Genomic DNA, 144179 nt, shown 5'->3' with positions numbered 1-144179 from the left:
TATAAATGAGGCAGTGTCTGCAAGTATACGAGTCAAGTTGTAATATAGTTACAATGAAGTAGGTAAGTACTCCGAGGAATGTACCTAAAGGGATTGCACTTTGGAGAAATTGTTATCAAACTAATTATCAAAAATAATTACTAATCTACTTGAGTCACGAATTAGTAATGTTACTATGGAAGTAAGATGATATTAATAATAAAATAAATAAATTGAATTAAACCTAAATCTACTCCTAAGTTCATGTATTAGCTTCTTCTATCTCTTGTTTCGAATACACGAGTTCCTTTAGCCTAGATGCAATTGTTTTACCTAATTAATTATAATGTAAGTTTCTAATCAATCAACTAGTCACTATCCTAGTAGGATCTTCTAATTTTCCACTAAAATAACGATCAGCAAGAACTATTTATCTTCTAACCTCATAGTCCAGACTGGTTCAGGGTTAAGGTGTTCACGGATAGGCCATACCAATTTTGGGTTAATTCCCACCTAAATGAATTCCTAGGGTTGTCAAGCCTAGGGTTTAAGTTCTTCCTCTCTCAAACAGCTGACCTGTTAAGAAACTCTATCCTTCAATCAATTAATAAGATTAGAGCAGTTGAAACATGTGAGATATGTATAAAGTATAAATTGGTTCAATCTTTACACAAACATTCAATTAAACAATGTTAAAGAAAGAGATATAAAGAATAGAATAAAGGAAAAGAAATGCTCATGGATTTATCGATGAAAGTGTGGCTCTAGAACAATTTCCATTTACAAGAGTCTCACTTTGGAATAGGATCTTTTAATTACAAGAACATAAAATAGCCTAAGTAGAAACTAAGAATGAAATAAAAATCCTAAGTATATTTTCTGTCTCTCTCCAAATTAGTCTTTGAATTGATTACAATGGCCTTTATATAGGCTAAACTCGAAATATTAAAGTGCCTAAAATACTCTTGAAGTCCTTAGAGTTCGACTAGGACAGATATTCTTAATTTGCAACGTAATTAAAACATGCAGGAGATTTTGTGTTGCACAGGGGCTTGGTTGCAACACATGCATACAATGTTGCAACCAAACACAAGGGTATGTCACGACATCGAAGGGCCGTGTTGTGACATCGAGGGCAATTTTACTCTAGAAGTTATTTTTAACTTCTATCTTCGATGTTAAGACATCGATATCCTAGTGTCAAGACATAGATATCAGTTTTGGCTCAAATATACATCTTTAGCTCCCTAGTTGTCCTGTAAAACCATGTAACCTTATTTAGATATATAAAATTTAATAAAAATTACTAAAAAGTATAAATTACTACTTTAAGCATGAAAACCTAAATATAAATTAAGATGCTTTGATTTAACTATTAAACAAGCTAAAGTTATGTGTAAAAAGGATGTAAATGATAGTGTATTTCATGGCAAATCAAATTGTCACAATAGGTAGTGGTCATTGGTAAAGTCACTCTAACATATTCCATCATTTTCTTCATCCAAAGAAGTCGAATGGAACTCCCTACAACAATGTACTTTGCTTCTATGGTAGATAAAGAAATGGATGCTTGTTTCTTACTATACCAAGATATAAGGTTCGATTCCAAGTAAAAACACCCTCTAGTATTACGGGGTTAGAACTTTAGTCTCACTGTCCATTCAGCCTGACGAGATTTCTTTGGTTCAAATTCACCTAAGTCAGTCTAACTCTCGTAAAGTGAGCATTCTCGATAAAAATTGTCCAATACATCAAAAATAAAGTGGAAGCAACTCAAAGAAAAAAGAACAAAGAAGAAAAAAAAGCCATAAGAAAGCAAAGCTCGCAAGGTATTTGAGTAAATGCTCTCAAAGTATTCTATTATTCAAGAATGAAGTAAAGAATGAGATGATCAAAATGAGGGGGAATACCTTTATTTATAGTTAAGCACCCCTAGATCCAATGACACAGTTTAATTTACATCAACAATCAAGACCAACAATTGAGATTCTTAAAAGATTTACACAATCCTCTAAGATTACAAAATTAAATCTTATAATATTACACATATTCTAATATTACTTTCCATATTTACCAAGGTAGCCCTAATTTCCCTTAAGTGTTTCACTAAGCCACCAAGGCTTCAAGTAAATGAGTTTCTCCATATGTTCCACGAATCAGTCCAGTTCAAGCGGGTCGAATAAGCCCCATTAGATCAATTGACCTTCATGGGATGCTTTTTATGCATTAGTCACAGGCTTTGATCTACAGCTCGTGACATTCTCCCCATTAGTTTTTGCAACGCCCTCATTACATCCTCAAAATCAAATTGTTTTGGTTTACTTAGGAACTTTCTCGATGCCTCGGCAATTTCTCAACTAGGCTCTCTGTGGGGTAGTTCTTGTTGGATCTGGTGCTCTAAGTGTAATTTCGTCACTATACACTTGTAATTTTTTTGGGCAGATTGATTAATAAAATAAATTCATTTATTATATTAACATACTTTGTATTATTTTACTCACATGGCTTTTACATACAAAGTAAAATGGAAGCAAGTGTTGCTAATTGGTGGTCTAATGTTTAACTAATACTAAGCAATACTACGTGGTCAGGTCGTAGTACAGAAAGACAGCTTGTATTGTTAGACAAACCCAAACATGTCCTTAGTCTAATTGAAAATGAGCAAACTGATTAAAAGACTAATATGTCATCTATCAAGTCCAATTGGGGAGATGTCTTGTCTTGGGCATTGGAGTAGATGACTCCCAAAAGATAAAGACATAGATGTGACTAACAGGATTAGTACATCAGACAAGTGATCTGTCATAATTCGATGTAGCAAATTAAACTAATTTTTGCACTTTAAGAGCTTGAAAACAAGCATTATCATTAGGTTTTAATTATGTTTTGGTAAGTTTTCTTAAAGACAATAAAATGTGCAAATTGAGTCTTTTATTGACCTTAGGGAACGAATGAAGCCCAAGGGTGAGCTAATAAACTTTGTAAGCATGTAGGAGACCATTAGAAGGTGTGCTAAATCGATACTGGTCACTATGTTTCAACACGAAGGGTATGATGTCACAACATAGGGAACAAAATGAAGAAATTTCGATATTGCCTTCGATGTCACGACATAGCCTAAGGGTGTTGCGACATATCCCTAAAGGCATTCTAAGAAGAGTGAAATAATTTCTATGTCACGACACAGGTCTTGATGTGTCGCGACATCAACTCTGGACGGGAATTAACACGAGCTTGAGGGCATTTTGGTTTGCACAATCAAACTTAAAGCTTGAGAATGTTAGCTAACCTAAGGTTAAGGACTATGACCATCTGAAACCTATAAATAGGCTTATTTGTCACATATTAAACACATAATTACTTAGCTTAGAATTTATCTTTTAATTTCAATTTAGTTTTTCTCTTTTCTTAGATTTTAGATTTACTTTCACTTTGTTCTTTGTTTTACCTTGAGAGATCTTATTATTGGATACAAGCAAACTTTTTGGATTCGTTTCCATTCATAATACAAATCAGACTTTTTATTAAAATCTATACTTTTGATTCATTTAACATGTTTACTCACTATATCGATTCTATATTGTTTATTAAAACCATGAGAATTAGTGAGTGGAGGTATAATCTATTAACTGTTTTGTAGGGCTATGCACCGGATCAACTATTTGGGAAAGGAAGAACTTAAACCCTAGGCTTGATAACCCTAGGAAGTCATCAAGGTAGGATTTAACCTAACATTGGTATAGCCTATCTGTGAACACCTTCACCCCGAGCTAGTCTGGACCGTGAGGTCGGAAGATAAGTAGTCTTTGCTGACTTGTTATCCTAATAGACGTACCAGAAGATCCTGCTAGTGTATGGGCTAGTTGATTGACAAGGAACTCGAAGTGATAGTTGATGAAGATTACTGAAGCGAGCTAATCACCCATAACTAGTTTTGATTAATTCCAATTTTCAATCTCTTGATATTTATTTCTTTATTATATTTTATTATTATAAAAATCCCATAAATTCATTTTATTCATATTTTCATACTTAACTTATTTCTAGTACTAATTAGATCTTTTGGTGTTTAGGTTAAAACTGATCTAGCACTAGCCTCATTTGGGTACAATCCTCAGAGTACTCATCTATTTCATTGTAACTATATTACAATTGGACCAGTATACTTGTAGATACTGCCTTATTTATATATCTTTTACTTTAGTATTCACACTCTGGACGTTCATACATCCGGAGGCGGTCAACAGGACTCAAGAAAAATAGATCCTTAATCGGTTTATGGATTTATTCACTTGTAACATTCATAGTGTGATGTACCTAAATCTTGAGTGGATGGTGAACTATGTGTGCGTGACTTCTACACTTTAATGTAAGTAAAAGCCTAATTTCAAATAATAAGGAATTAAAAGCTGGTGTGTTGTGTGTATGCCTTATGTAGTATGGTAAGTCATTCATAATAGTGGAATTCATAGCCCAAAACATGAGTAAATAACATTCTCTCATTGGCATTGCATGATTGATGAAAAGTAAACATATCCACGGGTTATCTATCTTTGTGGTGGACGACTTAATCATTATTTGATAGTGATTAACTTGTCATGAAAGAAGATATTATCCCAAATAGATCAAGGATATCTTAGAATTTAATTGTAAGAATTTCCAGTAATTAGATTTTTATATCTCTGGTTTTCTGCTCTGCTTTTGTGTTTAGGGTCTAGAGTTCGAGTTGCATTGTTAAAAGTTTTATTTTTTTTAAAACAACATTTATCCATGTATTAAGTAGTTTAGTGCAATTCTGTGTAAATCTGTGCTAAGAACAAGCCTGTTGGTTCACTAATTAAGCATTTATCTGTATTTTGTCTGATTCCGAGTTTGAACCCCATCGTAGGGGTTAGGAGAAATTTTTTGCTTGTTATGAAAAATTGGATGGTGGATAAAACAAAAACTTAAACATTTATTCTTTGGCTTTCCTGACATGCTATTCACCCCATTCTTTCATTTATTTTTTTTCCTTTTCTTTGTGTTTTTTCAATTCCTCTTCTTGATTGTGTTCTACAAGTGAATAGCGAAATTAGTAAGAACCTTAACTTATTGGAAGATTTCTATGTAAGTTCTATTAGAATCCTTCAATTTCTACGAAGTTTCGTTAGTTTCTGTTGCATTGCCAATTGGGAATGTCTGATTTGTTCTTCGTAAACTCTCTGATAATTAGTTGTTTCATTTCCTTAGGCATGAGTATGGAGGGAAATGACGCGAGTTGCGCCGATTTAGCATTGTCGAATTGTCAGTAAGAACTCGTCTTCGAAAGTCAACGTCAAGGTTTCGACACATTTGCTTGAGTGTTAATGAACGCTGATTCATGGTTGTAGTTGTTAATTGTTTGTGGAATGGTTAAAGTAAGTTCCAGGATTTCTCTGTGTTGTTTCTACTTCAAAATATCTTCAGGTTCGTGACCAAAACCCCATTTTTCACGAATTTTAGTCGCCTGAGTCTATAACTCACTCTATTATTGATTGAATTTCAAGTGGTTCTCAGACTTGAATGGGTCAACGTCGCAGGAGCTCGGTCAAGCTATTATTATTTTTCTAAATACTATTTTTAGGAATTTCAGTGTTCTAAGATATTATGAAGGTTGGAAGGATTTTATATTTAGTTTATTGCTACGCTAGATGTTATGTAGTAAATGGTTCATTCTAACTGTGTCTTAAATGTGGTGTTCGTAGTATCGTTGATGTAACTCACTTGACTTGATCTGGACATCTAGGCCAAGCTTAGGGTGTTACATTTAGTGGTATCAGAGCCAGGTTAGACAACACTTGGACTGTGTATGGGCTCATAATATATGGGCTCATAATATGTGATAAAAGAAATTAGGTGATAATTGAGTATCTAAGTTAAATTGAAAACTGAAATATTAGTAAGTGGTTGAGCCTCCAACGCCAACCCTGTAAGTATTTATGTTTTGCTATAATGATTACATTACCTGAACTGTTATCTAATTGAACGTTTAATGTGAACTGGTGAAATTATCATGTTGAATGTCTGAACTGATATGTACACTTTGACATTGTAGCTAGATTACTAAAATGAGTTTGTGTGGTAGTTGTGGGTGAGAAACTCATGGACATCGAGGATGACGAGGAGGAGCTCAAACAAAGTCATCCTCTATAGTATGCCCGATCTGAAGACTAGTGAGACAGTGGGTACTCCCACTATTAAAACGGTGTCCTAAACTCCGACGGCTGGGGACGACTCACTGTCACAAGCCATGATTCAAGCATTAGAGAGGGTCGCAGGGACCCATTCTGAATCAGAAGGCCGATGTTTAGTTACTGAACTACTCTAGTCGAATGGGGCCAAACTATTTAGAGGTGTCATAGGCATCACTCCTACCGTTGTTTTGTACTGTCTTGAAGCTATTGAGCGTATTATGACTGATTTGGATTATACCCCCATTCAAAAATTGAAGGTACGATATCTTTACTCCGGAAGAAAGCCTATCAGTGGTGGCTGACAGTTGAGCAATGTGTTCAACCTAAACAGGTTAACTGAGATTATTTCAAGAACACCTTTAAGGGTAAGTATGAGGGGGTGAGTTATGTTGAGGCTTATCAATGCAAGTTTATGAGCTTAGTTCAGGGCAACCGATCTATGACTCAATATGAAGCCGATGTTCTGCGAATGAGCAAGTATGCACGAGCATTGGTAGTGTCTGAATACGACAAGTTTGTAAGGTTTGAGGAAGGATTGAGATATAATCTGTGGGTTCTTATAGCTCCTTAGAGGAAGTGGGTTTTTATGGTTTTGGTTGACAAAGGAAAGATAGTAGAGGAAGTAAAGCGCACTGAGCGTGAGCGGCGTGACTGGGAGAGGGATCAAAGTAAGATTAAGAGGGATTTGGGTTCCTCTGGTTCTAAATAGCACCCTAAGGAACTGGTGAGACTTGATAGGACCCTGAGGCCTGAGAAACTAGCTGTATTAACTGAGATTTAGGTTGCGATGATTGTGAAATAACATCTGGGTGAGTGCTAGAAGAAGTTAAGAGTATGCCTCTATTACGGGTCGATAGAATATCGGGTTACCGGCAAACTGGCTAAATCAAGTGCCAAACTCTGGGTTCAGGTTCTGTTCAGCCTTCGAGAGTGGTTCTGTAACCACCTAGAGGTTGTGGTATTGGTAGAGGTGGTAATAGGTCTGAAAGAGGGCATAGAGCACCGGATAGAGGTATAGGTCAAACTGAGGCTCGTCAGCTGACTCTAGGTTATGCGGCGAGACGCCGCGAGAATAGTAATGATGCTGATGTCATTGTAGGTACTTTCTTATTCATTTTGTACCATACTATGCTCTCATTGATATTGGATCTACTCACTCGTATATTGTTAACGTTGTTTCTACAAATCTGGGTTTAACTGCTGAAAATATTGTTAGAGATTTTTTTCTGAATAGTCCTTTAGGTCAGTCAGTTCGGGTTGATAGAGTATACAAACAGATACCTCTAGAGATCTAGGGTAAGGTATTTCCAGTCGACTTAATGGAATTACCCTTTAATGAGTTTGATTTGGTTCTAGGAATGGATTGACTCGTAGAATATCGGGTCAGTCTAGATTGTGCAACTAAGAGAGTTACTCTGAGAACGGGTAAGAATGATGAGGTGGCCATGGTTGGTGAGCATCGAGATTACGTCTCTAATGTAATCTCCACTCTTATAGTAGATAAGTTAGTCCGAAAGGGGTGTGAGGCATATCTTGCTTATGTATCCAATTCTGTTTCCACAAAACTTTCTGTGGGAGATATTCGCACTGTGATGGAATTCTCAGATGTCTTTCCTGAGGAATTATCAAAAGTAACTCCGGATCAAGAGGTGGAATTTGGTATTGATTTATCACTAGGTATGGCTCAAGTATCCATCGCACCCTACTGCATGGCACCTAAGAAGTTGACCGAGCTAAAGGCGCAACTTCAAAAACTTCTTGATAGGGGGTTATCTGATCGAACGTGTCTCCATGGAGTGCACTGGTACTGTTTATAAAGAAAAAAATAGATCGATGAGAATGTGCATAGACTATAGACATCTGAACAAGTTGGCAATCAAGAATAAGTACTTGTTATCGAGGATTGACGACTTGTTCAATCAGTTTTAAGGAGCATCTATTTTCTCCAAAATTGATCTGTGCTCTGGTTACCATCTGCTCAAAGTCAAGGAGACTAATGTGTACAAAATCGCCTTCAGGACTCGTTACGGACATTACGAGTTTCTGGTGATGCTTTTCAGTTTGACGAACACCCTGGCAGTATTTAATGATCTAATGAACAGAGTATTCCAATTGTACTTGGACCAGTTTGTAGTGTTTTTTATCGATGACATTCTGATTTACTCTAAATCAGCATAATCATCACATTTGCATTATACTTCAAATACTCCGAGAAAAATAATTGTATGCTAAGTTCAATAAGTGCGACTTTTGGTTATAGGAAGTTGCCTTTCTAGGTCATGTGGTAACTGTAGAAGGGATCAGAGTCGATCTCAAGAAAATTGAAGCTATAGTTAAGTGGAAGTAACCGAAAAATGTGTCGTTTAGACACTATATAGTGTGTAGGGATGAGTGGGTGTTTTAGACCCCATATGGTGTGGTGAGATGGACGGAGATGGTGTGTAGAAGATGGGAATAGGACTTTGTATATCTGTATGTTCTGAAAATCTAATTCTGATATGATCTTTCTGATAGGGACTTATGTCTGTATCTTATATGAAATATTGAATATCTGAATTTATGCATGTATATTCCCCTTAGTTACACACTGAGTTTATAAAACTCACATCTGTTTGTCTGTTCTGTTCAGGTAATATTTAGGTATAGGTGGGTCGGTGCGACGGAGGCTCAACAATGACCACTAATTTATAAGCTATCTTTTAATAATTGGTTATATATTTTAATTTTAGTTTTTCTTAAGAGTTTTATAAATTTTGGACTCTCCAGACTTTTGGATTGTTGTTTTAAAGTTTTAGATTTGGATGCATTTATGATTTCTAAATTGCAATGATCGACAAAAACCCAATTTTACGCAAACAAATATTTTCTAAAAACATGAACTGGGTTTTTTATAAATAATAACAGCTTTTAAGATTTCTGCTACAAATTATGTTTCATTAATGAATATGTAAGTGAATATGTTTTGCAAAACTCGAACCTTTTTTAACAAGTAACTATACAAGATTTTTATCGGAGTGATAATAGTTTCAAATCCCTTCTTCGTAACACTCTCTGATTCGGCCATAACATCTAGGCTGGGTTTAGGGTGTTACATTTAGTGGTATTAGAGTCAGGTTGCAAAAATTGGGCTATAAATCTTGGGTTCAAAATTGAATTTGAAAAAGAAAACGGTTTCCAAATAAGTTTGTCTTTATGAGTAAAGTATGTGGTACATCGAGTCTCCGGCGCCGGTCTTATAAGTATTTCTGAAAATTAGAGATACTATAACTAGAATTGTCTGAAACTATACTGATTTAGTTAGAAACTAAGACTTTTGATATATTTCTAAAACTTCAGATAAATATCTGAAGCATAAAACATTTGCTAATAAACATTGAAACTGATGCATAAAATTTCTTAATGTAAATAAAAATTGAAAAATGATGAGCGCTAGTGAAACTCGCAATCGTGGTATTTGTAGGCGCAGTGGGTGTCATAGGAGGACTTGAGCTGAGTCTTCTTCTTTGGGTAGTACGCTAAATATGGATACGAGCGAGACACCGATTTCATCTACTACTGACATTGGGTCTCAAAGCGGCTCGGCTAGGGACAACGCATTGTCCCATACTATGTTGAGAGTTTTGGAGAGAGTCGCTGGACCCTATTCTGGATCTGGAGACCCTGGGTTGGTAACTAAACGACTTCAGTCCAATGGAGTTGAAATCAACTACACTCTTGAGCAGAAACTGAATGGTGCAATTTCTTTGCTTCGCGATGAGGCATATTAGCGGTGGTTATCTATTGAGGAGGGTACTCAGCCAGATCGGATTAGTTGGAAAAGTATTTTAAGACAGTTTTTTAAAGGAAGTATGTGGGAGCAAGTTATGTGGATGCTCGCAGACATGAGTTCATGAATCTCATGCTAGAAGATAGGACTGTGGTCAAGTATAAGGCTGAATTTCTGAGACTCAGCCGCTACACTCGAGGCATAATGGCATCTGAGTACAAGAAGTATGTGCACTTCGAGGATGGTTTGAGGGACAGCCTGAGGGTTTTGATAGTTCCGCAGAGGGAGTGAGAGTTCGCCATTCTAGTGGACAAGACGAAGACCGCCAAGGAGGTTAAACGCATTGAGCTTCAGAACAAAGATCGTGAGAGAGGTAAGAATAAGAGGGATTCAAAGCCCTCTAGTTCTACTCAGAGGCCTAAGAAACGGGCCAGACCTGATGGGCCTGCTAGAGTGGTAGTTCCAGTTGCTCCTACTTAGGTTTAACTGTGCAGTGATTGTGGTAGACGCCATCCAGGCGAGTATTGGAGGAGACTAGGGGCATGTTTGTGTTATGGGTCGATGAATCATCGAATTAGAGAGTGCCCATAGCACTCTAATCAGATGCAAGCTCCAGGTTTGGGTTTTTTTCTTCCTCAGAGGGCAGTACAGCAGCCACCTAGGGGCTGTGGTCCTACTAGGGGTGGTAGTGGTTTGGGCAGAGGACAGAGAGCACTGAGCAGAGGTGCTAGTAAGACTGAGATAAGGTAGCTTACACTAGTTTATGCTACTCGATGCCATGAGGACAGAGATGCCCCTAATGTGATTATGGGTACTTTTTTTATTTTTGATGCCCCTTATACTGTTTTGATAGACATAGGGTCAACACATTAGTATGTATCTAGTTCTATTTCTAAAAACTTGAGGATTATGGTTAAGAGTACTTCGGGTGAGATTTTTATACTGAGTCCACTGGGTCAATTGGTTCTAGTAAACAGACTGTATAGGAATGAACCGTTAGAAGTTCAAAGGGTTATGTTTCTAAAAAATCTGATAGAGTTACCGTTTGGAGAGTTCGACTTGATTCTGGGTATAGATTGGTTAGTAGAGCACAGAGTCATTTTGGATAACACAACTAAGAAGGTAGTTCTGAGAACCGAAGATAGTGTGGAAATTATTGTGATCAATGAATATTGGGATTACTTATCTAACGTAATCTCTGCTCTAGTGGCTGAAAAATTGGTTTGGAAAGGGTGTGAAGCATATCTGGCCTTGGTGTATATTTTAGTTTCTAGGGACTCTTCTGTCGGGAATATCAGAATAGTGAGAGAATTTTTTGATGTATTTCTTGATGAGTTACCGGGTTTACCTCTGAATTAGAAAGTTGAGTTTGACATTGAGCTTCTACCGGGTACAGTTCCGGTGTCCATCGCTCATTACCGAATGGAACCAAAAAAGCTTATGGAGCTAAAGGCTCAGCTTCAAGAGCTTTTAGATCATGGGTTCATCCGTCCTAGTGTGTATCTGTGAGAGGCACCGATTTTGTTTGTGGGGAAAAAGGATAATACCATGAGGATGTGTATCGGGTACCAATAGTTGAATAAATTAACTGTAAAGAATAAGTACCCACTTCCAAAGATCGACGATCTGTTCGATCAGTTTTGTGGGGCTTCGGTATTCTTGAAGATAAATATTCGCTCTGGGTATCATCAGTTTAGAGTTAAGGAGGTTGATATTCATAAGATGGCTTTTAGGACTCGTTATGGGCACTATGAGTTCCTAGTCATGCCTTTTGGTTTGACGAATGCTTCGGCTACATTCATGGATATAATGAACTGGGTTTGTCAGTAGTATCTGGATCAATTCATCATAGTTTTTATCAATGATATTCTTGCGTACTCAAAAACTGAGGAGCAACATGATGAGCATCTTAGAGTAGTACTTCAGATACTCCGAGAGTAACAACTCTACGCTAAGTTGAGCAAATGTGAGTTCTGGTTACAGAAAGTAACATTTTTGGGGCACGTGGTTTTTGCTTAAGGGATTTGAGTTGATCCTAGAAAGATTGAGGTTGTGCATGATCGGAAACAACCTAAGAATGTTTTTAAGATCCGTAATTTTTTGGGTCTTGTGGGTTATTATCGATGATTTGTTGAGGGGTTCTCATTGATTGCAGTTCCTCTAACTAAACTTCTACGCAAGAATGTTCCTTTGTCTAGAGTGATGTGTCGCACGTCAGTTTAGGATATGTACTAATATAAGATGATAAGGTGGTGGCTTATGAGTCCGGACAGTTTAAGTCACACGAGGGGAACTATCTGACGCATGATCTCAAGTTAACTGCCATAGTGTTTACTTTAAAGATCTAGAGACACTATCTGTATGGTGAGAGGTGTATCATCTACACCGATCACAAGAGCCTCAAGTACCTCCTTAGTCAAAAGGAGTTGAATATTAGGCAGTGGAGATGGATTGAGCTACTCAAAGATTATGATTGTACTATAAAGTATGATTCCGGTAAGGCCAATGTGGTGGCCGATGCTCTCAGTCGTAGAGCAATGTTTGATTTGAGGGCGATATTTGCTTGTCTCAGTTTATTTGATGATGGAAGCTTGTTAGTTGAGTTGCAAGTTAAGTTTACTTGGATTGATCAGATTCGAGATAAGCAGTGGAAGGATGATTCTCTGGTTTTGCATTTTCGTCAGGATGAGAATAGCAATACGTCTGATTTTGGGCTGAATATTAATAGGGTTTTGTGTTTCTGAGAACGAGTTTATGTACCGAGTGACACTAATTTAAGGCAGTCGATTCTGAGGAAAGCGCATAGTAGCCCTTATGCTATGCATCTCGGTAGAAATAAGATGTCTCGAGACCTCTATAAACTATATTGGTGGTCGGGTTTGAAATGAAAGGTAACAGATTTCGTTGCTCGTTGTTTGACATGCCAACAAGTTAAGGGTGAACACTAATTGCCTTCGAGTTTGCTCCAACCCATTAAGATTGCCTTGTGGAAATGGAAACGTGTTACGATGGACTTCGTTAGCGGGTTGCCTTTAACACCTACTAAGAAGGATTTTATATGGGTCATCGTGGATCTGTTGACCAAGTATGCTCATTTCATTCTGGTTCGAATGGATTATTCTCTGCAGAAGTTGTCCAAGCTCTACATTTCCGAGATTGTAAGACTTCACGGGGTTCTAGTTTTGATAATTTCTAATTAGGATCCTCGTTTCACTTCTCAATTTTGAAAGAAACTCCATTAAACTCTAGGCTCGAGATTGGACATCAGTACTGCATTCCATTCTCAAATCGATGGTCAATCTGAAAGGGTGATTCAGATATTGAAGGATATGCTTCGGAGTTGTGTGATTGATTTCGGAGGTAGCTAGGAGGATTTTCTGTCGTTAGCTGAGTTCACCTACAACAACCGTTTTCAGTCTGACATCCAGATGGCACCTTACGAGGCTCTGTATGGTCGTAAGTGTCGCACTCCATTGTGTTGGATTGAGTTGGGCGAGCAACAAGTTTTGGGACCTGAGTTGGTTTCCGAGAATGAGGATAAAGTCAGATTAATTTGGGATCATCTTAAGGCAGCTTCAGATAAATAGAAGTCCTATGCAATCTGAAAAGGAGGGATATCGAGTACTCTATCATTTTCTTAAAGGTATCTTCGTGGAAGAAAGATATGTTGTTCGGACGTAAAGGGTAAGTTGAGCCCTAGGTTCATTGGGCCTTATCGAATTCTGAAATGTGTGGGACCAGTCGTTTATCAGTTAGAGCTACCTTCGGAGTTGGATAGTATCCATGATATGTTTCATATCTCGATGTTGAGACGGTATCGGTCTAACCCATCTCACGTTGTTTCGGTTGAGGAGATAGAGATTAAATCAGACTTGTCATTTGAGGAGGAGTCGATTCAAATTTTGGATCGAGACGTAAAGATTTTGATGAGGAAGTCTATTCTGTTAGTCAAGGTTCTGTGGCGGAATCATGGCACTGAGGAAGCTATATGGGAACTTGAAGATTCGATGCGTCAGCAGTATCCTCATTTGTTCGGATCAGGTAAATATTGAGGTCAAAATTTCTTTTAGGGGGTAGAGTTGTAACGCCCTAAACTATTTATCTTTGTTCCTGTGAAATCTGTTATAAATGAGTATCTACTTTAGTGGTTAAGTGATATAAGTGTGTGTTTGAGGTCTTAGGTTCAAGTCCTACTTGTGGAAAATATGTTATTTTTATTCTATCCTTGACCTTGGTGGTTTGGCTTATATCTTATTTTTGGTAAACTCATATCAGAATGAGCCTATTGGTTCAAGTGATAAGTTGTTAGCTTGCCCTAGGGTCTCGTGTTCAAATTCTTGAGTAAGCATAAATGATAATTTTTGCTTCAGTTGTGTGATAGAGGTTCGGTCAAAGTGAAATTCTAAAGTAGTTTAGACACTATGTGGTGTGTAGGGATGGATAGATGTTTTATACCCACATGGGGTATTGGGATGGACGGAGATGGTTTGTAGAGGATGAAAATAGGACTCTGCAAATTATGTTTTAGTAGTGAATATGTTTTGCAAAACTCAGACTCTTTTTAACAAGTAACTATACAAGGTTTTTATCGAAGTGACAATAGTTTCGAAACCCTTCTTCATAACACTCCCTGATTCGGCCATAACGCCTAGCTAGGTTTGGGATATTACAACCGATCTCTATGGATTCGACCCTACTTATTGCTATCTACAAGTTTATTTTTTAAGTAGTAATTTATTTTTGCAGTCTCGACAATCATACATTACAATAAATTTAAAAAAATATATTTTTAAACATTTTATATTTTTGAAAATATATTTTTAATGAATTTATAAAAATATAACTTATAAAAAAATTTAAAATATATATTTTAATGAATTTATAAAAAATTATATTTTTATAATGTGGTAAAGAAGTATTTGGGTAATTATTATTTGATTTTCATTAAAAAAAAGGAAAAATTGCTCATAAGGACCTTACATAACTGGTCAATAGTCAACAGACAACCACGTGGTAGCCCTTGATTGGACAAAGCACCACGTCAGCAAAAAAAATTGGTTAAGTTATAGTCAGGGACTACGTTAGTAAACGAAAATAAAGTACATGGGCCTAATTGGAAACCTTGAAAGTTTAGGAGCCACATTAGAAATAACACCAAAGTACGAGGGCGAATGGTACTATTATCCCAAAAAATGAAAACATAATTTGAAAGCTGATATACAACCTTTGAAATGTCCTTATGTGACTATTTTGAAAGATTTGATTTTTATTTAAGTATTTATGAAAATATTTATCCTTTATTTGACTATTTTAAAAAGTTTGGCCCTTATATTAACAACTTATGAAGGATTTGACCCTACTTAGAACATTTAGGATATGTTTGGTTTGTGAATTTTTATTTTCAATATTATAGAAATTGAAAAACATGTTTGGTAAAATAGAAATAAAAATTTGTTTTCAATAATGAAAATATGAAAACATGTTTGGTAATTATTATTTTTATAATAGAAACATGAAAAATAAAATAAATAATTTTTAAATTCATATGGATTTAATATAAAAAAAAGAATATTTTTGCCTTTATATAAGTCTGAATCAGTTTTCTTCATTTTCAATTTTAAAAAGCATTTTTTGTACTATTTTTTAATTTTCACATATTTTTATAAAATATATATTTTTATTTCTCAAAGTATCTATCGGAGTGAACCCAGTAGTAACTAATCTTTTACATTCTGTAGGCCCATTAATAGGTAGATGTTGGTCACGAATTTTAAAGCTGCTTCATACCCGAGGGGATGATCGAACCTTTGACGACTGGTTAAGGTAGGAGAGACCCTTATCATCTCACCTAAATCCCGTGGTTTTTTAAAAAATATTAATTAAATTTGAGGGAGAAAAAATATTGAATTTATTAAATATTAATGTTAAAGTAGTGTTTTAAAGAGTAGAAGAATCCTTCTTTAGAATATTTATATCAACGAAGTCATTTAAGTTTCTTAAGAAAGGAAAAATGTTTTAAAAATCACCAAAATTGTTGATTTGGGTAAATGCGTGTGGGGGAGGCTGTCGAGGTAGAAAGTTAAGAAAATAAAAAGTATGCGTCGATGGTTGAAAGTGTCATACAATTGACTCCCATCACCACATTCACATGGAGCTACCCAACCTCTCTCTGTCAAAACACACTACTTCTGTTGCACCCATTTATCTTCACTTTGACTTGTCCATTTCATTTTAGGGCATGGACACATCTACTGCACAAATAAGATTCATGCTTCTCTCTATTCAAACAGCTGTTTTTTTTTTCTTCAATGGAGATCCAGAAGAAAATGAAACAAATTCAACTGTTCCTCAACTTCTCTTTTTGTTTTTTGTTTTTTTTTAATCAAGATAATAAAAAATATCAATTTATTATCAAGCTGTCTCGATTTTGATTCTTGAACAACCTCTGCCCCTAATTTCATAATAAAATCGAATCCATCTGATTTGAAAAGTTTATGTAAGTGGGATGTGTCAGAACATAACATTGACATGTTACTGACCTTTCATTTGCCACAGCCTACAATAATTCACAGCCACAGCATAAGACACAATTAGGTAGCCAATCCAATATTTTATTGTTGTAAAATTTAATTTCTGTTTTAATTTTTGAGTTTGCTTGAGTATTATTATTTGAATTTAAAACTAACTTCCTAGAATATCTCCATCTAATAAATATTCAAATTTAGCAATTTCATAAAATTAAAATAAAAATTTTAAATTAAAGCAAATGATAGATTCAAATATCTGGCAATGGATTCAGAAGTTTATTTCTTATTTTAGTCTCTTTACTATGTTGAAGTTATTCTTACTTTTATAATATTATTAGTCGGACTAAATTGATAATCCTTACATACTTATAACTTTCTTTTGGTCATATTGTATATATTATAAATTGAGAGAGAAATTATAGGAATAGGATTTGAATGTTGATTTTGAAATGGTAACATGTTGTAGACCATTAATGATTATTTGCTTTATCAAATGATGATGATAATCATCTCATGTTTTGCATGACTTTCAATTTTTTTAATCATATATATTTAAATCAATTAATAAAAAGATAAAATATAAATGTTTTGAATTAAATGTAAAAAAAACAATAATACCTTTAAACAAATTAAAGATTATGTAATTAGAATAAAAATAATAAGAAATGAAATATATTGAACCCCCCCAATTCTTAAGCATATAATTACTTAGCTTATTGTCTTAATTCTATTCGATTTTTTATTTATTCATTATGATAAAGTAAAATTTATGATGAGAAAAATTGTGAAAAGATTGTATAAAACTGAGATACTATGTCATTTGTATTTCTTTCCAATAACAGTATGCTACTTCAGCATTGTTATCTTGAAAAAAATTAAATCCAACATGATTTGTTGAAATTTAGGATGAAAATATTGAAGTGACACGCTCTTATTGAAAAAGGATACAAATGACGTGGTATCCTAGTTTTATATAATCCTTTCTCAATTTATGTTCTCAATTTACGATATACATAAAAGTATAAGTTTGAATAAACTTTTAAAGCTAACGAGAATATACACTTTAATATTCAATATATTACTAAATTGATATTGAAATAAAAATTTATTCATATATTACTAGTTATTACATGAAAATAACAACAACATTATTAATCAACAATTAATCCATTGAATATAATTATATAAAATAAAAATAATTAAAAAAATCTTTAGATAAACAATACATAAGTAATCTAACTATGCATGCAATTTTTCAATTTCATATTCATATTCAAATAAATGTGATAAAAGGTTAATAATATAAAATAACAATAATGATAATTATTTTGTTAATAGTGTTTTTATATAAAATATAGATTAGACTTGGGTATATAATTTGCTTACGAATACTTTGTCTTATCTTAGTTTAAGTTGATCTAATCCATGAATAAATCTAATTACAAAACGAAAAAATAATTAAGGTATAAAATAAAACATGAATATAATATAATATAATATAAAAATATAAAGGTGTTTTGATTTATATAAAATATAAACGACCAATAAATAAAAATTATATAAATATAACCCTTTATATATAATTATATAATCCCCTTAACCCAGCTTACACGTTATGACTGGATTTTGAAGGCTACGTTGACCACTGAAATGGTCCAGAAAATTATCAGAATTTATAAAATTATCATTTAAAATGTTTGTTTATTTTTGAGGAAAAGCTTAATTAATTTCTAATTTATTTATTACTAAAAAGTTCATTCATTATATTGCAATGAAAAAGTGATAATTGATTGGGTTTTAATTTAAAAACTAAATTTCATGGATATTTAATTAAATTTTAAGATTCAATAACCTAATCAACTTAAATGTTATACATGTCAATAGTTAACCCCAAAATTTAAATATCATGTTACAATTTATATGAAACATTATAGTCCCAAATATTAGAAATTATAATAAACAAGTCTAAATACTTTTAACAGAATTTAATCTAAGTTGAGACTCTCAAATGTCGAATCCACATCCTAACCTTGCGGGTTATCTATGATGATTGAACTAAGAGGGGTGAGCTTAAAGAGCTTAGTGTTAGTATAAACACAAGTAAATCAATGTAAAATAGTAGTCAAGGCATACAAAATAATAGCTCTTAGATAAAATCACAATCGTACAACAATATAGAGAACATGGCTTACAAAATATTAGCTTTTCAGTTCAATACGTCACGTCGGTATAGCATTTCAGAATTTTCAGTTTGCTTGTACCTGCTTTATGAATGAAAATGAAATTTCAGATTATTAGAAAAGATCCTACCCAACTCCACTACACACCACAGTAAGAGTTCCCCAGAACTCATACATCCCTATACACCGCATTGTGGATAAACCACCAATAATTTGCAGATAAATTCCCAGTAAAAATTGTGGGTAAACCACCATTATTTTCAGACAAACTACTAGTAAAAATTGTGGGTAAATCATCATTATTTTTAGATAAAAAGTTTGCAGATAAACTGCCAGTAAGTTGTGGATGAACCACCAGCGTTTGTAGATTATTAAACTACCAGTACTTCCTCCGTTCATATTGTCCTGCCTCATGCAATACAATATGACATGCTTGTAACAAAACAGCATGGATACAGTAGGCATGCTTAACATGTATTTAGTACAACATTAGTAGTAGACATGCTTAAAATGTACTTAGCGGGGTAGGAGCAATAACAACAGTAACAATTTATCAGAAATATCGTGACAGTAGGCATTTAACAATTTCATATCATACATTATAACAGTAGTAATTCAGTCATTAAATCACATATTCCAAAAAATACATAATATCAGGGACTCAATTGAATGAATAAAAACTCTAAAAATAATTTAGGGATTATACAAGGACTAAACTAAACAATTCAAAAAATTTTAGGAAAAATTGCAAAACAAAGGCCAACGACCGTGTGGAAGGTTGATATTGTGTGAGAAAGGGTACACAATCATGTAATAGCCTGATGCTGCATGAAAAACGATAAATTGCCTTATAATAAGGACACAGCCATGTGACAGGCCATTTAATAGGCTGAGGCCATGTGGTTCATGAACTACCCTAAAATTTACATGTACACAGTCGTGTGGTCCACCCATGTGGGAGACTGTGTGGCCCCAAAACTACACATTATCAGTATCGACTCACTTAGAAAAGACACACATCTTTCACCACGGGTCCAATTGATGTTTCTCAGGATCGATTCTGATCTGATTCACCTAGATTCAATCCTTCAATGATAAATACACACAATTAACAATCGATTTCAAGATTTGGGCAAGATTCAAAAAAGATTGACTAATCGAACAAAAGATTTATGTAGAATATCTGTACAACAAAAATACGAAATCTAATCATTGAGACTAAGTGTACTTACCGGCCTTTGGCAAAGATTGCAGATACTATTGATGGCAATTCTAAACTTGAATAGAAAATGATTGAAAGTGGAATGATTTGATTTGAGAAAGTAAAAGAATCAACAACCCAATGATGAAAAATATAGTGCAAGAAGAGGAAAAGAAAAGAAAAAGAAGGTGGGGAGTAATTTCACTAGAATTTTGAAAAGAGGCAATCCCAATCAAAATAGGAAAAGAATGATTAAATAACTTGAGTTTGTAAACCCTATGCGTGGCACCTGCAATTATACTATGTTTCCAAATAAGAAATTGAAAGGGGAAGGAGGGGCTTAAACCCAGGATCTCTAGGAAAAGACATTAACACTTAACCATTAAGAATACAATTCATTTCTTACTTAATTTTGACTCTTAACTATATATTTTTTGGGGTGTGACAAATCATAATATTAAAAAATAATACTAAGACTTATGATGGGTGGACATAATGGTTAAACCAAGAGAAAAGGAAAAGGAAAAACAATAATATACTATGTTAGGGAACATAAATTTAAAGATTTAGATTTAGATTGTGAAAATGTCTAACTTATAGTCTCATGGATTTTATAATTGGTGTTGTAGTAGTGAATTATGACAATAGAAAGAACAATAGATAAAGAAAATAGAAGAAGCACAAGATTATTTATGTAATTTGATTATCAAATTTACATCTATAGGGTCTTGTTAGGTAGTGAATTTACTATAGAAATTTTGTCACATCCCAAAAATCGAGTTAGTAGAAATTGGGTTAGTAAAATCAAGAGTGGTTACGTCCTAATTTTGAGTTAACATTGTGAAAATTATGTTAAGTGTAGTGATCTAGTTCAGTGGATAGGTGTTGTGCTTATGTGTGTGAGGCTCTAGGTTTTGAATCCTTCCATTGAATTTTTATTATTTTTGTCCTAATCCCTATCCTTGATCATCTGGCATAAATAACATTTTTGTTGTTCTCTTTTTGTGTAGGGCATGTGCTCATAATTTGAATTAAAATACAAATTATAGAAATCTGATAGGGTTTGGATAAATAAGTTTTTATTTTATTTTTGTTTTAAAAATATGTTTTGGCATTATCCTCTAAAATTTTCTCCCTAAAACTGTTCATTCATTCTCACTCTTCCCTCTCCACTCTCACGTTTGTTTTGTTCCTTACTGTAAGTTCCAATTTTAGTTTATTCCCTTTTCTTTTCGATTCAATTTGTTTTCACAAGACTTCCTCCTGTTGTTCCTCTTCTTTTGTTACACTGTTCTTTGCTTTTGAGATTTTCTGTATCAACATTTCCTTTTGTATCATTGTCTGCCGTGTGCGGTAAGGTTGTGAATTTAAGTTTTTTATTTGGTTATGGGGACTATCATGTTTTGAGTTATGATTTTTTCGTTGTGACTATAGTTTTAACCATGTGAAATCTCGTTTAGGTGAAGATTTAGTAACAATTAATCCTCCGGTGAACTAAGGAATTCGTTTGGCTACTATTTTTCTCAAGGGTAAGTGAGTTTTTTGCTCTTTTTTTAGGGTTAGTTGGTGTTTATTTAAGATAGTTTTCGAAACCATTTTTAATTTTGAAAAACGGGAATTGACTTTGAAACAAAATATGGAGTCGCCACCAATCTTTTTTGCTTAGGTGTGATCGGATCACCTAATAAAACGTTTTGATTTAAAATATTAATTTTGCCCTACGAAAGTCAAAAAAACGAGTTCGGGAGTCGATTACATACGAGAAAGGATTGGCACCCTCGCAAGGCCCAAAATTGGTACCTAATCGATTAATTAATGTCCTAATGTCGAAAATTTGAAATGATTTTAAAAATACAATCTCATTTAAAAGTGTTTGAATATACTCGAATTGGATGCTAAGATTCTCTTGTTCCGAAGGAATAAAATATCACATCCAGTACGTTAGGATACAACAATTCAAACCCTCGAAACCAAGATCATCTCATGATTTCTAAAATTCATGCATTGAATTTTAAAAAGGATATTCGGTTATTTGGTCAAACAGTAAATTCGAAACCCAGCACGTTCGGGCACGATTTCTCGAATTTCCAAAGTCGAAATATTGCCTTATTTTCGAAAACTTTTGAATAATAATATCAAGTGCAAGAGGTGTATTTTTTACTTTGAAACCAAGATATGTGAATGCAATTGCCACGTAAATAAGATCGAATGTGCTAATAAAATAATTTGTGATGGTCACCTAATATACATTATTTACAAACTAACATGATAATCAAAGACAAATGAATTAAAAGACATATATAATAAATTAAGAACAAAGCAAATCGAAATAGAGGGTAAAAACAATTTGAAAATGATAATAAATGAATTCAAAACAATAATGTGAGAAAAGAATCTGAAAATCAATAATATACAAAATGATTTTTTTTTTAAAAATAATCTATGACAAAATCTAGAATAAGTAATGTATATACATATATAAAAAAGCGAAATAAATCACATGAAGAAAAGTTCAAAATATACAATAAGTACATTTAAAATAAATAATTTGTATAAGAGTTGGGAATAGATATTATGTAAAAATCTGAAATAAATAAATAAAATAGAGATTTGCAAAAAAAAGAAATTAAAATGAATAAATAAATACAAAAAGGGAAAAATGTAATAATAATAATAATAATAATAATAATATAAATTGATTAGTTTGGTAATAGGACAGTAATAATAGTATTAATACAGTAATAAAGTAGAAAATGGAATATTAATAAGCATGATAATATATTAATGATAAAAATAGAAATGATATGTTAATAATGATAATAAAATAAAAGAAGATAATACTATATTAATAAAAATAATAATAATAGGTTAATAATAATAGTAATAAAAAGGTGAAAATAATAATAAATTAATAAAAACACCATTACGTTACTACTAATAATAATAAAAAAAAACAGTAATAGTATATAGAATAATAATAATAATAATAATAATAATAACACTCTCCCCCTCCCTTCTAAAACACCGGTCCGAATTTACTCTGGTCACCGGAACTCTACGCGCCGTCGTCGGCGCCATCGTACACGGCGGCCGGACCTAAAAAAAAATCTTTTTTTCGGCAATTTCAAAATGGGTAAGCTTCTTCCCCTTTATTTTTACTTTCGTATGTAAAAAAAAACAAAATAAAATTGAAAGATAAAATAAAATAAACAAAGAACTTAAAACTAGAATAGACGAAAAAAACCTCTTTCGCTTTGATTTTTGATTAATTTCTTTTTTTTTTCTCCAAAAACCAGCACCCCATTTACAATAGTTTTGAATAGCTTTTATAGCCAAATTTTACAACTAATTCCTCTTTCTTTTTGCAGGCAAGTGGAGTGATGGAGTTAGTGGGGTGGTTTAGTGGGGTGGTATTTGGGTTGTAAATGGGCTTTGTATCTTAGGTTGTTGTTTATTGGGCCACGGGCTAAAATTGGGCCCTACAATAGTGTTGTGGACTATGTTCGTTATTAACCAATTGATTTCAAGAGTAAGGTTGTGTGATTGATTGTTTTTGGGTGTCATTTAAGTATTATATTGCTGTTGTTGTGTTGGTGTTGAAAAATGACCAGGTGTGTATCAAAAAACCTGAAAAACAGTAAGCAACGTAAAGCTGAAAAATTGGTTGTCGAGGCCACACGGCCGTGTGCCAGATTGTATAGGCCACACAAGCTGGGTTGGGTCAGTTAGGCCGTGTAGGCCCATTTTCTAAAAATTTTACCTATGGCTATATTTGATGAGCAATTCGAATTCAGCCACTTTATAGGGTTCGTACTGTATAAATATGACTCTAAAACATGAAATATGATATTTTTATACTGTATATGATATGCATTATGTATGTGTATCAATTATTAGCATGATTAAAATGAGACCTTCGTATGTGATCAGTAATCTGATAATTTTGTTAGCATGATATGATGTGAAAAGTATGTAAAGCATACGTACATTTGATATTGGTTAGTATGTAATATGTTTTGACATGTACGTTAGGGGTGGGATAATGATGTGATAGAAAAAGTGTTCTAGGAATTTAACTGCATACTGATATTAGTACGACATTGTTGTCGGGCAAGCCAGGGTGGTGGGTCATCGTTTCTGGGCAACCTGGGATGACTTATTTTGTGTTATTAACCACATATCTAATCTGGTGGCTTGACCACATATATTTGATTATGGCAGATTACCGCAATATTTCTGACAGCTTGACTGCGCTATTCTAAAAAGTGGCATACGCTCACTTATAAGTGTATGGGGTCGAATGGACTCTTGTAGTCCTATTTCGTGTGTATTGGTGGGACGGATATGGTGTGTAGCGGATGAGGGTAGGATTTGTGTTTGTAATTGTATCTGAATCAGTGTTTGCATCTGTATCCGCATTTGTGTCAGCATCTGTATCTGAGTTTGTATCTACATCTGTAACTAAATCTGTATCTACATTTGTATCTGCCTTTGGAACTAAATCTATACTTGCATTTGTATCTATTTTGTTTGTTTGGGTTGTGTTACACACTGAGCTTGTAAGCTCACCCAATTTTTCTGACTTCTCAGGTAATCAACAAGTTTAGGACTAGACGGCGTGCGGGAGCTTGGATTGTTTTCTCAATTAATTAAGAGTAAACTACAAAAATAGTCATTTTTCCTTGTCTTAGATTACATTTTAGTCACTTATGTTTTAAATGTTACATTTTAGTCTTGTTACAAAGTGGTCACTGTACCGTTAAGCTCTTTTACCTCCCTAATGATGATCCTATGTGGCAGTCCAAATTAAACTTATTTAATTAAAAACCTATTTTCATCCCAACAATTGGACATCCAAGTTGGCATTTAAAACCCATTTGGATTGCCACATAGGCCTGCCGTTAGGGAGGTAACGGAGTTTAACGATAGAGTGACCACTTTGTAACAAAATGATAACGTAAGTGATTAAAACGGAATATTTCAAACATAAATGACTAAAATGTAATCTGAGGCAAACAAAAATGACTATTTTTATAGTTTACATGTTAATTAAATACGATGATTTACGTTAACTTTTTTGGACTTTTGGACTGTAAATCTGTTTTTAGATTTTATTTTTTTTGTTTGTTTTTGTTATGTTCATTGATTTTTGGTATTTTTAACGTAAAACTACAAAATCGTACGAAGTGCCAAATTAGAAATTAGTTTTCAAAACTAAAACTCCGAAGATTTCCGCTGCAAAATTAAGTGTCAAATTAAGTGCTTTTCTGTAAAATAAATAAATTCTGCGAGTGTGTTTTTCTGAATAACATGTAAGAGTATTCAAAAATAATATTTTTGAATCACATAAATTTTTTTAATTAAATTTCAAATTTTGAGTTTTTTTATATTTTAAATAAATTAATGTAATTTCTTCATATTCAACAGTAACATCTAGACCGGATTTGTATGTTACAAATTTCTCAATACAGCTAAACTTTTATCTAAATTCGCTATCGAGAATTGTGACGTCAAAGTCGTACAATTTGTATGCATTCATTCTTCATTCAACCTTTTATAGAAGGCTATAAAATATACTAACAAAATGTCAAGTGTACTGTAAAATGGTCCTGCCATGAGCTGATTTTAACTTTCTTCACCCCTTTCAACACAAACGACATAACTTTCCTTTTATAGGCAAGTAAAATTAACCACACATATCTCCAAAATATCTACAGCATATCCTCCAAATAAATGCATGATTTTATCAATATCCAAATCACTTAATCACCTCCCAATCCTTCAATTAAAAGTATCATGATTACCTCATTTAAGGAAAGTAAAAACCCACTTTATATGGATTTTAAGAATACATTTCATGTATTTAGTTCATTTTTACAAGTAAATCCTAGTATTTGTTTCATACTCTTAAAATAAACATGCTATCATTGTGCATTGTTATATGTCATGTTGTGTAACAATGCAAGTAACCCTATCAATGTTCCAACAATCTTTTCAGACAAAATTTTGCCACAAATATGCTAAATATCTCATACCAAGAAACTAGCATTTAGCACTAAGTCCAATAAGAAGTCATTTTTAGATGCATCATCAGAGTTATCAAGCATAAATATCACATTAAAGTATAATCAAAACTACCACTATGTTGATGCATAATAAAAAATTATCTCAAAATCAAACTAATAAAATGTCCAAGCATACAACTACAACACCATCTCCTTTCTTCTTCTTCTTTTTTTTATTATCAAAAATAGTCCAAAGAAAAAAGAACTCTCTCCCTCATGTGTTGCATCCCTACAAACATGTCTAGCATCAAAAACAGGAATATGAGTAGCAGAAGATATAGCATAAGAAACTATTAGCAACACTAAAAACCAACAACACAACAGTCTTTTTGTCTAAGAGGCCAAGGCAGTTTCAATCTATAAAACTAAGTGCAATATGTGGAGTAACATCCACACCAACATAAGTAGGAAAGCCTTTATACAAATGAGCGGCAATGTTATCAAAATCTAAAGAATCCTCTACGCTCTCTTAATAAGAAGCCTTTTTTCTTGGAAAATTGAACTTAGCTCTATTGTTTAGTTTATAGACATATTCAAGGTCTCAGCCAAATCGTGACTTAAATTCAAAAAATTAATCTAAAAAATTATTCCTTAAAATATTAAAAATAAAAAATTATTTATATTAACATCTATATATATTATAATAAAAATATTAATGCAATTGTTATATACATAGTAAGTTTCATAAGTAAATTTAGAATATCGTCCTATGTTCTTACATAAATAAAAAAAATAAAAAATAAAAAAGACACGTAACAAAATCTTAAATTTATTTGTAGAGCTTCTTTTTCTTCTGCATAACCACTACGCATCTGTTTTACAGTCTGAATTTAATATTGTTTGAGTCAAATATGGTATTCAAGTAAAACCTTCCAACAATAGTAACTTCAATTCTTCTAACCATCTGTTGGTTCGCTTGTGAGGTTTTTCTATTCCACGTAAAATAATTCAAATATTAATTAATAATTTAAATTGAATTATACCCACACGAATTAAGAAAAAAAAATCTTATACAAAGCTGGATAGCGTATGACAAGTCTACTTGTTAGTTTCAGCCCTTTTAAATTGTTGAAGTAATTATTTTGTCTTTCATTTAGCCCTTTAAATTGTTGGTTGGATTTGAAGATTTGATTTTGGGCTTTTCAGTTTATGATTGGGCCTTCCACCTAACATAAAATTTGGTTCGCTAATTATCTCTGTGGTTAAACTAGATCACAGGTATGGGTCATTTTCTTTTTGGATCTCTCAACTATAGATTTGTTTCTTTTTTGTCACCCAACTATGAATTTTTTACATTGGTCACCCAACTAATCAAGATTATTTTTTTGGTCCATTTCTATTAATTGCACTAACAAGAGGGTGACATAGCAATTAAAAAGTTAGTATAATAATAAATTTAACTTTTACAAATTAAATCGATTTAGTCATAATTTTAAAAAATTAACCCTCAAAATTAACAAATGGTCTCAATTTGATCCTAATTTTAAAATTGTAAAATAAATATATAAAAATACATAAATATTTTTAAAAAATATAATAATAAATTTAAAGAATATATAAAAAAAATGATTGTTGACAAGAAATAATAATATATAAAATTATAGCATCCGTGATACCCCTGAAATGAGAAAATGTCAATTCAGGTTGACACGTGTTAGAATTTTTGAAGTAGATAAAATAGTAATTATTATTAGTGTAAAAAGATAGTTAGATATTATAAGAAATTAAAAAGACTTTTGAATTTAGGGAAATTAATTTAAGAAATGGACTAAAATGTAAAAGGTGAGAAGTTTTAGGTAATAATGTAACAATTAGAAATAAGAAATGATTGAATTTAATGCATGGTAAAAAGGGGAAGGCCTTGAACAGTAATTTACAATGAAAGTACGAAAAAGGAATGGATGAGAATGGGAGTGAATAGGAACCAATTTGATTTTTATTTATTAAATATTATTAAAAAAAAGATGAATAAATATTTTGTAACTAAAGATGTACAAGAAGAAAGAAGAGAAAAAGTTTAACTTTTGTCATATTTTCCCCCTTCTTTCCCATGTCTGTCTCTCATCTCCCTTTTTATTTCATATTTTCATTTTCTTTCAATTTAATCTCTCTTACCATTTTCACCTCCTTTAAGCTTTAACTTTCAAATTTCCACCATAGATTTTAAGTGAAATCAATAAAAGAACTCCATTGTAAGCTTATTTTCTTGTAAAGGTAGCTAATATTCATTTTGTAAGAGAAAGAAAAGTAAAGAAAAGTTAAGGATTTCGATAAAGGTTAAGGTAAAAATGATAAGTTTTCTTATAGGACTTCATGTTTATCTCATCAAATGCATGGAAATATTATGTGATTTTTATTTTGATATTGAATATTGTATATGTGTTGTGTAAATGAAGAGTAGGAGAAGAGGAGTGAACATCAAATTGGTGACAATGGCAAAGAAATAACAGAGGAGTGAAGGAAAAAGGAAGGATTCATTCTAAACATTTTGTTGTAAGTATATTAAGAATTTTACTTATTTAATTAAACTTTAAATGAAAAATTGGGTAAATTGGTTTAGTATTATACATGGGATTTATTTGTATATGAAAATTATAATTTGTTTTATGGAATTTATTTTGAATGAGAAATTGTATTCTTATTATGAATTGAAAAGTGTATGTATAGTGAAACTGGTGAAATGGATTAAATTGCAGAGAGCGTAAAATTTAGATAGGTGAAATAGATGATGATTGTTGATAAAATAGATGTCAAGTGAAAAATTGATGATTGTTGATTCTATATGGATAAAGACTAAATTGTAAAATATCGTAAAGGTTGAATTGTTTTATTTGTTGAGAAAATGTAAATGAATTGTATAGTTTAAATGCCCAATTAAACAAAATGAGAACTAGTAAGATACAAATGGCATGCCATTAGAAAAAATTTCTATGCACAAAAGTGATAATGGCACTACGGTGTAAGTGAAAATAACACTACGGCGTAGGTGCTAGTGACACTTCGGTGCAAAGTGACATCCGCACACCCATGCAAATGATAGTGGCACTTCGATGCAAATTATCGACATTTACACATATCCTATATGTTCAATTAAGTCTACAATTGGACAATAGAATTGAAAGGTAAGTGAACTTCAAAATGACATTGGTATATAGCTTGTAACTTGTTGGATTGGTACCTTACTATAGTTATTATTGAAACAAATTTGTGTATGATGATAGTGATTCATTATAGTTATGTAAATATATGTTAGTATATGTGTATGTGTAATGAATTAATTTCAAATGCAAAGTTAAATTCTTGATATGCTTACTAAGCTCACGTGATCAGCTTAACGCTTTCTTTTCAAACGTGTAGGTGAGGGCTTGTTTTGAAGCTTTAAAGGGAAGGTTGATCTCTACTCATCTTATCACATATCAAGATTGGAAGAGAGTATTAATCTAAATTTTTGGCATTAGCTTTTGGCATGTACATAGGAATATATGTTTAAAAATGTTTATGGATGAATTCAATGGAAGCTTTGGTGCTTTAAGTCCACTTGATGTGAGTCTCAAGACCCAATTTTAGGCCTATGGATGTGATGGGCTTACACTACCTCAAGGCTTAATCACGAGATCCAATTCAAGCAGTTGAAGTCAAAAATCAACTCATTTGTTCAAGACTTTATCACGAAGAAATTTTGAGAAGAAGAGTTGAAGCTTCAAGATGATGGACTTTAAAGTTCAATACAGAGCAATGATAAATTAGAAAGGACCAATTTTGTTCGTGGACTTAAAATCTTAGTCCATGATGACAAGTCCTGGTGGAAATGTTAACTGTTGGAAAAAAATACGGTTTAAAAACGGCTTTCTTGCACAACAAAAAATTAAAATTTTGAAATTGACCTGGTTTGTGATATTTATAGCATTAAACCTTGAATCGAAATCATACATGTGTTTTCAGATAAGTGGATCCTTGAGGTTTTCCAAATTTCAACTAAACGATCTTCTCTATTATTATCGTACCACGAACTGTTTTAAGTATGGGCTCGAACCAATTGAATCAAAACACAAAACTAGAAAAGTTTTCTTTTATCTTTGGGGTAAAAATGAAAATTCTCTCTTCTTTAATAGAAACCGGTAGAATTGTTATTCTAGAAAAATATATTTAATATTTGAGATAAATCCTTTCTATTTTTCGACAAAGTAACAATTGCTTAAATTTGTGTAAATAGCTCTACTGATGTCATCTATTTATAGGGAGAGAAGGTAGGACCCTTGTTAAATTGTAGAAGTTTATTTCACATAGAAAAAAAATAACTTCCTAGCCCAACTAGGAGAGGTAGAGGGGCTAATAGGATGTGTTTCCCCTTATATGTATTATGATGGGGATTCGAGTCTCTCATTGCATTGTGTCCAATTATATGTGCTTTCTAAATTTTTAACCCAACACTTTATAATTTAATCCAACCCAATACATATTTTCCTATTTTCCAAAACAAACATTAATTTTTCAATTAAATAATTTTCTCATCCCAATTTTACCCTCAATAAAATTATGACGATTTTACCCCTAGTAAAATTTACAATAAAATATATTCAATATTTCAAAACTCAACTTGTTCACTATGATCGAATGATTTTTTTTTTTCATTTTTGGTCTTTAAAACTGCTCAAAAACATAAAATCATTCTTTGAATCATTTTTTAGTAATCCATATATATTTTGTAACACCCCAATACCCGACCCGCTCGCCAAGACCAAGCACTAGAATGTTACATTCGTTGCCGAAACAAATTCTGTTAAATTCAATTAATTTAATCATTTTAATCGCACTACTAAGACTAAATATCGTTTACAATATAATTTAAAATCTTAACTCAATTCGAATTTTCAATGGCACTCGTAACAGTTTATAATTGAATCAGGATTAAATTACAAAGTTTTTCAAAACCCCGAGTTGTCGACACGACGGAGGGGTTCCTCATTACGACGACACTCATTGACTTGAGCTCGTCGCGACGTAGTACGTTTGACATCGCGACATGCACCCTGTTACGTCCATTTTTTTCGTACTTCAAGTTTTTACCACCTAAGTCTTGTTCAATTTACATATTCCAAATCAATCAACTAATGTATCATTCATATGATTCACATTTATCTATTTCCATATTTCAACACCATATAATTCTCAATAAATTTATAAGAAAAACACAACTATTAAAATTTTACAAATAAGTCCATTAAATCATCATAAAATAATTATTCACTTAATGTCTTATCAATTCATTTACATTTCTCTTGTATATTAACAATTTCATTATTTATAATAGCTTTTTAATATTACGCTATTCTATTATTTTTCTTCCTCTTCCTCTCTATTCGACATCCTATAAATGCATATATATTTATACGAGTATTTATAACTTCTAGTATAGCATGCTTATATGCAACATTAATTATGTTTCACTAATTACACATTTTTAGCAAGACTGTCAACTAGAATAGCAGTCACAAAATTATATATATTGATCTAAAAAATTTAAAATTAAAATCCACTTTTTGTTTTTGAAACTAGACTCAACAATATTTGTACCATAAGAATTTTAGAATTCCTACATACGTCAATTAATACAGTTTATTCTTTTAATCCTCCAATGTTCTACTGCTAGGCAGCTCTGATCTTTCTTGACTAAAAATTATTAACTTTCAGAAAAAGTTTCATATTAATTTTCCGTTTATTTTCCTCGAAAATAGACTCATATAAGATTTTATTCATATTAATTTGATATCCTAAAATATTTCGTACAATTTATAATGATTTTTCAAAGTTAGAATAGGGCAACCCAAAATTATTCTAACATTGTCTCCCGAAAATTATTATATATCACAATCTACAAATCATTTACTTACACCATTTCTTCTGTAAAAAAAAATAGACTCAATAGGATTTAATTTTATATTTTATTTAACCTCTAATTTGGTTTCTACAATTTTTGGTGAATTTTCAAAGTTTAGTTACTTGTGTTGTCCAAAAACTATTTTAGTAGAAACATTTTCTTTCTCATGGTTCTTTTGCACTAACTTTCATATGATCACATATATTTATTATAATATTAGTTAATGTCCAAATTAATCACTTATATTTATATATTGATAACATATTCATTTCTTTAACTTAATACTTGTCATAATTATAAATCATATTCACTCACTCGCTCACTTGAAAATTTGGTGCCTCTTCATCTCATACTTCATCTATACTTTCTATCTCTAATATATAAATTAAAATACACATATTATACTTTTCATTCACCATATATTTAACTCCACCCATTGAAATACAAGTAAGGTTAATTTGAAAACTTACCTCTTTAGAATTTCTTCTCTTCCATTTCTTTATCAACTTAATCACTACCCTTCATTTTCCATCTATTTTTCTTTACTTCTATCTACTAGTTTCTTGCTTCTAAGTTAATGAACATACTCTCTAAGATCTTAACTTCCATTTTTATTTTTGATGCTCATAGAAATTCTCAAAGGAATCAAGGATATCATATGAGGGTAACACACACATGACAAGGTCATTGGACAAATAAGTTGGATGAATTGCTTTCGTAAAGGGTATATAATAAGGAGTTTTCAATTATGGTACTTCTTGTGGACTGACTCCATGATTAAGTAATTGCGAATTATCGGAACGATGCTTTTGGACATAATGACAATTATTAGAGCATAATAGTATAAGTTCTATTGGTCCCTCCGCTATGTAACATCCTAAGCCCGACCTAGACGTCCAATACAAGTTTAAAGAGTCACATTATCAATACTCAAATACCACACATATAACACAATAATATTGAACGTACATCGCATAATATTCATCACAAAGATTAGTTAAGTATATAATCATCCAAAAGTCATACTATCATAGTTTACCGAAATTTCTAAAATAATATTTAAATGAAAGATAAAAGCTTGACTGAGCTTTCGCGGTGCCGACCCATTCAAGACTGAGAACCACTTAAAATCAAACCAACAATAAAGTGAGTTGTGAACTCAGTACATAAAAAAGTTTATTCACATAAACAATTTACCAAACAGTTTCGTATTTAAAGATCCGATCTGATAACAGAAACATTTCTAGTTCAGATCCAAGACAGATTAATTTCAGATGCAGAAACAATTTTAGTTTCATATATAGAACAGATCAGAGTCAGGTGCATATATTCCTAACCCCCATTCGCTACACACCATCTTTGGCCATCCCAACACACCGTTAAGGGCGTTCAATTCCCAACCAACCCTACACACCATAGAGTGTCTGATTGACACATTTACAAAAACGCGACGAAGTGCCGGGATCAGAATTATACATATGGTGGCTTAGCCACTAATTTAGAACAGTTCACTTCCTTCTTTATAATATCCTAACCCATGCATGTGCAGAGAACCAATATCCACAATATGTATTCAGTTATTCTAAATTGTTCCACAAGTAGATATCACAGTTTAAAATTAAACTAAGTATCACAGTGCACATACAGGTTAAAATTCATGCATATGTCACAAGGTATTAGAGAATTCTCATTCAGTCAATTCAGACCATTCATACCATGGGGGATGTCAATATTAGCCTTAAGTAACATTTACGGCCTCAAAAATAATTTTCGGGCCCTTTTATATATGTTACATGGCCTAAACACATGTCCGTGTGGTTTACACGCCCATGTCCTTGCTCATGTGGTTTTAAAGCATAAATCAAAGAGTTACACGGCCTGGACACATGACTGTGTCCTTGTCCGTGTGACTCACATGGCCTGGGCATACGCCCATGTGCTTGCTTGTGTTGTCCTAAGTCACAAATAGTGAGTTACACGGCCTAGACACACGTTCGTGTCCCTTGCCAATGTGAACCCTGTACTAATATTGTCACACACGTCCTGGACATACGCCCGTGTGCCTTGCCCGTGTGGCTCTAAATTGATGAACAGCGAGTTACACGGCCTAGACACACGCCCGTGTACCTAGCCATGTGGCATCAGCAGCCATAATTTTTCGGCGACTGAAATTTGTAAAAATTAAGGTTTTCAGTACGCACCTAAAGAGATTTCGAAGTAACAACAATGCAAAAGATCCTCAAAGCCTAAAACAATCATTTAGTTACACAATTTAGCCATTTAACCAACAGAATTTCATGATTACGCACATAATGCCTATGTCAAAAGTTTCGACAAGAAACCTTCAACGGACCCAAACTTATCGAAACTTCAGCGACAATAACAGAAACTATCGTGTTGCTATTCCTTACTGCCAATATTCTCGCATATTAGGGAAACAAATGATCGTTTACAAGAGATTCTCACAACTCATAAAATACCTAATTCAAAACAAGTTACTAAAACGAAAGAAAATTACAAAAATCCTCACATTGAAAGTTACTTACTCTATAGCCTTTTGATCAACGACTAATAACAAAATTTCAGTTAATCCCATATCTTTCACGACTACGATTAGAGACAATAAAAGAAACGAAAAAGAACAAAAAAAGAACAGAAGTGACGAAGAAGAAAAGGGAATAAAAACTAAAGAAAAAAGGAATTAACGTTAATGAAATTTCTAACTTCCAAGAAGGTTTCTAGCATTTGACAAAAAATATTCCTTTTCGTTCTCTCCGAAACTCGAGCACAGGACCTTACAGAATACAAACACTAAACCAGTGAACTAGTAGGCTCACTCTTAACACAAATTCACACTGAATGGAATTTAAATATGTAATGCATGACTAAAAGTTACTTTTAAAATAATAAAACTTTTAATGATGCAACTCGAACTCCAAACTTTAAACACAAAAACAAAGCATAGAACCAGAGATACTAGAATTTAATTACTGTAGATTCTCACAAATAAATTTTTAAAATTTTGGGGCGTTATAACTCTCTCCCCTAAAAAAATTCAGCCTCAAAATTTACCTAACTCAAATAGATACGGACACAGCTGTTAAATTTATTCTTCAAGTTCCCACATGGCCTCCTCAGTACCATGGTTCTGCTACAGAACTTTTACTAAAGGAACAGTTTTATTCCTCAATAATTTAACATCATGCTCCAAGATCTGGACCAGTTCCTCCTTAAATGTTAGATTCAGTCGCAACTCGATCTTGTCGACAAGGACAATATGCGACGGATCAAATCAATACCGTCTCAACATCGAGACATGAAACACGTCGTAAATTTATTCTAATTCTGACGGTAATTCTAACTGATACGCAACAGGTCTGACACGCTTCAAAATGTGGTAAGGTCCAAAGAACCTCATTGAATAACCTTTTTCTACAATGATACCTTTAGAAACACTTGATCACCTATAGAAAACTCAATATCCTTTTCTTTTTAAATCCGCATAAGACTTCTGTCGGACAAATGCTGCTTCCAGGCGATTACGAATCACTTTTACAGTACTCTTAGTTTTAGAAACCAGCTCAAGACCCAATATTCGACGTTCGCTTAATTCTGCCCAACATAACAGAGTACGACACTTGCGACCATACAAGGCCTCGTAGGGTGCCATTTGAGTACTAGACTGGAAGTTGTTATTATATGCAAACTCAGCCAACAGTAGATACTCCTCCCAACTACCCCGGAGATCTATCACACAACTCCGAAGCATATCTTCCAGGATCTGAATGACTCACTCAGACTGTCCTTCGGTTTGAAGGTGGTACGCGGTACTGAAATTAAGTCGTGTGCCTAAGGCTTCTTGAAGTTTCTTCTAGAATCAAGATGTGAATCGTGGGTCTCTATCAGAGGTAATTGAGATTAGAACCCCGTATAGTATCACAATTTTAGCAATATATGGTTTAGCTAACTTTTGTAGGGAGTAATCTATTCGAATAGTAATGAAGTGGGTTGATTTGGTCAACCGATCAATAATGACCCAAACTAAATCTTTCTTAGTGGGGGTTAAAGGCAACCCACTAACAAAATCCATCGTTATCCGCTCCCATTTCCATTCGAAATCTTAACAGGTTAAAGTAATTCGGAGGGCAACTGATGTTCATCCTTAACCTTTTGACACGTCAGATAGTGGGATGCAAAAGCGACTATCTCCCGTTTAAATCTAGGCCACCAATAGAGTTCTCAGAGGTTCCGATACATTTTGTTCCCACTAGTATGCATAGCATAGGGACTACTCTGCACCTCTTGCAGAATCGAGTGCCTCAACTTTTTATCATTAGGTACACAAATCTGACCTTTTAAGCACAACACATTGTCACTATTCAAGCTAAAATTGAATGTTTTGTTCAAACCAACATATTGCAATCGTTGAACTAAGGACTCATCGCTCAACTGTTTAGCTTGAATTTGCTCCATCCAAATCAGTTTAACCTGTAATTCTGCTAACAACCCCCCATCCTCAACCAAACTCAGACGAGCTAACATTGCTCTCAGATCAGTCATTGTTATACGACTAAAGGCATCAGCTACTACATTAGCCTTACTCGGATGGTACCCTATCGTGCAATCATAAACTTTAAGTAATTTAACCCATCTGTGCTGCCGAAGATTTAATTATTTTTGAGTTAACAAATATTTAAGACTCTTGTGATCAGTATCAATGATATATTTTTTATCATGCAAATAGTGTCTCCAGATCTTTAGAGCAAATACAACTGCAGCCAGCTCAAGATCGTGCAAAGGGTAGTTACCTTCATGTGTCTTAAGCTGCTGCAAAGCGTAAGTGACCATCTTACCGTCTTTCATAAACACACATCCTAACTCGACATGTGATGTATCACTGTTCACCACAAATTCCTAACTTGATTTCAGACTTGAACTTATCGAAACTAGCATGCTGTACCTCTGACCATACAAATGGAGCATTTTTGCATAGCAGCTTCTTTATGGGTGACGCAATCAGAGAAAATCTTTCAATGAACCATCGATAATAATCGACTAAACCCAAAAAACTACAAAGTTTGGCTACATTTTTCGGTTACTTCACTCAACTATAGCTTCTATTTTCTTGGGATCGACTCGGATCCATTCCACAGTTACCACATGACCCAGAAAAGTGACTTCCTGTAACCAAAACTTGTACTTACTGAACTTGGCATACAATTATTTTTCTCGAAGTACATAAAGTACAATACGAAGGTAATGATCATGATCAATTTCAGTTTTGGAGTAAATTAGGATGTCATCGATGAAAACCACTACAAATTGATCTAAGTATGGTTGGAACATCAGATTCATTAAATCCATTAACAACACCGGAGCATTCGTCAAACAAAAAGGCATCACTAGGAACTCGTAATGTTCGTAACGAGTTTTGAATGCGGTTTTGTACATATTAGTCTCATTGACTTTGAGCTGATAGTAACCGGAAAGCATATTGATTTTGGAGAAGATAGACGCTCCTCGAAACTAGTCGAACAAGTTGTCAATCCTCAGTAACGGGTACTTATTCTCGATTGTCAACTTGTTTAATTGTCGATAATCTATGCATATCCTCATCGACCCATCTTTCTTCTTAACAAATAACACCGGTACCCTCTATAGAGACAAATTCGATCGAATGAATCCCTTACCAAAAAGTTCCTAAAGCTGCGCTTTCAACTCAGTCAGCTCTTTCGGTGCCATGCGGTAGGGTGCAATGGACATAGAAGTAGTACCTGGTAGTAGTTCAATTCCAAACTCTACCTCTCTATTCGGAGGGACTCCAGGTAATTTCTCGGGAAATATGTCCGAGAATTCTATCACAGTGTGAATATCTCCCACAGTAAGTTTTGCAGGAACAGAATTGGAAACATAGGCAAGGTATGCCTCGTACCCCTTTCAGACTAAATTATCTGCTACAAGAGCAAAGATTACATTAAAGAAGTAATCTCCATGCTCACCAACCATGACCACCTCATCATTCTCATCCGTTTTCAAAGTAACTCTTTTAGTTGCATAATCAAAACTGAACTGATGTTCTACAAGCCAGTCAATTCCTAGAATCAAATCAAACTCATTAAAGGGTAATTCCATCAGGTCAACTAGAAATATCATACCCTGGAGCTCTAGGGGTAGCCGCCTGTAAACTCTATCAACTCGAATTGACTGACCCAAAGGACTAATCACAGAAAATTATCTAGCAGTATTTTCAGTAGTTAAACCCAGATTTGTACAAAACAATACTAGTTATGTACGAGTGAGTAGAGCCAATATCAATGAGAGCATAGTACAGAACAGAATGAATAAATAAGGTACATGCAATGACATCAGCATCATCGCTATCTTACCAGCGTCTCACCGGATAAACTAGTATTGATTGACGAGTCTCAGTTTGACCTGCACCTCTATCCGATGTCCTCTGTCTTCTCCCCGAACTATTACCACCTCTACTAGTATTGCGACCTCTAGGTGGTTGCTGAACCACTCTCAGAGGTTGAACAGAACTTGAAGTCGAAGCTTGTGCCGCAGCAGGCACCTGATCTGGTCGACGGCTTCATTGACCTCCAACAAAGGCACGCTCCTAACTTCATTCAGCACTCGCCCGGATAGCTTTTCCCACAATCACTACACACTTGAATTTCAATCACTACAGCTGGTGTCTCAAACCTCGGGGGTCGTTTAAACCTTGCCCGCTTCTTAAGGTGCTAACCAGAACCAGAGGGATCCAAATCCCTCTTAATCTTATGCTGATCCCTCTCGCGGTCATGCCGTTTGCATTCAGTGCTCCTCACTTCTTCCACTATCTTTGCTTTGTCAACCAGAATTGTAAAAACCCGCTCCCTCTGAGGAGCTATCAGAACTTGCAGATCATTTCTTAAACCTCACGCTACCAAAGCCCAGGCATACCTACTTAGTCGCAGAAACTCAGTTTCATATTCCGCCATCAGCCGATCACCCTCAATTAAGCTCATAAACTCGCATCGGTGAGCCTCAACATAACTCACCCCCACGTACTTACACTGGAAGACATTCTTAAAATAATCTCAGTTAACCTATTCAGGCTAAGTACCTTGCGCAACTGTCAGCCACCACTGATAGGCTTCGTCCTGGAGTAGAGACATAATGTCCCTTAATTTTTTAATTGAGAGTACAGTCAAGATCGGTTATAATATATTCGATAGATTTGAGCTAATATTCATCAATAGTAGGAGCGACTCCTATGAAGCCCTTGAACAATTTAGCCCTATTCGATCAGAGTCATTCAGTAAACGACCCTCAGCCTCTCAATCCTGAATGGGTCCCTGCGACCCTCTCCAGTGCTCTAATCATTGTTTGAGACAGTGCGTCGTCCCCAGTCGTCGGAGTCTAAGACTCTATCTCAGTAATGGGAGTACCAATTGTCTCGTTAGTCTTTAGATTGGGCACACTACCCATAAAGGATGACTCTACTCAAACTCCTCCTCGGCATCGAACACCACGTCTACGACTACCTCACGAACTCATTATGGCAATCTAGCTATAATGTCAGAGTGCATAGATCATTTTAGACATCCAACAGGAAGATTTCAACAGTTCACATTAAAACATTTAACCAAATAATAGTTTACGTATTACAATCTTTATAACAGTACAGAAATACTTACAGGGTTAGCGTCGAAGGCTCTGTCATTCACTAAGTTTTAGTTTTTCCATATTAACTCAGATTCTAAGTTATCACCATTTTTCTCATACATTATAAGCCCAAACACATTCCGAGTGTTGACAAATTTAGCTCTGATACCACTAAATGTAACACCTTAAACCCGGCCTAGATGTCCAATCTAAGTTTAAAGAGTCACATTATCGATACTCAAATACCACACATATAACACAATAATACTAAACCATACATCGCATAATATTCATCACAAAGATTAGTTAAGTATATAATCATCTAAAATCCATACTATCATAGTTTACCGAAATTCCTAAAGTTGTATTTAAATGAAAGATAAAAGCTTGACGAGCTTCCGCGGTGCTAACCCGTTCAAAACTGAGAACCACTTGAAATCCAACTAACAATAAAGTAAGTTGTGAACTCAGTGCATAAAGAAGTTTGTTTACAAAAACACATTTACCAAACAGTGTTCATAATCAAAGATTCGATCTGATAATGGAAATATTTCTAGTTCAGATCCAAGACAGATTAATTTCAAATGTAGAAACAATTTCAGTTTCATATACAGAATAGATCAGAGTCAGATGTAGATATTCTTAACCTCCATCAGCTACGCACCATCTTCGGCCATCCTAACACACCATTAAGAGCGTTCAATACCTAACCAACCCTATATACTATAGAATGTTTGTCTGACACGTTCACAAAAACACAACTTAGCTGCTAAATTGTATTACGACGAAGCGCCAAGATCAGAATTATATATATGGTGGCTTAGCTACTAATTTAGAACATATCACTTCCTTTTTCATAATATCCCAACCTATCCATGTACAGAGAACTAATATCCACAATATGTATTCAGTTATTCTAAATTATTCCACAAGTAGATAGCACAGTTTAATATCAGACTAAGTATCACAATGCACATACAGGTATAGAATTCATGCATATGTCACAAGGTATCAGAGAATTCACATTCAGTTAATTCAAATCATTCATACCATGGGGGAATCAATATCAGTCTTAAGTAACATTTATGACCTCAAAAACTATTTTTGGGCCCTTTTATATACGCCATACGGCTTGGACACATGCCCGTGTGGTTCACATAGCCTGGGCACAAGCCCATGTCATTGCTCTTTTTTGTTTTAAAGTATAAATCAAAGAGTTACACGGCTTGAACACACGGCCGTGTCCTTGCCCGTGTGACTCATACGGTTTGGACACACGCTCATGTGCTCGTTCGTATTGTTCTAAGTCAAAAATAGTGAGTTACACGGCCTAGACACACGCTCGTGTCCCTTGCCCGTGTGAACCCTGCACTAATATTGTCACACACGGCCTGGACACACACCCGTGTGCCTTGCCCTTGTGGCTCCAAATTGATGAATAGTGAGTTACAAGGCCACCCACACGGCCTGCTACACAGCCCTGTGGCTCACACGGCTTAGACACACGCTTGTGTACCTGGCAGTATGGTGTCAACAGCCATAATTTCTGGCGATCGAAACTTGCAAAAATTAAGGTTTTCAGCATGCACCTGAAGAGAATTCAAAGTAACAACAACGCAAAAGATCCTCGAAGCCTAAAATAATCATTCAGTTATACAATTTAGCCATTTAATCAACAGAATTTCCTGATTAAGCACATAATGCCTATGTCGAAAGTTTCGACACAAAACTTTCAATGGACCCAAACTTACCGAAACTTCAACGACAATCACAAAAAATTTCATGTTGCTATTCCTTATTGCCAATATTCTTGCCTATTGGGGAAACAAAGGAGCGTTTATTATAGATTCTCACAACTCACGAAATACAAAATTCAAAGCAAGTTACAAAAATGAAAGAAAATTGCGGAAACTTTCAAATTGACAGTTACTTACTCGATAGCTTTCTGACCAATGATTTCCAACAAAATTTTAGTTAATCTCATATCCCTCACGACTACAATTAGCAAAAATAAAAGAAAAGAAAAATAATGAAGAAGAAGAACAAAAGTGACAAAGAAGAAAATGGAATAAAAACTAAAGAATAGAAGAACTAGTATTAATTAAATTTCTAACTTCCAAGTAGGTTTCTAGCATTTGACAAAAAAATATTCCTTTTCGTTTTCTCTGAAACTCAAGCACATGACCTTACAGAATACAAACACTAAACCAGTGAACCAGCAAGCTCATTCTTAACACAAATTCACACTAAATTAAACTCAAATATGTAATGCATAATTAAGGGTTGCTTTTATAATAACAAAACTTTTAACAATGCAACTCGAACTCTAAACCTTAAACACAAAAGCAGTGATACCAGAACTACAGATTCTCACAATTAAATTCTTAAAATTTTGGGGTGTTACACATTAGCTCAACAAAAGTTCGATTAGACTGCATTTAAATCATAAGGAAATTCTACGAGTTTGGAAATAATTTAATTGAGTCAATTTTTTCGATGTGGAATTAAATTAGGCGGTCGTGAGAATTGTTCAACTAGAGAATTTGATTAAAGAATTTTTTTAAAAAAATTAATTTGGAAATTCTGTAACATTCCTGGATTTGGGGTTAGAAGTTTTGAGATTTGTAGGTAGGGTCAGTGACTAGCTTGGACAATTGTGTTTGTTTCTGCACTCGGAAATAAAGTTTTGAAGTTTCTATTAATCAAAACAAAACTACTTATGAAAATACAAAATTAGATTGTACGCACTCGGAGATAATGCGTTTTATAGTACTCGAACTCACGTCCTTCTGCATTGGCAATTTTATTATTTTATTATTTTATTATTAGTTCAGTGGTTAAACACGTTCTTTTCTCCCACTCTATCACATTTTTTTTATCTTCTATTTATTTTCCCTTTCATTTTTCTTGGTGGTTTTCTTTTGGGAATTGTTGTAGTTTGTTCTTTTTATTTTCTTTTTGATTTCACATGTCATTGCCTCACATTTCCATCTAATAGGAGTTTGAACCGGGTATGTGTCATCTTTTGGTATGTCTTTCTGTGACTTTTAAATTAAATTAGTCGAGTTCTTAGATTAGTTATTTGTGGAATTGAGATTTCAATCAGGTAGGTGGTAACGTCCGATCCATTCGGAGGATTTGGTTTACGAAACTAGGTGTGTGTTGAGAAACTCTTTGATTCTTTTATCGAATTGTTGCTTGGGTTCTGCGAAAATTCAATAATTTTGTGTATTTTCAAAATTGACTGTTCAAAGTGTTGTTTTGGCTTTTAATTGTTATGAATCATGGGAATTTCTGTAATTTCTGGTATGTTTTTGAGTTTAAGCAATTGAAGGTTTGTTTGGTGGTGAATTACGTGTTTTTTAGGATGTTTTGATGTGGTTTCATGACCACACGAATGGCCATACGGGCGTTTACCCCACATGGGTGGCCACACGAGCGTGTGCCCCACACAAGTAGTCCACACGGCCATATACAATTGGAAATTTAGGGTTTCTGATGATTTTTAGTTTCATAGGGCTTGGCCATACGAACATGTCTCCCCACATGGACGTGTGAGATCTCCACACGACTGTGTCTCATTTGCTCTTAATTTTTAGCACTTTTGGACAGTGAGTTACATGGGCTACTCATAAGGGCGTGTGTCCCCTCAACACAAGTGTGTGTAGCCTTTACATGGGCATATGTGGCCTTCATATGAGTGTGTAAACCCCACATGGTCTGGGCACTTCCACACGGCAGGGGCACACGACCGTGTGGCCTTATGTCGCCAAATTTTGTACTGTGTTTTTTTTTATCTGATTATGATTCTATGTGTTCTGACCCTTGGTTAGGTCTTTGTATGGGTGGTCGAGACTTTTTTTCGACCTGGTCTTATATGTTATCCGCAATCATAGCTCTAATTAAGCGATTCAGTTGAATGTTAATTGATGTTATGTTATATCTGATTTTGATTCTGGGTATTTGAATATGTGCATTTCTAATTCCGTACTCTGCTTCTGTAAGTCTTTCTTCAAATGGTGTGCATTTTGCATTTGCATTAATCTTTTTGGGTTTGGTTGCGAAGAGAAGGGAGTCTGATCTGTTTTGACAGTTTCAACTGCAACATATCTGTACAGCGGTTTATCGCAAAGCATATATGTCAGCTCAGTTGCATATTAACATTTGAGTGGCTTAGTCCACATACTTGGTGTGTAGGGTTGGATGGGCCTTTCGAGGTCTTATGTGATGTGCATGATTGGATGAGCTTAATTAGCTCTTTTGGGGTGTTATTAGGGGGCAGAAAGGTGTTTAGCTGGTTGGGTAGGTTTCTATTACTTGTTGCATTCATTCCGCATTCTATCTTTCTGTCAGATTGCGAGACTAACTATTTATAAATCAAGGTGTTTTAGTACTGATACGTTTGATTTGTTTGTGAAGACTTCATATATCAGATTTCTATTGAGTTTTATTCTTTTCTATTGTGACATTTTGGTGTGCATTTATCTATCATTTTCGAACTCACACTAAGCTCATTTAGCTCACCCCCTTAGTTTATTCCTTTGCAGGTACCCTCGTTTTCTGTAGCTGGACTTGGCATGCCGGAGGTCTCAGATTGATTTTTTTTAAGCCGAACTAATAAAATGACTTTTCAAATTTATAAATTTGTGATATGTGTTTGAACTGTAAACCTCTATAAAGATTGTGGTACAATCTAATTTGGAATTTTCGTAAATAGTTTTGTTTTGAATTCTATAAACTTTGGTACTTTATTTCTGAACGCTTTCAATGTGACTTGAGTTTTCTATTTTGAATCCTAAAAGGGCTAAATGGTTTGGTTCGCTTTTAATAACTGTGTTCAAATAAGATTTTAACAACACGTTTTGTAAAATTATTTCAGATCACTTTGGTTATCAATGTAACATCTGGGATTCAGTCTAAACTTCTAGGCCGGATTATGGGGCTTTATAAATTTTAAATGACTTTTGAGAAAATTAATTTTGATAAAGTGAAATTAAATTAATTAAAATAAATATGATATTTTTTTAAAATTAATTTTCAAGTAAGACAATTGCCCTAATGAGTAATTGAAATTGAAAATTGGATCTTAGATCGAAAATTAGGTCTGAGAACCAAAACGGAGACTGAGACCCAAAAGGTGGTCAAACCAGGCCTAGTATGTGAAACCGGGCCGATGGTCCAACCAATGGCAAGACTGGACCAGTAAGGCCAACACTGACCTAGACCGAATTGGCTTGGGGTCCCGTGAGAGTGTCACACCTGTGATGGCACCAACGGACACGACGGTGCCGGCAGCGGCAACTACAACATTCTGGTGGCCAGCGGGTGGTCCATAGGCGGTTGAGCAGTGGTGGAATTACACTCCTATTGGGATTTTACCAGATAATTTGATTTTAGATTAACTATTCTAATAAATATTATTATTTTAATAGATTTAATATTAAATTTAATTTAATATTAAAGTGATTATCTTAATATTAAATTTAATTAATTTAATATTAAATTTAATCTAATATTTATCTTGATAAGTATTATATAAATTTAATATTAAAATGATTAAGTTTAATCATAGTTGAACTCTCTAAACTTCCCTATATAAAGAGAGTTACGAGTCATTATTTTTCACACCCTTGAATTCAATAGAAAGTTGTAGAGAGAAGATTCTCTAAGAAAATTTTTTGAGATATTTTTTTATTTACAATTTGGCTTAAAAGTTTAGAGAAATTGTGAAATTACCCTACTTACAATTTTGTGAAAAATTTTCTGATTCGAAGGGAGCCCACACTCGATAGACGTGCGCTTGAGGATAATAGAGAAGACTATTCGATTGGAGCATTCATCCTAGACGAATCGAAAATGTAGTTGTTTGTTAATTTAGATAACACAACAAAGTTCTAGTTTTGGAAAAAAATTAAAAACTCTGATTTTTTTTTCAAACCTATTTTTTGTTGTGTTTTCTAAACTTGTATTTTCCAACAAGTCTCTGGTACACTCACCATTTGCTTCTTCTTCTTCTTCTTCTTTTTTATTCTACAAAAAACCTTAGAAAATTGTTGTGTCTCTTTTTTTTTTGAAGTATTTATTTTAATATTTTACTATACTCCTATAGGACACTTGTTAAACCTCCTGATCATGCTTATGGAGTCTAAAAACTCCACTAACAATGTACTAATTTAAACTCCTCAAGCAAGATCAAGGGATTGACAAGTGATATAGGGGTATAGTTTAATATTAAAAAGTAAATATTTAAAAGAAAAAAGGGAGACATGAGACAATTTTATAAGGTTGCTTGTGGAATAAATAAAAAAAGTAAACTCTGAGTATGCCAAATACTAACCGGTTTGATTAAAAAATTAAAAAAAATTGATTCAACTGATTTTTTTAGTTGATTCAACAGGTTCGTATCGATTCTTGATCTGACCGGTTCAAAGTCACTTTTCAAACTGGTCTCTTGGTTGGTTTCTGATTCAATCGGTCTGACCAGCCGATCTGGCTCAAACAACATTGAAGAAAACTAGTTAATAATAGGTAGACTACACCATTAGTCATTAAACTATGAGTAAGTTTTCGTTTTGGTCACTTAACTAGAAAAGTTACAATTTGGTCACTGAACTATTAAAAAATTTTCATTTAAGTTACTGAGTTGTTAAAATTGATGCTATATGGCTTTCTCTATTCGCAATGGCTACACCAATCGAAAGCTCTCTTTGGCCTTCTTCTCGAACTAAAATTCAAACAACTTTTTTCTTTGATCTTCGACACTAACTGTCAGATTAACCTGGATTTAAAATATGTTCTTTTACATGTAGATGGGTATTGATCTACTGTACCGATCATCGAATCATTATTTGGAGGTCGCAGGTGAAAAAAAACTTAACAGCTTAATGACTTAAATAAAACATTTTGAATAGTTTGGTGACTTAAATAAAAATTTTGAATAGTTCGGTTACCAAAACGAAAACTTATCTATAGAATAGTGACTAATGATGGAATTTACCCTTATAGATAGGTGTCAAATTAATAATTTACTAGCCTTAATCTAACGAAACAGAAAGCTATGCAGGGGAAAATAATTGGCTCTCAAAATATGGAAAGTGGGACATTTGAAAAATAGAAATGCTAAGAAACGAGTAACATGTTGACTTGTTTTGCTGTACCTAAATATGGGTGTCCCCCTCATTATTTATTTATTTTTAATCATTACCAATAAAAATGCAAAATATTAATAATTCTAATATGTATTAAGAATTATCATAATTTTTTTTATAATTTCACGAACTTCTTTTATAATTCTATTAATTGCACAAACGAAATGAAAAGAATATTTCCAATTTTTAAAATATAACTTTTTATATATTAAACAAATATCATTTTAAAAAGTTATTATAGGATATTATATATATAGCATACATCTTAAAAGCTATCTCTATCTAATAACCTCACGTGAATTCTTAAAAAGCTTTGCTAACGATTTGGAGATAATGTTGCCAAAAAGTTGGTTCAATTATAAAATTTTGGGTCTTATATTAGAAGTTAGATTACATTTTGCCCCTGTTTATTAAAAAAATGAGCAAATTAGTCCTTATATGTTAGATCAAAGAGTAAACTAATTATTTTATTAAATTGGTCTCATACATGAGCATAAGGTACATGTAACACATTACATGTAACATGTTAAGGCAAGATGTGCTTATTGAAGCTGGGTGGCACTCGGTAGTGCCTATTGCAAGCTACCACTAAGGCAATTAAATTATTTACCTTATTTGAATTGACAATTTAAAGAATAGAATCTTTGAATCTGTTAATGTGTTGTTATTTTGAAGATTCTAAGGTCCATTTATGGAAACCAATACTTGACTTTCTTATATTGGATTGAATTCGAGTGAATTAATTCAACCCTTAAAATATGGAGATTCGATCGAGATTGTATTGCTGATTTTGGAGAACATATTTTCGATTGATTGTTCTTTGAATGTTAACGTTGTAAGTGATATTTTCAAGGAGTTACTTTATATTCACTTAGATTGTATGTTACCAAGCCGAAATTTATCCATGCCTTAATGCTTGTCTAGGTTATGGATGAGAGCTTATTGAGAGCACTTGAATTTGTTCATTGGGGAGCTATTTTTATTATTAAGTGCAAACTGCTTTGTAAAACACTAGTCTTTAGGTGCAAAGATGAGGTCTCTATTATTGGGGAGTGGTAGAGTGTGAATCACTTGTATCTGTGAATAAAGGTAGTGAAATAATTCACTAAGTTAGGCTCCCCAAACGTAGGAAAACTGAATTACATAAACAAATCTTTGGTGTTCTTTGTTTTTGTTTGCACAGTTTTTAGTACTGCCAATCCGTAGTGGCCACTACAGTCAAGCACTTCAACTGTTATCTCATTAAGAAAACAACTTGTTTGGTTATTTTGTTAATATACATCAATTTTTAAGAGTAGAAATAGATGGAATTTTTAATAGAAATGACCAATTTATTCTTTAATCCAACGTATAAGGACTAATTTGTTTATTTTTTTAGTAAATAGGACAAAATGCAATTTGACTATGTAGGAAACTCTTCGATACTTTTACCCAGTAATTTGTGTGGATTGTGATGGAATATTTATTTTTTAAAATAACCGTATAGCATATAACATTTATACAATGTCAATATCATTGCATTAAATACTAAATTCATCTATAAATCGCTCACCTCTACGAAGGGTCCCTCACACATTCTCTCTTCTTTCTTTTCTCTACCTTCCTCCTCTCCTCTCTCACTCAACACCTTCACCAAAAAAGGAAAATCACTCACTTTTGCGTAAGTTTTCTTACTCCTCTCTTCATTCTTCATCTCAATTCTTCTTGTTTTAGCAAGGATTGTTGTAGTTGTACATGTATATGTGTGTAATGTATCTTGTTAAATGCATGTTTAATGTTACTATTGATGTTTTTAATATGTTTAATGTTTATGTTCTATTGGTGAAAATGTATTTTAGATGGCTAATAAATACACGCCGAAGAACATCCTCATAACCGGAGCTGCTGGCTTCATTGCCTCCCATGTCTGCAACCGTCTCATCCGCAACTACCCGGACTACAAAATTGTGGTCCTTGACAAGCTTGATTACTGCTCAAGCTTGAAGAACCTGGACCCTTCACGCTCATCTCCCAACTTCAAGTTCATCAAGGGAGATATTGCAAGTGCTGATCTGGTTCATTTTATCCTACAGACTGAATTCATTGATACCATCATGCACTTTGCAGCCCAGACTCATGTTGACAACTCCTTCGGTAACAGTTTTGAGTTCACCAAAAACAACATTTATGGAACTCATGTTCTCCTGGAAGCTTGCAAAGTCACTGGCCAAATCAAGAGGTTCATCCATGTAAGCACGGATGAGGTTTACGGCGAGACGGATGAAGATGCTATGGTGGGAAACCATGAGGCTTCTCAGCTCCTCCCGACCAACCCATATTCCGCCACTAAAGCCGGAGCAGAGATGCTGGTAATGGCTTATGGACGCTCATATGGTCTGCCTGTGATAACTACACGAGGGAATAATGTTTATGGGACCAATCAGTTCCCTGAAAAACTGATTCCCAAGTTCATCCTACTGGCAATGAATGGAAAGATTCTTCCAATTCATGGGGATGGATCAAATGTGAGGAGTTATCTGTATTGTGAGGATGTTGCAGAGGCCTTTGAAGTCATTCTACACAGAGGTGAAGTTGGCCATGTGTACAACATAGGCACAAAGAAAGAAAGAAGAGTGATTGATGTGGCCAGGGATATTTGCAGGCTGTTTAACTTGGACCCTGAAAGCCAGATCAAGTTCGTGGAGAATCGTCCTTTCAATGACCAAAGATATTTCTTGGATGATCAAAAGCTGAAAAGCTTGGGATGGTATGAAAGAACCACATGGGAGGAAGGTCTCAAGAAAACTATGGAATGGTATGTTAGCAACCCTGATTGGTGGGGTGATGTCTCTGGTGCGCTGCTACCCCATCCTAGAATGCTCATGCTGCCTGGAATTGAAAGGCAATTCAATGCCCCTGATACGAGCAATTCGGGTTTAGGTTCGGCCCCTGTGACAAACAAGTTCAATCAAAGCAGGATGTTGGTTCCATCTCCAAAGCACAATATACCATCTCAAAAGCCATCTCTCAAGTTTTTGATTTACGGCAGAACAGGTTGGATAGGGGGACTTCTTGGGAAGCTCTGTGAGAAACAAGGCATACCTTTCGAGTACGGGAAAGGTCGGTTGGAGCAACGTTCACAGCTTTTGGATGATATCCAAACTGTTAAGCCAACCCATGTGTTCAATGCAGCTGGTGTGACGGGTAGACCAAATGTGGATTGGTGTGAAACTCATAAGCCCGAAACCATAAGAACCAATGTTGTCGGTACATTAACCTTGGCCGACATCTGCAGGGAACATGACCTCCTCATGATCAATTATGCTACTGGTTGTATCTTTGAATATGATGCCACTCATCCTTTAGGAACCGGAGTCGGTTTCAAGGAGGAAGATAAGCCCAATTTCACTGGTTCCTTCTATTCAAAAACCAAAGCCGTGGTATGGTATCTTAATCTAACAGTAACACCCATTGAAATGTCTTTGTTTCAAGCTTTTTTCCTCTTGTGATGCCAGGTTGAAGAGCTTTTGAGGGAATTTGACAATGTATGCACACTCAGAGTCCGGATGCCTATATCCTCAGATCTGAGCAACCCACGGAACTTTATCACAAAGATCACTCGATACAACAAGGTGGTTGACATTTCCAACAGCATGACCATATTAGATGAGCTTCTACCAGTTTCAATAGAGATGGCAAAAAGGAACTTGAGGGGCATATGGAACTTCACAAACCCTGGTGTTGTGAGCCACAATGAGATACTGCAAATGTACAAGGACTACATAGACCCAAATTTCAACTGGGTTAATTTCAGCTTGCAAGAACAGGCCAAGGTCATTGTTGCACCCAGGAGCAACAATGAACTCGATGCATCTAAGCTAAAGAATGAGTTCCCTGAGTTACTGTCTATCAAGGACTCACTCATCAAATATGTCTTTGAACCCAACAGGAAAACCATTGCTTGGGAACACTCAAACTAAGAACCATAACCATAAGCCTCCTCATCCAGGTGGTGTTGTTTGTTATTATTAATTTGGCCATTGTCTAAGGTGGCTTGTTATACCCCCCCCCCCTGTTGTTGTCGACCACTGAATAAAGTTACTTTATTATTGTACTCCATACCATTCAGTTCACTGTGCTTCCACATATTCATAGTCATAAGAAAACCAATGAGTTTTTCTGGTTTGTTGCTATTACATCTGAGAATTCATATTTGTTGTTTCTAAATATGTTTAAATACTACGTTATTCAGATTTTTTTTTTAAGAGTTTCGATTTTGTGATGAGAGAATTTTTCTCGAAATCTGATTTGGCTCAATTCCGAAGCCTCCAATCCGACACCAAATTTCAGTGAAAACAAGAGAAAAGCAAAAGGAAACAAGAGGTTAAAAAAGAAAAAGAAATGCAGTACTACTGTGATTGTGATGTGGATTAATAAAGGCTGGGATGCGATGGCTAATTAATAATCGCAACTAACAACGACCATGAAGCCAGTACCTCTTGAGTTGGATATTTTAATTTACTTGATTTATACAATTATTGAGAAAAAAAATAATCAAGATTTCATTGTATACTATTTCTCTTCTCAAATTACGGTACTAATATATACAGGTATGAGTATGAATATGTTTTGGTGCCTCATTTTGGATTTATTGCTATTTTCATAAACATTTTATATATAAATATAAAAAAAAACATTTACAAATACCAAATAATGTGATTAAATAAATCTAAAATCTAAAATATTATTTAATAAGATTCACAACTACAATCCTCATTAAACAAACTCAAAATAAACAAGCAAAAATTCATTTCATAAATTAAACATTAAGATTATCTCATATTATGTATATAACAATTCATAATTCAATAAATCCAAAATAAAATTTAAAATTTAAAATTATTTTTAAATTATTTTTTATATTAGTCAATACACCATATTATGATTTGTATGAGTAAAATCAACTGATACACATTAATATGATCAATATAAATCAAATTTTACATCGAAACGAAATCTAAAATTCGTGGTTCTCGACATTTCAACCAATATAACTTGACTTGACAATCATTAAAAAGACCCAATGTGTCAAACAGATAGCTTGGTACGCAAATAGGTCACTGGCTTGCATTTTTAGCAAATTAGTTATTCGATATATATTAAATTTATATGTAAATTTTGCTCTAATATGTAATTTGATATATATAGAATTCAATTTAGTGTAATTATATACATGAAATTTGAATTGTGGTTTATATGTATATATGAAGCTTTGATTTTGCTTCAAGAAACGAATAATGTATTTATTTTTATATTAGATTAATATAATTATTTGTGTATACAATATATCAATATAAAATGATGTTAATTCGTTAATATTGTTAGTGATTACAAAAATTCCTTGCATAAAATTTCATAAAATTAAAGTTCATGTATGACATTGCATATTGGACCAAAGTTAATGTATAATTTTGATATTTATCCCTTCTAAAAAATAACCCGGTCCAAATTAATTATAACAAAAGCTGAAACTTTAGATTTTTGTGCATCAAGATTTAAATCTTATAATGTGTAATTGTTAGTTGTAAATTTTAATTCGGTAAGCAAATTTTAGTTTGAATTAGTCTGGTTCTTAATTCTATTTGTGTTTGATTTTATTTTGTAGTTTCTTAAACCATCAAATTTAATTTGTAAAATTTAATAAGTATATTTTGATTATATTTAAAATAATTTCAAATTAATATTCAGGCCTGCAAATGTTTAGAATGAGTTTGTATTATATCAATTTTCTTTAAAATACATCAACATCACTCTTAAGTGGGAACAAGGTTAGATGATTGAGTCCCTAAAAGGAATTTTGAAGGGTAGGGTAGGATAGGGTAGATCCCCAAACTCTCAAAACCCATGTTTTGGAATTTATAGGATCTTTTTGTACACAAATATTTATCTAAAGTATCTCACCTTAAAATGGTAGATTTTTAATTTTATTTTTTTATAATTTATAAAATTTTAAATTAATAATAATAAAATTTTATATTAACTCTTTAAAAATATAAAAATTTGATTTAACTTTTTAAAAATTATAAAAACATAAACTATTAAAATAATAAATTTACATTTTCATTATCATAAAAAGAAATACAATTTAATTTCATGCAAAAAAAAATTTTGTCTCATTTCACCATTGGATAAATGCTTTCAAGTCTTAAAAAAATCTTTCGCCTCTCTCAAGCTTTTATTTTCTTGTATTCCCTTGTGTCTTAACTTTTTGTACATTCATTATAACCACCGGTTTTTTATTCACACCAAAAACATCTAGGTTGGTTATATCTTAACCTTCTAGATATTTTGTAGTACATAATATAAGATAAGGCATGTAAATGTTATACTTATATTGTGTTATTATTATATCACTCTTTATTAAGTTGTTTGATGCACATGCTTAAATAGAATTTAGTGAAGTTTGACCTTGCAACCTTGGCAGAAATTTAATCTCATCCTCGTCTCACCATGTTACATAAGGTGGGCCATGCAATCCCAGAAGAATATATAGGGAAGAGTTTCTGTCAGCATCCGTTAATCCATCACCTTTTAATACTTAATTTAATCACCTCACATCAACTCTAATAATGCTCCAAGTTGACCACCCACCACTCTCCCCTTTGCACCAGTGGAATAAAGTGTAGGAAAAATCAATTTAGAAAACAATATTTATAGCCCAACAAAAGTTTAAATTTTTTCTTAAAACCAAGCCTTGTTGTATTTATAGTAATAAACCTTAGACCAAATTATTATCTTTGATCAAGGCGGTTTAGATTGTTTCCTAACTTTTTATCAAAGGATCTTCTTTGTTATTTTTAAACCTTAGCTTACTTTGAGTTTGGACTCTAACCACACGAATTGAATGCAGATAATGAGAACTTTCAATTAATTTTCAATGAGAATATTAATTTCTCTTTATGAGAAATCGAAAACTTTCGAGCTTTATAAAAAATAAAATTTATTTTGTAAATAAATTGTTACTATTTTATGGCAGAGTAACAACACCCAATTGGTTTATCAATTAGGTCATCCTATAGTTCCTATTTAAAGGAAAAAGTTACACGAATTTTATTTGAACAATAGGTAATTAAATAATAATATTTTAACAGAAAAACATAGTTTCTATATTAGGAAACCTTAAGGGGTGGCCACAACCCTTATTGGGATTAGGGTTTGCCACCCTTCATGTATTGGGATAGATTTTCGAGATCGTCTCATATATTGAGTACAATTATATGTATTATTTAAACTTTTAACTAAGAAAATAATTATTTTTTCTATTTGAAAAACATTAGTTAAATTATTAAATTATTTTAACCAAGTAAAAAGTGAAATTCAAAAAATTGCTTAATTTTATAAAAAGGGAATTAGGAAATGAGCAATCATGTGCTATGAAATATGATAAAAAAAATAAATAGCTTAATAAGCATTTATGTGTGAATTAACTCCTCGGTATTTGGAATATTATGTGATAAATTATCTATAAGTGTGTGATATGGTGACATAGTCACCTAAGGAGTAAGTAATTATGTGAATTAAGAAAAGAGAACTTAGGTCATATGTGGAATGATTTGATTTGTTAAGTGCATATGCAAACATTTAAAACATTGTGTGGTGATACGGGCCACTTGGGTGATAATGTGATCATGTGAATGTGCATAGATGATAATTGGGTGCCAACAAGAACTAAAATGTGATTTGTGTGATATTTTATGATATGCAAGTATGTGAACCATGAAATGGTTATTAGACTAATAATGTGATGTGGTGTTGTGAGTTTAATAGATTAATTAAGATATAATGAACATGTTATAGGAATTAGGAGTGCACTTGTACAAATATGCATGTGTGAGAGATGATGTCGTATAGCATAGTACATTTGTGTTATTGGTGTGTTTTGGAGGGTATGTACTTATAGCGCAATTTTTGTATATCTTGGTGTCATTGGTTGGAGCACCTCAATTGCATTATTTTTATGTGTTTGAATGAAATTTTGCATATTCAAATCTATTCTTATTAAAGCTACAAAAGGTTGAGAGGTTAAATTTGATAATAAATTTATTTGAAATGTAAGTAATAAGTAATGAACTTAATTGACAAAAATTTCAAACTTGCAAGCTGATAAGTAAATTGAGATTTGAACTAATCTATTAAAGAGTTATGTTTAGTAAAAAGATTAATAATGGTTTAAGTAGATCATAGACTAATAAATACCATAATTGAAAGTAGCACAATAGTATAGAGTGATTAAATTTTGGTATGGTAACTCTTGATAAATGTTATAAATATGAAATTACAGTTGAAATTGTAAAAAAATCTAATATGAAAATAAAGTGAATAAGTTCTAAAAATGGAAATTACATTAATATGTGTAATGAATTGTTAAATGAATCATGTTTGAGTGCTTAGGTCTTAATGTGGAATTGATAAGTATGAGATTTGATTGAAATTAGAATTTATATTTGCAAAAACTCAACACTAATAAGACTAAAGTAAAGTAGGAAATCTGAATGTTCTTTAAGCTTAATGCATTAATTGTTTAATAGCATTAATTGTTATAGAGAGGTGACTGTTATACATCTATAAAATGTTGTTATAGAGAGATAGTCGTTGTAAACCTACAATTGAATTCATATTTTGAAAATCTAACAAATAAAAAAAGTGAGAATTATATTAAAAAAAAGAATGTGAAAATCGAATCAAAAAAATTAAAAGACGTATAGCAGGTGCATGCATTATACTTTTATGAATATTTTGTTTGACATTATTTCACTTGATTATTTATGAGGATTATTAATCTAACAAGTTTAATTAATCAATATGGGTTATCAAATTAAATTATTTAATTAATAATGTGTTATTAAACTCAATTAATCAATTTATAAGTTTATGATGTCCCAAATTCATAGTAAAATATATTCTTACACGTGATTGATCATAAATCTAACAGGCTCAATTAATTTTTATGAGTTATCAAAATAAATAAATCAATTTATCATGATTTATTAAATTCAAATAATCAATTTATAAGTTTATAATGTTCGAAATTCATAGTAGAATATTTAAGTAGGAAACTTAATAGTTTATTGAATTAATATTTTTTATTTCATTCGTTGAAGCTTATTTCCATTTAATAAAATATGATTAATAGTTTTTTATCTGAAAATTAAATATTTTATTGGAATAATAGTTTAATTAAGATCATTTTTATTTAATAAATTATAGTTAATGGGCTTGCTTATATGAAATAGATATAATTTTACTTAAAAATTTAAACAATATGCTATTATGGATAACTAATTGAATAAAAAAAATGTATTTCAGAACTATAGATATTGCTGTTACAAGTGAAAAATTGTTATAAAATGTTAAAATAAAATATAAAAATCGATTCTACTAAAAACTTAGTTATGATAGTGAACGTTGTTATAACGGGCGACTGTTATAGAGAGAGTTGACTATACATTTTACCTTACACCTTAAAACTTATGTTTTAATATGCACAGTTTATTATCTACATCAATTATATGTATTAATAATGTTGTTAATTGAGTTGGTGTCACAAGTAAACTCGACACTAACTCACGTTCGACATGGGGACGAAACCAGAGGGCTGGCAGGGCTCAACCCCCTAAAATAGAAAATTTTAAATTAGTAAAGGTAAAATTACACTTTGGCCCCCTAAAAAAGATAAAAATTTGATTTAATCCTTTAAAAATTATAAAGATATAGGTTATTAAAATAGTAAAATTGCATTTTTACTATCGTAAAAATTACAATTTAATTTTGGCCCCTTTAAAAAAATTTCTGGCTTCGCCTCTAGTTTGATAACAACACCATGATAAACAATTGTAGTGCATTTAGTATTGTTAACATGATGTATTTATGTGTTTAAATTTCATTTACTCAAAATTTAATCTATTTTTTTATTTTAATGTCGTACATATTTCATGTTTTATTATAATTAATTAGTTTCAAACCATACGTTTCATTATTTATTATATGTTATTTTTAAACACAAATCTGTGTTCTAAATCTGTGATTTCTACACGCATACGCATGCATTAGCATTTCTTATTAATACTATTATCGATTAAGTTAGTATTACAAGTTAATCTAATTCTTATTCATTTTAATATTGTAAATATTTCATGTGTTATTCATGGCCGAAGCCAGAATAATTTTTTAGGGGGACCCAATGAAATTTTAATCTTTTATAGTCATATCTTTATATCAAAGGATTAACTCGAATTTTTATAATTTTAGGGGTCAAAGTACAATTTTACCTTTATTAATTTAAAATTTTTTAAAAAATTAGAGGGCCTAAATGATAATTTTTCATTTTAGAAGAGACCGGTACTATGCCAACCCCTAAAATCACCTCTCATATAATTATTAATTAATTTCAAACCAAACAATTTATTATTCATTATATTTTATTTTTAAACATACCTCTATATAATAGAATTTCTATATTTAATAACATATAATAAATTTATATTTTAGCGCGTAGCGAGTAATTAATTACAAGTTTAGGAAAATAAAAAAAAATTTAAAAATATATATAAGAAAACGTAATTTTAATTTTTATCTTAATATCCGAGATGTTTTTTTTAAATGCAGGTGCACCAAAAGATAGCTAGGATCGCCCTCATAATAACAATTCCTCATCAGCTAGTTAAATTGCAAAAGGGGAACAGCAAGCTTCACCCACTACCTGATTCTCTGTCTGTCGGTGAGAATAATTAAAATATGAAGGGCGAATCCATAATTCCACCATAAAACCAAGCCCCTATCTAAAAAACTCCCACCAAGATAATCACATTGCCATTTCACACTCTCGCTATTCTGTACTACTGCTTAATACTATTTATAATGCTCTCAAAAACTTTTCTTAATTTTTTTTTTATGTTTTGTTTCTTTTCGTGAAAATTTAATTAAAAATATAATTTCTTCTTGAGATTTCAATGCTAGTGTTGAGCAATGATCGAGTGGATCTTTGTTTGGATTAAATGGAAGTGAGGAGAAAGTTGAGGAAATCGACGGAAAATAAACAAGTTCTACATATCAGCAACAGGGATAAAGAGAGCAACGATATCGAACACGAGTGAAGGAGGAGGGAGCAAAGGAGCGACGGTGGCAGCAACTAGTGCTGCGGCTGCGCGTGGACGGCTATCGAGCCGAACGCTGTTGCCGGTTGTGTTGGTATTGGGGATCGTTTTGCCTTTCCTTTTCGTTAGAATTGCCTTCTTGGTTCTTGAATCTGCTTCTTCCTCTTCTTGTTCTTCCCCTATCGGTAATTTAATTTCCTATTGTTTTCTGAATCCAATTCGTTTTTTAACTGAATCTTACTATCTTTTTTCACTCCGGAAAATACTTTTTTGAGGAATTCCTGCTTTGATGGTGTTGTACCTTTGCTTTGCGTCTTTCAATTGTACTGTACTGTTTGAAATGCAATACATGCAATAGTTGTTGCTTACACATAATGCCCTCCTCCTAGCCTTTTAGGCTATGTCTTTTATTTTTATTTTACAGACAACTGAAATTTTAAAATTAAAATTAATTATTTTTATTTTAATGGGATTTGCAGAATGTAGAGGATGGAGGCTTTTTAGCGGGGGTTACATATCTCAGGTTAGTATAATTAAGATACAAATTTATATAAAAAAATGAGCCATCTTAATTTATCAAGTGGATTTCTATCTATTTTTATCTATTTTGTTTGGATTGAATTTATTTTATATGTTCTGTATGAAATAATAATAGAGACAAGCAAAGGAAAGAGTACATAATCCGAATGAGTCATGCTAGGCTATACGAAACAACTTGTTCTACTAGATTGCCATCTGTGTCATGATGTTGGGGGTAGTTTTGGAATTTGGCGGACTTTTTGTTTTCTAGCATTTGCCAACATTTACGTTGTCATTGTCTAGGATAAGGATAGGGTAATAATGATACGGAAAAAGTTCCTTTTTTTTTTCCCTTTTTTAATAAGGGATACAGCGGACCAGGGGCAGGGGTTTTTGAGAAATTGAATCTGAAACTAATTTTTAACTCTAGACTTGAACCCAAATTATTTATTATTTCATTTGTGATTTAGTTGATAATATAAAATATTTTTATATAATATATAAAATAATCTGAAAAAGTAATTAAAATATAATATAAATAAGATGTGAAAAAAGTAACATTAATATAACACAAATATATGACCATATCAAAATTTATATAATATAAATTATTAATTTGTCAATATACAAATATTATACTTAAATAATAAAATAGATAAACGAGAAGTATATCTAGGAGGAACTGTCGGTAATACACTTCCATTAGTTTCTTTCTTGGACACTAGATCAGTTGTCCTAACATCATCATATTATAATACTTGTCGGACGAGTATTTGCTGTTGTCAAAACTCTGTGCTTTTTCTCTATGTTCTCAACGAAAACTAGCAAAGTGGTAGAACTTTTGTTGGGTTTTGAAGAAGTCAAAAAGTAATCCTGGCAGCAGCTCATATTGATGTAACTAAATTTTGGTCATCTTTAGTCGTTATGAACGTCAACACGGTTTGATGAAATCAACGATTTGAAAGGCTTGCAGTCTTTATAGAATGAACACTTCATGCCGGGTGCATAATACATGTTTGACTCAGAAAATTTTGATATTGCGAAATAGGTATTAAACATGTTACTGTCGAAAAATAAAATATTTTAAGGCTTGTAGTCTATGAAGCATGGCCACTCATGCTAGGATAAATATGTGTCTACTTCTAACATGACGGAATTTGTATTGGACATGCAGTTACATGTCAGAAATAATAAAATAGATAATGTTAAAGCATGATTAACACATGTTTGAATCTATCCGAACACGGTCATGAATGTTTTTCTTTTGTATTTTCCCAAATTTGGGCTGAGTAATGTGCAGAACTAAAAATTCTAAAGAAATAAGATGCTTGAAATCCATTAAGTAAAAGAAAATTGAAAGAAATAACAAAAATATGGAGTTAAATGTTGGAAACAGTGCAAGTATAAAGCGAAGTATCAATGTAATATGTTACAGCGATAAAAACAAGAGAGGAAGGTACAAAATGAGGCAAGTATAACAATTCCTTGTTGAATATTTGGGTTGTGATGATCTAGGTTTTGGGCTTTTGAGATATTTAGAGTTGCACCTTAATGAGTTTTTTTAAGGCTAAAATTTCTAAATTTAAAATTGGTTTTGAAAAAAATTTAAAAGGCTATTTGCATGTTCCCATTTGATTGGAAAGTATCGTTTTGAAATTTAATTCTATATTTATATATAAACTATTTTTTATTATTATGCCTTAGCATACCTGTGTCTTAAGTTTTCTGAAACGTTTTGTCTGTATGTCATGTTGTCCTGTATTACGTTTTCCTGTTTATACTTCCTAGCTTGTAATAAATCATATACGATTTAGTTTGTGATTGTCATGTTTATGCATGTGCCACAAAGAAACTCAGAGAAGAACTGACAAGGGCACTAATCGAAGTGAAAGATGGCAACATTGTTGATGGGGGAACAGAGGGTTCACTTGAGACGTTCAGTGAACTTGTGAAGGAGATGACGTCAAAACAACAAGATATCAAGGCCTTTGCTTTCAAGACAAAGGCCATGGTAATTTACTCTTACAATTTTATTCTTGTCTTTACACGTGCACATCCATTTCTTCCTTTCAGTTATTAGTATCAATTTGTCTACTTCATTGATAATGGGATAGTTGTCTTTTCTATAGAGACCGTAGCTCAATACTGCTACCTAAATATTTTTACATAATAATGTACTAGTGTGTAAGGCTATAATAGTATATATTGACTCAAACATCCTAAGTAGTAGTACTTATATTGTTATTATGCTTTTTTTATTTCTGATTTAATTTATGTGAATCAAGGCTATGCTTAAGAATTCACTCTCTACCCCCGTAATAACAAATATATGAGGAATTTTTAAGGTTCTTAAATTACAGAGCCTATACTGTAATCACTCACTACACGGTTGTCTTATGTGACTATAGTAGTAAATATCACAGTTTAAATTGAAATAGAGGACGGAGGAAAAAGAAAAGAATGTTCAAAAGATTGTAGGGTTATCTTTCCTGAAGACAAAAGGGGGAAGTGAAAATGGAAAACTTAGGCAGTGAGATAGTTATGAGTTCTACTCATTTAGAGAAGTATGAAAGAAACTATGACTATAAATGGGACCATATATTATTTTGTTAGTAGGTATTTATATGAACAGGCCTCTTATGACTTAAAATGAATGAAACTTGAGATTTGGACCGGACTATTAGACATAATGAAAATAGGGCAAGAAGGTAAGGGATAAAGCATAATTAGGTGGCTTGTTTGAAAGACTGTTTTAGAGTAACTTCAGAAAATTTCTAAAACCTGAAATCTTGTTTGATCATCTAAATTTTGTACCATCAGAAATCAGCATCAAATTTTAATTATCAAGGCACTATAGTTTTATTTTTCATAAAAAAAGAAAAAGAAAGAAAAAAAAACTGTCTTTTACTTTCAAACGGATTCAGTATGGAACTTCAGGTTCATAACGCCAGAGTCCTGAAAAATTAAATTTAGTCTTTAAAGTCTGAAAATTGCATACGAAATGTATTTAATGTGGACAAAGTTTATGCATTGCGCTTGTTTTGAAATTTGGATGTTCTAGACCGTTTTATCTTGACCTATGTCTTTATTGGCTATAGTTTGTAAGCCATACTTAATTATTTGGATATAGATTATTATTACCTCCTATCCCCAGTACAACTGGTACTACTACAGCATTCTGCTCCTCTTTAAAATCTGCATTTTGACCGTATTCTAAATGAACTGGATCTGTAATTTCTCTGTGCAACTCTTCTTTAGCTTCTTGGTAAATCATGTGATGCAGTTGATACATCTGTCAACAGGATGAAAGTATCCTTTTGATACTACTACCAGCTTTCCTCTTGTGTAACTTAAACCAGCAAATTACTATACCTTAAGATATGTATAAAATTAACTAATGAGTATTTTTCCTCTTGAAGTATTCTTCATAGGTTTCTCTGAGCTAAGGTTGCTTGCATTTCTCTTTAGCTTGACTATTGCATTTTATTTTGTAGTTAATAAATCCAAAATTTCTTTGGGGGGTTATGTTTATGTATTTTTTTCTAACTTTTTCTTTTCTATTTTTAACCACTAATTGCATTTGATGGACCTAATCATCATTTTGTTTGTACTGAGGTTTTCTGGTGTTGGTAAAGTTCATGCGCATCTTACTAGTGTTTCTTTTATAGAAATGTAAGTATATTTCAAAGTTAGAGATAACCAGCAACTTGGATTATCCCATTTTGCCAAATGGTTTACTTTTCGATGTAAAATGCTTTTATAGGACACCGATGATGAGGCTTTTCTTTTGGGTTTTAGTCAATTTGTTGTCTGGCGTCAGAATGGTTTGCTCTAACTAGTTCTTATATGCCTCTGTTGATTTTTGTTAGTTTGAGACCACATGTTCGAAGGTGTTTGACCTTAAAATTCATGACCTTACAGAAACAGCAGTTAGTTACTAGGTTCATGTGCTGGTGTAGTTATTTTCTGAAATAACTTTAAACTTACCTGATCCTATTTGTTGCTGGCAATCAATCAGATATAATTGCATATAATGATCACTAGTATGTCCATCTTTTTCCTGTTTCTTATACATCCATTAATTATGTGTTTACACATTAATTACCTGGGAAATTTGATTATTGATGTCTGGCAAATATTTGGGAAGAAAAAAAAAGCCACTTTTTATTCTTGGCATCGGTGAGATTCCTATAACCAACAAAAATATCTAAAATTTGTATAAATTACAGTGTCTACTAGTGGAATAACATTCTTGAGAACTTGGACGGAACACCTACATTTGAATTCTGTAAGGAGGGAATTTTATCATATAATATCATGCAAATAGATATATATTTTTTATATATTTTTGTTTTATGCTTTCACTGCTTCTATCTTACCTGTTTTATCCCCAAGTAATCTTGAGTCAAATTTAATGGCATCTGTTATACCTACCTTTCTGTGTCAAGTTATTGGCAGGATGGAAAGTGCATCCTTCTAAAGTGCTTTGCCAAGTGGTGTTATCCCACATTTGTTAAGTATTAGGTATCCTGTGGTCTTGTATTAAAGTTGGGGCCTGCCACTATCACCAATTTATTTTAGGTCGGATACTTTAAGTTGTGTTACCCCACATGGCCACATCTGTTAACTATTAGGTTTCTTGTGGTCCTATATTAAAGTTAGGGCCCTTCACCTATTACCAATTGGTTTTAGGTTGGATGCTTAACACACTCGTGTATCATATACATGCATGATTGTATGTCTATGTATGCATGTCTAGATGTATGGTAGGGCCCAAGCTTACCCAAAATTTTAAGTTGTCAACTGATGGAGACATCTTTATATATTATGTCTTTTATTTTTCTTTTTCAATCCTTTGGGACAACCCTTTTGTCTGACCTTCAGTATTTCTCCTGTCTCCTCTCTTGTTTTGATCTCTGAGCACATGAAGACCATCATCCTTCTCCCTTGTGTAACCCCTCTTCCATAGTATCCACCGCACTGTGTCTCAAATCCTCTCTGCATTATCCACTATATTTACTAAGAGTTCCAAATAAGACAACCTGAATCAGCCAATGGTATCAGTAGGCTTTTAAGTGATTTCCAACTTGTATATGAACTGCGGTCTTATCTCCTCTCCTATTAGCTCAAAGTTTGATTTTACTTCCTAGCAGTGATTCACAGGTTTCGCTGCACAAACTTTATAGGACTTGCTAGATCAATATAATCTCAAAGGAACAATTTCGTGATGTGCTTTGACACTTCTCTTTCTATATCCTTAAAATTATGTAACTACTAATTTTGAAAATTTCGTGTTCTTTTGAAATGTCAATTTGACAAATAGTTTTGACAGAATTTCTCCTCCCATACTTCTGAATCCAATTGAAGACGCCCAAGTGTTTTGCTAATTTTTGTTGCTTGCAGTAAATATTTATGTTATCTCACATATATTGCCTTCTGGTTTGATTTTACTCGCTAAGCCATGTTTGTAGTCTGTATTTGCTTGTATGTGCTTTCTGCATACATATGGCCTGAATGCTTATTATTACAATGAGTGGCCTAACTAAATTATGTGAATAAATTTTATATTTCGTAATTTGTTTAGTATGTAAATTGCAATATATGTAAACACTCAAACATTCCTCTAACAAGTCAAAGTACATCCATTTCCAGCTTTTAGGTATGGAGCAGAAGGTCCAGTCAGCAAAGAAGCGTGAGTTAATGTACTGGTATTTAGCTTCAAGGGGTGTTCCAAAGAGCCTACATTGCCTCTGCCTGAAATTGGCAGAAGAGTATGCTGTAAATGCAATGGCCCGCTCTTGTTTACCTCCTCCGGAACATGTTTCTCGCCTTGCTGACACATCCTTCAACCATATTGTGCTTCTGACTGACAATGTCCTGGCCGCCTCTGTTGTGATATCCTCTACAGTTGAAAATGCAGCCAATCCTGAAAAACTGGTGTTTCACATAGTAACAGACAAGAAAACGTACTCCCCAATGCATGCCTGGTTTGCAACAAATACGCTGAAATCAGCAGTAGTGGAAGTTAAGGGATTACATCAATATGATTGGTCTCAGGAGGTGAATGTTGGAGTTAAGCAGATGTTGGAAATACATCACTTGATTTGTAGTCATTACTACAATAATCTGAAAGAAAACGACCTTGATTATGGAGGAGAGCATCAAAATTTTTTGGAGGCTTTAAGCCCTAGCTGCCTGTCCCTTATGAATCATCTTCGCATTTATATCCCTGAAGTAATTACTTTTAAAATTCTGCATTTGATTTGTTCTGAACTTTGAAATTCAATTGGCATTGAAATGTTCTAACTTTCATGGGTTCCACAGCTGTTTCCGGAACTCAACAAGATAGTATTCTTGGACGATGATGTTGTAGTACAACATGACATATCATCTTTGTGGACATTGGATCTCAATGGGAAAATCGTTGGTGCCGTCGTTGACTCATGGTGTGGAGAAAACTGCTGTCCAGGAAGGAAATACAAGGACTACTTGAATTTTTCACACCCCGTAATTCCATCTCACCTCGACCAAGATAGTTGTGCATGGCTTTCTGGTATGAACATCTTCGATCTTGAAGCCTGGAGGAGGAGCAACATCACATCTTCTTATCATAAATGGTTGAAACTCGTAAGTAAATTCGTCTGCTGCTGGTTCAGTTATTTGGTGATTAATGTTGCTTTACTGTCCATGTAACTGCTGGAATCGTACTATATACATCTGTCTTTACAGAGTCTCAACTCGGGGTTCACACTATGGCAACCAGGAGTGCTTCCGCCAAGCTTACTTGCTTTCCAAGGGCACGTGCATCCTATTGACCCTTTATGGCAAGTGGCTGGTTTAGGGTATCGTTCCTCATCTGCTGGAGGACAGATATTAGAGGCTGCTGCTGTTTTGCATTTCAATGGCCCTGCCAAGCCATGGCTTGAGATCGGTTCTCCAGAAGTACGAAGCCTGTGGAGTAGACATGTAAATTTCTCGAACAGCTTTATCCAGAAATGTAGGGTTTTGCATTAGGGCCAGAGGACAAAGTTCTCTGGCACCATGATGTACTCATTTCAGATTCGGAACCATGAAAACCAGCAGTAACACGGTTCGGAACCAAAGCAGAGGGAAGAAGGTATTGGCTTCAGTCTCTGCATAGTATGGAAATCGTTAACTTTCATGTCCATAATAGAAAATAGATGAAGGTACTTAATGATTTAAGTAAGATATGGTAAGGATCTTCAACATATATGATTGCATAAACAATGTAGCTGTTCAACAACATTCATTTAATCCAAATTACTTTTATCATGTCTTTTTCCCCATGATTTACCTATTGCTTCACAAATTGTAGTTCAGCCATGATTGTGAATTTTTTTTTTTTTTAATTTCAATCAATTGAAGAGCCAATTTGCGTATCAGCCCCTATTTTTAGGGTAAACTAAACCTAATGCCCCTAAGCCTTGATTAAAACTATATTTTTATTAAAGTTACATAATTGTCACTAAAGTTATTAATAAATTTTTACATTTTGGTTGGTTAATGATAAATTTAGTCCTTGAGTTATAACTAAAATGTTAATTTAATTTTTTTAATTTTTTTTAATAATAATCCTAAAAATTTAAAAGAATATTAAAAATAAATGAATAAATTTAAAACATATACTAATTTGATCCCAGAAAAGTTTTTTTAGAAAAGGAAGTACATTAAATAAATAAATAAAATTAAAACTAAAATTACCTAAAATAATCCCATCTTTATACAAAGAGAAACCAAGCAAAAAGATTTTATTTTTAAAAAAATATTAGACAACAAAATTCGAAAATATCTGAATTATTATTAAGAAAAAATTAAAAGTATCACATTGATATTTTAATTATGGTTCAGGGGCTAAACTTTTTATTAACCCTTTAAATTAAATTGTTATGTCATTTTCTTAACAAAAGTTAATGGATGAGTGATAAACACGTAACAATTTAATAATTATGTAACTTTTAAAAGTTGGGTGATCGAAATATAATTTTAATCAAAGTTTGAGTATACCTCTATTTTTTATTATGTCTGGTTTTAGAGAAATAATTTTTAGGGAAAATTTTGGTTGATTCACGAATATTTTTTCCCTTCTTTTGCTTGCCTTTAGCTACAACTTTATCACTTTAAATCTTAGCTCCAGTCTGGAATTGAGACTCTAGTGAGATGAAATGCATTTTCAACGCACTGAAGAAAGCTTTCCAAACACCCTTGCGTTTGCTAACATTTCAGTTACAATTTTTTTTAGCCTTAAAAAACCAACGTACTGAGATGCAGTTGCATCCAAAGGAAGCCTTAGTTGGATTCTAGTTCAAGCCATCACTCTAATCTATATATAAAATTGGATAGAATCATAACAATCAATAACAATGGTGTTTTTTTAGTAAATTAGAAAGTTTTTTTTATTATAATTATCGTATTTCTAATTATATGAATAATAGATCGAAAAATAATGATTTCCACTATCATTTTAATTTGAATGATAATTATACTAACTATAACTAGTTGGAATAACACGGGCATTCTTCTTAGCAAGAATTATTGCAATAGGATAAAAAGGCATTATAATATTAACTCATGAATCCACTATATCAATACATGTAACCGTGATCTTTATCCGCATCAATAAAATTGAATAGGATCATACCATTCAATAACATCGCAATATATGTAACCACAATATTTATATATTTATAAAATTGAATAAAATCACTCTAACCAATATTATACCAACACATTTAACTAAATAAGCAACCATAATCTAAAAACTTTAAATTACAAAAAATCCAACTACATCTACTTGAGCTATAGTAATAGCTTCTTAGCAAATTCGATAATAATAAAGCCTTGCTTGAAATCGAAAACTTTGAAATCGTAAGTAAAGTAATTAGTATTGTATCGATGGACGTATTATTTTTCTATTAGTATTGGTTTGTTTCAATGCATCTTTTGAATTTGTCACTATTTTTAAAAATATTTGATATATGCATATAAAAAAACCTATACAAATATTAAGTAAAAAGATTAAATAAGTCTTCAATATAAAATACTCATCAATTATATAAAATATTTTTTAATAAACTTCACAAATATAATCCATTATTAAACTAATTAAAAATAAATAAGCAAAAAATTATTGCATAAATTAAATAATAAGATTATTCTATACCATTCATATAACAATTTATAATTCAATAAATTCAAAATAAATAATAAAAATTTTAAATTTAATCAATACATTATATTTCGACTAGCATGGGTGAAATTAATTGATAAGCACCAGTACGACTGGTAGTGACTGAATTTTGCACTAGAACGAAACCTAAAGTTCATCATTCCTGTTTACTATCGGAACATAATTGACTACTTAAATTTTAAGTTAGAGTCTCATCATATTTAAATATCACGAGTAGCTTTTGTTTTAAATTTATTTTGACTTAAACTTTATCATGTGTAACTTTATCCAAAGACATATATATATATTGAAAAAATATCTAAATATATTCCAATCATAGTATTAATTTGATCCTTTTAGTTATAGTTATTTCGATATGATTTATTTAAGATTGAGTTCAAGTAATTAAAAAGTTAAAAATTAAGTTCTTTCAATTTTTTAATTTAAAAATCTCAATCTAATTATTAACATTGTTAGTATTTTGTCAAAATTTGTGAATTTTTTTTGTCAATAAAATTTGTGAACTTGACTTATTAATTAGGCTAACCAAATATGATCAGGGGCAAAGCTAGAAAATTTTTTTAAAGGGCAAAAATTAAAGTAATTTTTATGATAGTAAAAATGTAATTTTTAAAAGATTAAATCAAAATTTTATCATTTTTAAGGGCCAAAGTGTAATTTTATATTTATTAATTTAAAATTTTAAAAATATTAAAGGGTCAAAATAACATTTCCATTTTAGGGAGGCCGGGGCCCTGCCAACCCCTGATGTAATATATAATTAATGAAAAATAAACTTGTTGAATTGATAAATTTTTATAGAAACTACTAACAATGATAATGATCAGACTAGAGCTTTTAAATTAAAAAAAATTAAGAGGATTGATTTTTTATTTTATTTCTTTTATAGAAGTATAGATACTAATAACTTATAATTAAGGAAACAAAGGGCTTAAGACTAGAAAGCGATAACAAACTTTAAATTTTATATTTAATTAAAAGAAAATCTATGATACACCATAAACTTCATAAATAGGGTTAAAAATTTGACAAGTGTTTAAAAAATAAAAGCTGAAATCAAAGGGCAACTGCTCCATCTATCTAGTTATTGAATTGAACAAATATATCCAAAGTAGTTGAGAGAAGGGATGAAAACTATATGTAGAGTTTTAAGAAACATATATAATACAAAAATAAACCTTTCCTGCAATATAACAGTTAAAAAGGAGTCCAGTACTGAAACCTAAGTTCCTTACATTCATCACAATCAACAACTACGCTTTCAACTGTTTATAAACCATATATAAATATATATATATACTTGCATGGCTTATAAGATATATATATATGCTTAACCAGAGATAAAGTTGGTAGAAAATTAGAGGCTGCTGCTTGCATGTCAGCTGCACCAAAAAGTAAAAATAAATAATAAGCAGAGAAAGAAATATATATATGCATAATAATGTGAGAATATTAATTATGAATATGGAAAATGAGCAAGCGACTGTTTAATTCTTCAAAGTTTATAGCCTTCTCAACTTAATTTATATGCATTAATTGGCAGGGACTGTTTAGTGCAAATATTCAGCATTGTGACTACATACATGCACTTGCTAATACTAATAACAAAACTCATATGTTTATAGGGAGCTTTTCAAGTAGTTGTTCCATATACCATCCTCTTCCAAAGTGCTTAATTTTAAGCAAATAATTAAAATGGGTTCTAACCTTGAATAGATGGAGGTGGAAGAGAGAAGCTTATACAAGTTGAAGAGGAGTTTGGTCTTGGTTGGAGTAATCATTATTACTGGGTTCCAGCAGGTTTACTGGCAGAAAGTTGCGATTGTAGGAGGAGGCTGCTTGTATCAGCTGGTTTGATTGTTGTTGCGCTCTTTCATTTTCAGCTATCTGCATCCATATATCCATGCATCTATTTTAATCATGATCAACACCCAACATCTCCATCTATAGTTGAAATTCATTAGGCAGAGAGGCTTATTCATTAGGCAGAGAGGCTTACTTTTGCTCGCAGGTACATGTTATCGTTCTGCAGTTCAACTTCCTAGAAATTATATACCCATTTTACAGCTGTTAATAATTAAGACGACGACTTTTATGCTATCACTTATATCTTGTATAGTGTCTAACAAATTAAAGATTCTGAAGATGAAACTACAATGGGGTTTGAGGATATCAATTTATACAATCCTCTTTTTTCTTTTTCAAGCTAATGATGGATGAATTAACATACTCAAGATTGCTTCTAAACCAGCTATACACCGGGTTTTGAGTTAACTAGCCTATAAATAAATAGACCAAGTAGGGATGAAAGTTTACCCTCTTTTGCATGAATCCAATTTCTGCAAACAGTAATTCGTTCTGGTAGAGTTGGAGAATGTGGTGAGTGAATAACGATATTTTATTCCATATAATAAACAAACAAAGAGATTAAGATGGAAGGAAAGAATGAAAGATTTTAATATACACCAAAACAAAAACCTTTTTGGATCTGATTCTACAAATGCCTTTCTCCAGCCTGCCTTCAAGGTTCTTGAGTTCCTTAAAGGTCAATGAGCTCAGAGCCTCTCCAAGGATATGCCTGCAACAAACATCATTCGTATATAGATATAGATATAGAGTGTAGGAAGAAGAAGAGAAATTGATAGGAGACCTGTTCATGTTCTGAACATCACGAATTTGTCGTCGGAGTTTGGTTGCTTCTTGCTGGTAGAACTGAGGTAATTTTTATAACATTAGTATCATATAATATAAAGAGAAAGAAGAGTGAGTTAAGAGAATGAGAAAACGACACAAAAACCAAGTGGAATAGGATCCTCTCATGCCCTACCAAGTGATAGCCAATGATTTAGTAAATCAGGTAATATGGACTTGCCTGAATGTTGGCTTCAGCCACAGACCCTGGAGTTGTTGCATCTGAGCATGCTTTCTTGTATCTCTCAATTGTTGCTCTCACACTGCAAGCAATAGTTCCAGTTGTTTGAATGCCAAGTAGTAGTCAATTGAAAATGCCATTTTTACAAGTGGAAACTACTTTTAAACCGAGGTTTCTCATACTACATAATTTCAGCACACAACAGTCTACATAACTTCAACTACCCTATCTTAGGAAAATGTGAAGGCCTCTTCTTGAATACATAGACAAAGCCATAAGTTAATAATGCAATATTAAAATTAGGGTGTTTTCTTAAATGTTATAACACATCACTTGGGAGAGGTCAGATGGAAAAGCACTTCAGAATGAGCTTTTTATAAGCTTCAATGTTACACAAAACATCATAATAGTTTGTATAATTAGATCATTCACACAATATAATCTTTTTTTTAAATAAAAAGAAAATCTTATAAGTTTGAAATATTAATATAATCAAAACAATGTGTACTTGCATAAAATGTCTAATATAGTACTTCTACTTTGAAAATGTACACTATAATACTTTACATGAACTGTCTATGTGTGTTATTATGATACCTCTACTTTTATAAAATGTCAAATGTGATACATGAATTATCAAAATGTGTTTTATTATGGTACCTAATGTTGACTTCGTTATTGAATTGCTAAACCAGCCCATGAAAATTTTGACAAGTAGAATTTTTTTCCCTAAATTATTACATTGATAATATATATAACATTATATGAAAAACTAAATAAAACAAAAATAAATAAATAATTGATAAAAAAAACTAAATAAAGAGTTTTCCATTTGAAAATATACTTTTAATTTATTTTTTTAAAATTATTATCCATGAAAGTGTATTTTTTTTATTAACCATATGTTTAGTTATTTTTTTAACTTAATTTATTTTGTTTTATTTAGTTTTTCACATAAAACAATTATCCATGTGGATTTGATGATTTGAAAAAAAATTTACGTGTTAAATTTTCATTGGCTAATTTAGCAATTCAATAATAGTGTTAATACCATGTATCATAATAAAACATATAATGATAATTTAGGTGTCGTTTTGGACATTTTCAAAATACATGTACCACATTGGACATTTTACGAAAATATAAATGCCCTAACAAAATATATATTGATAGTTCAAATACCACATTAGATATTTTCAAGGTATTATTACTACATTAAACATTTTATAAATGAATAAATACCAAATGTGGCATCATGTCCCTAAAATTTTCTTTAAAAAATGAGAAACCATCTTCGGAAAAAAAATTATACAATGAAATTATCACACCCTTTTCCGCCGGCTGACATATTAATTAAGTGGCAAATATTTAATATAGTAACCAAAAAAACTTATTAAAAGAAATAAGGCATACTATTAAATCTCTTCATGAGTAAAGTTATCCGTTTAGGTCCAAAGGTCTATTTGAGTAAAAAAATTAGATCTGAAATATGGATTGAGCTCGGACTTGAACATTCAAAGCCCAACCAGGCCCATTTTTAAGTTTATAATAAATTATATTATGTTATTTTTAATATTATGTAATTTATAACACAAAAAATAAATCTATATTAAATATATAATACTACTCTAATATAAACATTAAAATAATGCTAAGATGATTATATAAAAATTTTAACAAATAAAAATAAAAATAATTATTAATTATTAAGTTAAAATAATATAAATATTTTAAAAAAAAATTAAAAATAATATGGGCGAAGCCTAAAATAGGCTTGAGTTATTTTTTTTTGCAAATATAGGCGACTTTAGACAAAATTTTAATTCCATATTTCAAGCCAAGCCGAACTTAGACAAATATAAAATTAATATCATAATTAGGTTCAATCCGACCCGACCTATGAACACAGTAACTAAAATAGACCACCAATATAACAAAAACAAAAAAATAGTTAATATTTATTTTAGAAAATGTAGCAAGTTGAAAGCCAAAAACTTTATAATTTTTATAAACGTAAATTGATTAAATGAAAATGAATTAATTAAATACATTGCTAGATAGAATAAAAAAAACTGAAAGTAGAAAAATCAAAAGAATTATTAAATTTTCTTTTCATTGGCTTAGTAGGAAGGATGGAAATTTGAAAAAAAAAATTATTTATTATTTGGTAGAGTTAAAAAATAAGAGAAAAAAAATAAAATCTTCGTAAAATGCATAATTTTGAACATGCACACTTACCTCTCATTTCTTTTTCCTTATCATTCCAATTTGAAATAATTTATTTTTTATGCATTAGAATAGAAAATAAATTTTTTCATGTTTTCTTTCCTACCAAATGAACTTAATTCAGAGCTAATTCTTCATTCCTGTCGCAGTTGAAAAAAGGATTTTACGAAAAATGCGATTGAAAAGTGTGATTTATTAATTTCAAGTGTTTGGTGTTATTGTAAAAAAATTATGGTAAAAAGTTAATGTCTATTTCCATAATATTGGAAAGCAAAAATAGAATTAATAATATTTAAACAATTTAATATAATGATACATGATATATAAAATTTTAATACTTTTAAGTAATTAATATAAATTATTTGTAAAATTAATGATATAAAATATTAAAAAAATTAAAATATAATAATAAATTATATTTAAATAATTTAATGTAACAATACATTATATTTAAATAATTTAATATTTGTTGGAACTCATTTGAGATTGCAGTTGAGGTGCACTGTAAAAGCAATCCCAAACAAATTGCTTTTGCAACCAAAAGCACTTTCAAGAAGTGCTGGGTGCATTTGGGTTTTGGTTTTGGGGTGATATCACCTTATTAAATCATTTCTATCTACCCAAGTACAAATGAAGTAATGGAAGGTTATATCATGATTCCAGCTGCTGCTGCCATTTTGAAACTTTCAGACCCTTTTGCTATATCAAAATTGCAGAGCAATTGTTCAAGGTCAGTATGAGTTAAATTTGTTGCTATTTCTTGGTTTGTTAAACCAAGATTGCAGAGCTGTTTGGTATGCTTTGCTCATCCTTCAATTTTATTTTTTTTTGTATCTTGAATATGTAAGGGTTTAGCAGATGCACTGTGTAGTTTGGTATCAATGAAGCTCTATTACTGTAAAAACAATAAACCTACCTACATTTTTTGGCTTTGCTTTGTGCATGCAGTACTTGCCAAATATCATTGCTTTTTTTACTTCTTTTTTTTTTTTTAGCAATCTATTGTGTTTTAGTTTTATAGATATGTGGGGGTCCCCCGGAAGCCCAAGATTGAGCAACATGCTCAACTTGGAAGGCTACTTATATATATATATATAATGAATTAATGAAAAATTAAAGCATAATATATTTTGATGTTAACTATAAACCGTATTTACATGTGGGTTAATTAAGTGCACTTTCAAGGTTTTGTCTTCTTATAAATATGAATTTTTAATCATTTTTATTAAATTTTACTTATAAATATATATTTATTCAATAATTTTTTTAAATAATAAAATAGGCAAACAGAAAGAAAATAAATTAAGAAGCCAAATGAAAGAATGTAGATAAAATAATGTATATTTCTCGAAAAAAAAATATTATTCTTGTATATACCATTCATCAACGACGGGTCTTTATGGACCCTATCTATTCTTGTTGATATTTATCACTAGCTCAAAAGAAGTGAAATCTGAAGCCATTTTATTGTGATAGATGAAAAGTGTTATGCTTGTTGAAGCAAGTAAAATATCAAAAGGTGAAAAGGCAAAAGCAATAATATGAGATAGGAGGTTGACAATAATATTTTGTGATCGTTGTATTAAGGAGATAAGTAATGACAATAAACTTAGTACTCATTTCAAAAGAGAAAGGTAACTAAGAATTGTTGCCAAATTTGATAATGAAACGAGTAAGACTTGTACACAAAAATAATTAAAAAATAAGGAGGGCTTATTGAAAAAAGAATGGAAAAAGTTTAAAGAGAAATATATTAGTTTAGGGTAAAATCCTATAAAAAGAACAGTTGATGCCTAAAAGATTGGTGAAAGAGTAGGCTAAAGGTACATTACTTTTATTTTTTTTCCTGTGTAATTATTATTTCTCTTATTTATAAGGTTTTCTCATTTGTATTAAACCATTATTTTATATATAGGTTGTCCTTAAAACCTCTAAAATTTAGAGTTGCAAGCTCTGATCCTGGATTAGAAGGAAATTTAGACCACATGTTCATGAGGATAATTGCAATTGATTGCAAAGCATGGAGACCTTCTTCATGCCTATTCCTTAGCGATTTATTTGAGGATGAATACAATGAGACACCTAAAAAAATGAAGAAGAAAATTCATGATAGGCCACTTGAGCCTGAACAATATGTTCTTGATATACGTCAAAAAAGAAAATCCATGTAGGTGGGATCTTCCCATATTAAGGCTTGTAAAAAACCCTCAAATGCAAGAGGGGTTGTAAAGTTATATAGCCAAATTAATATACTATGCAATGCTGCTGACAATATGAGTCAAGCTACATTGAGCCTAACTCCTATGAATGATCCATGTGGCATATCATAAGTTATCAAAGTGCTTGTTAGCTTGTTGGAGGAAGTTCCAAAAGCTAGTCCACTCAGTGGCGAAGCTAGAGGGGCGGATGGCAAGGGACTCGGCCCCCTAAAATAATTTTTTTTTCATTTAGGCCATTTTATAATTTATAAAATTTAAAATAATAATGGTTAAATTGTACTTTTGCCCCTCAAAATGATAAAAAATTGATTTAATTCTTTAAAAATTATAAAGATATAGGCTATTAAAATAGTAAAATTATATTTTTACTATTATAAAAATATACAATATAATTTCGAACCCCAAAAAAGTTTTTCCCAAATACACTATACTTTTTTTCGCAGAAGTTATTGGTCAATAAGGATAAGCAATTGTGTTTTTATCCATATCTCATGAGATAAGAGTTTGGTGGCTTAAGTTTGAAACGGGGGAGAGTTCTAAATTTACTAGCCTTCTTGGGTCATAAGATATGCATTATCAAATCTCGCTAAGTTTCTTTTATTTTCAATTGTTATGTTCGAATATTAGTTTGCATTGGACATTTATAAGTGTCACCTATGTTTGATGACGTTTGACGGTTTATATATGTTTGCTTGCTTTCTTTACTTTCACACAATGATGAATGTTTATTATCTCTTTTTTACATGTTGGGACAATGATGAATGCATTTTCACTTGTTGTGAAATGCATGGAAGCTACAAGGGATGTTATTGCTTGTAGTTTACTGAGTTCACTTTAAACTTTGATATGTTATGATGTGTTATTTTAGTCATATTTAAATTACATAGATGCATGAATTTAATAGTAATTTATCGAAGTAATGATAATAGTTATTATATTATTTATATTCTTAAATTAACTTACTTAAATATCATTTAAATTAATCAATTTAATAGTAATTATATTTCTTCTAAAAATTTTGAATTGTATTCATGGGATGAAATTAATATTTATTATTATAAGATGGATTATTTTTGCTTTCTAATATTATGTTTTAACTTTTAAAAATAATTTTTGACAGTCCGAAATTAATAGACCACCTTTTTCCATTACACTTCTCCCGATCGTAACTTTTAAAAGGCAATTTTAAACCGAAACAACAATGCTAAATTAGCCAAAACCCCAAAACCTAATAAAAAAAAGAACTGTAATTTCTTTTCACTTTTCTACTTAAAAAGAATGCTTGATATTATATGCAATTAACAGATTCTAGCATACATTTCGACATTAGATAAACAGTAAAGGGGGAAAGAAGATTAACAAAAAAAGAAATCTCTTGTTTGCAAAATTAATGAAGACTGGTAAAAGAGTGAAAAGGAAAGGAAAGGAAAGGAGTTGCTTTTGATATTTGGTTGCTTGCAAAATAAGATATAATAACGAAATCATTTATAAGCATTCATAATTAACAATGAAATAAACATTTTATAAATTAAAAACTTTCTTTCCTTTCCTTTTAAATAATGCAAATAAAGAAGCATAACATACCCTAAAACTATTTGTTTAATTAAAAAAAAATGAATTAGGCAAGGTGAAGCAGCAGTAGGTAAAAATACTGCAGTCTAAAAAGTAAAGCAAAAAGTGTTGTATGTGATTGAGAAGGGAGGCAGCTAGCTGTTTCCTTAAATTTGTCGAGCTTTTCATTGGTTACCTCTGCCACTCTGGTACAAGATCCCTCGATATGATTGGTTGTGATCCTTTTCCTTTTACTTTTTTATGTGTTTTTATCATTTATGAAAAATGTGAGTTGCTTTTTACCCCATTCCACAACATGTAATGACCTCTCTCTCTTGAAATACCCCGAGATTTTAACCCCAGCAAGAAAACAACCCCCTTTATTAATAATATTATTATCCTTCCTTTTTAACTCTGGGGTTACTATTAAATAAGGCATGAAAACTATGAAATGTTGAGTGAAAATTTAAGCAGCTGCAGTTGCAGTTGCAGGTGCAGGCAATGGCAAATGCTACAGGCTCCAAGAAAGTGCATGCAGAGAATCCCATTGGTTCGTACCCTTTGCTTCTATCCGTCTTTTCTCACGTATTGCTAGGCTAGCTATTAGAATTTTCTCCTTTCTTTACTATTTTACCTTACATATTATATAATAGAACAAATATACTTCAGTTTTTGTTGGTATTCTATAGGATTTGTTGGTTGTGTAGTCTAAATGCGACAATTTAGATGATCATTTTGATATGTATCAATCAATGAAAACTCTCCTCTTTTAACAGAGAAAGTGAGGGATGGAAGGGAAGCAATGAAATTAACTAGAAAAGTTTGAGATTAAAAGATTAAAGAGAAAAGGGACAGCAAACAATGATATAAGAAGGAAAGAAAATCAAAAAAGATTCTTATGGGAAACACAGCTAAGCTTTAGATAAAGAAAAGGAAACCCTTGACTTATGGTAGGATTCCTTTTCAATTTGTGTCAAAGAAATTTGTTTTAGATTCCCATCTGAGCTTTTTTTTAGAAAACCCTAATCTCTTCAAATCTAAAGAAAGCTGATAAGAAGATTAATGGGTAGAGAAGGAGACAAAATTTCCAGGTATCCAATTAGTCTATGACAGGCCAACTTTAGGTTTGTTGAGTGAAACAACCCATTTAGGGGAAAAAACCCTAATCTAATATCTGATTTTGACTGGAGTTTTTGTCACACATCCATTAGACCTATTATCTTGAAACTTTGTCATCATCGGATTGAAAGTGTGAAACAAAAGGGACAAAAAATGACTAATCTATACAAAACAAATCTGGGGTTTTAAACATCTGTTTTATATTCCATAATCTAAAAGAGTGAGCTAATGAGGGCATGACACAGTTTTGTTTTAGCAAACTTTTCTGCAAGGTGTGATAGATGATAGATGACATGTGGTGAGATAGAGAGAGAGAGAGAGAGAGGAAAAGAGAAGGGTAGGAATTTAGGAAAGAGAGTCTGCTTTCAGCTTCACCAATCACTGCTATATATATATAAATATATATATCTTTACAACCCTAAAGTTTAAACTAGGGCTATATTTACTTGAAATCATCTGCATGGCTACCAAACAAATTAGAGAGAACATACAAGAAAAGGAAGAACAACCCATAATCAAAGGTTTATAGAAGTAAATGTTGGAAGTCTTAAATGTTTTATGCTTTATTGCACAACAAAAAGTTCATAAAAAAGGTTATCTTTAATGGAATGAAAAAGATCAAACAAATTTGCAGAACATAGAAGAAGAAGAAAAGTGAAACCTGTTGTTAGCATATTCATAGAGACGGCCACGGCTGGAGAAGACTATGAGAGCCACCTCAGCATCACAAAGAACAGATAATTCATAGGCCTTTTTGAGCAGTCCATTGCGGCGCTTGCAGAAGGTAACTTGTCGATTAGTGGTGTTCTCGATCCGCTTAATCTCGATTTTGCCTCTTCCCATTTTTTTCTGGGAAGAGCTTTCTGGGTCTAGATTAGGGAACTCCATGGTTCAAAGCTGAAAAAACAAGCAAAAAAGGAATTGATGAACAATACCAAAAACAAAACAAAAACACACCACAAGGGGCTCTAACCTGGCAAGGAATTGAACTATGAGAAAGGCTAAGCTCTTGAATTCCAACTCTTCTCCTTCTTTTGATGAATATAGGTTAAGTAGAGCTACAGTTTTGTGTTGCAAAAAAAAGGCAGTTTTCTGCTTTACCAGATAGACATTTATAGACACAAAATTGACCCTTTAACAATCACCCAACACAAGGTTTTTTCATTTTTTTTATTTGCTTTTGCTTTAGTAGAAATCTCTCTCTCTCTCTCTCTTTCTCTCTCTCTAAAGCAAGCTATATACGTATTTATGAAAGTACATAATTTTCTTAGGTGAATTTGTATTGGAAAAATAGAAAGAGAGAGAGAAAGAGAAAGGGATGATGCTAAAGAAGGATGGTTGATGTTCACTTTGAGATTCCATTAACCGTCCATTTCCTTCTTGTATAGGAAAAAAGAGATAGGTGATGGATGATGATGGTAAAGGGTATTTTGGAAACTCACTACCACCATTCTCTTCAATCACACCCCCATACTTTGGCATATCATTCAATCTACTCCATCAATAACACTAACATAAGTTGAATTAAATCTTTGATTGAGTATTCAATCCACCTCAACTTTAGATTTAGTCCACACCCAATACCAGTATCGAATACCAAAACATCTTACGCCAAATATATAAGAAAAACAAAACTAGATAGGCTCCCATGGTATAATTAGCCTTGTGAAATTCTGGGGTTTTGGGGACCTCTCATTATAGTTTGGTTTTTGGTGACCCTCAAACCCTATTGATGGGAAAAGCTTGACACTATCTCTCTCTCTCTTACATTATTAGAATATGTGCAGGTGGTGACGTGAGTGAAGGTGACTGCCATGTGAACCCTGCTCACCTTCTATTCTTTGTGATTCATTTATGGTAAATAAAAGAAGAGGTGATTTCATAATTTTGGTGCACTCTATGTCCTCCTCTTTGGTTAAGGGAAAATATGTACCACTCACTGTCACTGTGGGTTCCTCCACTCTCACGGCCCCAACTTGCCAGTACCCACTACCCTTGGTTTTTCTTTCTTTCTTTGTATGCACCGTTAATCAAATCTTCTAGTTAAAAAGAAAATTTAGATTCTAACCATCTGGTGCATGTGGGAAATGTTTGTAGCACTGTAATTTGCCTGCATACTTTGATCCTCTTCCTTCAATGGACACAGATAAAATTATCTTAGACAATAGCTTAAACTGCACTTTCCCATGTGTTTTTTAGTTGTATTATATTGATTGCAGTTAAGGGTTTACTTACATAAATTTTCACCAATTCCATCAACTTTAATTTGGTGTTTTAGATTTGATTGAAGACATTTTAGAACAAAATGATTATTTCTACAACAGAGTACATCAAATAATAGTGGTGCTATTAGTTTATGAAAAAAAAAATTGCAGGTCTAAATTAGAAAAGAAAAAACTCAAAATCATAACACAAGGAGGTTAGGGCACGTGGAGAGAGCTCCAGCATTAGGTTAAAAAGGCTAAGAAAAGAGAGGAAGCATAGTGATGGTCCTGAAGGAGGCATGCCCCTCCAATAATCATTCCTTTTCTATGCTATAAACTGGATTATGCTCTTCTGCATGTAGTGCATGCTGCAAATCCCAATTTAATGTGGTATGTTGCCACCATTCCAAGCAATTACATTTACAACTTATACCTATTTTAAATTTTTTTTAGTGTTAAAAAGAAAATAAATGCCTCAAACAAACTCCATTACAACCTTAACTTTTGGGGCAAAAAAACACACACCCCAACCAACCTTAATTATATCTCCTATTTATTAGTCCTTTTGTTAAAAATTTAATCCATTTTCACTATTGAAAATTAGTCTCTATACATCAACATGATGTACACAATACACGTGAAATTTCACATATTACTGTCTAGTTATTTCATTAGTTGCGCTAGTTTTTAACAGTCAAATTAATGAAATTTTTAACAGAAATGACCAATATACTTTTTGAACTAAAGTATTAGAATTAATTTGTATATTTTTTAAATAGAGAAGGAAATACGATTTAACTCCTGATACAACATTCATTAAAATCATGCTATTTATGAATTATCAAAATTCAAACTTCCAGACCGAATTCATTTGAGTTAAAATTCAATTGCTGGGGTTAATATTTAAAAAAATCAATTTTTAAATAATAATATATTATTATATATCATTAAAGAGAATCACACCACAAAACTCCCAATAAAAACCATGAAATATAAACTGAATCCATGACTCTAATTTTCAATTCAACTAAAATAAATAAATAGCATTAAACAGCTCGAATTCTATCTAACATCTTAATTTCATTCTATTTAAATATTATTAATATCATATCAATTAAATTTCATCATCAACCTACTATCATCTTGGACATTAAATATGAGCTTGGATCTAACAAGAAGCATGTTTAAAGCACTACATCAAATTTTAAACTAGAAATTTTCATACACGTCAAGGGTCGAGTTATTCTCCTTAAACTATCATTTAATGCCTAAACTGATAATTTGACTAAGGATTCGTTTGTTTCATTGAAAATGACTTTCGGAAAATGATTTACTTTTCTAGAAAAACTAATATTTTCTGGTGTTTGGAGAAATCTGTGTAAAATATTTTTTTTTTGTTTGGTAAATTTCTTAAAAATATTTCATAAAAGTTGTTTTCAATTAAACAAACATACATTTTGAGATTTTCTTATTTTTTCATTGTTTAATTGAATTTATTTGTATCTATAATTTTATATTTTACATTGTTTTTGCATATATTAAAAATATTATGTTAAATTCAGATTCATTACAACGTCATTTTTTAATTGCATGACTACTAAATGAGTATTTTTTATTTAAAAATGTGACATCAACAAAATTGACAAAAAAATTAACGAGGTCAACAATTGGACTTGATTTTCATATTTGAAAAGTAAAGCGACTAAATTCTTGAAAATAAAAATACAAAAACTAAATTACAAATCTCTGAAGTGTACATAAACCTATGACATATTTTAACCTTTATACTACAAAACATTTATTATTAATATATTTATAATTGTAATAAATGTTTATTATTAAAATATTAATATTGAATATTTTCAATAATATGTGAATAATATTATTTAAAATTATTATTTTTAAAATTTATTACTAAAATAAAATTAAAATATTAAATAATTTATTAAAATAATAAATTATATTTATTATATTAATAATTTATTATATGAATAAATATAAATAATTAAATATGTATGTTTAATAATATTGAAAAATATAATATTTTAAATATTTTTAAAAATAAAAATAAAATTTATTATCAATATAATAATATTAAGCTCGATTTAAGTTAATTTTTATATAAAAATAAAATTATCTATAGATGAGCTCTTTTCTGAAAAATGACTTACGCTTTTCAAAATGGTAAGTCATTTTACAGGAAAAAAAGGCTTATTTTATCTTAACCTGTTAGTCATTTTCCGTTGACTAAACTATTTTTTGTGAAACAAACACAGGAAAATGCAGAAAATATTTTCTATAAAACCTTTTACATGTAAACAAACGAACCTTAAGAGAATGACATGATTGATACATATATACAGTATTGATACTTTGAGAATTCAACTAAAATGTTTTGAAATTTGATAATCAATTTAAAATCTAAGTCATAGTTTGGGGGACATTAATGCAATTAGCCCCATTAAAACTCTAAACATTTTTAAATTAGAAAATGACATTGGTTTCGTGTTGGAATATATGATTTTACGAATTAATCCAACACCAACTCAGTTATAAAATATTAAAAATATGATTCTTTTTTATACAATGCCTAAAAATACCCATGATCCTCAACTCTTAAATAACAGCATAAACACACTTCAAACGCACCCGAACTCATATCATCCTGTATTGCCAACATTATTGATCAAAATTAGAACTCAGTATTTATCTTATTTGGTATTAAAAACAACCAATATTATTAAAATATTTGGTAGTACAAAATTAGTTGAAAGCTATAGAAGAGCTAATATATCAATGTTGATTGATATTTAAATAAATAGTTTCATATTATGTTCCAACTTTTAATTTTTGCGCATTTATGGTATGTTTATATGATTCACTTAATTCTGCACATATGTGTATACAAATGAAATATTTGTTTGTGCACATTTTAAAAATTGATAAATTTTATTTGTAACAAATGCAGATGGTTTAGGCTATGATTTTATTGTGTTGAGTTTGATGTTTCATGTTTGGATGCTTCAAAGATGACTTCTATAACTACTTCTAAACTAGTTAATATGGTGTTTTCTTCAATACAATGCTAGTATAGCTATTTGTATGGTTAAATCGCATGGAACAGTAAATTAGAAGTCTACATTAGTATTGTTGAATCACATGCATAATAAACCAGAAGTTTACTAGTCCAAATATATTAATTAGTGGGCATGATCGGTTATACCATCTTTATAAATAATAATGATGCAAAATGAGAATTTACATGGAAGTTTATTAAAGAACCTGAAGATTCTTTATTTTAAAGATTTTTTAAGTGATGCTTGTTCTCAGAAAATATGAATTATTAGAACCTCAGTAATAAAAATTGAGATTGAATCTCTAGCATTTCTGGAAGAAATATGGGTTTGTTTATCTAACAAGTGAATGTTTTAATATGATTTTGGTAGATACATTTACAAGTTAATCACATGTGAGTTATCAACTCACAACTTGTAGTTTGCAAGATTACTTGTTTAATGATTTGTTTATGAGCAAAACTTTCAAATTATGCAATCGAGACAATTCTTGCTAATGTTAGTTACTTTATTACTCAAGTTTTCAATGGTTATTGTATATTAGATTGCCAATGCGAGTAACTATCACAAAAGCCTGTTGTTTATACGTATAAATTGATTTAGCAGAATTAATGATTAAATGCCTCTAGTTAATGTCTAAACCATTATTTTTTAGAACAAAAATTTTTGTATAAGAATATGATGTATTATATGAATAAATACTTGCACGCATTGTAATAGGCTAATTTTGGTCTGGGCCCCCAAAAAATAATAATCGAAGCCAAAGGATGCAATTGGTCAAAAACAAGCCAAAAAGGACCAAATTGAAAGATAATCATTCAATTGTGGCCAAACAAAAAAAGATAGAGAAAGCCAAGGAGTTATCAAAATTTGTTGACTTGGTAAAAGGCTAAAAATAGGAAGATTAGATTTTTATTTTATTTTATTTTATTATTAAATTAGTTAGGCTATTTTTAGTAAACCCCATGTATATAAATAAGGGTATTTTGTTCTTTGAATGGGGGGGGACTTGGATGAATTACTTTGGGATTCCTACTTCAATTCAGAATTGGATTATTCTCTCTTTCCATATTTCCATTGGAATTAAATTATTTTCTTTTCTCTTTCAATTACGTAGGAATTTTGTCCATTTCATTTCAATTTCTTTGTTTTTTTTAAATTCGTCTAATTGTTTCCGTTTTTTTATTGTTTCGCAATTAAGTTTTCATTTTCTTTTTTGGACCTAAAATTTGTTTTAACTGCATTTTGGGTCCTCCTTGAAGTTGTGTGTTTTGGAGGGTGGGATTATTTCCCTTTTGGTCCCTCCTTATTATTCGCATGTTCAAATTGGTCCATTTCCTTTTATTTATTTTTTATTCGCCCCAAAATTTTATTTTAAGGTTCGATTTTTTTTATTTTTTCTATTTTATTATCAAATTAAATATTTAATATATTATTGCTATTATTATTATGTTTCTATTTATATTTATTTTGTCATTCTAATACTATTACTATTTATCTAATTTTTATTTAGCTACTTATATTTCTACTATTATTATATTTTTATTTATTGTATTTCTATTCCTATTTATTTACTAATATTATTTTCATTATTATTTTTCTTATATATATATTTTTACTCTTGTTATTAACATTTTATTTATTTATTTATATCGTGTTGTTATTTATTTATGTCCTCTTATATGATTTTAAAAATTTTATTATTATTATTATTGTCGAAACTATTCTTTTGAAAACGGGGATCGACTTTGTTTGAAAGTGAAAATTAAAACGGGAATCGCCACCAATCTTTTATCAGGTGTGATCGGATCACCTTTGTTTTAATAAATCAATTTTAGTTTACTAAAACAGGGCCTTTGGTCTACGAAACTTGAGAGAATGAGTTCGGGAGTCGGTTACGTGCGAGGAAGGATTAGCACCCTCGACACGCCCAAAAAATTGGTACCGAATTAATTAGTTAGTATCTTAATGTCAAAAATTAAAAATCGACAAGGGACTTGAAATACGATCTTTTCTATTAATACTGATTTTAAAATTCTTGAATTAGCTTAAATCGATTTGTTTAAAGATTTCCTTATCTCAAGATATCGGAGTATCACATCCCGTAAGTTAGGACACAATACCATGAATTCCCGAGCACAAGGTCGTCTTTTAATTTAAATTGGAAATCCGTGCATTTCAAAACTCAAAAGGATATTTAGCTATTTAGAACCAACAAGAGAACCGAAACCCCGTAAGTTAGGGCACAATTCTTCGATGTTCCAAAATGCGAAACATTGCCTTATTTATTGAAATTAGTAAAAACATGAATAAAAATCTTTAAAGTAATGAACAACAGAATGATATAAAATAGGCAGGAGACAAAAATAAACGAGTTGAAAATACATTGAAACAAATAATAAATATGACAACAATATTAAAACAATAACAATGCATGCGATATATTAAACGTAATAATAGTATCCAATGTGAAATAAAAACAACGAATATATACATAATAAAGATATTAAGAGTATGTACGTAAATATATATATATTTATAAATAGTAATATTGTTAGAAATATACTATATATAGTGTTTGAAGTATATACATAAAATAGTGAAAATATAACTAGTAATGTTAAGATATATATATAATATATACATATGTATGAAAAAAATATGTACATAATATAGTGTAAAAAATACATACATAATATAATTAAAATATATACATAAGATAACATGTAGAAAAAAAATATATATATAAATAATATAGTATTAAAGATATATACATAAAATAGTATAATATATATACGTAATATAGAATTTAGAATATACCTAATATATTAAAAGAATATATATAATATAATATTAAAAAATATAATAATAACAAAAAAAAGAGAGGGAGAGAGTTGGTGATTTCCGGCCACAAGGCCGGCCACCGGACCGCCGCCGGCCACTGTCGGTGCCACGTATACGGCAGACGGACCTCAAAAAAAACTTTTTCGGTAAAAATGGGAAAGCTTCCTCCTTTTATTTTTACTTTCGTATAAAAGGAAACAAAATAAAACTGAAAGGAAAACAATAAGCAAACAAAGAACTTAAAACGAGAATAGACCAAGAAACCTATTTTGCTTTGATATATGATTAATCTCCAAAAAAAAACTAGCCTCTCCAAAAACTAGCCTTTACAATAACTCTTCTCCTTGATTACTCTCAAAAAACCTCTCAAAAATCCTTTACAATAACTTTCTCCCCCAAAACTTCTTCCTCCCCCTTTAAATACAAAATATGAGAAGGCTTATATAGCCATTTACAAAATATTTTTTTATTGTTTATGTCTTCATTTGTAGGTACAAGTGGTGGTAGAGCAAGTGTGGCTAATGGAGTAGGTGGTGGAACAAGTGTCGCTAGTGGAGTAAGTGGTGGAGCAAGTGTGGCTAGTGGAGTTGGTGGTAGCAAGTGTGGCTAGTGGAGTTGGTGGTGGCAAAGGCTAGGATTTAGTTGAGAAAAGTTTAGGTTGTGGGCTAGGGTTTTTTATTTTGATTTAGGCTTAGGGTTTGGGCCATTGGGGTTTTGATGTAAATTGGGCTTTCGGTAGTTAAGATTTTGGGTTTTGGGTTTAATTTTGGTGGGTTAGGTAAGGTTAAATTGGGTTTTGATGTAAATGGGTTAAAATTGGCCTACAACAGCTGCCCCTCTTTACTTATTATCGAGGAACGGGAATAAAGTAAAGACACAAAGAAAGGCCAATTTTGCCCGGTCTTACTAAGTATGGACTTCTTTGGTGCTCTTCTCATCCAGGTAGTCTCTTTCCAAACCACTGTATCTTGTTGTCTTGATCAAATCCACTGCATCTTTTGATTATGCCTTGTAGCTTCGATTTACTCCAAGGTGACTTCAAAAAGATAAGATCTACAGCTTCAATCTGCTCTTCCATCGCTTTAGTCAGATAAAATTTGTGGTCTTCTCTTCTGCAACTTTTAGAAAGGTAAGATCTGATATCGTCGATCAACTCCACTGCAACTTCAATTAGCTTCACTATAACTTTAGGGATATAAAATATGTGTCTTCGATTAATTCCAGTCTTTATTCTTTACTCAGCATGTGATCCTGAGATTAACTCATTTCTCGCAATATGAATTGACTCTTTAAAACTAAACATTAAAAACAGAAATTGAAAATAGCTCAGCACGTGAGCCAAGGCTCAACTCACTTCTCGCAATATGAGTTAATTTTTAAAACAAAATTTGTAAAACAGATTTTGAAAATACCTCAGTATGTGACCCGAGGCTCAACTCACCTCTCGTAATATAAGTTGATTTTTGCAAAGCATAAATTGAAAAAAAAAATCAATTGAAAATACCTCGGTGTGTGATCTGAGGCTCAACTTACCTCTCGCAACATGAGTTGATTTTTTTGACAAACATAAATTGAAAAAAAAAGAAATTGAAAATATCTCAGCGTGTCTTGAGGCTGAACTCACCTCTCGCAATATGAGTTAATTTTTTGGAAAAACAAAATTTGAAAAACAGAATTTGAAAATACCTCAGCGTGTGAGTCAAGGCTCAACTCACCACTCGCAATATGAGCTGATTTTTTTTTAAACACAGAAATTGAAGAACAGAAATGGAAAACACCTCAGCGTCTTGAGGTTCAACTCACCTCTCGTAATATGAGCTAATTTTTTTTTAAAGACAGAAATTGAAAATACCTCAACGTGTCTTGAGGCTCAACTCACCTCTCGCAATATTAGCTGATTTTTTTTGAAAGATAGAAATTGAAAATACCTCAACGTGTCTTGAGGCTCAACTCACCTCTCGCAATATGAGTTGATTTTTGACAAACAAAAATTGAAATTACCTCAGCGTCTTGAGGTTCAACTCACCTATCGTAATATGAGTTGATTTTTTTGAAAAACAGAAATTAAAAATACCTCAATGTGTCTTGAGGTTCAACTCACCTCTCGCAATATGAGCTGATTTTTTTTAAAGACAGAAATTGAAAATACCTCAACGTGTCTTGAGGCTCAACTCACCTCTCGCAATATGAGTTGATTTTTGACAAACAAAAATTGAAATTACCTCAGCGTGTCCTGAGGCTCAACTCACCTATCGCAATATGAGTTGATTTTTTTGAAAAACAGAAATTGAAAATACCTCAACGTGTCTTGAGGCTCAACTCACGTCTTGCAATATGAGTTAAGTTTTGACAAACAAAAATTGAAATTACCTCAGCGTGTCCTGAGGCTCAACTCACTTCTCGCAATATGAGTTGATTTTTTAGAAACATAAATTAAAAAAATGAAAATTGAAAATACCTCAACGTGTCCTGAGGCTCAACTCACCTCTCGCAATATGAGTTGATTTGAAAAGAAGAATTTGTAAGGCAAAAATTGAAAAACAGAAATTGAAAATACCTCAGCGTGCCTTGAGGCTCAACTCACCTCTCGCAATATGAGTTGATTTTTGAAAAACAGAAATTAAAAGCAGAAATTGAAAAACAGAAATTAAAAATACCTCGGCGTGCCCTGAGGCTCAGCTCACATCTCGCAATATGAGTTGATTTTTGAAAAGCATAAATTGAAAAAACGGAAATTGAAAATACCTCAGCGTGTGACCTGAGGCCCAACTCACCTCTCGTAATATGAGTTGATTTTTTTGAAAGATAGAAATAAAAACATCAAAATACCAAAAGATGTCATCTGGTGGAACTCAGGTGTCCTTTCCTTTGATTCAGTACAGCTATCATCGAAATCTCTTGTTCTGCTGAAATACATGTATATGTCATGCATGATGTTATCATGAAATGCACATGTTTGCCTTAAATGCCTTTATGCCTACATGATCATGCTATGTGCCTTGGGCTTGCTTGTCATATGTCCCTTTCCGTCGTGATTTTTAATGATCTGCGTTCATTGCTTTGACTCTTGACTTTCTCTTCAGGCCCTGTACCCATCCTCTAGCTTCACGACTAATCTGCGTTTCTCAGATATCGCTCTTTTGCCCCTGGTTGAACTTTGTCCTTGCTTTGAGGCTCTTGTACTTATCAAATTCTTGTCCGGGTAATGCTTAGCACTTCTTTTGTTTAGAGTATGTCATTTCACTATTTATCATGTAAATGAACCACATAATAAGATGCATGAATATGGTCAAGTAGGGACAAAAGGATACCTCACATTTATTCATTTCAAATGTAGCAAACAAAGAAAGTTAATCAATGATAGTAAAAAAAAGTGTCATAAAGAGAAAGGGGATCGCATTTCAACAAATACAAATGCTCTAGATATTCAACGCATGAACTCTTCCACGTTCCTCAATCAAGAATCTTTTCGAGCATGGCTTTCTTGCGTAAGAGATTTCGAGTTTTCAGAAATGCTTCAAATACTGTAGTCTCTCTGTTTGACCTACCGTTCAAAACGTCTTGCTTTTTAAGCCAGTGCTTGCTTCATTAGAACGCCCTTTAGGGTTTTCATCCTAATCTTTTGTGTTAATCAAGACGCCCTTTTCGGGTTTTCACCTTGATCCCTCTCTCTTTTTCTTTTTTTCTTTTCTTTTCTCTTTTTTTTAAGATGCCCTTTTTTGGGTTTTCATCTTGATTTTCCTTTTTTAAGCATAATATTTCTTCACAGCATCTGAATTCACTAAATTCGGTAACTCTTTCCCATCCATCTCAGTGAGAATCAAAGCTCCGCCCGAGAATGTCTTCTTTACGACATATGGTCCTTCCTAATTTGGTGCCCATTTTCCTCATAAGTCCTTCTGTATTGGAAGAATCTTTCTCAGCACGAGTTCTCATTCGTGGAATTCTCTTGGCTGTATTTTCTTGTCATGGGCCGCGATCATTCTCTTCTAGTACAACTGTCCGTGACAAATTGCCTTTAAACATTTTTCTTCGATGAGGTTTAATTGGTCATATCGAGCTCGAACCCATTCTGCCTCCTCTAGTTTCGAATCTATTAAGACTCGTAAAGAGGGGATCTCAACTTCGGTAGGTAGCACAGCTTCTATTCTATAGACTAGAGAGAAAGGAGTTGCCCCCGTAGATGTCCGTACAGATGTGCGATATGCATACAAAGCAAATGGTAGCTTCTCGTGCCAATCTTTATATGTCTCAGTCATTTTCCCAATAATCTTCTTAATATTCTTATTGGCTGCTTCAACAGCTCCGTTCATTTTCGGGCGATAGGGTGACGAGTTATGATGCTTTATTTCAAACTGCTCATACACTTCCTTCATCATTTAGTTGTTCAGATTCAAGGCGTTATCTGAAATGATTCTCTCAGGCAAACCATATCGACAAATGATTTCCTTTTTCAAAAATCTGCAAACTGCAGTCTTGGTCACATTGGCAAACGAAGCAGCTTCTATCCATTTTGTGAAGTAATCAATAACCACAAAAATGAACCGGTGTCCATTAGAAGCTTTTGGGGAAATTGGCCCTATAACATCCATGCCCCACATAGAAAAGGGCCACGGAGAAGTCATGACATGAAGGGGCGAAGGGGCTACATGAATCTTATCACCATAAATTTGACATTTGTGGCATTTTCTTGCAAAACTAATGCAGTCGCTTTCCATCGTCAGCCAGTAGTAACCGAGTCTCATAATCTTCCTGGCCATAGTGAAACCATTGACATGTGTCCCACAAATTCCCTCGTGGACATCTTCAAGTATTTTTCTGGCTTCAACAGCATCTACGCATCTCAAGAGCACTTGATCTTTTCCTCTTTTGTACAGGATGTTCCCATCAAGAACAAATCCCGCTGCCATTCTTCTGATTGTTCGTTTGTCATTCTCATTTGCTTGTTCGGGATACTTTTGGTTCTTGACATATTCTAAGATATCATGGAACCATGGCCGTCCATCTGGCTCTTTTTCAATACTGAAACAATGTGCAGGGACTTCATATATGCTCATTTGAAGAGGCATTATTTATGTTTCTCTGTTTGCTTTGAACATTGAAGCCAAAGTGGCCAGGGCATCAGCCAATTGGTTTTCTTCTCGTGGGAGGTAATTAAAATTTATTTCTTCGAATTCTTTAATTAGCTCTGCCACTAGATCACTGTATTTGACCAGTTTCGAATCTCTCACTTCTCAATCTCCACGGATTTGGTATATCACCAAGGCTGAGTCTCCGTATACCTCTAAAGTTTTGATGTTTCGTCCAATTGCTGCACGAAGTCCCATGATACAAGCCTCATATTCTGCTATGTTATTGGTACAGAAAAAGTTCAGCCTGGCAGTGAGTGGGTAATGGTTTCCTTCTGGTGATACTAAGACTTCTCCAATCCCATGCCCTAATGCATTCGATACACCATCAAAGCTCATCTTCCATAACTTTTCTTTTGATGACTCACATTCTTTTTCTGTAATGCACATCAAGTCTTCATCTGGGAAATCAAATCTCAATGGCTCGTATTCCTCAGTTGTTTGAGTTGCTAAGAAGTCAGCTATTGCGCTCCCTTTTATCGACTTTTGGCTCACATAGACGATATCATATTCTGATAGTAAGATCTGCCATCGTGCCATTCTTCTTGAGAGTGTAGGTGATTCCATCATGTACTTTAGTGGGTCCAACTTTGAAATTAGCCATGTCGTATGATACAGTATATATTGCCTGAGTCTCCGAGCTACCCAAACCAGAGCGTAACAGTATTTTTCTATGGATGAATACTTTGCCTCATATTCAGTGAACTTTTTACTGAGGTAGTAGATCGCCTTTTCTTTCTTTCCGGACTCGTCATGTTGCCCCAGTACGCAACCCATTGAATTCTCGAATACAGTCAAATACAATATCAATGGTCTTCCCGGCATTGGTGGTACTAGCACTGGAGGACTAGACAAATACTGTTTTATCTTGTTAAAAGCCACTTGGCACTCCTCGTTCATTCTCCGGGATTATGTTTTCAAAGGAGTCGAAAGATTGGGTCGCATTGGTTGGTAAGTTGAGCGATAATTCGGGCGATGTAGTTTAATCTCCCTAAAAATCCTCTGACTTCCTTTTGCGTGCGCAGAGGTGGGAACTCTTGAATCGCTTTTATTTTGTCTGGATCAACTTCAATGCCTCTCTTGCTGACAATGAAGCCAAGCAATTTTCCTAAGGTAGCCCCAAACGTACATTTGGCTGGATTGAGATTTAGCTGGAACTTTCTCAGTCTGTCGAACAACTTCTTCAGGTTCACTACATGCTTTTCTTCCCCTCGGGATTTAGCAATTATATCGTCGACATAGACCTCTATTTCTTTATGCATCATGTCATGGAATAACGTCACCATAGCCCTTTGATATGTTGCCCCAGCATTCTTTAACCCAAATGGCATCACCTTGTAGCAGAATGTTCCCTACATTGTTACGAAGGTAGTTTTCTCCATATCCTCAAGGGCCATCTTGATCTGATTATACCCCGAGAATCCATCCATGAAAGAAAACAATGAATGTTTTGCTGTGTTATCCACCAACGTATCAATGCGTGGTAAGGGAAAATTATCTTTGGGACTTGCTCGATTCAGGTCACGATAATCCACGCACATTCGTACTTTGCCGTCTTTCTTTGGTACCGGAACTATGTTGGCCACCCACTCTAGATATTTGGAGGTTTGTAGGAAGCCAGCATCAAATTGCTTCTTGACTTCCTCTTTTATTTTCAACAACATCTCAGGTCTCATCCGTCTTAGCTTTTGTTGAATGGGTTTACATTCTGGCTTCAATGGAAGCTTATGGACCACTACATCTTCATCCAATCCTGGCATATCCTGATATGACCATGCGAATACATCTTTGTACTCACGGAGCAAAGCAATCAAATTATGCCTGGTGGCCTCTGAAATAGAGGTCCTAATCTTCACTTCTTGCTTCTTTTCTTTAGCTCCCAAGTTTATTGTTTCAACAAATTCTTGATGAGGCAAAATCTGTTTATCCTCTTGTTCCACCATTCTTAGTAAGTCAGGAGACGAGACATAGTCATCAGCATTTTCTTCGGCTTCGAATTCTCCTACACAAACAGCCTTCTCAAAATCGATTTCAGGACTCGTAACTGGTTTGTTCATGCAATTGATATCTGAGCACCTGAAAGTTGAATGGAAAAGGAAACTATAGAGGGGCATCCAAGTATTGAAACCAACAAACTGAATGTTATGGTATGGCATGAGGCAAATGTAAAGATAGGCTATGAAATGATTATGGAATTAGTGATAATGCGAAAAATCGTGACAAAATGCATCTTCATTAATATTCATTTAAATGATAAAGAGCGAATGCAAGCTCTTACAAAAGAATTCTATTATATCTAAGGACATAACAGAATGTTAACGTTTGAGCATTACTCTGAAGACTTATAAACTACAAGAAGATCCTCGGCAGTCCAATTGTTCAACATGAAACCCGGGGGACAAGGGCGTATCTTTGAGACGTCTTTATTCGCGTCAGCTCCTTTGTCAATGACATTTATACTGATATTCTGAAAACCCTCTTCGATCATTAACATTGTGCTTTATGCACTATATTGCCCTGGGTATATCATTCTCGCAGACGTAAATGTTCTTGACAAATGAGGGAATTCCATGGGCTCCCATTCTGGTTCTCGGCCTAATGTTCTCGCGATCCTTCTTTCCTGATATTTCTTCCACTGCTTTCTTCTTTGACGCATGTCCGGTTGGAACCCTAAACCGTATCGAGCCTTGTGGTGTACTGGCTTTAGAGCCCTGACTATTCCTTGCAGATATCTCCCTAAACCTCTTCTCGCTCGAGCTCCCCTTCCTATAGTCAACTTGACACCCATTCTGGTATTTCTCGACAGTTTTGGCACCGAAATTCTATTTCCCTCAGCGACAAAAGTGGCATTGACAAATTCAAGGGATCGGAAGGAACATTCCACTGGGTCTTTGCTTACTTCAAGATATGGCGCATCAGCAGAGATAGATGCGATAATGTCTTCTTCTCCCTCGATAGTGACCAAACAACCATCCATGATGAACTTTACTTTTTGATGGAGAGAGGATGGAACTGCTCCAGCAAAATGGATCCAGGGCCTTCCCAGAAGGCAGTTATACCAGGGTGTGATGTCCATGACTTGGAACTCGACATTGTAAATGTAAGGGCCCACTTCTAAAGGGATATCAATCTTTCCCATAACTTCACGCCTTGTCCCATCGAATGCCCTTACCGTGGAATGACAGGGCCTTAAATAGGACAGATCTATCAGAATTCTGGAAAGCGTGGCCAAAGGCATGACATTAAGTGCCGAGCCATTATCGATAAGTATATTCGGTATTATGTAGCCCTTGCAACGCGTCGTAACATGTAGTGCTTTCACGGAGCCTCTACCATTGGGTGGTATTTCGTCATCACTAAAAGAAATGAAATTATTCACATTCAAGTTGTTTACCTATCTGTCCAGCTTCTCCATGGATATATTGTTTGCCACGTAAGCTTGATTCAAGACCTTCAGCAAAGCGTTCCGATGTGGCTCCGAATTTAGCAGCAGAGATAAAACCAAAATTCGTGCTGGTTGCTTATTCAATTGTTCCACCACATTTTATTCACTGTGTTTGATAAATTTCAAGAACTCCTGTGCTTCCTCCTCATCCACAGGCTTTTTAGTTTCTTGCACGGGTGGAATTTCTTGCTCGACTTCGGCCTCATGTATCACTGCTTTCCCTTTTTACTTCCAGTCACTGTTCTTCTTCACTGGTTCGACCTCTTTCGAATAACATCTTCCACTTCGGGTAAAATGACCTACCTCTCCAACATCTCCAGTTATGGCTTTGAGCTTTTCATCTTCCGGTGTGACGATATTGATGTCATATTTCCATGGTACGACTTTGTCGTCCTTGTACGGGAAAGGAGACGGTACTTCGATTATCATTTTTGGTTTCATCGGCTCTTTCGTAGCGTCGTAATAAATTATTAATGGTCGATCCGCGCTATAAGGGAGACCTGATGACTGGTTGTCAGAGGTGCATACTTCTCTTTCGTTGGTCTCTTCCATCTTTTTAAGGACCTTAATCTCCTTATTATCCATCCGGTCTTGAAGCAACCTTTTAAATTCCTCACACGACTGAATGTCGTGTCTTACAATTCCATGGAAATTGCAAAAACTTTGACCTTCTTCTCCGAGAATTCTATCGGGGTGACAAAGCAATCCTTTCTTAACTAGTACCTCCCAGATTTTCTGCAGAGGTGTCCTTATTTCCGAAACACATCTTTTGACTTTCCATTCGTCCTCTTTCCCCACTGTGCTCACATTCCCTTCAGCATGGTTAGGGAACGGGTTCCCAGTTGCGTTACTGGCACTATCGAACCGTAGGATACCCGCGTCAATGAGTTATTAAACTCTCCTCTTAAAGGCTAGGCAATTCTCCGTGGAATGCCCCTAGTTTCCCGCATGGTATGCACAACTAGCATTTGGATCGTACCACTTTGGGTATGGAGGTTTAAGGGGTGCCATGTAATGGGGAGAAATCAGCAATTTCTCCAGAAGTTTTGGGTACAATTCCCCATACGACACAGGGATAGGAGTAAATTGCGGTCTTTCGAGATTAGGCCTTGCTGGTCTTGGTTCGTTTCTGGGCTGGCTTTGAACGGGTACCGTGTTTTGTGGGAATATAGTGACGGGTCTTTGGTTGTTCGTGGCGTATACGGGGTAGGAAGGAGGTGGTGCTTGGTAGTAAGGGGTTTGAGGGGGATAATAGAAATTTGGAGGTGGATAACTTCGAGGTCGGGGTTGGTTTGGATATGGATTAGGGGCATAACGACTTCCCATTCCCACCATATGGGCTTCTGGTTCTTTCTTCTTCATGGGTGCTACCCTTATTGAACTTTCTTGACCTTCCATTCTACCGCTCTTGACGGCGTTCTCTATAAGCTCACCGGATATTGCAATATCTGCGAAGTCCTTCGTGGTGCTTCCCACTAGTTTGTCATAAAACGGCGTCTTTAAGGTGTTGATAAAAAGGACGGTTATCTCTGTTTTCGTTAGTGGGGGTTCCACTTGGGCTGAGACGTCCCTCCATCTCTGCATGTACTGTCTTAAAGTTTCTGACGGCTTTTTTTCCATCATTTGTAAAGTCATCCGATCAGGCACCATATCTGATACATGCTTGTACTGCTTACAGAATGCCGACGCCAAGTCTTTCCAAGATCGAATCCTTTCCTTACTGAGCTGGTTGTACCACCGAAGAGCCGATCCTACTAGACTGTCTTGAAAACAATGTACAAGTAGCTTATCTTCGTTCACGTAACCGGTCATTTTTTGGCAAAACATGACAAGATGTGCTTTTGGACATCTTGTCCCATCGTACTTTTTGAAATCAGGCACCTTGAACTTCGGAGGCAGGATTAGGTCAGGTACCAAACTGAGTTCTTTAGCACCTAGTACCGAGAAGACTTTAGTGCATTCTATTGCCTTGAGTCTTTCTTCCAAATTCCTATACTTCTCTTGAGCCTCGTGATCATCTATTTTCAACTTGGCTATTTTGACTGAATCATATAAATCTGGAACTATAGGATTGGCAGGGGTTGCTCCGGGATTTGACATAAATGTTTCTTACTCTAGATGAGTAAATGGCATAGGTCGTTGTTCCAAGCCTGTGGATTCCCCTTGAGTATACCCTCTTTGTGCTACGTAAGCATGTGGTGTAGTGAATCTTGGGGGATAGAGTGGATCCTGGTCATGATTAATTCTTGATTGAGGTTCCATACTGTCGGGGTTCTGCATGGGTCCTTTTCCTTTGACCAAAACTGATATCATCTCCATCATTCTAGCCATTTGATCATTTTTTTCAAGTGATTCCTCTCGAGATCTTACTATCAAATCCCTCATTTCTTGCTGTGATTTAGCCAGTTGTTCTTGTAATTCCTTCTGGACTATTTCCATCCTTTCGATTCTTTCATTGAACTCAGCCTCCATTGCTCTAGCTTGTCGACGCGTTTTATACGAATGGCGTGGTTCTAGATTTGAAGTGTTGCAACTGCGAATTATATGATTCTAACATTGGCAAATGATTATGGGATATGTATATGCAATGAATGGGTGAATGGATGCAAAAAGAGGCGTTGATTCCAATTCAATTTCATTAGAAGAACTTCACTAGATGAAAATTTCTTTACATAGAATGGATGATTACATATACGACTTCGCCCTAATGCCGAAAGTCTTAACTTTCCTAAGAAGCCAAGCTAAGCTTCAGCCTCGGTCTGATTCTGACTCGTACTTTAAGCTCAATATATCAGCCTGAACTGCCAAGGTTTGCAAGTGATCAGCTATCTCCCGAACCTGAGCTATAGCTTCACTCATGACATAGTCTCTATCTCTAATCTGGTTTTGAGAGTGGTGAAGCTGTTCTCTGTAATGGTCGTTGTTTGTTTCAAGAAGTTCCACTCGAATTTTGCTATCTCGCTGTGCGGTCTCGAGTTCTTCTATTTTCCCTTTCAACTTGTAGATCATGCTCAGACTAGCCTTTAGCTTAATTATCGAATTATGGCTACGATGTTGCTGAAGTAATCTTTCCAATTCAGCCACCCGAGCTCGTAACTTCTCCTTTTCGTTTTGGGTTTCTAACAAACTCTTCTTCAGAGTGTCCTCTCGTACTCAGGCATCTTGAAATCTTTTCTCCCAATGGTCGGCTCTAGTCTTTTCCTCTTTAATCTCTTGACGCCATTGCTCCGACGTTTTACCTAATCCGGCAGTTTTTATTTCTAAACGAAGCTTCTTGTAATCAGTTTTCAAACTATCTAAATCTTCCTCGGCCTTGTTCTTTCCTTTCCTTAACTTCTCGGCCTCTAGCTTGTGGATATCGACGTCTAACGCCAACTTCATTTTATCTTCTTCTAGCTACTCTATCTTCTTCCCCAACTCCGAGTTTCTTTTATCAAAATCTTGCTTAATGATCTCTAACTCGGATGGGATGACCCGTAAATGCTCCTCTATCGGCTGTGTGTTCCCTTGATTCTGCCTAGGGATGTTGTCGTTGACTCTCCTACCCCACCACCATTCATACTCGGGGGTCGTCATCGGGCCTACAGTGAATCCTTTCATTTTTTAAGTTTGGTTCCATGCATCTGATATCTCGCGAACCCTCTTTTTATAATTGTTGTCTTTATAGGGGAACTCACATTGTGCCAACCCTTGTGTCACCAGTATAAACTACCTTGATCGATACTGCCTTAACACCATCAGTGGAGCATATCCAATGGCTCCCCATATTCCAGCCAGAGGGACCCAGTCAAAATCACCGCACCTATATAAGATCTCGCCAGGAATCAACCACGGAGCCCTCCATTCAACGTCTTCGGTCCGTAAATTTTGGAGAATAGTTATTCACCTCTCTTCGGAGATGTCATCCCGCCTCGATGTGACCACTAATTCTCTTAATGGGGAATAATCCTTAGAGAATACCCGATAGGAGACCTTCTCTACCTTTCAAAAATAACTGTGGAACCAAGCCAAAAGAAGCTGTGCGCAACCAATAAATCTTCCCTCGCCTGCTCTCCGGCATGTATTCAAGGATCGAAAAGTTTCTGCTAGGATTGCCGGGATGGGTGTGGTACCTTTATCAAGTCGATCGAATAAATCTGAGACGGCTTCATCTATGTGTCCAAGTGCTTTAGGAAAGACGATCAAATCGTAGAGACTTAGGCAAAAACATCAACCCTTTTCTTCGAATCTGGGTGCGCAAGAATAAAATCCCTCAAATTCCTCCAAGGAATACATTTACTATCCTCTTTTTGCTTGATGCGGGTCGCAACCCATTGCTCGCTCATCCCCGTGATATTCATCAATTTCTTCAAAAAGGGAGGGACATTAACAGGTCTTGAATAGGCCCTATCGGCCTGAATCTTCGGGCAATTAAGTAACGCCATGTATTCCTCAACCGTAGGTACTAAATCAACTCCTCCGAAAGTGAAGCAACTGTAAGCGGGGTTCCAAAATTGTGCGAGGGCCTGGAACAAGTACTTGTCCACCTTTACATCGAGCAAATAGGGTAGGTCATCGTAGTTACAGTAAAAGAGTTGTTTGACTTCACCATTCCAACTATTTCATATATCCCTTAACTCTTGCAGGTCGTTCTGAGTCACACTGATGCGAGTGAAATCCCACAACTCCGATTCATATCCCTCGGTCAAGCTATCTCCTTTCTCCTGTTGCGTTCTCTCAGACCACACTCGGACGGCCGCATTATCCTCCATTCTATCAAGAAATCCTTTTTTCCATGCTAAACTCTTCTAATTAGTAACCGAACGTAAATCAACACCCTTTTATGATGAAATGTCATGCGAAAATGATCAAAATACAACAAGTTAGTATTATATACAAAGAATAGAATTCAAAGCAAATAGTGAGTAAATAAGCACCTAATCAGGTAGCTACTAGGGTTTGGTGTGGTTCTACCTAGGGTAGGCTCCTAGGGCTCATTACATGTAGTTTGGTTCTAAAGTAAAGGTACCTGAACCAGCAGATTCTTCGATCCTCACCCATTATAGGTTCATACAGACCGAGTTCGATTTAGGGGAATACATTTCCCTATGGCTATACGGACGTGAAAACCCCACGAAGACGCAGGTACGAATGTTTCCCGAAAGCGATCCACTATCCTATACGGAGGTGAAGACCTCACGAAGGAGTAGTTTTTCACTTCCACTTAAGAGGGTGAAATCGACTAATAATGCGATGCGATATGCAAAGATACCTCAAAGAATTAAACCACTTAAAGCAAGCATAGTATGAAGAGAGTCGCGAAAATAACAGACAACATGCAATGCAGTAAATTTAAAATCGATTTTTGATTTTTGACAAAAGACAAAAAAATAATCAATTTAAGGCTCGACTCTCGAATTCCCCAGTGGAGTCACCAAGCTGTCAAAACCATTCTTTTGAAAATGGGGATCGACTTTGTTTGAAAGTGAAAATTAAAACGGGAGTCGCCACCAATCTTTTATCAGGTGTGATCGGATCACCTTTGTTTTAATAAATCAAATTTAGTTTACTAAAACAGGGCCTTTGGTCTACGAAACTTGAGAGAATGAGTTCGGGAGTCGGTTACGTGCGAGGAAGGATTAGCACCCTCGACACGCCCAAAAAATTGGTACCGAATTGATTAGTTAGTATCTTAATGTCGAAAATTAAAAATCGACAAGGGACTTGAAATACGATCTTTTCTATTAATACTGATTTTAAAATTCTTGAATTAGCTTAAATCGATTTGTTTAAAGATTTCCTTATCTCGAGATATCGGAGTATCACATCCCGTAAGTTAGGACACAATACCATGAATTCCCGAGCACAAGGTCGTCTTTTAATTTAAATTGGAAATCCGTGCATTTCAAAACTCAAAAGGATATTTAGCTATTTAGAACCAACAAAAGAACCGAAACCCCGTAAGTTAGGGCACAATTCTTCGATGTTCCAAAATGCGAAACATTGCCTTATTTATTGAAATTAGTAAAAACATGAATAAAAATCTTTAAAGTAATGAACAACAGAATGATATAAAATAGGCGGGAGACAAAAATAAACGAGTTGAAAATACATTGAAACAAATAATAAATATGACAACAATATTAAAACAATAACAATGCATGCGATATATTAAACGTAATAATAGTATCCAATGTGAAATAAAAACAACGAATATATACATAATAAAGATATTAAGAGTATGTACGTAAAATATATATATATATTTATAAATAGTAATATTGTTAGAAATATACTATATATAGTGTTTGAAGTATATACATAAAATAGTGAAAATATAACTAGTAATGTTAAGATATATATAATATATACATATGTATGAAAAAAAAATATGTACATAATATAGTGTAAAAAATACATACATAATATAATTAAAATATATACATAAGATAACATGTAGAAAAAATATATATATAAATAATATAGTATTAAAGATATATACATAAAATAGTATAATATATATACGTAATATAGAATTTAGAATATACCTAATATATTAAAAGAATATATATAATATAATATTAAAAATTATAATAATAACAAAAAAAGAGAGGGAGAGAGTGGGTGATTTCCGGCCACCGTCCGGTCACCGGACCGCCGCCGGCCACCGTCGATGCCACCGTACATGGCAGCCGGACCTCAAAAAAAACTTTTTCGGTAAAAATGGGAAAGCTTCCTCCTTTTATTTTTACTTTCGTGTAAAAGAAACAAAATAAAACTGAAAGGAAAACAATAAGCAAACTAAGAACTTAAAACGAGAATAGACCAAGAAACCTCTTTTGCTTTGATATTTGATTAATCTCCAAAAAAAAAAACTAGCCTCTCCAAAAACTCTTCTCCTTGATTACTCTCAAAAAACCTCTCAAAAATCCTTTACAATAACTTTCTCCCCCAAAACTTCTTCCTCCCCCTTTAAATGCAAAATATGAGAAGGCTTATATAGCCATTTACAAAATATTTTTTTATTGTTTATGTCTTCATTTGTAGGTACAAGTGGTGGTGGAGCAAGTGTGGCTAATGGAGTAGGTGGTGGAGCAAGTGTTGCTAGTGGAGTTGGGAGTTGGTGGTGGAACAAGTGTGGCTAGTGGAGTTGGTGGTGGCAAAGGCTAGGATTTAGTTGAGAAAAGTTTAGGTTGTGGGCTAGGGTTTTTTATTTTGATTTGGGCTTAGGGTTTGGGCCATTGGGGGTTTTGATGTAAATTGGGCTTTGGGTAGTTAAGATTTTGGGTTTTGGGTTTAATTTTGGTGGGTTAGGTAAGGTTAAATTGGGTTTTGATGTAAATTGGTTAAAATTGGCCTACAACAATTATTATTATTATTATGAATTATTTTGTACTTTACAATATTTATTTTTAAATTCATTTGTATATTACTATTTAATATATTATTTATTTTTATCTTTTTACCTATTTTAAACTTTTATATCTATTACTTGTTTTAAAATTTTTATATTGTTTGTATAGTCATGTTTTCAAATTTTCTTTTAGTGATGTTTTCAAATTTTCTTTCTTTCATATTATTCATTTTATTTTATTTTAAAACTTGTTATATTTCATTTGTGTAATTTGCTTGGAATTTCTTTTGAAATTGGCTTTTAATTCATTAGCCTTCAATTATTAATATTAGTATTTGTATAGTATGATGTGTTGTCATTGCATGTACCCTAACTCATTCCTTTGTGTTTCTCATTATTTATTCGTGTAATATTATTGCCCCAATTTTTTTCCATGCTCAATACTAAGCTTGCATGCTCGTTATTTGTATCATGATTATTAAATTTCAACTTTTCGCCCAACATCAATTGTTTTTTACCCAAACCCATAAAAATGATTTTTTTAAAATGAAGGTAATATATCGTATTTGGAAATTCGATAAATCGTGCCTAATCATGCTGGGTTTCGATTTGCCGTTTAACCAAATAGCCAAATATCCTTTTAAAAAAAATTCAAATGCATGAGTTTTGGAAATCATGAGATGATCTTGTATCGAGGGTTCAAAATGTTGTATCCTACCGTGCTGGATATGACATTTTATCCCTTCTGAACGAGAGAATCTCAACATCCAAGTCTAGTTATCTAAACGTTTTTAAAGGAATTTTATTCTAAAATCTTTTTCAAATTCTCAGCATTAGGACGTTAATTGATTAATACGGTACCAATCTTGGGCATTGCGAGGGTGCTAATCCTTCTTCGCGTGTAACCAACTCCCGAATACGTTTTCTAGTTTTTCGTAGACCAAAAATGTTGTTTTAATAAACCAAAATGCTTTATTAAAATGATCGATCACGAGGTGACCCGATCACACCTAAACAAAAAGGATTGGTGGCGACTCCATAATTCGTTTTTAAAGTCGATCCTTGTTTTTCCAAATTAAAAAAAATGGTTTCGACACGGATCATGTCAATAAATTGTGATAAGTATTCCCCATTACAATTGACTTTTGGTCAAGAGCCAAATACAACCCATTTTAGAATTTTTGAATATGCGGGATACATTTGAATTGCTCTGCCAAAGTGCACAAAATGGGTGTTCAAAGAATGTTGGAAATCTGTATTAATTATGAATCTCCTTATTATTAGATGTTTTGAATGAATTGAAGATTTAATAAGACATGATTTGTATATGGATTTGATAATTTTCCTAACGTTAAGGGGGAGAGAAATAATAATTGATAGAATAAATTACTTGAAATAAATTATTATTATCCATATCCTCATAGAAAGTAATTTGAACCAACAGTACAAAAAGGATAACTCGCTTTATTACAAATTTAATTGCTAGATGTATTTATCGACCTGATTAGAATAACTAAGTATTATATATCAACTAATGTTTTTATTTGAATTGAAGTCCCATAGGACAACTTGTTGAAATAAATTGAAGGTAATGCATGCCTGAAGCATGGTAGATTTATTGGTTCCAAAGATAAAAATTCCTGTATAAGAAAATAATAAATCAAGATGGTCAAATAATAGATGCAGTTGCTCCTAAAGAGTCTCAAGACATAACTAATTATTAAAACTTCAAAAGAAATTTAGATACCTGAAATTGTAGATGAAAATAGTGAAAATAAAGAGATCTTAGTAAGTTATATAAATATGAGAAAATATGGACCGTGGGAAATAGAAATTGTCAACAATAGTTTTGCATGCAATAGTACTATTGAAATAATGTGGATTTTAAATAAATTTTTTAAGAAAGATAAAAATGAAATAGATTGGTCAAAATGGAAAGATACAATTCGATTAGAATTAAATTCGGGAATTTTCTGGACCAATCATCCAAATATCTAAAGGTATAAAGCCAATGAGGGTACAAATAAAGTAGTTTTAATGAAATATGAAATTTTTTGCTAAGTCCTGACATTGATTATGAAAAGATATTCTTATATGGTGGATGCAATAACGTTAATATATTTTATTAGTCTGGTAGTCCATAAAAGGTTTTACACGCGTCTAACAGTTGTTGTTACAACCTCTTATATGAATTACTATATAGTGGAAATTTATATTAAAATCCTTGAAGAATTTAGAATACTGGAAGCATAAAGAAATTCCTTGAAAATTGTTTAATATATGGATTGATTTGATTTGAACATATGTATTTTTAAAATGATCACAATCAAAATTTTGTTATGATTATCGTTGAAACTCTTAAAGAGATCAAAATATATTTCCCCAAAATTTTTCTCCACTTATGACTTGATGATTAAATGTTTAGCAAATACGTTCAAGTGATCATTTGAAAAGTCAGTATTCAATATTGGAATGCATAGAACATTATATATCATGTGATGTTGTTATGAGGGAGAACATATACGCACTGTACTCTTTTCTCTTAACCAATGTTATGCATATTATAGATATATGAGTACTCTTTTTCCTTCACTAAATATTAAATGGATTTTCATCAAGATAAGTTTGATGTACTTTAGAACTCTAATAGTTCTTAGCAGTAGTATTTTATTTCATTTATATTTCTTATATTTATAAATATAGATTTTAGAGAAATATTGTAAACATTCTTATTGATCAATAAAAATTCGTTCTCTTTTGCTTCTCTTTTTACTGTTATCTTTTCTTATTCTTTACTCTCTTTATTATTTATTTCATAACACATTTCTATATAATTATTCTTTTAAGTTTTTGGTTTTAGATTTATTTTCTTATACAATTAATTCTTTATTTATATTTTTAAGATATTATAAAATAATCAAATTATAAGTTTGTTACATTTATATGATAAAGTCCAGGTTTCTTTTTTCTCCTTTTATTTTTATCTTTTAATTGTTATTTGATTATTTTTTTCAACTTTTATAAAGCAAAAATTGACATAAATATACATATATATATTGAATAAATTTTTAAAATTGAAATATATTTAAAATAAATAAATTTTAATGTCCATGATATTAAAATTATTTTACAGTAATTTGTTAAACTTAAAATATATTTTGTAAGTAAAGAGGTATTTTAATAATATTAATTAAAGTAACTTTATATATATTTTTTCAAGTATTATTATTTTTTAAAATAATTTATTAAGTTAGATAAAAATCAAAATTATAAAAAAAATATTATAATATTAATAGACATAAGTAACCTGTGCACCGCAGGAATCCAAACTAGTTGTATATATGTTATTATTTTTAGTTTCAAATTATACATTTATTTATTATATGCCAAATAATAATCTCTCTTTAACCCTTATAAAGTCATTGAGGGAGAGGAATGAGGTTTGCTCGAAATTGAACTCAAACTCTCGTGCCTACAATATAATGCTCTTGTCATTAAGTCAAAAAGTTGTTGACAAGCATTATCTTTCTATTTAATATTTATGCTATTTCTTCAAGAATATATATTTATGTTCATAATAAAATTATTATACTATTTTACACTACATATTTTAACATTATTAATTATTAATCATATATTTTATTATTTATAATATGCATTTATCACATGGGTACGCATGTTCGTATCTATATTATATATTAAAACTTTGATTAAATTGGAGTTATCCATTCTTTTTATAAAACAATAAATATTATTTTAATGGTATTTATGTCTTTTTATATTTTGATAAATTTAGATAAAAACATATACATAATGTGAATTATAATATTTAAACTAAAGAATTTTTTTTTTGGATATTCTTCATGTCCATTTTATCGTCAATGTTCAAAATTGGTAATTGTTTTTATTGACAACATTGTCTCTAAAGTTTAAATTCTGCATTTTTATTTGAGAGTGCAGTAAAACATTATGCTAATTATAGTTTTAAATTTTATTGTTTAAACTAAAGTCAGAATCAAATTTTTTATAAATAATTTTACCTACATTGTAATCTAATCTAGTTGAGGGTTTGAGGTTTCCTATTAGGAGATGAATCACTTGGCTTTGTTTAGGATGAAAACTTATAAAGTAAGCTTTAAATCAACTGTAATTATAACTATTGTAATAATTAAACCATTAGCCAATTACACAAAATTTACAAATCTAGCAATCCAACCTTTCTAATAGAGGTAATTCATTTAGATGAATTCAATATGGAATTGTTGAGCTAAATTCAGGTTTGAGAAGCTTAGCATCTTGTTTATTTATACCTTAACTTCGCATCACTGTGATGTAGAAACAAGCATCAAGACAGACGGCGGAGTAAAGTAAGGCTTTAATAGTTATACACTGTACAACTAACTCACTTACAACATATTCTTAGAGCAGCATAAATATGGTGTTTTATAATAATAACCCCTAAAATTTCTTAAAATCAAACCCAGCAAGAACCAAAAGTTATTGACAAAATAGCAGCTACACAAAAATTGGTGCTAACCTCCCACCTCATCTTCTTCCTCTGAAACTAGCTCTCAAGTCCACTCCGTATCCAATCTTGCGAACACATGAGGGCTTGAATTGTAGTTGGAGGCAATGAGCTCCAGTTATGATCAAGCACCCTTCCTCCGGTGTCAAATCTTGATTCTGCTGCAACTTTGGATATAGGAATTCCTAGAATATTGCGTGCCATCATAGATAGAATAGGATACCGTGGAGTGTGAACCTTCCACCAATTCAATACGTTGAAATCAACGTTTCGGGGAAACAGTGGTTCCTCCAGGTACTTGTCTAAATCAGAACTAGAGCCCTCAGCTTGACAAGTTTCGTGAAGGTACTTGTCAAACCCCATCAACCTATCCCTAGAATCTTTTCCAGAACCGGAAATACCACTTGCTTGCCAATCCAGTCCCTGATCGATAGAAGATGCTAATGGGGAGACGATAGAATGTTCATTGTAAAGTGATTTAATACACTCAAAAACATCATCAATAAGCTCTGTGGCACTATCACCATATAGCTGTGGGTAGTAATACTCCAAGAGCTTCATTTTGAATCGAGGATCTAACATAGCTGCAACTGCCAAACCCGAACTGCACTTATACCAGTACTCTTCAAACTTCTTTCTCATCTTTAGAGCCAACGAACTAATATATTCATCAGGATTCTTGCACCATTCAATCAACTGCAAGTGAATATCACATATCTCAGGGAAAAATATATTTGCAGTTGGATACTTGCTTCTTGTAAAAACATTAGTAACTTCAACAAACAGCTTTAAGAAGCTAGTAACGGTAATCAGTCTATCCCATTCAGGATCAGATAGTAGAAACTTCATGTTGACAGGGTCACGATCTCGTAGACAGGAGAAAACTTTCCTGTATTCTAAGGCAGCTTCTAGCATAAAATATGTCGAGTTCCATTTCAATGGATTGTCAATACATAGGCATTTTTTAGTTTCAACCTGAACTTCATCAGCCAGCTCATTGAAAGTAGCTTGTGTTGCTTCTGAACTTTTAACATAGCGAATGCTTTCCCGTATTTTCTGGGTAATCTCACAGAGAGCTTCCAAGGCATCATGAGCCATACGATTGAGAAGATCTACGGCACATCGAACATCAAATAGTTGACCATTACAATAAAGGAACCTATTTTGGGACAGCCGATCTCTGATTCTTTCAACAATGTTATCACTGGTAAAACTATCAAATATCATAGAGAACAACTTACGATCTATATCCCAATCCATCAGACAATTCATTATAACTTCTGAATGCATGTCTTCTGTATAAGAAGGATCAATAGTAACAAAATTCAAATTCTTCTTTTTTAACTGCCAATTCTCATCGATATAGTGTGCTGCCAAACTCAGGTATGCAGCATCATCTTCAGAAGCAGTCCACACATCAGCAGATACACTGATTTTTCCAGGCAACTTATCAAAAATTTCATACACCTTTTGCTTCTCCTTCGCATAGATTTCCATGCAATCAGCTTCAACTTTATTACGAGTCGCAAGTTCAAACAAAGGCTGTAGATTCCTGACAAAAATCTTGAACCCAACATGCTCCACCATAGCCAAAGGATAGTTATGCAATATGATCATGCGGGCAAGATCAAACTGGCTCCGCCTTTGATCCAAGCTATTACTACCAATGCCAACATGCTCACTTTTAATCTGCTCCTGTTCATATCTAAGATTCACAATGCTAAGCACTTCATCGTTCTTCTGCTCTTGATCAATAGTTACAAGGGCAAGAGAACCTTCCTTTTTCTTATCTTTAGCAGAAAAGTATTGAGCTACACCATGATTGGATCTTCTTTGACACCTAATTAAATGGTTCCTCAGATGCGAGGTTCCACTAGTACTTGATCCACTAAGCTTCTTCTTACAATGCCTACAAATGGCCACAAATGTGTCACCCTTTTTAACCCTATCGAAGTCATTCCAGACAATAGATTTCAATCTGCTCGAATTTACTATGACTGCATCAGACATATCCATCACATGAACCTAATGTTTGGCAAATATCTGCATATTCAAAACAAACTTAGTACCTTCTATAATTAATACAACTTCCAACAAAGGAGAAAAAGGTTGCAGCCATGAAGCCCCAAGAAAAAAGCCACATTTTTTATAGGAAGAAATAATAGAATATATATAGAGGATGTCACAACAACTCAATATCCAAAATTATTCAAAACAGTTGAAATGCTCATCGCTTTTACAGAGGATGGCTCAGCAAAACATTGATACATCTATAACAGAACCATAACTATAATTGTGTGTTAACGTTTTCATGGGTCCCATAGAATTAATGATAAAGTCTTAACACTACAGGACAGAGGCAATGACAATTCCCAGGGCCATTTTTCTTTTACATGCTACTAAAACAAAGGAAATCATCAATAAGTGCTTGTAATCTATATTCTAAGGTAATAGAGAAGACAAAATGACTTAAGACCTGAAAAGCAAGAACATCTGAGCTTATAAGTGGTTGCAATAGGAAAGGATGTTTAAACTTGCACTGTATTTGCAAGAAAACTTTCATAGAAGACAAGTGTATTTGGTTATTACCAGGGGGCATAGCTAGAGGAGGCAGGCAATGGCCTTGGTCCCCCCTAGCTAAGTGGTAAAATATCAATTTTAGTCTTTTTCAGTTATAAAGTATTCAAATTTAAGTCCTTTTTAAGCATTTTTTTTTACCTTTGACCCCAAACTTTTACTATTTTACTTCGGCCCCCCAACACCAAATTCCTAGCTTTGCCTCTAGTTATTACACAAAGCATAATGAAGTATGGATATAATAATTGTCCCTTCCATTTCCAGGTTTTGTTAATGCATATAATTATTTTGGAAAAAGCAGAAAACAATTAAATGGTCTGAACTTGCATAGAACATAAGCAACTCAATGTACTGATTTAGTCCAAGAAAAAATTAGCAAAAAGTATTCTCCAAACATCAGTGAAGAACAAAACTAATTAACATTTTATTGAAACTTACATGATTGTCCATTGCAAACAAACCTTGGAAATCAGATCAAAGACAAGCTGGTTTTGGTTGCATAGTTGTCAATTACAAGTAGCCAAAGGCCTTGGAATTCGCCTACATGCATAATATATTTGATACCATATAAACTGAAAAGAACAAAATTTCAAGCGCAATTTACATTCTGAGTAATTAAACTTGACATCAACTTTCATATAGGTGATTTATGCTAACTTTGTTAAGTAATTCTTATGGAAAAGTTAAATTAGCTTGCACATGCATATGGTTTATTTTTTTACATGTCATCAAGATAATTCCTTGCTAGCATTTTAAGTAAAATATCTTCCATGCCGGCATTAGGGTCCACTTAAGAAAGGAAAACCGAAAACAGTCTTTAAAATTTAAACAAAAAAGAAAAAAGAAAAAAAAAGGCCATGTATGCAAGTTGAATAAACTTTTAATGTATTATCTTGATGAGGCATAAAAAATAAGTCACGAATGCATGCTGAATCAACTTTTCCATTAAATTTACTTACAGAAGTTAGCACAAGTGACTTAATTTATTAATACTAGAAGTTGTATAATTTGATAAAATTTAAGGTTTGTGGAATTCATGAAAACTAATACTAAGTTGAATGAACTAGAATGTAAATTACCCAAGTCTCAGACATCTCTTAAATATACAACATAACAAGTTATTAGTATCACCAATGATAATTTTATCATAAAATAGCAGTTTAATGGAACAATCAGAAAAACAGCACCTATGAAAGATTTAATAACTTTTTCTTTCCATAATTTTTTTCTCTATTCCCTTGTAAGTTTTTAAAAGAAATCCCATTCTATAAGGATCATACATTCAACAAAATATACAACTATTATGCAGTTCAATTAGTTGCCTTTGCTCCTTAATTTCTGCTTCTAAAAGTAACGTAAAAAAGAAAAAGAAAAACAAATCTTGAGTAGAAAAAAAAATCAAATTAATTTCTTTTTTTTCCAATTTAGAGCAAGAACGCAAGAATCACAACCAATTATATTTCCATTTAAAAGATAAAACGAAAGGAAAAAGAAAACCCCGCAAAATTACCATTCATTTCACCATGATAGCATGCATGAGAGAAAGCAAAATTAATAGAATAAATAAATAAAAATCACAAAGCAAGCAAGCACATTTCGTTAATAACACAACCAAAACCAAAATTATATATGAATAAAAAGGGGGAAGAAGGTAATACCGATAGGGAACAGTAGATTCTAATGGGTTTTATTTGCGGGTGTCGGATCGGGTCGAGAAGCGGGTTCTGGGGGTGAAGAGGGAACGGAGTGAAGGAAACAGAGAAATAGAATTAGCGGCCGTGAAGACAACTCTGCTTTTATTTATCTAACACTACTTCTATACCACTTTCAATCCAACGCCCAATATTCTCTTTTATTCATCTGACGGCTACGAATTTAAGATAAATTAATTGATTTACTAAGTCTAAGTATGAACTTGTCAACAATTTACCCCAATATAATTAATTATTTTTGGCTTCATGTTTTATTTTTAAAAAAATATATATGAATTATTATTAGAAATAAAAAATTACAAAATTGTCATATTTTTTAATATACTTTGAACTAAAAAAAAGTTATATTCTTATTATATATAAAAAATTTTAATAATAAAGTAGATTTGTATATTTTTGTTATGTTTATATTATTTTATACCTACCTTTTATTTTGAAAGTTATTTCCAAAAATTGTTAGTTATAATAATTAATTTTAAATTGTATATTTACAAAATTATAATAATTGATATTTAAATTCTAATTCTAAATTTCTCAAGTTATAGTTATATTTTATATATTAACTATGAGAACAAAAACCAAGCTGAAACAATTCAAATTTATTTGAAGAAATAAAAGTATGGAAATGGTTCAATTTATATGATAATTAGAGAAATAGGTCGATTTTGAAGAGAGAAAGACGAAAATTCTTTTATGTTTCTCCCCAAAAATTGACCTATTTTCCTAAATATCGAAAAAACGATACATTTTTTTAAATATTTTTTAAAATTAACAATTTCTCCAAATTTACCATATTGTAATTTATCAATACATATCTATTTTAATTTAATGGAGAAATAAAAAAAATATTAAATCGGTATATGAAAAATTTATTTTAATTCAATTATACACTTTAAACTTTAATTTTGATTGCAGTGGATTTTTTATCTATTAATTGTAATTATATTGGTGTTTGGTTAACACCATTACACAGAGATTGAAGAACTGATGCACCAAAACAAAAGTAAGGTGGAGATACGAGTTCCTGTGACCCAAGAGACAACTCTCTTCAACTTTTATGCCCTTACACTTTCTTTCTTTTTCTTAAAGAATAATCATAGCATATGTATTTTTCTATTGTTGATTGTTCTTTCTCTCTAACTTATTACTCAAAACAAGTCATTTAGATATAAAACAACCAATTAGTTAATTACAATATTTATATAAACTTTACAAAAATTTAAATGTTTAATATCCACTATACTATTAGATTAATGTCAATAATAAATAAATAGTACCAAAAATAAGAAACAAACAAACAAATAATATTATGATATATATTATATATATTTTTACCATTTTATTAATAAGATTATTGTTAGAATATAATTGTTTTAACTTTTTTTCTTAATTTTATGAATATCATATATATATATTTAGTCAAACATCTTCAATAATTGTTTAAAATTCAAACACAGCTTTAATAACCAATCTCATAGTCAACCAATCAAAAGAAGCTTTTGTTTAATTATGGACGTTTTAATAAAACAAATAAATAAACATAGAAGCTTTTGTATGCAATAACTAAATATTAAATGTTAGTGATATGTGAAAACAACATAAATTTCTATATAAACTATTGTACCAAATCAAACTGAAATTTAACTTTTGAGATTCAGGGCTACTTTTTAATTTCATTCAACTCTATCACAAAAACAAGTCAATTTCAAAGGACCAAAAATCTTATGCAAAATTACACTACTAAAAAATGCAAATTGTAGTGTACGTAAACAGTCTAATGTCTTCACTCACAAACTCATATTTCATTCTCTCATGCCATATTTCTTCTTCGTTTTCTTTTTTTTTTTTTTTTTTTTGGGCTTCTCTTTCCCAATCCAAAAGGCTCCCACCAATTCAATTAGTTTAATTGCAATATGAGAACTAGTATGAACCAAAAGCCACTAAAAGACAAAGAACAAGCTTTTACAAATTCATCATCTGGTTGTGGCGCGAGTTGTACGACTACTAGGATTTAGACGATCTCTCTTCAGCATATTCTCGAAATTCTTTAGACATTTGAGCGGTCCAACCTGTACGATGATAGAACACAGTAACTTACTGTAACATTCACCATCAAGCTAGCTAAATGTTTTTACTGATAATAGGAATGTAAGAAACGTGTCAAGCCACCTAAAGGTTCCATAAGACTCAAAGCCAAAACCAGCTTAGACCATGAAAGCCATCTTTTATCACTGAGGAATCAGTCTACCTTTCTATGCAGGATTAGGAAAGATGAAGATATGACACAAAAAGACAAGAAGTTGGTTTTTGAACAAAACTGCAGGCACAAACCTATTTACAAACTGTGTATGCCAGAATCTAAAACAGAGAAAAAGAGAGGGAAAAAACCTTCCAATTCCCCTTATGTGCAAGTTGGTTATTTATGTCATCTAGCCTTGTTATTATCTGCCTGAATGTTGGTCTCCTGAATGGCTCCTCACTCCAGCATTCCTCAATTAAACTGCAGAAAACGTAAACTGGTGTATTTTAGTAAGCAGAGAAGAAAAATCTAATAAGGACGGCAAGAAGCTTGGTTGTTGGAACCAGACTGGACCAGCGAGTCAGACTGAGAACCAACTGGGGTACCAGTCCAGAGAGAGATATCAGACCAGTTGACCTGTGAACTGGCACAAACTAGTTGAACCAGGCTAAAAAAGCACTTGAACCGTTTTTTTTTTTTATTATGAAATTTTTAATGATTTATTTAATTGAACCGTACGAACAGGCAAACTGGTGGCCTGACCGGTTTGACCACCGAACCGGTTCTGTAAACCTGGGCAAGAAGATGGATTGACTTTCCTTTCAAAACTTGTCAAACTTATCTTAAAAACAAGGATGAGGAAGAAAACAGCCATCTCTGAATCCCCTGTTACTACTTTTTCTGTGCTACAGGTACTACATTAGTAAATTTAAGGCTGAACAATTACCCATACGGCTATCAAGCAACACTTGATTTTCCTCATCCACCCCCCTCCCTTCCCCCTCACCACCTTCTTCAAGTCTCCAGCATTTCAAAGTATAAGCAGTTCAAACCCAAATGGTGTCAAAGGTATGGTTATGTTACTGCAGTTTGCTCTCACCAATGAATATCTATCTATGATCCTGATTTGTTCAATATTAACAAGAGATACTATGCATGAAAAAGCAATAAACTTCAAATATGCATTACAAATAACGTTTGCAGCAGCCCCACAAATAGAAATAGAAATTTTAAAGTAGACAAGAATAAAAGATAAATTTCCTTCTTTATTTTGGCTCAGATAAATGGGTTAACCATACATGTAGTTCACATTATGCTTTCCAAGTGGCAACAAGGCTTTTCTAAAATCATTGATGCATTCTGAAATGATGTACAAGCATAGATAAAACAAGGTGAAGGACTTACTCTCTTAATCCATAAGCATAGCACTTTGCAGGAGCTCGAAATGGTGGGCGCTCATTCTCAACATATGCTTTAGGAACTTCATATTCTTGCTGTGCATGAAATGGTGGAAAACCTTCAATCATCTAGAGCAATGATAGATGATATGTTATTGCAACTTCTACATGTATCAGATAGATTCGGTAATATAATAAGCAGAAAGAAACCCTATAGATCTCATGCATGCAACTTTTATCGAAATATCCTCCCTTCCCCTAAACACCCAAAAGAAACAAAAAGAAAAGGGGAGATGAGATGAGATGAGATGAGATGAGGGTTTCTTGATGTTAGAAATTCTTCTAGACTTGACAAGATTTTCTCTTTAACCCCAAATGCTAAACTACACTGTTGGAAAAAAACCTTAAATAGAGATCAGATATTACTCCGAGACATCAAAAATAAAGCAACTATTGAATAAGGATAAACAAGAGAAAAAGTTCAAAAAATAAAGAAAGATCTGTAGAAACTATTACTAATGTTTTTAAACAAAACAAACAAAAATATATCTATAAATCCCACATTTTGAGTTCTGATATCCCTTCAACCTTTGACATCATAAATGAATTTCAGTTAGAATAGATATACAGTAGTTCTAGCTTAAGTCTTATGCAATTGTCATCTATTGTAGAAGGCTTCAAATTTTGGGGAAAATGAAATGAGCAGGCTCAGGTGAAATCTTCTTATAAAATCAACTATTAGAGGCCTAAAAAAAAGGAAAAAAAGATTGCATGATTCTTCTTTGTCTAGAGTTGGGACGAGTTTCTAAGACTGCCACTTGCTCCTTGAGTTTAAGTTACTAGTTACACAAGTATTAGCAACACTGCAACTTGCAATATAAGCTTTTGAGTTGGGGGAGAAGAACTCTAACCTCTTGTAATATCAAAGCAAATGAAAACACATCAACTTTAGTATCATACTCTTCATTCCTATAAACTTCAGGTGCCACATATCTCCCTGCTCAGGAAGGATTGATACATCATGATGTATTTACCATTAAAAAAGAAAGGATACTTAGCTTTCAATTATTTGATTCAAATTAAAATGCAAAATTTGAAAGATGACATGAAACAAACATCTTTAGTCATCATTTTAACACACTTCTCCAGTAAACAAGTTAATCAAACAGTTAATTAGGAATCAAAACAACAAATCCTGCTACCTGCCTCTGATTTTCTCAACAAAGGCCAAATCAGATGGCTAGTCCAATAATTCACAAGCAAAACCCCAAGTATAAATAGATAACGATGGAGGATAAAGAGTTTTGCCCAGTGTAGAAAACTTACAAGAAGTCTCTTGAGATGTCACAGGTTTGTCTTCTTTAACTCTGTTTGCAACCTTGAGCAGCTTGCTGACTCCAAAGTCAGCAACTTTCAAATGCCCAGAATCATCCCGCAGTATGTTTCTGTTATCTTACTCATAAAAATGAACAAGCTTTAAGAAATCTTGCCCATTTGGATAATAAAAAAATGGATGTCCATGCCCAAAAAGTTATAGGAACTTAAGGTAACCAGCATATAAATTTAAGAAGGAAGACCTACGAAGGCTCAAGATCTCGGTGAATTATTGCTTCAGGTTTATGCTCATGCAAATAATTCATTCCCCTGCAAAAGGTAACAACGTTCAATTAAGGTACCAGAAAATCATCAAAATGAAGCAGGCAATAATAAACAAAAATCCAGAAAAGTGCTTGTTGCCTTCCCCTTGCTCAGTGGCAATACAACTTCTTTTGCTGATTCCATATTCCTTAGAATCCTTGTAGAAAAACAGCCAAAATGTGGAGAATAGATTTCTCCACAGCAAACATTGCAGCAATCCACAACCATTTTCTATACAATAACATAGCAACAGCCTGAAGGTCTTACTAGATTTGCATTTGTAATGAAACTGCCAACCTTCTAAAACTTATCCGTACATGATAGCTGATACATTAATTTTACCTGTTCCTCCCCATTTTTTTTGCCTTTAACTAACACATGTATCCTGTTGAGCCATTAATTAATTACATAGAGCATTAACAACCATTTTGCAATCGCATACTATGCAGCAAAAGAAGGACTTTACCCTTTCAGATAATTGTTTCTTTCTACCACCAACACTACACTCCTCTAATGTGACTTAGTTAAAGTAATCGAAGTTAATAATCTCTATCATAATCTTCATGTTCATTAAATTACAAACAACTTTGTTACAACTAACAAATTCTAACAGAATTCATGGATGCACCGAAACCATCGTAGCACAATCCTTTCTACCTAATAATGCATGGTTCATGTAAACTAATATTTTTTAAAAGGTAGAAGCTAACTGAAATTTCAATCAAAGACTCAATTTAAATGCTCACAAGAAATTGCAGTTTGTATGCCTAACCCCAACAGGCATCCATGTAGTTTACTCCCAAAATTTTAAAAATTGCTCATCAATATGAAATCCATAGATGTATTTTCAGCCACGTAACTAACCTAGCAATATCAAGTGCAAACTTAACAGCAAGTTTTAGCTTCAATGCGCCTTTTAGCTTCAAATATGCTCGAAGATCTCCCTGTAAAAAGAATTACAAAAATTAACTTTTATGATACATGATGTGGTAAAAAAAAATGAATATAAAATTTTGCTGTGCAAAAATAAAACAACAAAAAGAAGGTCATTATTATTCTTCGACCCAAAGAAAAGGACATTACATTAGTCCAACTGTCCAAGAACCAAGAAAAACTCCTTTTCTAGTTATTCCTATCCTGGTTCTCCCTAATCCTACAGGGCACCATCAGGGGCTAAAAGAGAAGAAAGGACAGTGCCACAAGAGATTACCAGTAAATTAAATGAGGGGATCTTCTCCCTATTTTGTTCAAACTAGTAATCTCAATATGAAGTAATTGGACATTCTGGTAATCTAATTTACTGCCCAGAATTGAGAATCTCACATTTCCCAAAGAGGTGGGAATTTAACATTCCAACTTGGTACAGATATATGTGAGGCTAAAATACCCTCATTTTCATGTAATCTCAGCCTGGGTATAAGTATATTTCAAATGGGCTTAACATTGTTTCCGGTAAAAAAAAGTGTCAAGGATCAAAACAGTAGCTTGTTGGTTGAATGAAATGCCCAAAAGGCCATGCCAAAATTACCAAACTACTTCAAAATTTTAGGTGTAACTTCAAATTCTACTTCACTTTCGAAGTTAATTATTCATAAAGTCAAAATGATACAATAAAGATAACTAACATTTACTTTATAATTAATAAACTTGATAAAATAGCAATTAAGAAATACAGCTCACAGTTTCCTTAATAAAGTTATATTTCATTAATATTGAAATTACATACAAAGTTCTGCATATTAACAAAAACAAAATAAGAACACTATTGTTTTCCTTTTATCTGTATTAAGAAAATTCTGAAAAATCCAAAAATATCTAAAAGCAATTTTTTGAGTATTATAAAGCTAGCAGTGTGCCATAAAAGGTACAGAGCAAAGAGACAAATGGCAATTGACAAAATTGCATGTCAAGATTTATGAACTAAAAGTGCAACTTGTTACCATTATATGATCAAACACACAACTGTTAAAAAATACATAGTGAACAACAATCTGCTATTCTAGTGGTGCAGAACACAATCAAACCTTGGGTAAGTATTCTGTAACAATTATCATTGGACTGCTTTGAGTTACAGCACCCAGAAATTGGACAACATTTGGATGTCGTATCTTCTGAAGCAATGCGAGCTCATCTCTGAATGCCTTTCTGAAATTCCAACAAGACATCAAAACTCCAGAAACAAATGAAATGAAATCACAAATTAGATTTGATACAAAGAAATTGGAGATAGAGGACCAACAATTAAACATACACACATACACAAAAATCACTAATAATGTTAAACAAACCCACACTTTTTCCTCATCAGTAAAAACTTCCTCTCCCAGTGTTTTAACAGCAACTTTAATGCCTCGCCAAGAAGCTACACGAAATGTTCCCTGTGTTAACATTCAACAATTTATATTTAGTGACATAGCATACTTGTTCATGATCAATACAGTATCCTATACAAAAGGATTTTACCAAAGTGCACTGTATACATAAAGATGGGGAAGTTTGTGTACAACTTCAAGACAGCATTACAACAACTTTAAGTCTCTCAAATAACTCACTTATACAAGAAGAATTACACTCAATTTTGATTAAAACTATGGAAGTTCTTATTAGAATTGAAAAGGATACATGTCTTAATGCATTAGATGAAGAATATTTTAGTTAAACAGAAAAGGCGCCATAGGTTTCTGAAGAATGATATAACCTAATACCTAACTCTAGCACACAAACATATGTACTTCTCGTCACAAGTTCAATGATAATGTAAACCAAGGTAGAGAAAGTAATATCAGAATGCATCAAAAGCATAAATTACAGCAATTGACAGACAAAACAACAAGGTTCATAGGTTACCTTTGTGATATTGACACTGTTAGAAAAGTCGAGTTCACTAGGATCAATCTCATATTCTGGCACTTCCCGAGAATTTTGAACATGCATCGGGGCTATCTAAAATCAAAGAGACTAGAGACTTTTAAATATGAAGCTACACTTGATAATTTAAAAAGAAACTAGACAAATTTAAGAGAATATCAATAGCTGCAGGAACAAGGTCGATTAAATACCGGAGGCTTTGCACCATGCTTCTCCAAAAGCTTGATCACATCTTGATTCTTATAGTAAACCGCATCTGCAAGTGGCTGTTTAGACAAAATCATCCATTCAATAGTTCTATTTATCAAAGGACAACATCACCCAAGTAGTTCATATTTCAACGATTATCCCCAAAGAAAGAAAACCAACAATTTCGGTTAGCTTTTGATTATTGCTTTTACTACTTTGCTTTTGGATGCCAAAAAGAAAAGAAAATAATGTGTATGTGTGAGGGGAATTTTTTTTTAAAGAAAGTATAAAATGCAGCATTTCACTGTGTACAGAACAATAGTTCTACTAGAACTAGAAGTAGTTTTCCACTCCAGCCATTTCTTTTTTTTTTCATTAATAGTAATTCTACTTCGTATTGGTTATTATTTATCGAAATTCTTTTGCAACTAGCAAAATACATAAAGAAACTGAATTTATAAAAAGAAAAAGAAATAGAGAGAGAGAGTTACAGTGCTGCCCCAGCGATCTTTAGAATCGACATCGGCGCCACGATCAAGGAGCAACCGGACGACATCAGTAAGGCCCTGGCAGGCGGCGACATGGAGGGCGGTCCTACCGTCAATATCTTTGAAGTTAACATTGGTGCCAGAGTCCAAGAGCTCCTTAATCCCTTCCAGATCCCCCTCGTTAGCCATGTACATTAGCCTCACCCTCGGGTCTATCGCCGCCTCGATGGCTCCACGAGACGAACCTTCCCGGTCGGGCGCCAGCGACGATTGCTTGCCCAGGGTAAATCGAACTGGCGACTTGCAGCCGGTGGTGGAGTCCATTGAGTGCAATAGAAGTTTAGTCGTTCCTTCCTTTCTGGTGGTTATTTGGTTACTCGATAGGTGTGTGCATTTAGCAAAGCCAGAATTTATATTTTAATTTATTAATTAATTAATTAAATTGTTTTGTTCTCTATTTTACCTTGTTTTATTTAACAATTATTATTTACTAACTACGTAAAAATACAAAAGCTTCATATTTTAGAAAAGTTTTGTGGTTAAAATTATAAAGGTAGAAAACATGGGTTTAAATTTTGAAATTTTATTTTTTATATAAAATAATAAAAATATCCTCCATAATTTAATTAAAGATTTTATAAGTATAAATAAGTTATACAAGAGTTTTTCCATATTTTTTTAAAATAATTATATTTTTACAGAAAATAAGTTAAAACATATCTAAAAATTAAAAATAGTTTCATGTAATAATTTGTTTCCATGATTTTAGGGTGTTCATCACTTCAGGTATAGTTTGAATTTGAATAGTATTCTTGTTACGGTTTTATCTTTTTCTTGTAATTCACCAAAATAAAATTAAATTTACTGTATCATAAAAAACATTAGAGATAAAAATTATAAATGTGCCTAATATTAGCTAAAATATCTTCTATTTTATTTAAAATTTTTTAGTTTATATTAAAATTACTATATTTTTTTAAACCTTTCATCACAAATAAAAAAACTATTACTAAAATCAAATTTAAATAATATTACATTGTTGGGAAAATCTTATTTATTAATGATTATTTACTATAATTATAAAATATTCTTATTTATCAATCATGTTTTTTTAACTCTTTCGATTTTTTTTTGCAAAAAAAATTATAAATATTTTAAAGGAGAAATGTGCAGGATAATTTGCAAAGGAAGAATATGAATGCAGATAAGAAATAAAGCAGGTAATTGCTTTCAAAGACAATGACGTTAGGAGATGCTAACACACCACTACCGCTAGGTATCATTGATATTCGATGACGTGGTATTGGATTCACCGTTTATTTTGGTTGCTGGGCTTCACTTAAATTCATCACTTTTCTGCCTATAGAAGTTACCGTTAGTTACAGTGGTAAAATTGTCTGAATCTTATAATTAAATGATAAAATATATTGTAATTTTCAGATCCTAAAAATATTATTGTTAGTACAGATAATCACGAAGTCTAAATGGATTAGTTTTCATGGATATTTTCTCTCGATAACTACAAAATATTATATAAGTTCAACTTACTTATCAAATTATAATCTCATTTTTACCCTACTAATTCTTACCCCAGAACTCTAAATCTCAACTGATGCAAGGAAGATCCAATTTCAACATATACAGAGTTCAATTTTCTTGTGACTTAGTAACAAAAGAAAAATTAAAGCAGTTTACTTACACAAATATATACTGAAAATTAATCCCTCAATGAACAAGTTAAGTGCTTTCTCTCAAATACATTAAACTTAAGCAAGTCATTTCGAACAATTATTCAATAAAGAGTATATTGAAAGAGATCTTTTCGACATCAAACTCTTTAAAGATCAGATCTATTATTTATGAGAACTTTAATTATATTGAAAGTCTTGATGTAATCCTTCGTTGGCTACTAATTTTGCTCAAAATATGTCAACCAAATAATGCAAGTTACTATAGCCTGCTAGATGTTCCTTAAATTGTAACTAACTTGACATTTAACCCTTGTAACTAACAATAACAATCTCCCAATTTGAAATTTTGACTAAAAAACATATCAATACATCAAACAAGGTAATTCAACCCATATCATGTCAATACTCCCCCTCCCCGTTAATCCATCCAATCAACTATGATTTAAAATAATGAAATTAATTAACTATTAGTGCAAAATAACAAAAACATAAACAATCAATATGCATAGTAATCTAATATCATAGCAGATATACAACAAGCACAATTCATCAAGTAAATGTCCCAGAATAGAAAAAGTAATAAAATTTAATGTATCATCATCCAAAAAAAAAATTCAACAGAACATAAACAACAATCATTAAAGAGACCATCCAACAAAACTCACTTCCCCCCCTTTTGTTCACAAATACAAAGGTATTAGGTGCCATAAACAAGTAAATCCATCTTGTAACGGAGATTCTGTGTCATCAGGGGTGAAATCAAGGGAGGCTGGCAGGGGACCAGCCCCCTAAAATAAAAAATTTCTATTTAAACCCTTTGAAATTTTTAAAATTTTAAATTAGTAAAAATCAAATTGTACTTTGGCCTACCTAAAAATTAAAAAAATTAATATTTTAAAAATTATAAAGATAGAGGCTATTAAAATAGTGAAATTACATTTTTACTACTGTAAAAGTTACAATTAAATTTCCCCTCTAAAAAAATTTTCTAACTTCAGCCTTACGTGTCATATACATTGGAGAAGCTTTAATTATTGCTCATGATACTAGATATTCTTTTCAAGATATATAACTTCTTCATCCAAATGCTCTATAAATCTAACCTATGCAACACATAGAACTCTAGAAAATGTTGAACTAGTTTCAACTAGAGGAAAAACTAGTGTAGCTCATCATCTTTATTAGTATCGAAGCATCCACTTTAGTGCCATTTGTAGCATGCTTTCCCTTTTTTTCGTTTTGAGGAACTTTCAAGTCCTTCTTCTCAACTTCATGAACTTCATCCTTCTCCACTATGTCTAGCTTTTACTTCAAGAGAATTTAGAAAATGAAGGATGTAAAAGGCAAAGCAAGCATTGTGTTCTTAGTCTATGCATACTTGACTATTTCGTTAAAAACCAATTGACCAAAATCAAAAGGAATGAACGATACTACCTTGTACAGTAAGGCAACTATGCGCTTAATCACAACATTCCTTGTACTGAAAATCTAATTAATCTAAATAAGAGTGGTTTTAAATTAAAATTTTTTGTTGACTAAGAAACATAAAACTCCTAAATAACTTAAAATATTTAAAAATATATCTAAAATTTGGAATAAATATATAATAAAATAATAATACCTAATAAATACAATATTAGGCTCATATATAAATACAATTAAGCCTAAAAATCAAATCCAATATGATTTAAACTCGAATTAAAAGCATGAAACTCGTAATTTCCATAATAAATCAATCCAGAAATTCTACTCGCCTAGTCTTCACTAAAACAGTTATAACTTGATCTCCCGAACTTGAAATTGAGTGATTCAAACTGCATTTAGAAGCAAAGAGATAGATCTTCGGGCACTATGAAGGCATCTCAATTTTTAGATCCCATCCAAAAAATTGTTGTAAGTTGACTAATTTCTGAACTTAATAATTGACAAATTCGGTGAATGGAATTTAATAAATTTCACAACATCTGTGTATGTATCAATAAACTTGTACTGATCGAATGAATAAAAAAATAGGACCCACCATGAATATCCTCTACGAGTTTGGCGAGACAAAATATTTATCCTACCATGTCATGGTAGTGGACAAGAAGGCCTCTCTTATAAAAGCCCTTCTAGTGATGGAGAAAGGATTGGTTTTTCAACCCTAAAGTTACTTTGCCCAAATACTTTTTCTATCTCTCAATAATTAGCTTGTCATCATATTCCCTTTTGGCTCTCTGCCTCTTTAGGTGAATTGACTTCCATAGAATCACTACTTACTTCACTTTATCTCTTCCCCTGTTGAGCCTTGTATAAAAAAAAATTCATCAATGAATATAATTAACTCTTATTATATTTTATATATATTGTTAATAATATTTTTACTTTACTTTAGTCAATGAATGTAATTAACTCTTATTATATATTTTTTTGATCAAGGATTGACTGGGTATTTATTGAAATAAACTAAAGAAAAAACAAAGGTTTCAAGCCTGCTAAGACAAGCCCAAAATATCAAACCGGGCTTTCACAGTCTGAAGTGGAGACCATCAAAACATAAAGAAATAATAAAAGAAACGGAAATAAAATAATGGATCATCAGAGAATTAATACGCATTGAAAAAATGAAACCTAATCTACTCTTAGTCAATCTTCCAATGGTTGGAAACCATTAATCTTTCTCGTTGTTTCATTTCATCTATCCCATTTGTTCTATTCGTCTGACGATAGCACTGCCCAAGAATATATTTCTTTGCTGTCTGCTTTAAAACCAAATCCTCTCCCTGTCTTCTTAGTCCAGATTCCTTGCCCATTGCTCTGCTGCACCAACATTGTGACGAATTGTCTCTTCATTCTCCAAGTATACCCTCTTGCTTCTCTTCAATGCCTCCTTCACGATATTATGGGCTCTCGTATTCTTTATTTTCTAGATAAGCTTGAACTCGATCTTTTGGAAACATGATTTCTTACTCTGGATATCTCTAATAATCGCTCCAATAACTGAATAATCAGTTGCTGTTGACTAACATTTCTTGATTACTGTTAATGAATCACACAATATTTGTATTTCCTAAAACCCATTTCAATTCCTAACTTAACTACTTCTAACCCTGCATATGCTTCTGCTGCGAACGGAGATGCAATATTGTTATGAAGAATCGATTTCGAGGCCAAATACTCATTCATCGTACCCTAGACCACCAGTCCTGACGCTGATCTAAAAACTTTGTTATCGAACGCAACATCAAACTGGATCTTCATAATTGGTAAGTCCTCCACAGTTTTTTAATTATGCATAATGTTTGATAAAATCTTCTTTGCTCTAATCCTTTCGTATTCTGCCATGTGGTTCTAGACTTTTTGAGTGAGGTCTTTGCCTATTGAATGTACCATTTCATGCAAAAGTTGATTCCTTGAATACCAAAATAACCATAAGGCATAACAAAAATATTTGCACTGTTCGTTTGTTCCTTGTTTGAAAATCGCGGCAAGTCACTCCCAAAAATTTTGATACATGATATTTGTGATCCAAGATAGATTTAATAACTGCTAAACTTCGGTGCTTATAGGACATTACCTGAAGATGTGATAACAATTTTCTTCTCCGTAACCACAACGAGGGCAACTGGCATTTGTCACTATTCTTCTATATTTGAGATTGCCCAAAGTAAGAATGTAATTCTAGGAGATGCGCCAGATTATGATTATAATCTTAGATGGTAGCTGTAGGTTCCTTAGCTTTCCAAAAAATTCCTTAATTCCAGTCTGTAATAAATAATTACTAGGATTCAGATTAGCATTTTGTAATAGCTTACAGGCATTACGAGTTGAGTATTCACCAGTTGGTTCGCCCCTCCAGACTTGAAAGTCCTCGTGATCTTATTCCGATAATGGGATCTGTAAAATTGTGCGAGCAACATCCGAGTGAAAGGTATTGCTAATCAGCTCTGCCCTCTATTTCCTATTTGTATAATCAATAAGATCCGATACTAACTCTAACTGCATATTGTTTGAACTATTATGCCTTTCCAATAATTCAATCCCCTGGATCCAGCAATCACTCCAAATGGAGACTTTATTTCTTCTTCCAATTCGCCAGCACAAACCTTTTTGAAGGAGACCCTTAGCTGCCCAAATACTCTTCCAGGTAAGTGAAGGTAAAGTTCCTAACTGGGCCTCTAAGAAATTCAATTTTAGATAGTATTTTGCTTTTAAAACCTTGACTAGTAATGAATTAGGATAATTAATCAGACGCTATCCTTGCTTAGCAAGCAACGCAATATTAAATTGGCTCAAATTTCGAAAACCTAAGCCACTATTTTCTTTTAAAAAATAAAAATTCTTCCAAGTGCACCAATGAATTCCCCTTTTCCCATGTCCCTTCTGCCACCAATATTTCGCTATAATATTTTCGAGATTATCACATAAAGAATTAGGTAATAAAAAATAGACCATCGTATAAGTTGGAGTAGCTTGGAGAATTACTTTAATAAAGACTTCTTTCCCACCTTGCTATAGAAACCTGGTACTCTAGTTATCGATACGTTTTTTAAGGCGATCTTTCAAATTCTGAAAAACTTTCTTTTTTCTCCTTTCCACCATATTCGTTAGACCTAGATAGCACTCTGGCTCGCTTGAACTACGAACTCCCAATAAATTGACTACCATTTGCTTATCTTCCTTTAATGTGTTTTTATTGAAAAATATCGTTGATTTATCGAAGTTCACACACTGACCAGAGCAAAGTCTATATTCTTGTAAGATATTTTTGAATAAACGCGCCCCCTTCTTATTGCTTCCCCAAATAGGATACAGTTATCTGCAAATAATAAGTGTGAAATCGACAGACCATTCCTACTAACTTTCACTCCTTTCAAAAGCCTTTCCCTTACTACTAGTCACATTAGACTCGAAAAGTCCTCACCATATAAAAGAAATAAAAATGGACTTAATGGGTTACCTTGACGAAGTCCTCTAGTCGGTTGAATTTCTCTCCTAGATGTCCATTCATGACTACTAAATAAGAATCAGTGGTAACACATTGCATAATAGCCTCTATCCTTCTAGTTGTAAAACCCATTCATATCATTATCTACTTTATAAAGTCCTATTCTACCCTATCATAAGCTTTACTCATATCGAGTTTCACTGCTATGAACCTTTTCTTCCCCATCTTCTTCTGCTTCAACGTATTCAGAATTTCATAAGCTAACAGCACGTTTTTAGATATTAATCTTCTTGGCACAAAAGCACTTTGTGCAGCATCAATACATTTTCCAATCACTTTACAAAAATGATTCGTAATAGCCTTTGCTAAGATTTTATACAGAACATTAGAAAGACTAATTGGACGAAAATGCGTCATATTAGAAGGCTAGAATTTTTTGAGATGAACACAATATTTACAGAATTAATTGAACTAACCTCCATACTACCATTTAAAAGTTGTAAATAGAAATCGGTGACTTTATCTCCAATAATGTGCCAGCATTTCTAATAAAATAATCCTGGAAGTCCATCTTTTTTTGGAGCCTTCGTACATCCCATCTCGAACACCACTACTTGAATTTCTTCTTTCGTATATTTTGCAATTAGTTGTTTATTATCTCATCATGTATACACCGACCAATGCCTGATAACAAATGTTCACAAGGACCCCTTTTGTCCTGTCGAGAATAACTTCTGGAAATATAAATAAGCGACTCCCTCCATTTCCTGTAAGGCATCTGTTTCCCTGCCATCTTCATTTAGCAACTTACGAATGAGATTTTTCTTCTTATGTTGTGTTGATTGACTATGAAAAAAAGATGTATTTTTATCTCTAACTTTCAGCCAGTTCAGTCGAGCCCTCTGTTCCTAGTAGCATTCATCTTTTTCAATCTCGAAGTTTAAATATATTTTTGTGTTGATCAACTCAGCCAAATTATTATCATCTTTATTGGCTTCATATAATTCTAATAACTTAGCCGTAAGAGCCTGCTTCCTCTTCTTTCGATTCATTTGGATTTGTCAAGCCTATTTGTTCAAACTCTTCTTCAAGTTTTCTAACTTTTGCATCGAGTTCCCTGAAGACATCTCCCAAATTCTATTAACTTCATTAAGGAAAGATTCCCCCAATGACCACTAGGCTTCAAATTTGAAAGTTCTATTCTTCAAGCGTCCCCCTTCGATACTTGTATTAATTAAGAGAGGATAATGGTCTGAAAAAGAATGCACTAAATGTTGCACTTTCATCTCTGGAAACATGGATACCCATCTGGCATTAGCCACTCCTCTATCTAGCCTTTCACGTATATTCGTCTTTGGAAGATTACCTCTTTCCTATGTGAACCATCTGCCAGAATATCCTATATCAATCAGTTGACATTCCTCCAAAGTTCTTCGAAATAGATCCATTCTTCTTTCATCCTTAGGTAGCATTCCTTTCTTTTCAGACCCATACATTATTTCATTAAAGTCCCACAAACAAACCAAGAGATGTCGTCAGCAATACTTAGACTTTTCAAAACATCTCATGATTCATTCCTATCTTGTGTATAAGGGGACCCATAGAAACTTGTAAATCTCATTTTACTCTTGTTTCGTTATCCTCAATTTCCACATCAATATGCCTTTTTAAAAAAGATCGAAGTATGACCGAAACATCCAATCTCCATGCCAAACATAAGCCACATCTACTACCTTCTGAATCAACTTCAACACCATGCACAAAACCGCATTTTTGGCGCACCCATTCCATCTGTCTATTACCAGGCTTTGTCTCCATAAAGAAGATGATATGGAGATTATACGTCTTCAGCAGATGTCGAAGCCATCGAATCGTCCATAACCTCCCCAAACCATGGACATTCCAGCTCAAAATTTTCATTGTGACCAGCTGGCTTGCCTCTTGGCAGCCGTCGATGATAAATGATTAAATTCTACCAATCTTCTATTTCTTGCTATTGAGCTATCAGTTTCTTCTCTCGTCGATAAATTTTCCATCGCTCCTCTATCTCTCTTCTTCCCTTCTTTTCCAATTAGGACACCATCCTCCAGGTCACGCTCTATAGTTGTTTGCGTCAAATCAGACAGTATATTTTCCTTTTGTCGATCAAGAGATGATGATCACTCTTCCAGATTAAAACCCAATATTGGATCGATAGCCTTTCCACTTTTTCCATTATTGACTTCATCCCATATTCTGTCCCTTGAAACCCGATTGTTCCTCCTATCCCCTTCACGTTTTCCATCATCTTCCTCCCTAAGCCAGATACTGTTCATTGATAAGACTCTACGTGATTGAGCGCACAAAGATAGATCTCAAGCTAATTCAGCAATTTCCACCCTAAGCAACATCTTAGCTTCACAAAACGAATCATTATGTCCCAAACGACCACAATAGAAACAGAACAGAGATATTCATTCATACTTAAATCTAACATGTGAACATCTTCCATTAAACATAACCTATTTTTTCCTTTTCAATGGTCTTCTAATGTCAATTTGAGCCATTATATGCATGTAATTACGATTTTCCTTCCCTAGATTTACGCCATTGTATTCGAAAAATTTTCCCAAAAAATTACTCAATTGTACTGTTAATTTTTTAGAAAATAAACCAACAGGGACATCATGAATTTGTACCCAAAAAGGGGTAAAGATTAATGACACTTTTAACGGATCCTCCCCCATTGTAATCTATAAAGATCCAACAAGTGATTGTTGAAAGTCCATGGTAATCCCTTAAGAACCAGTTCTATGTCTATGACATGAAAAAATTGAAATAAATACCTTTTTTCTCCCAAATCTCGGATCTAAACTCCACGGACCGGATGCCACAGATTCGCCATCATGCTTTTCATAGCTGGGAAGTGGATTATACTTGCCGTTAGGAAACAACCTATTAGTTGGAACTCACCCCTTTCTTTTCCTAAGACTGAATCTATTTGAATTTGCAAAATTCCATCCTCTTTTTCATTGAGTGTTAGATCTGCTAATTCGTTTTCCATTGATGCAAGTACCAACCATGAAACTTGGGAATCCTTCTTTCAAGGGTAAAATAAAGGCTAATTTTCAGAACACAAGTTGCAAAAAAAAAAAAGTGAGAGAACAAAAGACAAGAAAAAAAGACTTAAATACTCATGCCAGTGCGGCAAACCTTGACTTGCTAGGGTTATATTTGAAACATATAAATTATTTATTTTGTTCAATTAATTTGTTTTAATGTTAAAATTGTTAAAATTTAATTTTTTATAATTTTATATTTATCTTTACTCTACTTTAATCAACAAATGTAATTAACTCTAATTATATTTGAAACATATAAATTATTAATGTGTTTTTTAAAACTATATTTTAAACTTAACAATTTAATATTCATTAATTTTAATATTATAACATTAAAAGTTAATTTAATTAAGTAAAATCTTAAAACAAAAAGATATAAATTATTTAAAACAATATTATAACATTAAAAATATAAAGAAATTTTTAAACAAAAAGCTAAAGAAAATTTTTAAACAAAAAGTATGGAATAACTTAAAAAAACATTAAAAGGAAAGACTCCAATATGAACATGACTAATTTTTTTTATAACCTTATATTGTTATAGTGTATATATATGATTATCTAATGTGACATTGATTAATCAAATGTTTGCATGGTATTTATGTCATGTGTCACAATTTCTTTCGTTGGTGAAATTTTATTTATTGTAAATTAAGAACTTTAGTATTTTAGGGTGATATGTGTATCATATGTCATGTTCGGGCATCATATTAAAACAAAAAAAATTAAATTAGAAAAAATATAAAGTTTAGATATCAAATATTATATTAACTTAAATAAAAATTTATCAATTATTTTACACTTTTTGGCGTAATTCATAATTTAGCCTTTAAATTATATATATTTATTTTGGTACTAAATATTTTTCATACTTTAAAAATATTTTAGCGACAAGGTGATTATATTTATTAAATATCGATAATTTTTGAAGAAAAATAAAATAAAATAACAAAATAAAGCAAAAGAAATTAGATACTAAAATAAAAAATATATATTTATATATAATTAAGGATGTAATCATGAATAAAGCATACTTTTTAATCAGTGGTTTTCGAACAAAAGGCCTAAGTATTTATTCCCAATCCCGTTTTCCTCTTTATCCTTTTAACAGAGATATCAAAATCAAAATTACAATAAAACTCGAGATACGCACAGCGAAATTCATTCTTCGATCTTTGAACGCCGGCGGCGAAACACCGCTCTGTTTACCGGTGACGTCGTTTTGTTCAGGTTCTCTTTCTCCCTCGATTTCTAATTTCTCCTTTAATTTCATTCGATCCCTCTTTGGATCTCTATGTCGTTTTTACGTAATTGATGATTTGATTTGGGTTGTTATTTAAGTGTTTGATTAGGAAATTAAGTGGATCATTTCGTTTTGGGTTTAGAAAATTCTCGAATCTTGTTGCAGTTTCATTACCAAGGCTCGCGTTTTCGTAATCAAATTAAATTCAAAGCATATTTAAAGCAAGAAGATTTGATCATTCAAGTTAAAAAAAAATGTAATTTTGAAAGAATTAGCTTAATTGAAGCCTGATCGGAACTGAATTTCATCAGTTCAAGTCCTCACTTGAGAGCTTTCTCTGTCTGTACGCTTCCAGTCGCCATTGCGCCAAGCATAAATCTCATTGTACGGGCATAACCCAAAAGAAACATTATAGGGCAAATGATTCTATCTTTTAGTTTACTTCTTTGAGATTTGGGATCCTTTGGGTGCTACTGTCTGATCATGAATCTTAAATACTTTTGAGTCAGAGTTTGGATCATGAATCACTTGGCTTTCTGGTTGTGCTTACCATTTGGATTAGCCTCGTTTCCTTTCTTCTCCTGATTTGCTTATGATTTTCAATGCGATGTTGAGTTGTCAATGGAATTTTGGCTGAGCGGGTTATCATATAGACAGACATATATCTTTTAATTACTTACCCAAACTATCATGTATGTATTGGAAATAAAAATATAAAATGACATTTAAATACTTTAAATTTAGGAAAATAAACAGAAAAAGAACAGACAGTATGTGACCGAAATGTGAAAGGGTTATTTTCCAGCTAAATTAGCTATTGTTGGTGAACTGTTTACTGCTATATAAGAAAATACTGCAATAACATAAGGATAAATTAACTATCCTGGATATGAATGTTGTTCTAAATGTGCCTTTTTGGCTCCTTTTTACATAGGATTCCCTAAAATTTTTGTCTAATGGGCAAACTTGTTTGATCTTATTACAGTGTGAACTTGCCATCTCATGTTTATTTTCATGGAAAAAAAATTGCTATTCTTGCTGACAAGATGCATGCATTAGACAACTAATTCATAGAATCTGAATTATTATTTTGTGCTCCACGGTTCTCTGCTGTCCTTGGATCTTATTGCTTCTTCTATTTTAATTGCTCTGATTAAACTGTTAACTAAAGTTAAAGGCTTGATGAATTAAGCTAAAGTTGAGGATATGCCTTTAAAATTGAAAACTTATTTCCTTCTGTTTGGAGGTAGGCTAATCAATATTTCTTTCTGTTTCTTGTATATATTAATTAATCCTACCTCTATTTTCTCTTAATTCAGATATCTGAAAGATGTCCGGTCAATCCCAGCGCTTGAATGTGGTTCCAACTGTTACAATGCTTGGAATCATGAAAGCTCGGCTTGTGGGTGCTACAAGAGGTCATGCACTTCTCAAGAAAAAGAGTGATGCCCTTACTGTACAATTTCGTCAGATCCTTAAGAAGATAGTATCTACAAAAGAATCAATGGGAGAGATTATGAAAACCTCTTCATTTTCCCTAACTGAGGCCAAGTATGTTGCTGGTGAGAACATCAAGCATGTTGTCCTTGAGAATGTTCAAAATGCTTCTCTTAAAGTTCGGTCCCGACAAGAGAATGTTGCTGGAGTGAAACTTCCCAAGTTTGAGTATTTCACTGAAGGTGAGACCAAGAATGATCTGACTGGTTTGGCCAGAGGTGGGCAACAGGTTCAACAGTGTCGTGCTGCTTATGTGAAAGCAATTGAGGTTCTAGTTGAGCTTGCTTCTCTTCAGACATCATTCTTGACACTTGACGAGGCAATCAAGACTACAAATCGCAGGGTTAATGCTTTGGAGAATGTTGTGAAGCCAAGGTTGGAGAATACCATAAGTTACATCAAGGGAGAGTTGGATGAGCTTGAAAGGGAGGATTTCTTCAGGTTAAAGAAGATACAAGGTTATAAGAAGAGGGAGATAGAGAGACAGCTTGCAGAGGCCAAGCTGTTTGCTGAGGAACAGGTTGCTGAGAAGGTTTCCTTGAGAAAAGGGGTCTCTATAAATTCAGCTCACAATATGCTATCCGCAGCCAGGGAGAAGGATGAAGATATTATTTTCTAATGAAGAGGTTAGTTATGTTCTTTCCTAGGAGTTCTGGGTTTCTATCTGGTGCCTATTTGATGGTGGGAGATTCCTTTAATTATTTAGTGTTGTTTTGAATAAATGGTATGTCATGATTTATTGTGTATTATTATTAATGAGCTGATATTTATGACGATAGACGTGAAACATTTCAAAGCTCTCAAGTATGTTGCTTGAATGATCTTCTATGTTTTGTATGAGCTCCTAGAGCTTGCATATATGATATCATTGCTGTCTTGGTTGTATGAAAACAGTTTATTGGTACCCATACAATTTTGCTTAAGCGACTCCAGCTGCGTGTATTTAGTGTTCATTAGTTTCAGTCAATACATTCTACCTCACCAGGACTTATACTCCATGTTGGTTTTACGGAACATGTTCAGGGTACATGGGTGTTCTTTCTAACACTATTATCTCTCCCCTTAAGAATTCATGTGTCATATTATTGAATAAATCAATTAGTTTTTTGGTAACAAATAAACTTAAATGGATCTATGCCAATCCAATATCCAAACTCAAACCCAATAATCTAAAAATAATACAACCCAATCCAGAAATACTCAATGTCCAACTATTGAGTTTTCAATTCAAGCGTCGGTCTGGTCTGGTTTGCTTTTGATAACATTGATATTTTTTTATAGCAATTTTGAATACAAAATCAGACTCCTCCGACTTCCGAATTGCATTAATACGATTTATCAAACAATGCTGACAATGGGTCTTTATCATAGGATGTTGAAGGGCAAGCATATAAACAAGATATGTGTCCTGAAAACACCTCATATATGCATCGCAACAATTTGGACTTTGGACTATTTAGTTTCCAAATTAAGAATACATCACAGTCGGTGTGCCTTATCATTTTTCTAATTATTTATCAAAACAATTATCATCAACAAGACTTTGCAGGGCACGCAGCAGAAAGCCAAGATGGGGAAAGAATTGGACTATATATAAGTCTAGGAATTCATCACATTTGGTGTGCCTCTTCATTTTTCTATTTCATCGCAAACTCTTCTTCCACCATGGCTTCCAAAAACCAGCTTCATCATCGATTCCTTTATTTGGCCTTACTGTTCATATTGGGTGTATGTGAAGCCACAGCCCGCGCTGCTCTTGAAGATGCATCCATGTACGAGCGGCGTCAACAATGGATGGTCCAATTCGGACGAGTTTTGTGACACCCCTAATTTGACCCTAGTCGGAAAGTGGTTTCGGGACCACAAAACCGAGTCACAAAAATAATTAATTGTTATATTTTATGCTTATTATTTATGAATAAGTATGTGTGAAAATTTCATGCTTTAAATTTTGTCATTTGGATGTGAAATAAATAAAAAGGGGCTTATGTGAAAAATCTTGAAAATGTCATAGGTTAATTGGAAGTGGCTAAAAATTGCATGGTTTGAAGCATGAGGGACTTGCATGTCAAACATTCCTTTTTCTTGGTAGTGGACGGCAATGATGGGCATGAATGACACATTTTGGCATTTTATGCTTTGTATGTTAGTAAATAATGTTAATAATATATTTGTTTATATTAAAGAAAGTGGTTTCATAAAATAGAACTAATAAAAGTTAATGAAATAAATGAATAAAACATGTTTGAGGTGAAAATAACAAGGCCATTTCTTCTTCTTCTTGCCGTGAGTTGAGAAACAAAATAGAAACCTTTGAGCTTAGGGCATTTGGCAAAAGAAGACTTCAAATAAGGTAAGGTTCATGTTATTTTCTTTGAAAAGTTGTGAATTTTGGTTGGTTTTGAAGCTTGCAACAAGACCCATGTGAAAATTTTTGTGTTCATGAAGCATGTAGCAATCGGTCATGAGCTTAATGGGGTATATTTTGTATGTTTGATGATTTTGGGAGGATAATTGATTCTAGTTGAGTATGAATAAACTAAATGTGCTTGATGGCTCAAATGAGTTATGAAAGTTTTTATAAATGTATGAAAGTCTTCATGCTATGAAAAATTCGGTTGAAATATGGAGAATGAGAGCTGTCATTTAGGTTAAGACCAAAGGAATGATCAATAGGCATTAAAGGGTTAAATGTGTGAATTTAAGGTATAAGAACCTATAGGTATTTACATGGGTAATGTTAAAAATTAATGTGGTATATTCGGCTAAATGGGTGATAATGGTCTATAATGTTGAATTGAATTGTGATTATGTACATTAGAATTAGATATAACAAAAAAAAACCTATGTGAATTTGGATGCAATATTACATTCGGCCTAGAGGCATTAGATGAACATTTGTGGAAATCTCAAAGTCTTGAATAATGGTGATTGTAAGATGATGTAAAAATCATTGAATTATATGCATAAGTAGTTAGCAAAGTGATTAAGCTACTGAATTTAATTATTAAATGAGTTCTAAGCTTGCTGAATTTTGAGATGTGATTGGGAGTAAATTTGACATGAGCATATTTTGTTAATGATATATTGATAAATGTGGAGTTATGATACCATGATATGAACTTAATTATCAAATTGCCGAATGCGTTTATAATTAAGTAAGGTTAATAATAGGGCAATGAGTGGCTAGTAGAATCCAGTAGTCTTCTTGTTATATTCGGCCATGAGTTTGTATAATTGGTTTGTAATAGATTAAATTTGTTTATTCAAGCTCAAGAGCTTAGGGAGTCTAATTCGGAAAAGAGAAAAAAGCTACCTAACCGAATAGTCGATCTGTAATCGTTCGGCAATTTCCGAGGTAAGTTCTTAAGTATTTGAGTTTGATTCCTTTGTAAGTTTTAAGTGATTAAACGTTGAGTAAATTCAATTATAATAGGACATGATGAGTTGATTTAACAAGATATGATGTGGCCATGATATGTTCTAAGCTCAAATGGTAAGTTCTTAAGTGTTTGAGCTTGGGAATTTAAGGGTAATTTGAAATAGTCTGCTTAGGACAGCAGCAGTAACGTGACTTTAGAAAATCACCATAAATTTATGGATTTGAATTAGAGGCTGAGTGAGACATGAAATTAAAGCTTAATGAGTCTAGTTTCTTATAAAAGAAACCGTGTAAGCAAAGGAATTTCCGATAATGAGATACTTAAAGTTGTGTGAGACAGCGCAGAATGACACTGTAATCCTCTGTTCTGTTTTTAGAAAATCATTATAAATTTTACAAAATGGTTATAAGATAAAATTTATATGCTTAGACTCCTTAATGAGTCTAGTTTCAAATGAAATCAAATACAACACATTTTGAATTCTGTAAAATGAGAAATTTGATTCGTAGTGAAGAGTGGTCAGATTAGTCAAACAGTGAAACAGGGGAAACTTTAAGAAAAATATGGTATTGATTGGCCAAACCTAAAATTCTGGAAATTTTATGGATGGAAGATATACGAGTCTATATTCAGGAAAAATTAACGGAAAGTGATTTGGAGTTTTGTAGCTCCAGTTATAAATAATTTAGTGACTATTGCTCAGGAAAAACAGCTTGTGCTGAATTTGAGATTGTGTTGTAAACCTTGATAAACTTGTTTTAGTTGCTCATAAGCTATTGATTAAACCCATACGTGAATTCTAAATTGTGATATTGGAAAATGATAGATGTAGATTCAGCCAAGACAGTGTGTATACGTGAAAGTATATGTGGTATGTGAAGTATATTTGGATAATTGTGATGTGAATACATGAAAATCTATATTTTGATTTAGGATTCTATGTGATGGATGTGAACATGCATATATGTGATAAGGCCTAATGGCCGATGTGATGAATGTGAAAGTGTATATATGTGATAAGGCCTAATGGCCGATGTGATGAATGTGAAAGTGTATATATGTGATAAGGCCTAATGGCCGATGTGATGAATGTGAAAGTGTATATATATGTGATAAGGCCTAATGGCCGATGTGATGAATGTGAAAGTGTATATATGTGATAAGGCCTAATGGCCGATGTGATGAATGTGAAAGTGTATATATGTGATAAGGCCTAATGGCCGATGTGATGAATGTGAAAATGTATATATGTGACAGGGCCGAGTGGCCAACGTGATGGATGTGAAAGTGTATAAATGTGATTAGTCCCGAAGGCCATTTGTGTCAGTACTATATCCGGGTTAAAATCCCGCAGGCTTTATGCGAGAATATTATCACTGATTAATGTCCGTAAGCTTCGTGCTCGTACTATATCCGAGCTCTAAAGACCCGATGACTACGTGTGGGGATTTTGTCCGGGTAAGACCCGATAACTTCGTGTGGAGATTATGTCCGGGTAAGACTTCGTAATAAGAATTGCTTATAAATATACTCAATGCGAAAGGTTAAACAGGTATGTACTCCAAGTTTATATGTGAGCTTGATTTGCACTAAATCATAAGGTAGTTATGTGATGCATACGAGAGCAATCTATGAGACTATTCCTATGATTATGTGACATCGGATCTGTGTGAGAGGTTATGTGAAATCATACGATATATCTATGTCACATGAGCTCACTTTTATGTGAAAGTTTATCTGCCTATTGTATATGATGAGATGTGCATATTCGGTAAAGGGATGGTATGCCCGAAGGAAGAGTGAAATAAAAATACGAACAACTATGTTATAATTTGATTGTTATCTGTTGACACTGCTTAAAACTTACTAAGCATTGTAATGCTTACTCCGTTTACTCTGTTTTATAGATCTCATTGCGAAGCTACAGGCTCGGGGATCGTCAGCAACTAGTCACACTATCACTATCCACTGCTTGTTACTGTCATGTTTAGAACTATTTTATGGCATGTATAGAATAGACTAGTGGCGGAAGAATATTTTTGGTTAATGTATATAAGCCATGCGAAAATGGCATCTTTTGAATGTTTACTTAGTGAAGTTTAAATTTTATCTCTGGCTGTGCTTAGTACTTATTTAAATGAATGATCTTTATTTCAAGAAAAAGTTTAAAATTTTACTGTTCTGACATGAGTTACAAGTCCGGTAATGCCCCTTACCTATTCTGGCGACGGTTACGGGATAGGGGTGTTACATTTTATTGGTATCAGAGCCAGGTTTAGTCGATTCTAGGACTAACGTAGCACGCGTGAGTCTATTTATGCATGCCATAAAGTGATAAAATGATAGTGTGATGATTTTTGGCTATTAAAATGTGTTTGCTGTATTGTAATGAATCTTGATCCCGATCGAGCTGTAGCAAGCTTCTGACTATGAGAATTTGCGATATAACTTCACTTAGATATGCCTAAATTATTAAGTTGATCAGGTACGTATCATGTACTCGTATTTGAATTTCGATTTGGATTGAATTATAAGGGTATAAGTGATGCAATTTTGAAAGAGTGTTATGACTATAAAAGTGATTTTTGTATGTGGCTATGGAACTGGAAGTTGAATGGTCGATAAGCATGTTGTGTTTGTATTCAAGTAATGTAAATGATATGCTAATGTGTATTGCTATATGTGTATATGTACATGAGAATTGAGAGTGATATATCCGGGCTAAGTCCCGAAGAGCATTCGTGCTAGTGATATATCCGGGCTAAGTCCCGAAGAGCATTCGTGCTAGTGATATATCCGGGCTAAATCCCGAAGAGCATTCGTGCTAGTGATGTATCCGGACTAAGTTCCGAAGAGCATTCGTGCTAGAGATATATCCGTGCTAAACCCCGAAGAGCATTCGTGCTGGTGTAATATCCGGGTTAAGTCCCGAAGAGCAATCATGCTGGTGACGTGTATTCGGGCCTTCGTGCCTTGTAGGCTTCGTGCCGGTAATTTGAGCAAAGTTTAAGTGTTCATTACTATACGAATTCAAATTTAAATGAGATGATATGTTTACAAGTGTACATACAGGATGTTTATAGACTTGGTTAAGTCATTTCAATGTGTAATAACGAATGAATAAAAGCACTATGTGTGTGAATGATTAGAGGCACTGTGTGTGTGCGAATTCCTTTAACCGAGCACTATGAGTGCGAGATCGGTCAGTGGGCACTAAGTGTGTGAAGTGGAATTCATGTAAGACCTCGTCTGGGACGAAGGCATTGATTTGAGATAGTGTGTAAGACCATGTCTGGGACATGGCATCGGCTCGATATGTGAGAATATGTAAGACCATATCTAGGATATGGCATTGTAAGAGCTATATGTGCTTAATGAGTATCCGTAATGATTTCGAATGATTCAACAGGTATATTTAAGATGATAAATTAAGTAAGATCAGAATAAGTGATACAGGTATGTACGGAAGGTATGAGAAAATCAGATGAAAGTAAAAAGATGGTGGATATGTTGTTAAGAAATGAATTCATGTTATAAATGTGTTACGGATTTAGTCTATGGAATGCTTGGTATATGAAGTCATATGTGCTATTGCTAAATGACCCCTATTTTTTTTGTTAATCATATTCAAGAAATTATTTCGATTAAGTTCGACATTTGAAAGTCTGTAAGAATTTGTGATGAATGCTGATAATTTTGGATATATGGGTTATGTGCTAAAATAAATCCCATGCCGGTATACAATATGAGGCTTGATGCCAAATCGATTGTATACGGGTATCGTTAACGGTGATTGAATGTGCTAAATGAACTCAATGTTCAGGTATGTGGAAGTTGATTTTCTGTTGGAAATAGGTTAAGTTGAATAGTGAGATATGATGGAGTGATAAAGGATATTTATTGGGATGTTTGAGTATATGTGTACTTTCGGTCAGGTTACAGCTTATACATGAATGAAAATGTGAGTTACGAATATGTGGGTTGATGATATGAATTATACATGTTAATATGTGATTTATATGTGTTTGAAATGCATTTGTGAATTAAATTAAGTGATTATTGCTTATGAAATCAAGGAAATGAGATATATGTGCATACTTGTAGAAATGTTTATGTATTTGTTTTAAGATAAGAAAACGATTTTATAGACCGATGCGAAATCAATAATGAATTACAATTGCTATCGATGAGCTAATGTCTTTGTGGATATAATTCAATAAGAGAACGTTATCCTAACCTATGCATCGGTGGAAATTTTCGGGGACGAAAATCCCTAAAGGGGGGAGAGTTGTGACACCCCTAATTTGACCCTAGTCGAAAAGTGGTTTCGGGACCACAAAACCGAGTCACAAAATAATTAATTGTTATATTTTATGCTTATTATTTATGAATAAGTATGTGTGAAAATTTCATGCTTTAAATTTTGTCATTTGGATGTGAAATAAATAAAAAGGGGCTTATGTGAAAAATCTTGAAAATGTCATAGGTTAATTGGAAGTGGCTAAAAATTGCATGGTTTGAAGCATGAGGGACTTGCATGTCAAACATTCATTTTTCTTGGTAGTGGACGGCAATGATGGGCATGAATGACACATTTTGGCATTTTGTGCTTTGTATGTTAGTAAATAATGTTAATAATATATTTGTTTATATTAAAGAAAGTGGTTTCATAAAATAGAAATAATAAAAGTTAATGAAATAAATGAATAAAACATGTTTGAGGTGAAAATAACAAGGCCATTTCTTCTTCTTCTTGCCGTGAGTTGAGAAACAAAATAGAAACCTTTGACTTAGGGCATTCGGCAAAAGAAGACTTCAAATAAGGTAAGGTTCATGTTATTTTCTTTGAAAAGTTGTGAATTTTGGTTGGTTTTGAAGCTTGCAACAAGACCCATGTGAAAATTTTTGTGTTCATGAAGCATGTAGCAATCGGTCATGAGCTTAATGGGGTATATTTTGTATGTTTGATGATTTTGGGAGGATAATTGATTCTAGTTGAGTATGAATAAACTAAATGTGCTTGATGGCTCAAATGAGTTATGAAAGTTTTTATAAATGTATGAAAGTCTTCATGCTATGAAAAATTCGGTTGAAATATGGAGAATGAGAGCTGTCATTTAGGTTAAGACCAAAGGAATGATCAATAGGCATTAAAGGGTTAAATGTGTGAATTTAAGGTATAAGAACCTATAGGTATTTACATGGGTAATGTTAAAAATTAATGTGGTATATTCGGCTAAATGGGTGATAATGGTTTATAATGTTGAATTGAATTGTGATTATGTACATTAGAATTAGATATAACAAAAAAAACTATGTGAATTTGGATGCAATATTACATTCGGCCTAGAGGCATTAGATGAACATTTGTGGAAATCTCAAAGTCTTGAATAATGGTGATTGTAAGATGATGTAAAAATCATTGAATTATATGCATAAGTAGTTAGCAAAGTGATTAAGCTACCGAATTTAATTATTAAATGAGTTCTAAGCTTGCTGAATTTTGAGATGTGATTGGGAGTAAATTTGACATGAGCATATTTTGTTAATGATATATTGATAAATGTGGAGTTATGATACCATGATATGAACTTAATTATCAAATTGCCGAATGCGTTTATAATTAAGTAAGGTTAATAATAGGGCAATGAGTGGCTAGTAGAATCCAGTAGTCTTCTTGTTATATTCGGCCATGAGTTTGTATAATTGGTTTGTAATAGATTAAATTTGTTTATTCAAGCTCAAGAGCTTAGGGAGTCTAATTCGGAAAAGAGAAAAAAGCTACCTAACCGAATAGTCGATCTGTAATCGTTCGGCAATTTCCGAGGTAAGTTCTTAAGTATTTGAGTTTGATTCCTTTGTAAGTTTTAAGTGATTAAACGTTGAGTAAATTCAATTATAATAGGACATGATGAGTTGATTTAACAAGATATGATGTGGCCATGATATGTTCTAAGCTCAAATGGTAAGTTCTTAAGTGTTTGAGCTTGGGAATTTAAGGGTAATTTGAAATAGTCTGCTTAGGACAGCAGCAGTAACGTGACTTTAGAAAATCACCATAAATTTATGGATTTGAATTAGAGGCTGAGTGAGACATGAAATTAAAGCTTAATGAGTCTAGTTTCTTATAAAAGAAACCGTGTAAGCAAAGGAATTTCCGATAATGAGATACTTAAAGTTGTGTGAGACAGCGCAGAATGACACTGTAATCCTCTGTTCTGTTTTTAGAAAATCATTATAAATTTTACAAAATGGTTATAAGATAAAATTTATATGCTTAGACTCCTTAATGAGTCTAGTTTCAAATGAAATCAAATACAACACATTTTGAATTCTGTAAAATGAGAAATTTGATTCGTAGTGAAGAGTGGTCAGATTAGTCAAACAGTGAAACAGGGGAAACTTTAAGAAAAATATGGTATTGATTGGCCAAACCTGAAATTCTGGAAATTTTATGGATGGAAGATATACGAGTCTATATTCAGGAAAAATTAACGGAAAGTGATTTGGAGTTTTGTAGCTCCAGTTATAAATAATTTAGTGACTATTGCTCAGGAAAAACAGCTTGTGTTGAATTTGAGATTGTGTTGTAAACCTTGATAAACTTGTTTTAGTTGCTCATAAGCTATTGATTAAACCCATACGTGAATTCTAAATTGTGATATTGGAAAATGATAGATGTAGATTCAGCCAAGACAGTGTGTATACGTGAAAGTATATGTGGTATGTGAAGTATATTTGGATAATTGTGATGTGAAAACATGAAAATCTATATTTTGATTTAGGATTCTATGTGATGGATATGAACATGCATATATGTGATAAGGCCTAATGGCCGATGTGATGAATGTGAAAGTGTATATATGTGATAAGGCCTAATGGCCGATGTGATGAATGTGAAAGTGTATATATGTGATAAGGCCTAATGGCCGATGTGATGAATGTGAAAGTGTATATATATGTGATAAGGCCTAATGGCCGATGTGATGAATATGAAAGTGTATATATATGTGATAAGGCCTAATGGCCGATGTGATGAATGTGAAAGTGTATATATGTGATAAGGCCTAATGGTCGATGTGATGAATGTGAAAGTGTATACATGTGACAGGGCGAGTGGCCAACGTGATGGATGTGAAAGTGTATAAATGTGATTAGTCCCGAAGGGCATTTGTGTCAGTACTATATCCGGGTTAAAACCCCGCAGGCTTTATGCGAGAATATTATCACTGATTAATGTCCGTAAGCTTTGTGCTCGTACTATATCCGAGCTCTAAAGACCCGATGACTACGTGTGGGATTTTGTCCGGGTAAGACCCGATAACTTCGTGTGGAGATTATGTCCGGGTAAGACTTCGTAATAAGAATTGCTTATAAATATACTCAATGCGAAAGGTTAAACAGGTATGTACTCCAAGTTTATATGTGAGCTTGATTTGCACTAAATCATAAGGTAGTTATGTGATGCATACGAGAGCAATCTATGAGACTATTCCTATGATTATGTGACATCGGATTTGTGTGAGAGGTTATGTGAAATCATACGATATATCTATGTCACATGAGCTCACTTTTATGTGAAAGTTTATCTGCCTATTGTATTTGATGAGATGTGCATATTCGGTAAAGGGATGGTATGCCCGAAGGAAGAGTGAAATAAAAATACGAACAACTATGTTATAATTTGATTGTTATCTGTTGACACTGCTTAAAACTTACTAAGCATTGTAATGCTTACTCCGTTTACTCTGTTTTATAGATCTCATTGCGAAGCTACAGGCTCGGGGATCGTCAGCAACTAGTCACACTATCACTATCCACTGCTTGTTACTGTCATGTTTAGAACTATTTTATGGCATGTATAGAATAGACTAGTGGCGGAAGAATATTTTGGTTAATGTATATAAGCCATGCGAAAATGGCATCTTTTGAATGTTTACTTAGTGAAGTTTAAATTTTATCTCTGGCTGTGCTTAGTACTTATTTAAATGAATGATCTTTATTTCAAGAAAAAGTTTAAAATTTTACTGTTCTGACATGAGTTACAAGTCCGGTAATGCCCTTTACCTATTCTGGCGACGGTTACGGGATAGGGGTGTTACAAGTTTACAAGGACACCAACGAGAGGCAAAAACGTTTCCAGATTTTCAAACAAAATGTGGCACGCATTGACTCTTTCAATGCTGCCAACAACAAGCCGTACAAGCTCGGTGTGAACCTATTTGCAGATCTAACCAACCAAGAGTTCACTGCTTCTCGAAATGGGTTCAAGGGCCATATGTGTTCCAACACGACTACCACTTTCAAATACGAGAACGCCACCGCATTGCCTTCTACCGTGGATTGGAGAAAGAAAGGAGCTGTTACACCTATCAAGGACCAAGGCCAATGCGGTCTGCCCTAATTTCTTGTTCTCAGAAACATTACTAAAATATTACTATGCTTTGTTCTTTGTCTGTGTTGTATAGGATGCTGTTGGGCGTTCTCGGCCGTGGCAGCCATGGAAGGGGTTACTAAGCTGACAATAGGAAAGTTAATTTCCTTGTCCGAGCAGGAACTGGTGGACTGTGACACCAAGGGTGAGGATCAAGGCTGCGAAGGTGGTTTAATGGATGATGCATTCCAATTCATCGAAAAGAACAAAGGCCTAACAACCGAGTCCATTTACCCCTACAAGGGAGTTGATGGCACATGCAATACCAACGAAGAAGCCAACCATGCGGCTAAGATAAATGGGTTTGAAGATGTGCCTGCCAATAGTGAAGATGCATTGCAGAAGTCTGTTGCAAACCAACCCGTTTCTGTTGCCATCGATGCCGGGGGGTTCGACTTTCAGTTCTACTCGGGTGGTGTGTTTACTGGAAGTTGTGGCACCGATCTGGACCACGGAGTGACGGCTGTTGAATATGGAGAGGATGGTGGGACTAAGTATTGGTTGGTGAAGAACTCTTGGGGCAGAGAGATGTGGATGCAAAGGAAGGCCTTTGTGGCATTGCAATGCAACCATCCTACCCTACTGCATAAATATAACTTAAACCATAGTTGCCTTTTCTATAAATTCTCATATTATATATGAATTTTATACATGCTACTCTACGTGAATGTAGTATGAACAATGTAAACGGACAGTTTGAGTGGCATACCCCAATGACTACATATATACATGCTACTCCATATGAACGATGTAAACAAGGCACATACGTATTTAGGAGAACCCCAATGTCTATTTTTAATATTTTATAATTTTAAGGGGTGACTTAGTTATATTGCAAAATCAAATATTCTATATTTAAGGGACCCCAAGTGTTCTAATTATTACGTGTCACGTCTCAATTGTTTCACAAATGTTTTTGAGTTTGTTTAATTTTAGTTCACACTTAAGTGGCTAATAATGACACTTGATAATTTTTTTCCTTAACATTTATACTTTCTTACAATTTGA

The 144179-nt window shown here is 33.0% G+C and overlaps 6 protein-coding genes, 1 long non-coding RNA gene and 1 pseudogene across 25 annotated transcripts; 4 read left to right on the top strand and 4 right to left on the bottom strand.

The window, feature by feature from the left end:
- The first annotated feature begins 48205 nt into the window (after nucleotides 1–48205).
- LOC107959672 (trifunctional UDP-glucose 4,6-dehydratase/UDP-4-keto-6-deoxy-D-glucose 3,5-epimerase/UDP-4-keto-L-rhamnose-reductase RHM1-like) lies at nucleotides 48206–50822 on the top strand. Its single transcript, NM_001327701.1, has 3 exons — nucleotides 48206–48266; nucleotides 48445–50025; nucleotides 50101–50822. Exons 2-3 carry the CDS (start codon nucleotides 48445–48447, stop codon nucleotides 50563–50565), a joined length of 2046 nt encoding a protein of 681 aa, NP_001314630.1. The 5' UTR covers nucleotides 48206–48266; the 3' UTR covers nucleotides 50566–50822.
- A 6518-nt stretch (nucleotides 50823–57340) lies between these two features.
- On the top strand, nucleotides 57341–65550 carry LOC107959673 (probable galacturonosyltransferase 15). 3 transcript variants are annotated; one of them, XM_041114375.1, is made up of 6 exons: nucleotides 57341–57923; nucleotides 58218–58261; nucleotides 60115–60268; nucleotides 63910–64491; nucleotides 64582–64884; nucleotides 64987–65550. In XM_041114375.1, exons 3-6 carry the CDS (start codon nucleotides 60215–60217, stop codon nucleotides 65269–65271), a joined length of 1224 nt encoding a protein of 407 aa, XP_040970309.1. In that variant the 5' UTR covers nucleotides 57341–57923; nucleotides 58218–58261; nucleotides 60115–60214; the 3' UTR covers nucleotides 65272–65550. The 3 variants fall into 3 exon arrangements, with proteins under 3 accessions (XP_040970309.1, XP_016751270.2, XP_040970310.1); XM_016895781.2 differs by lacking the exons at nucleotides 57341–57923; nucleotides 58218–58261 and having other exon boundaries at nucleotides 60096–60268; XM_041114376.1 differs by lacking the exons at nucleotides 57341–57923; nucleotides 58218–58261; nucleotides 60115–60268 and adding an exon at nucleotides 62621–63314.
- A 3077-nt stretch (nucleotides 65551–68627) lies between these two features.
- Nucleotides 68628–79112, bottom strand: LOC107959674 (agamous-like MADS-box protein MADS1). Of its 5 annotated transcripts, none has more exons than XM_041114372.1 (9): nucleotides 78426–79112; nucleotides 78114–78349; nucleotides 70338–70419; nucleotides 70116–70177; nucleotides 69932–70043; nucleotides 69782–69823; nucleotides 69465–69506; nucleotides 69173–69352; nucleotides 68628–68847 (listed from the first exon to the last, which is right to left on the bottom strand). In XM_041114372.1, exons 2-8 carry the CDS (start codon nucleotides 78338–78340, stop codon nucleotides 69203–69205), a joined length of 717 nt encoding a protein of 238 aa, XP_040970306.1. In that variant the 5' UTR covers nucleotides 78341–78349; nucleotides 78426–79112; the 3' UTR covers nucleotides 68628–68847; nucleotides 69173–69202. The 5 variants fall into 5 exon arrangements, with proteins under 5 accessions (XP_040970306.1, XP_016751271.1, XP_040970307.1 ...); XM_016895782.2 differs by having other exon boundaries at nucleotides 69944–70043; XM_041114373.1 differs by lacking the exon at nucleotides 69465–69506.
- Nucleotides 79113–105844: 26732 nt separating this feature from the next.
- LOC107959675 (zinc finger BED domain-containing protein RICESLEEPER 2) lies at nucleotides 105845–110401 on the bottom strand. Of its 5 annotated transcripts, none has more exons than XM_016895785.2 (3): nucleotides 110242–110401; nucleotides 109022–109123; nucleotides 105845–108049 (listed from the first exon to the last, which is right to left on the bottom strand). In XM_016895785.2, the coding sequence occupies exon 3, from the start codon at nucleotides 108020–108022 to the stop codon at nucleotides 106046–106048; it is 1977 nt and encodes a 658-aa protein (XP_016751274.2). In that variant the 5' UTR covers nucleotides 108023–108049; nucleotides 109022–109123; nucleotides 110242–110401; the 3' UTR covers nucleotides 105845–106045. The 5 variants fall into 5 exon arrangements, with proteins under 5 accessions (XP_016751274.2, XP_016751276.2, XP_016751273.2 ...); XM_016895787.2 differs by having other exon boundaries at nucleotides 109045–109123; nucleotides 110242–110385; XM_016895784.2 differs by having other exon boundaries at nucleotides 109022–109155; nucleotides 110242–110375.
- A 1533-nt stretch (nucleotides 110402–111934) lies between these two features.
- LOC107959677 (integrin-linked protein kinase 1) lies at nucleotides 111935–119295 on the bottom strand. Of its 9 annotated transcripts, none has more exons than XM_016895789.2 (12): nucleotides 118899–119295; nucleotides 118410–118484; nucleotides 118198–118293; nucleotides 117643–117728; nucleotides 117375–117495; nucleotides 116215–116294; nucleotides 115294–115356; nucleotides 115039–115157; nucleotides 114624–114709; nucleotides 113720–113841; nucleotides 112684–112795; nucleotides 111935–112364 (listed from the first exon to the last, which is right to left on the bottom strand). In XM_016895789.2, the coding sequence occupies exons 1-12, from the start codon at nucleotides 119217–119219 to the stop codon at nucleotides 112269–112271; spliced, it is 1377 nt and encodes a 458-aa protein (XP_016751278.2). In that variant the 5' UTR covers nucleotides 119220–119295; the 3' UTR covers nucleotides 111935–112268. The 9 variants fall into 9 exon arrangements, 8 of the variants coding, with proteins under 8 accessions (XP_016751278.2, XP_016751279.2, XP_040970300.1 ...); XM_016895790.2 differs by having other exon boundaries at nucleotides 113720–113808; XM_041114366.1 differs by having other exon boundaries at nucleotides 117375–117728; nucleotides 118899–119288.
- Nucleotides 119296–125911: 6616 nt separating this feature from the next.
- LOC121229641 (uncharacterized) lies at nucleotides 125912–128480 on the bottom strand. Its single transcript, XR_005927492.1, has 2 exons — nucleotides 128339–128480; nucleotides 125912–127820 (listed from the first exon to the last, which is right to left on the bottom strand). It is a non-coding gene; the product is annotated as an uncharacterized lncRNA (long non-coding RNA).
- Nucleotides 128481–129700: 1220 nt separating this feature from the next.
- On the top strand, nucleotides 129701–132277 carry LOC107959679 (V-type proton ATPase subunit D). Its single transcript, XM_016895792.2, has 2 exons — nucleotides 129701–129844; nucleotides 131177–132277. Exon 2 carries the CDS (start codon nucleotides 131188–131190, stop codon nucleotides 131971–131973), a length of 786 nt encoding a protein of 261 aa, XP_016751281.1. The 5' UTR covers nucleotides 129701–129844; nucleotides 131177–131187; the 3' UTR covers nucleotides 131974–132277.
- Nucleotides 132278–141819: 9542 nt separating this feature from the next.
- LOC107960933 (senescence-specific cysteine protease SAG39-like) lies at nucleotides 141820–143801 on the top strand (annotated as a pseudogene).
- Nucleotides 143802–144179: the final 378 nt, after the last annotated feature.

This window comes from Gossypium hirsutum, chromosome A05 (assembly GCF_007990345.1).
Source record: "Gossypium hirsutum isolate 1008001.06 chromosome A05, Gossypium_hirsutum_v2.1, whole genome shotgun sequence".
In the NCBI taxonomy this organism is placed as follows: Eukaryota; Viridiplantae; Streptophyta; class Magnoliopsida; order Malvales; family Malvaceae; genus Gossypium; species Gossypium hirsutum.
This window is presented reverse-complemented; position numbering and strand designations above follow the sequence as displayed.

What these genes read in the sequence shown, in the direction of transcription:
- LOC107959673 (XM_041114375.1), top strand. Translation starts at nt 60,215, where the DNA reads ATGACGTCAAAACAACAAGATATCAAGGCCTTTGCTTTCAAGACAAAG. An exon ending in CTTTCAAGACAAAGGCCATG is followed by an intron (nt 60,269 to 63,909) that starts GTAATTTACTCT and finishes ATCCATTTCCAG; the next exon opens with CTTTTAGGTATGGAGCAGAA. An exon ending in ATCATAAATGGTTGAAACTC is followed by an intron (nt 64,885 to 64,986) that starts GTAAGTAAATTC and finishes CTGTCTTTACAG; the next exon opens with AGTCTCAACTCGGGGTTCAC.
- LOC107959674 (XM_041114372.1), bottom strand. Translation starts at nt 78,340, where the DNA reads ATGGAGTTCCCTAATCTAGACCCAGAAAGCTCTTCCCAGAAAAAAATG. An exon ending in TATGAATATGCTAACAACAG is followed by an intron (nt 70,420 to 78,113) that starts GTTTCACTTTTC and finishes TATTGCTTGCAG; the next exon opens with TGTGAGAGCAACAATTGAGA. An exon ending in TGGCTGAAGCCAACATTCAG is followed by an intron (nt 70,178 to 70,337) that starts GCAAGTCCATAT and finishes AAATTACCTCAG; the next exon opens with TTCTACCAGCAAGAAGCAAC.
- LOC107959675 (XM_016895785.2), bottom strand. Translation starts at nt 108,022, where the DNA reads ATGGATATGTCTGATGCAGTCATAGTAAATTCGAGCAGATTGAAATCT.
- LOC107959679 (XM_016895792.2), top strand. Translation starts at nt 131,188, where the DNA reads ATGTCCGGTCAATCCCAGCGCTTGAATGTGGTTCCAACTGTTACAATG.
- LOC107959672 (NM_001327701.1), top strand. Translation starts at nt 48,445, where the DNA reads ATGGCTAATAAATACACGCCGAAGAACATCCTCATAACCGGAGCTGCT. An exon ending in ATTCAAAAACCAAAGCCGTG is followed by an intron (nt 50,026 to 50,100) that starts GTATGGTATCTT and finishes TTGTGATGCCAG; the next exon opens with GTTGAAGAGCTTTTGAGGGA.
- LOC107959677 (XM_041114366.1), bottom strand. Translation starts at nt 119,219, where the DNA reads ATGGACTCCACCACCGGCTGCAAGTCGCCAGTTCGATTTACCCTGGGC. An exon ending in TTTGCACTTGATATTGCTAG is followed by an intron (nt 115,357 to 116,214) that starts GTTAGTTACGTG and finishes TACCTTTTGCAG; the next exon opens with GGGAATGAATTATTTGCATG. An exon ending in TATGCTTATGGATTAAGAGA is followed by an intron (nt 112,796 to 113,719) that starts GTAAGTCCTTCA and finishes CGTTTTCTGCAG; the next exon opens with TTTAATTGAGGAATGCTGGA.